This window comes from Ranitomeya imitator, chromosome 3 (assembly GCF_032444005.1).
Source record: "Ranitomeya imitator isolate aRanImi1 chromosome 3, aRanImi1.pri, whole genome shotgun sequence".
Lineage (NCBI taxonomy): Eukaryota > Metazoa > Chordata > Amphibia > Anura > Dendrobatidae > Ranitomeya > Ranitomeya imitator.
This window is the reverse complement of record NC_091284.1, coordinates 706469926-706614104: the sequence shown is the minus strand read 5'-3', so window position 1 is coordinate 706614104 and position 144179 is coordinate 706469926. Positions and strand designations below refer to the sequence as shown.

Sequence of the window (144179 nt, the reverse complement as noted above, 5' to 3'; positions counted from 1 at the left end):
CAATAGAGGGAAAAGAGAAGTTCTGAGACCATTTTTTTTTCTTTGCACTGTGTTCTGTCTTTCTTTTCCCCTTTACATCAGGGTGGTTCAGAACACAGGTGTGGACATGGACATTCAGGGTCTGTCCTCTTTGATGGATAATCTCACTATAAGTGTACAGAACATTCAAGATTTAGTGGTTCAGAATCCTATGTTAGAACCTAAAATTCCTATTCCTGAGTTATTTTCTGGAGATAGAGCTAAGTTTTTGAATTTTAAAAATAATTGTAAACTATTTCTGGCTTTGAAACCCCGCTCCTCTGGTGACCCAGTTCAACAAGTTAAGATCATTATTTCTTTATTACGTGGCTACCCTCAAGACTGGGCATTTTCCCTTGCGCCAGGAGATCCTGCATTATGTAATATTGATGCGTTTTTTCTGGCGCTCGGATTGCTGTACGACGAACCTAATTCAGTGGATCAGGCAGAGAAAAATTTGCTGGCTCTGTGTCAGGGTCAGGATGAGATAGAGATTTATTGTCAGAAGTTTAGAAAGTGGTCCGTGCTCACTCAATGGAATGAATGTGCGCTGGCAGCTATTTTCAGAAAGGGTCTCTCTGAAGCCCTTAAGGATGTCATGGTGGGATTTCCTATGCCTGCTGGTCTGAATGAGTCTATGTCTTTGGCCATTCAGATCGGTCGACGCTTGCGTGAGCGTAAATCTGTGCACCATTTGGCGGTATTATCTGAGCATAAACCTGAGCCTATGCAGTGCGATAGGACTTTGACCAGAGCTGAAAGGCAAGAACACAGACGTCAGAATGGGCTGTGTTTCTACTGTGGTGATTCCACTCATGCTATCTCCGATTGTCCTAAGCGCACTAAGCGGTTTGCTAGGTCTGCCACCATTGGTACGGTACAGTCGAAATTTCTTTTGTCCGTTACTTTGATCTGCTCTTTGTCTTCCTATTCTGTCATGGCATTTGTGGATTCAGGCGCTGCCCTGAATTTGATGGACTTGGAGTTTGCTAGGCGCTGTGGGTTTGTCTTTGAGCCCTTGCAGTGTCTTATTCCATTGAGAGGAATTGATGCTACGCCTTTGGCCAAGAATAAGCCTCAGTATTGGACCCAGCTGACCATGTGCATGGCTCCTACGCACCAGGAGGATATTCGCTTTCTGGTGTTGCATAATCTGCATGATGTGGTCGTGTTGGGGTTGCCATGGCTACAAGTCCATAACCCAGTATTAGATTGGAAATCTATGTCTGTGTCCAGCTGGGGTTGTCAGGGGGTACATGGTGATGTTCCATTTCTGTCTATCTCATCATCCACCCCTTCTGAGGTCCCAGAGTTCTTGTCTGATTACCGGGATGTATTCGATGAGCCCAAGTCCAATGCCCTACCTCCGCATAGGGATTGTGATTGTGCTATCGATTTGATTCCTGGAAGTAAGTTTCCTAAGGGTCGACTGTTTAATTTATCTGTACCTGAGCACGCCGCTATGCGGAGTTACGTGAAGGAGTCTTTGGAGAAGGGTCATATTCGCCCGTCATCGTCGCCATTGGGAGCGGGGTTCTTTTTTGTGGCCAAGAAGGATGGTTCGCTGAGACCTTGTATTGATTACCGCCTTCTAAATAAAATTACGGTCAAATTTCAGTACCCCTTGCCGCTGCTGTCTGATTTGTTTGCTCGGATTAAGGGGGCTAGTTGGTTCACCAAGATAGATCTTCGTGGTGCATATAATCTTGTGCGTATTAAACGGGGCGATGAATGGAAAACAGCATTTAATACGCCCAAAGGCCATTTTGAGTACCTGGTTATGCCATTCGGGCTTTCTAATGCTCCATCAGTGTTTCAGTCCTTTATGCATGACATTTTCCGAGAGTACCTGGATAAATTCCTGATTGTATACTTGGATGATATTTTGGTCTTCTCGGATGATTGGGAGTCTCATGTGAAGCAGGTCAGAATGGTGTTCCAGGTCCTGCGTGCTAATTCTTTGTTTGTGAAGGGGTCAAAGTGTCTCTTTGGTGTTCAGAAGGTTTCATTTTTGGGGTTCATTTTTTTCTCCTTCTACTATTGAGATGGACCCTGTTAAAGTTCAGGCCATTTATGATTGGACTCAGCCAACATCTCTGAAGAGTCTGTAGAAGTTCCTGGGCTTTGCTAATTTTTATCGTCGCTTCATCAATAATTTTTCTAGTATTGCTAAACCGTTGACTGATTTAACCAAGAAGGGTGCTGATGTGGTCAATTGGTCTTCTGCTGCTGTGGAAGCTTTTCAGGAGTTGAAGCGTCGTTTTTCTTCTGCCCCTGTGTTGTGCCATCCAGATGTTTCGCTTCCGTTCCAGGTCGAGGTTGATGCTTCTGAAATTGGAGCAGGGGCTGTTTTGTCGCAGAGAAGTTCTGATTGCTCGGTGATGAAACCATGCGCCTTCTTTTCCAGGAAATTTTCGCCTGCTGAGCGAAATTATGATGTTGGCAATCGAGAGTTGCTAGCCATGAAGTGGGCATTCGAGGAGTGGCGTCATTGGCTTGAAGGAGCTAAGCATCGCGTGGTGGTCTTGACTCATCACAAAAACTTGACTTATCTCGAGTCTGCCAAATGGTTGAATCCTAGACAGGCTCGTTGGTCGCTGTTTTTCTCCCGATTTGACTTTGTGGTTTCGTACCTTCCGGGCTCTAAAAATGTGAAGGCGGATGCCCTGTCTAGGAGTTTTGTGCCCGATTCTCCGGGTTTGCCTGAGCCGGCGGGTATTCTCAAGGAGGGGGTAATTTTGTCTGCCATCTCCCCTGATTTGCGGCGGGTGCTGCAAAAATTTCAGGCTAATAGACCTGATCGTTGCCCAGCGGAGAAACTGTTTGTCCCTGATAGGTGGACGAATAAAGTATCTCTGAGGTTCATTGTTCGGTGTTGGCTGGTCATCCTGGAATCTTTGGTACCAGAGATTTGGTGGCTAGATCCTTTTGGTGGCCGTCTCTGTCGCGGGATGTGCGTTCTTTTGTGCAGTCCTGTGGGATTTGTGCTCGGGCTAAGCCTTGCTGTTCTCGTGCCAGTGGGTTGCTTTTGCCCTTGCCGGTCCCGAAGAGGCCTTGGACACATCTCTATGGATTTTATTTCGGATCTCCCCGTCTTTCAAAGAATGTCGGTCATTTGGGTGGTTTGTGATCGCTTCTCTAAGATGGTCCATTTGGTGCCCTTGTCTAAATGGCCTTCCTCCTCTGATTTGGTGCCATTGTTTTTCCAGCATGTGGTTCGTTTACATGGTATTCCAGAGAACATCGTTTCTGACAGAGGTTCCCAGTTTGTTTCGAGGTTTTGGCGAGCCTTTTGTGCTAGGATGGGCATTGATTTGTCTTTTTCCTCGGCTTTCCATCCTCAGACAAATGGCCAGACTGAACGAACCAATCAGACCTTGGAAACATATCTGAGATGTTTTGTTTCTGCTGATCAGGATGATTGGGTGTCCTTTTTGCTTTTGGCTGAGTTCGCCCTTAATGATCGGGCCAGCTCGGCTACTTTGGTTTCGCTGTTTTTCTGCAATTCTGGGTTCCACCTTCGTTTCTCTTCAGGGCAGGTTGAGTCTTCGGACTGTCCTGGTGTGGATACTGTGGTGGATAGGTTGCAGCAGATTTGGACTCATGTAGTGGACAATTTGACTTTGTCCCAGGAGAAGGCTCAACATTTCGCTAACTGCAGGCGCTGTGTGGGTCCCCGACTTCGTGTTGGGGATTTGGTTTGGTTGTCATCTCGTTATATTCCTATGAAGGTTTCCTCTCCTAAGTTTAAGCCTCGTTTCATTGGTCCATATAGGATTTCTGAGGTTCTTAATCCTGTGTCTTTTCGTTTGACTCTTCCAGCTTCTTTTTCCATTCATAACGTGTTCCATAGGTCATTGTTGCGGAGATACGTGGCACCTGTAGTTCCATCTATTGATCCTCCTGCTCCGGTTTTGGTCGAAGGGGAGTTGGACTATATAGTGGAGAAGATTTTGGATTCTCGTGTTTCGAGACGGAAACTCCAGTATCTGGTTAAGTGGAAAGGTTATGGTCAGGAAGATAATTCCTGGGTCTTTGCCTCTGATGTCCATGCTGCGATCTGGTTCGTGCCTTTCATGTGGCTCATCCTGGTCGGCCTGGGGGCTCTGGTGAGGGTTCGGTGACCCCTCCTCAAGGGGGGGGTACTGTTGTGAATTCTGTGGCCAAGCTCCCTCCTGTGGTCGTGAGTGGTATTTCGGCTGGTTCTGTCTATGAGCTTCCTTTGGTGGATGAGAGTGGTACTGCGGCTTCTGAGTTTCCTTCCTCAGGTGATGAGGTTAAGTCGTTAGGTGCTGCTCTATTTAACTCCACCTAGTTCTTTGATCCTGGCCTCCAGTCAATGTTCTAGTATTGGTCTTGCTTCTTCCTGGATCGTTCCTGTGGCCTTTCTACCCTGCATAAGCTAAGTTCTGCTTGCGTTACTTTTGTTTGCTATTTTTTCTGTCCAGCTTGCTATATTGGTTTTTCTTGCTTGCTGGAAGCTCTGAGACGCAGAGGGAGCACCTCCGTACCGTTAGTCTTTTTGCCCCTCTGCGTGGTTGTTTGTAGGTTTTTGTGTTGACCGCAAAGCTATCTTTCCTATCCTCGGTCTATTCAGTAAGTCGGGCCTCACTTTGCTAAATCTATTTCATCTCTGTTTGTATTTTCATCTTAACTCACAGTCATTATTTGTGGGGGGCTGCCTTTTCCTTTGGGGAATTTCTCTGAGGCAAGGTAGGCTTATTTTTCTATCTTCAGGGCTAGTTAGTTTCTCACGCTGTGCCGAGTTACATAGGGAGCGTTAGGCGCAATCCACGGCTACCTCTAGTGTGGTATGATAGGATTAGGGATTGCGGTCAGCAGAGTTCCCACGTCAAAGAGCTCGTCCTATGTTTTTGATAATTGTCAGGTCACTTTGTGTGCTCTGAACTTCAAGGTCCATTGTGGTTCTGAATTACCTGTTCACAACACTTTTCTTCCTCATCCACCATAAACCACTATCACTTCTTCCCACCAAAAAACGCATCCCTCCAGAATAAAACTTCTGTGGCAGATCACTTCTAGGGCTCCTTCCTCACTTTTTCCCTCACTGCTACACTGCACTGAAGAAGAAAAGTGGCATAGTGCCATCCTGGTGCCCTGCACAGTAACATTTACAGTAGTGATGTTCCCCTTTGTGACTCTCACAAGAGAACGTTCATCATGGTGACACCCAAATAGTTCTTATGCTCATGTCTCCTTTTGTGGCCCCCATGCAATACAGTAACATTCTTTTGTGGCCCCATGCAGTGCATTATGTTTCTTTTGTGTGCCCTCACACATTATTAACCCCTTTCTGACCTTTGACATACTATCCCGTCGAGGTGACCTGGGCCTATCTGACCCTCGACGGGATAGTACGTCATAGCGATCGGCCAAAAACTGGGGGCTAAAAAATAATTTTTGTGGAAAAAAAATATTTTTTATTTGCACGGCTCTTCATTATAAACTGTAGTGAAACACTTGGGGGTTCAAAGCTCTCACAACACATCTAGATGAGTTCCTTAGGGGGTCTACTTTCCAAAATGGTGTCACTTGTGGGGGGTTTATACTGTTTAGGTACATTAGGGGCTCTGCAAACGCAATGTGACGCCTGCAGACCATTCCATCTAAGTCTGCATTCCAAATGGCGCTCCTTTCCTTCCGAGCCCTCCCATGCGCCCAAACGGTGGTTCCCCCCCACATATGGGGTATCAGCATACTCAGGACAAATTGGACAACAAATTTTGGGGTCCAATTTCTCCTGTTACCCTCGGAAAAATACAAAACTGGGGGCTAAAAAATAATTTTTGTGGGAAAAAAATTTTGTTTTATTTCTACGGCTCTGCATTATAAACTTCTGTGAAGCCCTTTTCAATTTTGCATTGAAAAGTCAAACGGCGCTCCTTCCCTTCCGAGCTCTCCCATGCGCCCAAACAGTGGTTTACCCCCACATATTGGGTATCAGCACACTCAGGACAAATTGTACAACAACTTTTGGGGTCCAATTTCTTCTCTTACCCTTGGAAAAATAAAAAAATTGGGGGCAAAAAATAATTTTTGTGAAAAAAATAAGATTTTTTATTTTTACGGTTCTGCATTATAAACCTCTGTGAAGCACTTGGTGGGTCAAAGTGCTCACCACACCCCTAGATAAGTTCCTTGGGGGACTACTTTCCAAAATGGTGTCACTTGTGGGGGGTTTCAATGTTTAGGCACATCAATGGCTCTCCAAACGCAACATGGCGTCCCATCTCAATTCCTGTCAATTTTGCATTGAAAAGTCAAATTGCCCTCCTTCGCTTCCGAGCTCTGTCATGCGCCCAAACTGCGGTTTACCCTCACATATGGGGTATCAGCGTACTCAGGACAAATTGTACAACAACTTTTGGGGCCCATTTTCTCCTGTTACCCTTGGTAAAATAAAACAAATTGGAGCTGAAGTAAATGTTCATTTTTATTTAAACATTCAAAAAATTCCCGTGAAACACCTGAAGGGTTAATAAACTTCTTGAATGTGGTTTTGAGCACCTTGAGGGGTGCAGTTTTTAGAATGGTGTCACACTTGGGTATTTTCTATCATATAGACCCCTCAAAATGACTTCAAATGAGATGTGGTCCCTAAAAAAAATGGTGTTGTAAAAATGAGAAATTGCTGGTCAACTTTTAACCCTTTTAACTCCCTAAGAAAATTTGGTTCCAAAATTGTGCTGCTGTAAAGTAGACATATGGGAAATGTTACTTATTAAGTATTTTGTGTGACATGTCTCTGTGATTTAATTGCATAAAAATTCAAAGTTGGAAAATTGCGAAATTTTCTAAATTTTCGCAAAATTTCCTTTTTTTTCACAAATAAACGCAGGTAATATCAAAGAAATTTTACCACTATCATGAAGTACAATATGTCATGAGAAAACATTGTCAGAATCACTGGGATCCGTTTAAGCGTTCCAGAGTTATAACCTCATAAGGGGACAGTGGTCAGAATTGTAAAAATTGGCCTGGTCATTGACGTGCAAACCACCCTTGGTGGTAAAGGGGTTAATCCAGTGTTTGTACTCAAATACAACAGTATGACTCCCTCTCACTAGTGGCACCCATACAGTAGTATAATACATATTTTGCACCCACACAGTAATAGTTTCCCCCTTTTATACCTCAATATTGTTGAAATGTCAAAACTGTGTTTGTATTCTTAAGTTAATAATATTGTATGAGGCCATAAGGTGGGCATTGTTAATGTATGGAACCACAATGGAGGACATTATTATTGTCTCTCATTATGACCTATGTGAGGCAGTAACCCCAGTTACAGCTAGGGGGCGCTGATGGTGCCCTCCAGAATGCGCATGGAGGCGTAGTGAGGTCATCAGGGTGTATTACAGTCACAGGTGTAGCTGTGATTAGAATGGTGAAGCAGTGACTGATTAAAAGCCCTGTAGTAGAGGGGGAGGGCTGTAAGTGTTGGTCTGGGAAGCAGACAGAGCAGTTGTCTGCAGAGAACTCCCTGTGTGAGGCAACACAGGGGCAAGAGGAACGAAAGGGACTGACACCCTGTGTCTCGGACTGTCTTTTGTTTACCCGGCTGCGATCCATTGGATACAGCGTGCTGTGCACTGCATGAGTAAAGAACCTTGGTCCCAGCATGCGGTCACCCAGGGAAACTGGACAAAGAGAAGTCTGACCTGTTTAGGGACTGCAAACTAAAGCCGTGTACTATGTATTCTAATGGACTGTGTGAAGTAACACATTAAAGGAACGTTTTGTTTTGAACTTGCTTGGGTCACTGCCATTTCACTGCGTACGGTGCTGCCGCTGCATCACATATGGTTGAAAGAATGCAGCCCGTGTGAATTGAGGCATAGCCAAAGCGTGCTGTATGTCAATAATTAAGCCAGCAACGCTACAGTTCAAGCCTGTGGACAAGATGGAGGAAATGCTAAGACAGTTGGCCATGTCTCAAACACAACAGCAGGGGGTGCTGCAGTTTCAGCGGCAACAGATGGAGCAACAGCAGCAGACAAATGCGAGAGGTAGTTCCCTCAGCAACCATATACCAGTGGGAAGCCCGGTACACAGTCCGGTCAGCGCTGAGGAAAATGGAACTTGAGGGTGACATGGAGGCTTTTCTCACCATCTTTGAACGCACCATGGAGCGGGAGAGCTTACCGGTGACTCAGTGGGTTGAGGTGGTGTCCAACTTCCTGACGGGAGATGCCCAGGAAGCCTTCATAGACCTCAGTCAGGATGATGCCCTGGACTATGGGAAGCTGAAAGGTGAGATCTTTGCCAGACTGGGGGTTAATACGTATGTGCGAGCCCAAAGGGTGTTCCAGTGGTCCTTTTCCGAGACTCGCCCTGCCCGATCTCAGGTGTATGACTTGCTGCAACTGGTAAAAAAATGGCTTCCGCCTGAGACATTAACTGTTATGATACGGTGGTCTAGGAGCAGCATGGAACGAGCTCGGAAGGAAGTGGTAACTGTACTGACCGCAGTCCCTAAGCTCAACCCAACACTAGAAATAGCCGTGGGATGCTCCTAACTCTCCCTAAGCACCTCGTCACAGCCTAAGAGCTAACTACCCCTAAAGATAGAAGCAGGAAAACTATCTTGCCTCAGAGAAAATCCCCAAAGGATAGATTAGCCCCCCACAAATAATGACTGTGAGTGGAGAGGGAAAAGACATACACAGAATGAAACCAGAATGAGCACAGGAGGCCAGTCTAGCTAAATAGATAGGACAGGATGGAATACTGTGCGGTCAGTATAAAACACTACAAAAATCCACGCAGAGTTTACAAAAAATCTCCACACCTGACTAAAGGTGTGGAGGATAAATCTGCTTCCCAGAGCGTCCAGCAAGACAGAATTAATTCATACTGATAAGCTGGACAAACATAGAAAGCACAGAACGGATAAGTCCACAAACTATGGACAGAAAAGAGCAAGCAAAAACTTAGCTTTGCTGAACTGGTCAGGATAACAGGGAAATCCAAAGAGATGTGAATCCAACCAGGAACCATTTACAAGTGGCACTGGCTGAAGGAAAGAGCCAGGCATAAATAGCCGAGCAGAAAAGACGATAAGTGGAAGCAGCTGAAGACAGCTAAATCCAAGGAGCAGCCATACCACTAGAAACCACAAGAGGGAGCCCAAGAGCAGAACTCACAAAAGTGCCACTTACAACCACCAGAGGGAGCCCAAGAGCGGAATTCACAACAATTAACCCCATTCCAGATGGTAGAGAGGGTGGTGGTAGACCGCCTTTTGAGGGCTCTGCCAGTAGCCATACAGCGTTGGGTGGGACAAGGGGACCCAGGTACTCTGGATGTGGTGGTGGGACTGGTGGAGCGGTATACAGACACTCAAGACTTTATACGGGACACTGCTCCATTTTGGCTGTCACATAATGCTTCCCCAGCCCAGGAGCCGGGGAAAACTAAAACGGCTCCTGGGTACAGTCGTGCTGCAGCGATCAGGTGTTGGCTGTGCCAAAGGCCAGGCCATGTGGCTGCCAACTGCCCGCTGATGTCTGAACCCATGGATTGCAGGTATGGTCGCTGTATTTCTGTGTATGCTCAGCCAGTCGGTACCACCACTACAAGCACTGCTGACAGTGAACCCCAGCTGTGCCAAGTACTTGTGAACGGGTACCAATCAGAGGCCCTCCTGGACTCGGGTAGCATAGTGACCTTAGTTCATGGGTCACATGTTGCCGCTGACAACCCTAAAGTACCAAAAGTGGAGGTGATGGGTATCCACGGGGAAATCCGGGAATACCCAATAGCAGAGGTTAACTTTTCCAGACCATGTGGGGACATTAAACATGTGGTGGGAGTGGTGAAGACCCTTCCATATAGGGCTGTGTTGGAAAGAGACTTGCCCTTATTCTGGTCCCTGTGGGAGACCAGGGTCAACCCTCTCACGGTAAATGTGGTGCCAGGTGCAGAACCCGAAGATGGTGAGATACCAGCCATTGAGGTCACCACCAATACACGGACCATAGGCTCAATATGTGGCGTCTCCCACCTCAATATATAAATCCAATCCAAACAAACGGGAGCAAATGCCAGTATAAAAGAATTCAAAAACTTTATTATACACATTTTAAAACAACAGAGTACAAAATTGTTAAAATGACGGAGATATGACTGCACAATACAGCCACCTCACTAAATAGCACACCCCATATAAATCCTCAATCAATCCGTAAGTTGGTACCCATATACCTAAACTTCACATATATATGCGTACTGGGAGCTGGCTGTGCATAACCTTAAAGTACTAGTGTACCAATCCCATACAAAGGTTAATCTAAAGTACAGATGCCCGACAAAAAGGGTTATTGAAAACTATTACTAAGTTTAAGTGCTAAGTGCAAAAGGTCGGATCAGTCACTTGTGATCCAAGAGTACAGCAAAATCCCAGCTCCCATGTATTGTTGTTAAAGCTGTTAGTACTGGTACCTAATACAAAGTGGATCAGTGCAATATTCTAACACCAGGGCAAAATGCCACAATATAGTCACAGTGCAGTCAATAGTGCCAAAACCGGCGTGTTGAAAACACTGTTTGTAAGTAATACCTGACTCATAAATAGACCAGTGCCAAGTTTTTTAACACAAGGGCAAATGCCACAATAAAATCACAACAAATTGTAAACAGCAAGTGCAGCCGATAGTGTCAGAGCCGGCATATCAAAACAGCATTTAACAACACCCACTCATGACATCAGTTAGAATGATAAGTAAAGGGGTATATACGACCTAGTGTAGGCGGCGAAGGTCCCCTACCTACCCTACCTTGAGGTCGCCAACCTAGGGACAGAGTGTGATCCCAATAGGCTCCCCTAGAGGTAATGGCAGGAGAAACTGAAGATGTTGTTTCAGGCATAGAATCCGAAGAGGCTAAGATGTCTGCCACAGGGGTCGCCAATTTAGGCTTAGATTGTAACCCCGATAGGCACCCTCTAGAGGTTGTGGCAGTAGAGGTCATGGGGACCCCATTAAACCCCGAGCTGGAGGTGTTGCCTGGTAAGTTCAGGACAGCTCATGTCCAGGGTGATGCAGGTATAAAAAACGCAGGTATTAGAAGAGCCGGGAGTGTATGGTCAAGGAGGAGACTGGGGACGTGCGCACGCGGAACCCTCTGGCACCGGCCAAGGATGAGGCCATGCGTCAGCATAAATTAGATAGAGTGCTCGCTAGACATCAGTGTTAGGATGCTCAGGTTTGAGTGCGACGTAATACAGACATATGCTCGGAGTTGTCGGCGCAGTCCGCAGAGTTTCAGAATAGCATAGTCACCGTGGCACCGGTAAGGGTATGAAGTAAATTGTACCAAGGGCCTGAAGGCAAGTACTTAGGTGACAGGATGACCCGTGGGGTTAGTGAACCAAAAATAAACAAGGTCGAGACCACCCAAAACTGGCCCAAATCTATGGTTAATCAGAAAAGAGGGCTTCCCTTCTGCAATGGAGAACGGGGTGGGTGGTCCTGTATGGAAGTATGGAGGAGAAACGCAAAGGGGAGGGATGCATGCGCCAATTGCTGGTTCCGGTCCCTACTTTGGTTACTTAGTGTAGTGTCGGGCAGGGATGTCACAGGGGCATGCAGATGCCCTGTCTCACGCCCATACAGGGTAACAAATGTTCTACCCCATACGTATGAACAGGAGAATATAATGCCCCTTTCTTTGGCCTCAATACAGTATAGTATCCCGATACAGTAAAATGTCTGCCATTTTTGCCCCCATACAGTATATTTCCTTTTGGGACCCGATGCAGTGTAATGTAATGTCTCTCATTGTGATGCCAAGATAGTATAATGTCTCCTTTCTGTGGTTGCTGTTCTGTAGAATATTGCCCACTGTGTAACCATACAGTATAACGTTGTAAATGTTGGTTCTTGTAAATTGAATATTTCAATATTGCACACAGCAGTACTTATGGATGCACATACACTTAAGCTTCAGTTCAATAAATAGTCTTTCCTTAAGCTGCATTTACTCAGGCAGAATTTTGCCCCAATAAGTAACAATAAACTATTGTATTTTGTTGCCATGCCACAGCACTGCCAGAGAAAGCTGATGACCTTTGAAATTTGTGTTTCTAGCACTCACATGGACTTATGTTCAGTGCTCTTGTCTGTTATTAACTTATTTTACTTATATGTTCAGTGCACTTGTCTATTAACTTAGATTACTTACTTATACAGTGCCTTACCACCATCATCATCACTGTCCCCGTTAGTAATCACCATCTAGATTCTCTATCAGTATGTCTTTGGAGTATGGGAAGAAGCCAGAACACCGTGAGGAAACCCACGCAAACACAGGGAGAACATACAAACTCCTTGCACATGTTGTCCTTGGTAGGATTTGAACCCAGGACCCCAGCACAAAGCAAGTATGCTAACCACTGAGCCAATGGGCTGCACTTTAGAATTTTTCACTTCTATCTGTTCACTTTCCAGTAATGTATTCTGTATGTGCTATATATTTGTGAGGAATGCTGAGTCATGCTAATGCCTTTTCTTCTAGGGACAGTTAAAGGGAATCTGTCACCATGTTTTTGATACCTCATTTGAGAGCAGAATAATGCAAGAAAGGAGACCCTGATTCTAGTGTTGCCCTTGGTTTACTGGGTGCAGTTTGTGACGCAATCAGACCACACCTTTACATTGTCTATTAACAGTGAGCTGCTTATTAGTGGAGGGGGCATGGTCTGACCATTTATTACATTTGGTTAGAGGAAAATGCCTTTTGTTGGAAAGACCCCTTTAACTCTGGATTTATACAGTTGTATTCAGAGCTCAGAATCAAAGATTGCTACACAGATATACAGTATAAGAAATTAATTAACATCGGATATTAGACCCAAGAACCATGTTATTAAAATTGAGACATTCATTTTAAAGCTGCTCATACATTTATGTTTGTTGGACCATCCTGTAATTTTTAACAATATCCACTGGTCACCTTATGTCCACAAATGAGGCCTATAGATGTTTATATGGGGTCCTTTGGGTTTATATCAAGGTGTTTGTAATTTTATCAGAAAACTATAGGAAACAGTATGTGCCTAACAAAGGTCCAATGCAAATGAGAACAAGGCTGAAATCATACAGTAAGGCAGAAAGTAATGTCTCTTATTACAAGGACATTGGAAAATAATTGTGACCCAATTCACAGCTGCAATGGAGAACAGTATTTTGTATTCAGATCTGAAATATTTTCACTAAAGTGGTAATATGTACATTTCTGTATAAGTATTAGAGTAACCTACACCTAAAAATGCAGAAAATAAGTCCACATTAGGACTCGCTCTCATCTGTATTATCAGAAGGTGATAAACTACAAAGAGTATAATCCAGCCGAACCTGTCAGTCTGCATTCACCTAGTAACATTCCATTCACAGAATATATGGCAGGTAAGCATCAACTATGGTATTTAGGAGCACGCCTACACCCATATTTAGATCATCCAAAATATCTTTGCATATTTCCACAGGGAAGTTATTCATACCATTTAGTCACTATCATATGTTATTGTCATAAAACTATTCGTAATTTTACTTTCCGCCTCAAATTATCATGTTGTTATTAGGTCTAACATTTTTTGCAGATTAATTTTTTGTGGGAAAATAGATCTCTGTATTTTTCTGCTGCAAGTTTCCAAATAACCTACTTAGAAACAAAGATAAATAATAAACTTCCCTGTAACAACCTGTCATTCTGCGACTGTACGTAAATAGGGAAAGGGGCCCTGCACTGCTCCCAAAGGTACTTCTAAAGGCAATGAGGTTTGGGCCACCAGCCTTAGGCTAGGTGCACACTGTGTTAGTGTGACCTGTTTAACGGACTACGTTACACATCGACATAACGCGGTGTAACCTAGTCCGTTAACGCCACCTTTACTTTCAATGGAGGATGCATCGCTAGCGCACGCCCACAATGGGCATGCGCTAGCGATGTGCCGTCATTGAGTGACGGACCCGAGATGCGGGCTGCAGCGTTTCTGGGTCCGTCACTGCTAGCGCAGATGGAGCCAGCGGATACTCGATCTGCGCTAGCGCTGTGCAAACGTCGGCACTTGCGCTAGTGCAGTCTGTTTAACGGATGTGTTGAACGGACTGCACAACGCAAGTGTGAATTTAGCCATACTGTTCTCCTGTTATCACTTATCAGATCAGATTAGGGTATGGCTGTGACCAGGTGAACTTCCCCCTCCAAAAAATGACGACACTCCTCAAATGACATTTTAATGACTAAAAGTTCCCTATTGCCTACATCATAGTTTCTTTTGGCCGATGACAACTTCTTGGAGTTGAAGGCACATGTATGCATGTATGCCACTTACCAAGGGACGATTGTTGAGACAGTACAGCCTCTACCCCCACCGCAGAAGCATCAACCTCAACAATAAATGGTTGAGAAGTATAGGGTTGGATGATTACCGGCGCCGTGGAAAAACATGTCTTCAAAGAAGAAAATGCCTGATGAGTGCAGTCGGACCACCTTGTGAAGTCTGTACCTTTCCTAGACATGTCAGTGAGGGGTTTGACAATAGACAAGAGATTTTGGATAAATATCCGATAATATTCGAAACCCAAAAAACATTGTAATGCTTTCAGATTTTCTGGGAGGTTCCATTCCAGAATCACTCGGACCTTATCATGATCCATGCGGAAACCTGCAGCTGACAATAGGAAACCTAAGAACTGAACGTATTGTACGGTGATTACACACTTCTTCAACTTTTCATACATTTTATTATCCTGCAGAACCTGTAACACCTTCCTGACATGTACCTGATGAGACTTGAGATCGGGCGAGTAGATCAAATTATCGTCAAGACAGATTACTAGAAATCTAGCCATTAACGAAATGGTGGAACGCGGCAGAAGCATTAGTCAAAACAAAAGGCATGACAAGATTTTCATAATGCCCTTCTGGGGTGTGTATGATGGCCGGCAGACAGGTCCTTGAGGGGACCCTGTATAAAATGACTGGGGTAGCTGTCAGGCATCCAAACTGATGTGCCACGCTACAACAAGGATAAAAGTCCTCCAAAGGAGATTCATTTTCCCCAATTTGCTGTGATATAGGTCAGACATCCAATGATCAGCACGTTATCACCTATCCTGTAGATAGAAGATAGCTTGTTTTCACTGGACAGCTCATGTAAGAAATCTGACTGCAGTTGTTGTTGTGAAAGCCATCATGAGTGGTAGAAGCCAATTATGTAATTACACCTTCTCAGTTGTTAAGGCCCCTTCACATTTAGCGACGCTGCAGCGATACCGACAACGATCCGAATCGCTGCAGCGTCGCTGTTTGGTCGCTGGAGAGCTGTCACACAGACCGCTCTCCAGCGACCAACGATGCCGGTAACCAGGGTAAACATCGGGTAACTAAGTGCAGGGCCGCGCTTAGTAACCCGATGTTTACCCTGGTTACCATGCTAAAAGTAAAAAAAAACAAAAACAAACAGTACATACTTACCTACAGCCGTCTGTCCTCCAGCGCTGCGCTCTGCTTCTCTGCTCTCCTCCTGTACTGTCTGGGAGCCGGAAAGCAGAGCGGTGACGTCACCGCTCTGCTTTCCGGCTCACAGCCAGTACAGGAGGAGTGCAGAGCACAGCGCTGGAGGACAGACGGCTGTAGGTAAGTATGTAGTGTTTGGTTTTTTTTACTTTTAGCATGGTAACCAGGGTAAACATCGGGTTACTAAGCGCGGCCCTGCGCTTAGTTACCCGATGTTTACCCTGGTTACCAGTGAAGACATCGCTGGATCGGTGTCACACACGCCGATCCAGCGATGTCTCCAGGGAGTCCAGCGACGAAATAAAGTTCTGGACTTTATTCAGCGACCAACGATCTCCCAGCAGGGGCCTGATCGTTGGTCGCTGTCACACATAACGATTTCATTAACGATATCGTTGCTACGTCACAAATAGCAACGATATCGTTAACAATATCGTTATGTGTGAAGGTACCTTTAGATTGAAAAGAGAAGTGTGGGGGTGACATGATCTATGTCTGCCTTCTCCATTGTGTAGTTTACCTATGACCTACTTAAGGTACCTTCACACTGAACAATTTAACAATGATAACGATAGCGATCCATGACGTTGAAGCGTCCTGGATAGCGATATCGTTGTGTTTGACACGTAGCAGCGATCTGGATCCCGCTGTGACATCGCTGGTCGGAGCTAGAAGGCCAGCACCTTATTTTGTCGCTGGATCACCCGCTGACATCGCTGAATCGGCGTGTGTGACGCCGATCCAGCGATGTCTTCACTGGTAACCAGGGTAAACATCGGGTTACTAAGCGCAGGGCCGCGCTTAGTAACCCGATATTTACCCTGGTTACCTAGAAAAAACAAACACTACATACTTACATTCCGGTGTCTGTCGCGTCCCTCGCCATCAGCTTCCCGCACTGACTGTGAGCGCCGGCCGTAAAGCACAGCGGTGACGTCACCGCTGTGCTCTGCTTTACGGCCGGCCTGGCCGGTGGGGGTTTATGGGTGGTGATGTATTATGTGTGGTAATATGGTGGGGGCGGGATAATTTGTGGTAATGTGGTGGGGGGCAGGATTATGTGTGGTAATGGGGTGGGGGTGGGATTATGGGTGGTAATGGGGTGGGGAGCGGGATTATGGGTGGTGACGGGGTCGGGGGGGCGGGATTATGGGTGGTGATGGGGTGGGGGCGGGATTATGGGTGGTGATGGGGTGGGGGGGCAAGATTATGGGTGGTGATGGGGTGGGGGGGCAGGATAATGGGTGAAGATGTGGTGGGGCGGGATTATGGGTGGTGATGGGGCCGGGGGGAGGGATTATAGGTGGTGATGGGGCCGAGGGGTGGGATTATGGGTGGTGATGGGGCGGGGGGTGGGATTATGGGTGGTGATGGGGCGGGGGGTGCGATTATGGGTGGTGATGGGGCGGGGGGGTGGGATTATGGGTTATGATGGGGATGGGGGCGGGATTATGGGTGGTGATGGGGCGGGGGGGTGGGATTATGGGTGGTGATGGGGCGGGATTATGGGTGATGATGGGGTGAGATTATAGGTGGTGATGGGGTGGGATTATGGGTGGTTATGGGGTGGAGGGGGTGGGATTATGGGTGGTGATGGGGTGGAAGGGGCCGGATTATGGGTTTTGATGGGGTGGGGGGTGGGATTATGGGTTTTGATGGGGTGGGGGGTGGGATTATGGGTGGTGATGGGGTGGGGGGTGGGATTATGGGTGGTGATGGGGTGGGGGGTGGGATTATGGGTGGTGATGGGGTGGGGGTCTGGGATTATGGGTGGTGATGGGGTGGGAGGGTGGGATTATGGGTGGTGATGGGGTGGGAGGGCGCTATTATGGGTGGTGATGGGGCAGGGGGGCGGGATTATGGGTGGTGATGGGGCCGGGAGGTGGGATTATGGGTTTTGATGGGGTGGGGGGTGGGATTATGGGTAGTGATCTAGTGGGAGGGCGGGATTCTGGGCTTTGATGTTGTGGGGGGGCGGGATTATGGGTTTTGATGGGGCGGGGGCCGAGATTGTGTGTGGTGATGGCATGGGGGGTGGGATTATGGCATGGCATGGGGGGTGGGGGTACCGCAGGGGTCAGTATTGGGACCTGTTCTCTTCAACATATTCATTAATGATCTGGTAGAAGGTTTACACAGTAAAATATCGATATTTGCAGATGATACAAAACTATGTAAAGCAGTTAATACAAGAGAAGATAGTATTCTGCTACAGATGGATCTGGATAAGTTGGAAACTTGGGCTGAAAGGTGGCAGATGAGGTTTAACAATGATAAATGTAAGGTTATACACATGGGAAGAAGGAATCAATGTCACCATTACACACTGAATGGGAAACCACTGGGTAAATCTGACAGGGAGAAGGACTTGGGGATCCTAGTTAATGATAAACTTACCTGGAGCAGCCAGTGCCAGGCAGCAGCTGCCAAGGCAAACAGGATCATGGGGTGCATTAAAAGAGGTCTGGATACACATGATGAGAGCATTATAATGCCTCTGTACAAATCCCTAGTTAGACCGCACATGGAGTACTGTGTCCAGTTTTGGGCACCGGTGCTCAGGAAGGATATAATGGAACTAGAGAGAGTACAAAGGAGGGCAACAAAATTAATAAAGGGGATGGGAGAACTACAATACCCAGATAGATTAGCGAAATTAGGATTATTTAGTCTAGAAAAAAGACGACTGAGGGGCGATCTAATAACCATGTATAAGTATATAAGGGGACAATACAAATATCTCGCTGAGGATCTGTTTATACCAAGGAAGGTGACGGGCACAAGGGGGCATTCTTTGCGTCTGGAGGAGAGAAGGTTTTTCCACCAACATAGAAGAGGATTCTTTACTGTTAGGGCAGTGAGAATCTGGAATTGCTTGCCTGAGGAGGTGGTGATGGCGAACTCAGTCGAGGGATTCAAGAGAGGCCTGGATGTCTTCCTGGAGCAGAACAATATTGTATCATACAATTAGGTTCTGTAGAAGGACGTAGATCTGGGGATTTATTATGATGGAATATAGGCTGAACTGGATGGACAAATGTCTTTTTTCGGCCTTACTAACTATGTTACTATGTTACTATTATGGGTGGTGATGGGGCGGGGGGTGGGATTATGGGTGGTGTTGGGGCCAGGGGCGGGATTTCTGTGGTGATGGGGCCGGGGGCGGGATTATGGGTGGTGATGGGGCGGGAGGGCGGGATTATGGGTGGTGATGGGGTGGGAGGGCAGGATTATGGGTGGTTGGGGGGTGGGTGAACTTTTTAGGGGGGTGATGGGGTGAAGGGGCGGGATTATGGGTGGTGATGGGGTGGGAGGGTGGTGATGGGGTGGGAGGGCGGGATTATGGGTGGTGATGGGGTGGGAGGGCAGGATTATGGGTGGTGATGGGGCTGGGGGGTGGGATCATGGGTGGTGATGGGGTGGGGGTGGTGATGGGGCGGGATTAAGGGTGGTGATGGGGTAAGGGGGCGGGATTATGGGTGGTGATGGGTGGGGGGCGGGATTATGGGTGGTGGGGGTGGGATTATGGGTGGTGATGGGGTGGGGGGGTGGAATTATGGGTGGTGATGGGGTGGGGGGTGGAATAATGGGTGGTGATGGGGTGGGGGTGCGGGATTATGGGTGGTGATGGGGTGGGGGGCGGGATTGTGTGTGGTAATGGGGTGGGGGGCAGGATTATGTGTGGTGATGTGGTGGGGGGCGGGATTGTGTGTGGTGATGGGGTGGGGGCAGAATTGTGTGTGGTGATGGGGTGGGGGGTGGGATTGTGTGTCGTAATGGGGTGAGGGGCAGGATTGTGTGTGGTGATGTGGTGGGGGGCGGGATTATGTGTGGTGATGGGGTGGGGGGCGGGATTGTGTGTGGTGATGTGGTGGAGGGTGGGATTATGTGTGGTGATGTGATGTGGTGGGGGGTGGGATTATGTGTGGTGATGTGGTGGGGGGCGGGATTGTGTATGGTGATGTGGTGGGGGCGGGATTGTGTGCGGTAATGGGGTGAGGGGTGGGATTATGTGTGGTGATGTGGTGGGGGCAGAGCTTCTGTGCAGGGGGCAAGATTAGCGAGTAATCACGATGCCTCTTATATATGAGTATATAGATACACAAATATTAAATCATGATCTGGCAAAGTGTCTATGTAAGCTAATACAAAGCCAACAAGTTGATTGCTATATTGTAGATGCTTTCCACCAATTTACTAATGCTGCAATATTAAGAGATATCTAAAGGGAATATGTTAGGTGGCTTATGCAGCCTGAACCACGAGCAACCTGCAGCGGGGACAGAAAGCTATATTCTATTGAGGCATTTAACAAAAAACTGATTAAACATGAGCTTGGAACAAGGAGACCACTCACCTGGACAGGACTCTGCCGGGTTCTTGCTCAGCTCATCTGGACTGATATGTGTGAATAGGGAGAGACCCTTGAATTCAGCAGAGATGAGCATTCAGAAGCCAGAAAGAACCTACAATCATTCAGGGTAAAGTCAAATTTTGTCCAAAAAAATAACATTAACCTTTTTTGAAATTTTGTCTGGATTGTACACATGTTGTGTGACACCCCAGGAGTCCGGTTGTCACAGTGCTATTACCTTCCTCTGGGGGAGGGTGATGCCATGCTTGGAAGTGAGGAAGATCCCTTTAACAGGTAGCACGTACACAGAGCACTGTTCTGACTCCAGGCCAGAAGGGGGCGCTCTGATCCAGTTTGTGGGTGGCTTCCCTACATATTCTGGCTGGAGGAGGAGTTAGAAGTAGTCTGTCAGAGACAGTGACAGAGTAAGTCTGTCAGAGATGAATGGAAAGTTAGGGTCGAGCAGACACATGGTTCTGGGCAGGAAAGAGAAAGACAGCAGTCTGTACAAAAATGTGTGAAGGAGGAAGGAGCACAGGAGAAGTGAAGAGCTGGAGGGGAGTTGCGACTGGTGGGCACCCTTCCCGCTGAAGCGCAAAATACCGTAAGGCGGACGTCCGAGGTTGTGGGGCTAACTGTATGCCCCACAACAGAAACCGGCGGGCAGGAGATTTCAAGTCGCCTCTCCACCATTAACACCTGAAGGCACAGCAGCATATAGAGCCCGGAGTCGCAACCAGAGACACCTGTAAAAAGGCTCAAATTGCCTGCCATGCGTGTAGTGTCCTACTTAAAGGGACAGAGAGAGAAAGTGAGGACCTTATATGAAGCCTTAGGCAGCAAGGGACTACAACACAGCTCAGTAAGGAAGTCTTCCAACCCCACCTGGCTAGGGGGATTCCAAATCGCTTCCAAGCTGGCCAGACCTCACCATCACATATGATCCGTACCCTGGATTGTGGCTGCATCATACCAGTTAAAGATAAAGAGACTGCAACCTTGTCTCCTCTCATTCTTTTCTGCACTTTGCCATGTGTCATCTTTATCCACTACACCGGGAGCCCTGGGGACTAAGCTTCACCTGTGGAATGCCACACCATCATTGCTGCAGTACCATCTTCCCCAGTGGACCCCTTTAAGCAGTGTCGGTCATCCCTGACCGAATACCACAGGTGGCGTCATGAACAAACTTTATTGTTTATTGACCTTCCCTTTAACTAGGACACCCAGGGCCACGGACCAGGTCACTGCCACCGTGACTACCCCTTTAATGACCACCGGACCCGGTCCGAGTACTAGCGGGCGCTCCAGTTGCTTATCAATTTGGGGGTTTTGTATGAGTCCTAGGAGTTATCTGCCCGTAGACCCCTACACAATTAAGTCAACAACCATAAGGATTAAATAGCTATCTATCCTTCTCTAAATATATGAAGGACAAAGGGAAAATACAGTTGTGTGAAAAAGTGTTTGCCCTTTCCTGATTTTGTATTTTTTTGCATGTTTGTCACACTTAAATATTTCAAATCACCAAACAAATTTTAGGCTATGTGCGCGCGTTGAGTAATTTCTTGGAGAAATTTCTGCTAGGTTTCTCCATCTCTTGGCAGTAAAAATGCTGCGGAAAATTCCACTGCATTTTTAGTGCGTTTTTGCTTGCATTTTTTGCATGCTTTTTTTTTCCTGTGCATTCAATGTGTCAAAATTCAGGCAAAAACGAACAATGAATTGACATACTGCAGATTTAAACATACAGCAAATCCTGAAAGGAAAAATACTGATCATGTGCACAGCTATCTTGGAGCTGCTACTGCGCAGGCGCATGCGGCGCTATCTTGGAGGAGGAATTTTTTTCTTCTTCTCTATTAAGATGGTGCTGCTGGCGCATGCACAGCAGCAGCTATCGGAACACAGCAGCAGACACCGATAGCAGCTACTGCGCAGGCGTGGCGGGCACCATTTTCAAATGTACTTTTTTCTCCTATCTGAATAACCTGAAAAAAAATGTATTATTGACACACAAAACATGAGATTTTGCTGCAGAAGGGTTTTTTCTTAAGTACATACAGATATTCATTATGCAAACTAGGGGGCAGGTCAGTGAGGGATCAGTGACCTGTCAGCAGGCTGCATTATGAATATACATCAGTATAATCAGAAATCAGAGCACCACATACACCAACCGCGCCTTAGGGCACAAGAATCTCTAAGGCTACGTTCACATTTGCGTTGCGTCGGGTGCAGCCGCAGCGACGCATGCGTCATGCGCCCCTATATTTAACATGGGGGTGCATGGACATGCGTTGTGTTGCGTTTTGTGACGCATGCGTTTTTTTGGCGCAAGCGTCAGGGCGCAGAGGACGCTGCTTGTTGCATTTTTTTGCGCTATAAAAATGAACGCATGCGTCACAAAACGCTGCGTTTTGCATGCGTTTTTCCATGCGTTGTGTCGCCGACGCAGCACACAACAACGCAAATGTGAACGTAGCCTAACAGAAAACTGAAAATAAAGATTAAGAAACAACCACAGGATGGATTTCATCAACCAAGGTATCATTTTAATCAGTATAGCAGCGCCGACCTGACACTGTGTAGGTTACTCTGCACAATCCTGCTGACAGGTTCCCTTTAATGCTCTATGTCTATGCAACTTTGCAGGCATACAGTTACATACTGTACACTTGGGGTATACATTCAGTGGCAAAGTTCAAAAGGTGATATAGGCAGAGCCTAATCAGAGAAAATCTTGCAATAATATGTTACGACTTTGTTAGATATGGTACTATATTAAAGCTATGTAATGCCTTTCAAGTTCGATTTACATAATATAAATTCTGTACCATACACACATTATTCCTCCAACATATACGTGTCAGTTAATTATAGCAGGTTCTGCACATATAACGCCCTGTTGAACATTTATTTATACTTGTTAATTAGCTGTAATTCCACTTACACTCATTACTTTAGTATGCTGTGGTATTTCCCTTCTACGAAACTAGAACTGCCTTGACATGTAAAGTCTGTGAACCAGTGACTCAAACCCTTGGCTGTGACTCACAAATTCCATTCAGAGACTTCATGAGGATTCTAGAAACAGATATATAAGGCTACTTTCACACATCAGTTTTTTGCCGTCAGGCACAATCCTTTTTTTTTTTCTGCCGGATCCGCTTTTTTCTCATGGAGTTGTATTAGCGCCAGATTGTGCCTGATGGCCACACGTTTCATCTGTTTTTTTTGTGGGATCCGTCAAAAAAGCTGTTTCCAGCCTACGGAGAAAACGTACAGAGGAACGTTTTTTCTGTCCTTCAAAAAACGCAGGCGGCTGATCTGACAAAAAAAATGTATGAAACGGAGATGTGAAATGATGAATCCGGCCTCCGAATCCAGTTTTTCATGCATTTCTCCATTCAAATCATCTCTCTCTCTCTCTCTCTCATCCGTTTTTCACAATTTTCAACGGATCCGTTTTTTCAAAAATTCGCCGGATCCAGCTTGACAGCAAAAATCTAATGTGTGAAAGTAGCCTAATATCCACACTTTTACCCATTATATCTCAAGCATAACGATTTTGGGGCCATGAAACTTTTATTTTATATGTCCATTTCCACCTTTCTAAATACTCTGTTAAATCATATTACATATAACCTAACATCATATGTAATGTGCGCGAGAGTGGTAGTCATGGCAGTGGTAGCTGCCCGGGTAGACTCTGGCACTTTACAGGAAAACATTGTCCCAGTCCTAGTGTGCTGTCAGCTTTGGGGTGCATCACACTCACTTGCAGTCCACAAGCTGCAACCATCCTCCAGAGCCACACAATTCAGTGGACATCAGGTTTTTTACATTAGGCAAACGTTTACTGGTTATTTCAAGTTCATCTGATGGTGACATGTGGGATAGGGCACAGCATTTCATATTTCTTCCTTCCTTAGTATAACACCTCTTCAGCCCTACCACTCGTTTGTCCTAGACTACCCCTAGGCCCACTGACTTCGTCAGCTTCAGGGATTTCCTGTCCAAGTCAGCAGTGCACCTGGATCTCACACCTTCCATCTACACTCGTCCCTGTCCATCTTACACTGTACGCCAGAGGACACGATGTGTCTGGTAGGCCCTTTGCCAGACCTTTCACTCCAGACGTGACAGGGGTATCTGCCCGGGAATGTTCACTGCTTGGACTGGTCCACGCTGACCCTAGCAGCCTGCTGCACCTGAACTTGACCATGTCACTACACTTCTCTATCGCCCTTACAATTAGGAAGTGCCCACCATTTATTAATACTAGTTCCCACCCACTTGCTAGTTTTATCATTGACTATGTGCTATCCTATAGACTAAACATCTTGTCTCTATCTTATGTACTATGCTATTGCTAAACCAATTAACTATATTAACCGTACTTATGTGATCACAGAGCTAATCCTATGCTTACCCTGTGCTATGCATTACTCACATTACACATTAACACTTTACATTACTTAAATGCTGTACATTAACATGACACATTATTTAAAACACTCATCACTATTCACATTACATAAAAAATGCACAACATTGTACACATAGATCAATTGTTGTCTTCAGGGGTAGGAACGCAGCAGAGCAGTCTATCTTTATTACTGTACATTCCTCCCTTCATTGAGCATGGTCGCACTCGACTAATTTGGAACCTGGAAGACAACATGCAGCATAGAAAATCCACATAAAACATATAGAACCAGTAGTCTCTTCTTCCCAGGGTATAAATTGCCCATTGCCAGAGAGTGCACTGACCTCATAATAAAAGTGCTCCAGTTCTTATTCTTTTGCACAGTGAAAGTCTTCAAAATGGTCTATCAGCAGGAAGAGATGAGGTTAGAATGTGAACCAATACAATGTACCATAATCAGCATTAACACTGTCTCCAGCATCAAAACTTCAATTACTGGAAGGCATTAAAGGTTGTTGCTGTTCATATGATGCAATTACCACCACACCATATTAATTTCATTGATATGTGCTATGATCATGTGTAGGTCAGGATTATATTATTATCAAAGCAGATAGCTACCAGAGAGAAGAGATCACATGTGATTCTCATCAAGAATCTTTTGGATGTAGGAAAGGAGATAGTACCACCTACACAACTTCAGTTTTTAGGATCAACAGGAATTTTAAAGAATAGATTAGCATCTAGTCAATTAATAAATAAAAACATTTAAAATGTTCAAAAGTTCTGAATGAACTGCTGTCATAAGCTATAATATTTTCCTTAAAGCACATGGACAAATGTTTTTGAATATTGCTGCTTTAGATGAAAGTTTTTTTTCCATGAGAATTGGCTGCTCATGCTCAACTCTATGAGTACGCAAAAAAACTGGATCCCATACGGATCATTTGTATTACATTCATTTTTTTTTTATAAAATGCAATTATCATATTGCTTTGAGACACTGGTTTGGTGGCATTGTCGGGGCATACATTGTAACTCCCCACAAAATAGAATCAGACATATGCACCGACGGGGCCATATACTATAAGGATACTGGTAGAGTGAACGTGCTCACTGTTGTGCATCATTTTGCTCAGATATATTAGACTGCTTCTGGGTGTCCGCCTCCAGCAGGTGTTACACACCTGAAAATAATGTATGTCAGAGCACATGTTCACTCTGCCAGAATTATCATAGTCTATGGCCCTGTTGTCGTATACGTCTGAATGCCGTTTTGTTGTATGGTTTGGATGTAAGACATAACAGGACCACCGAACGGGTGCCTAAACGCAATGTGAAAGCACCCTGACAAAGGAAGCTGTATTTGGTCTTGTAAATTCTTTTAACTGGTGATGTAAAAAATTGAATGCCATATGGATGTCTAGTGGATGTAAAAAAACAGACATACAAATGAAACATGTATGGCATACAGATGACAATAAAGATGAAAATAGTCTGTTTTTCCTGTATGAAAACTCATTTATATGACTATATAACCATCTAAGGTCCACATAAACGTTTCCATTTTATATTGTGAAAAAAAAATTAGGATTTTTTTAAAAATGCGATTATAACTCCTTTACGACTTTGGGCATATCGGTACATCCAGGTCAGTAGCTACTTACCGACCTTGGACGTATCAATGGATACGTCATATCTTTAATGCGGCTCTGCCATCACAGTCGTGGTGATTGTAGAAAGGTGTCTGCTGATTCTCACAATAGGGCAGAAACACTGATGTCCAGCCTACAATCGGTCCTGTAAGAGCACCGATCATAGGCAAGTGCCTAGCACCCTGGCGTCATCAGGGCCAGATGTGATTGGTAAGATCGGACGATGACGATGACGTCGATCGCCACCATCAGAGTGCAGAGCGGTGATCTGAACTCTCAGTAACTACTCTGCGCTTCCTCATTCCAGCTTCCAGACTTGAAGAGAGCAGTCAATGAGACTTCTGTCGTGCTCTGCTGGGCCTTGTGGTGCCACAGACTTTTTTTTAAGCATGTGCCATCACTGCTGGTGTTACTGCTGTTGCTGCTAAAGAAGAAAGAAAACATTCCTGATCCTTTCCTGATCTGTTCCTGATCTGTACTAATTAGTGATGTGCGAATATACTCATTGCTCTGGTTTTCCACCCGAGCGTGTGGTCGCCGAGTATTTTTTAGTGCTCGGAGATTTAGTTTTCCTTGCCGCAGCTAGATGATTTGCGACTACTAGACAGCTTGATTACATGTGGGGATTCCCTAGCAACCAGGCAACCCCCACATGTACTTAGGCTGCCTAGTAGCTGTAAATCAAGCAGCTGAATCAACAAAAACTAAGTCTCCGAACACTAACTAATACTCGGAGATCACCTGAGCGTGCTCAGGAAAACCTCAGGAAAACCCGAGCAACGAGTATGTTCGCTCATCACTAGTCCTAATGTACCCCGATGCCCCTCTGCCTCCTTTTCCCCACATATTACACCTCTCCCCACACCCCTTCTGTCACTGTGCACTGATCAGTACTTGATCACTTGTTTTTTGGCAGTTTTTTCTTTTTCGTTTTTTTGCAGCCGCTGAGCGCTGATCAGTGACACAAATCACGGATCCTCACTTATGCTTGCTGTTTTCCACAACTTTCTTTTTGTCGGTCTATTTTTTCTCCCTCCCTTTGCACCACCTCTGTTCGTGCATCCTGCAGCCTCCAAGCACTGATCAGTGACACAAATCACTAATCCACACTTGCTGTTTTCCAGGACTTTTTGTCCCCCATCTTTGCACCACTCCTGAGTGTGCCTCCTACAGCCGCTGAGCTGCACATTACTGATTATCGTCCATGCTTGCTTTTAGCAAGGACATTTCTTTCATATCTCCTTTTTTTATCTCCTTAATGCACCACATCCATGCCTGCGTCCTACAGCCATCGAGCATTGAGTATGTGCATCAGTGATCAGCCTTCGGTTATTGTTTTTTGTGAGTGAAAAAAGAATCAAAAGAAATAATTTAGATTAGTTGATAGGACTAGATTAGGGACAGTAAATATACCATAGCAATCTGTGTCTCCTATAGTATTTTTTACTGAATTTAGTGTCTGGGCAAAAAAAAAAGAATCACATCTGTGTGCGTCCCACAGCCGTTGAGTGCTGATCACTTATGCACATCAGTGATTGACCTCCGGTTGTTGCTTTTTAATTTTGTGTGTGTGAAAAAAAGAATTTAAACATTTTTTAGATTCATTCATAGGACTTGTTTAGGGACTGTAAAAATAATATAAATAAAATATACTATAGTTATCGGCGTTTACTGCAGTATTTTTTTTACTGAATTTAGTTGGGGTTAGTATCAGCATGGAAAAAAGGAATCACATCTGTGCGTGGTGCTTCCTACAGCCGTCAAGCGCTGATCGCTGATGCATATCAGTGATCGACCTCCGGTTGTTGCTTTTTTTGGGGGGTGTGAAAAAAATAATAAAAAAAAAAATTAGATTAATTGATAGGACTAGATTAGGGACAGTAAAAATATACTGTGGTAATCGGCATCTACTGCAGTATTTTTTACTGAATATAGTCAGGGTTAGTGTAAGATAGTTGCGGACACTCAGTTATTTTTTTTTACTGATGTCCATTTAGCAAGTTTGTTTTTTATTTTACCAAATTTTTATATTCATTTCTTTTTCTTTCTATATTCTTTTCTTCTTTTTTTCTCTTCTAAATAAAAATAGTTTACCTCAAACACTCACACACACACCGCATATGTGAAAAAATGTCTTGCTTGTCCCAGTCACTGTATTCAGTGGAAGAAGCGTACGCCTTCCTTGCCTCCGACACTGATAGTGAGAAAGAGGATCTCACTTTCCTTTATTTTTCCTCCTCTACCTGTTCCTCAAGTGATACTGAACTGCCACACAGATGCCCCAGGACAAAAAATGAACCAGCGACCCTGTATGGATCTCACCCCCAAAGATTATGAGCCACTGAATCCTGATGTTATGGTGCAATCAGGAATCAAATTTGACACCACAGGCTTCACAGAAATACTTTTTCAAAGTCTTATTCTCTGAGAATTTTGTAAATCTCATGCTGGCCCAAACAAATTTGCATGCTCCGCATTTTTTGGCACAAAATCGCCCTTCATCATTTTGTAAGTGGACCCCTGTAGATGCAGTAGAAATGCTGATGTTTTGGAGCCTTGTTCTTCACATGGGGTTAGTGAAGAAGGTCAAACTTCAGCAATATTGTAGTGTTGATGTTTTATACAGCATTCCAGTGTTCCAGAGGCTATGACCCGTAAACGATTTGAGGCCATCCAAAAATGTTTATATTACAATGATAATGTACAATGTCCTCCCCGAGATTACCCCAACTTTGACTCACTTTTCAAAGTTTGACTGGTCATTGATCACTTGAGCAACAAGTTTGATGAGATGTACGTGACCAAAAAGGACATCTACATAGATGAGTCTTTAATTCATTTCAAGGGAGGCTCAAATTCCAGAAATACCTGTCCAGCAAGAGGGTCAGCTTCAGAATTAAACTCTACAAGCTGTTCGAGAGTACTTCACGGATAGACCCAAAGGTTTAGAGTTTATGAAGAGAAGGACACCTGAATTGAACCCCTGAAAGTCCCAGTGTCTTGGGAGTGAGTGGGAAAATTATGTGAGATTTGGTGCACCCACTGCTGGATCAAGGTTATCATCTCTACGTAGATAACTTTTATACCAGCATCTCACTCTTCAAGTCCCTCTCTGAGCGAGCTACCAGAGCCTGCGGTATTGTCCGAGAGGCCTCCCTAAGATGTTAATTGGGCAGTTGCTCAGAAAGGATGAGCGCAGAGCCCAATGTAGCAACAACATGTTGATGGTCAAGTACAAAGACAAGAGGGATGTGCTTTTCTTCACTACCATACATGTTGGTGGCGGCACATCCACCGCTGTACGAGGTATCTCTATGCAGGTCAGCAAACCAGACTGTGTACTGGGGGATTATTTACTTTTATTTATTTATTGTGCAAAGCTTATATAGCGCAATCATACTATAACATACATTATCATCGCTGTCCCCAATGGGGCTCACAATGTATCAGCATGTGTTTGGAATGTGGGATGAAACTGTAGAACCCGGAGAAAACCCACGCAAACACGGGGAGGGCATCCAAACTTCTTGCAGATGTCGCCCTTGATACAACAAAAACATGGGGAGAGTTGATCTCTCTGATCAGGTCCTCCAGCTGTACAGTGCCATAAGAAAGGTGAAGATGTGGTACAAGAAGCTGGCCGTGCACATCGTACAGGTGGAAATGTACAATGCTTACCTGCTATCAGGATGTGCTGGCCAGTTCAATACATGGTACCTTCAGTTCCAGGAGGTAGTGATGAAGGTCATAATCTTTGGAAGTCAGAAAGAAGAGGGCTCCAGTACTTCCGAGACTAAAGGCACTTGTATCATACCGTACCACATGATATTTGAAGTGACTTTGAAAGTCATGACATGGCATCTGATAATTATGCCAGCAAATTTTACATTCAAAAAGTGAAATGGAGCTCCTTCCCTTCTGAGCCCTGCCGTGCACCCAAACAGTAGATTTCCCCCACATATTGGGTATTGACATGCTCAGGAGAAAATGCATTTTTCATTTTCTCCTGTTACCCTTGCGTAAGTAGAAAAAATAGGTCTAAAGGAAAATTTTTGTGAAAGAAAAGTAATGTTAATTTTTTCCTTCGACATTCCAAAAATTCCTCTGAAGCACCTGAAGGGTTAATAAACTTCTTTAATGTGGTTTTGAGTACCCTGAGGAGTGCAGTTTTTAGAATGGTGTCACTTAAGGGTATTTTCTGTCATATAGGTCCCTCAAAGTCACTTCAAATGTGAGGTGGTCTCTAAAAAAATGTTTTTTTCAAATTTTGTTGTAAAAATTAGAAATTGCTTGTCAACTTTTAACCCTTCTAACTCCATAACAAAAAAATTATGTTTCAAAAATGGTGCTGATGTAAAGTAGACACGTGAGAAATGTTATTTATTAACTATTTTGTGCAATATGACTCTCTGATTTAAGGGCATAAAAATTTAAAGTTCGAAAATTTCTAAATTTTCAAAATTTTAGCTAAATTTTCATTTTTTCACAAATAAACCCAAGTCATATCAAATAAATTTTACCACTAACATGAAGTACAATATGTCGTGAGAAAACATTCTCAGAATCAGTGGGATCCATTAAAGTGTTCCAGAGGTATAACCTCAAAGGGACCGTAGTCAGAATTGGCCTGGTCAATTTGTGATTATTGACAAAAAGTCTGTAAATTAACTTTTTGGGGTTCATTCACACAATGTCTTTTTCACATAAAATGAATAAACATATGCTCTGTACAGTGACTTGCTGTACATATATTCCATTTTTTGCAACTTATTTTGAATGGCTTCAGAAGTGACTGGTCCATTCTTCTGGTCTTCCCAATTTTATGTGTGGAATTGAAAAAAAAAATTGCCACACCTCAAAAACGACAGAATGGACATCAAAGCAGACACTTCAGGACAAACATTGCGTTTTCCTGAAGCATCATCTGCTTCACGTACTATGCGCATACTCCGTATGTGTGCACTTACCATGAGCATTCTCCAGCTTGGGTGCAGCTTGGAATTTGAGGACTTGGATGAATATAGAACAGATGAAATTGCCTGCTGTTGTAGTGATGTACAGTATATATAAAGAAGTGTTTTTTGCCATAAAAGTACACTGCTCAAGAATGTAAAGGGAACACTTAAACATAAATCAAACTTCTGTGAAATCAAACTGTCCACTTAGGAAGCAACACTGTTTGACAATCAATTTCACATGCTGTTGTGCAAATGGAATAGACAACAGATGTATATTATTGGCAATTATCAAGACACACTCAATAAAAGGAGTGGTTCTGCAGGTGGCGACCACAGACCACATCTCAGTACCAATGCTTTCTAGCTGATGTTTTGGTCACTTTTGAATGTTGGTTGTGCTTTCACACTCATGGTAGCATGAGACGGACTCTACAACCCACAAAAGTGGCTCGAGTAGTGCAGCTCATCCAGGATGGCACATCAGTGCGAGCTGTGGCAAGAAGGCTTGCTGTGTCTGTCAGCATAGTGTCCAGAGGCTGGAGGCGCTACCAGGAGACAGGCCAGTACACAGATGTGGGGGGGCAGTAGGAGGGCAACAGCAGCAGCACCACTACCTCAGCCTTTGTGCAAGGAGGAACAGGAGGAGCACTGCCAGAGCCCTGCAAAATGACCTCCAGCAGGCCACAAATGAGTATGTGTCTGCACAAACGGTTAGAAACCGACTCCATGAGGATGGTCTGAGTGCCTGATGTCCACAGATGGGGGATGTGCTCAAAGCCCAACACCGTATAGGATGCTTGGCATTTGCCACAGAACACCAGGATTGGCAAATTTGCCACTGGCACCCTGTGCTCTTCACAGATGAAAGCAGGTTCACACTGAGCACATGTGACAGACGTGACAGAGTCTGGAGAAGCTGTGGAGAGCGATCTGCTGCCTGCAACATCCTTCAGCATGACCGGTTTGGCAGTGGGTCAGTAATAGTGTGGGGTGGCATTTCTTTGGAGGGCCACACAGCCCTTCATGTGTTCGCCAGAGGTAGCCTGACTGCCATTAGGTACCGAGATGAGATCCTGAGATCCCTTGTGAGACCATATGCTGGTGTGGTCGGCCCTGGGTTCCTCTTAATGCAGGACAATGTCAGACCACATGTGGCTGGAGTGTGTCAGCAGTTCCTGCAAGATGAAGGCATTGAAGCTATGGACTGGCCCGCCCATTCCCCAGACCAGAATCCGATTGAACACATCTGGGACATCATGTCTCGCACCATCCACCAATGTCACGTTGCACTGCAGACTGTCCAGGAGTTAGCAGATGCTTTAGTCCAGGTCTGGGAGGAGATCCCTCAGGAGGTCATCCGTCGCCTCATCAGGAGCATGCCCAGGCATTACAACAGGAATATTTCATTCAGTGATATCTAGGATGTGGGATTTTAGTGTTCCTTTTATTTTTTTTGAGCAGTGTATATTGTTGTTTGCACGTTTTTATTGTGCATTTCCGAAATACGAGACAGGTTTCCAGGGAATAGCCGTAACTAGTTGTTCTTTCACCCAATGCATAGATTCTGACTGCTCCTACAGCTACCAGGGCACACGTCCACCAGCACCCCTCCATCTCCGATTCTGTGGACAATAGAAAAAGGATTTCCATATCATAACATTATCAGGAATTGCGAGATATGCAATTTTCCCATCATATTCTTCCCATGTACAGTTATACTTTACAACTGTGTTCTTGAGTAATAGGAATTTTACAAATCACAATGAGACATAGCATCAAAATCAGACCTGTGTCATACGGAGTCACAAGCCTAAGAAGCCAGACTTTCCACTGTGTGTGCAGAAGTCTGAACATTTTGTGTGTGGGAATATAATATAATTACTGATGTTCTTGCTATATTGACACTGGGGAATAATTCTTGATTTTCATCAATCAGCCCTAGCAACTGGAGTGACAACCAGGGAGAGCTTCATGTATTGAACTCAGCATTGAACAGACCAATTTTATATTTAGATATAACTATATAAAAGAGTAGTGTATGTCATTGATTTACAGCGCACCATTAGAGACTGTGGTGTGCTGCCATAGACCAAGACCCTAAGTTAGTAGGACTTCAAGAGAGAATGATTCTTATATTGGTATTTGCAGTAAATAATTTGCAATCACTTCATGGAAAATGTAATGAAACTTACCGTACTTATGTACCATTGAGTTCCAGCTCCTCACTACGAGCCTGATCTTTATTTGCTGTAAGTGGAAACATATACAGTAGAATATGGCTGGAGTGTCACATGACAGCAAGTCTTAGCACCCTGCCCGCCAAGACCAGCTTTCAACTTCTTAACCAGGAGAGATTTTACTAATCAGACATGTGTCACTTTATTGGTAACTTAGAATGCTCCAACTTGATTCGGTGATTCTGAGATTATTTTTTCATTACACATTTGACTATATGTTGTATACTTAGATTGATAGGATTTGCGTTTATTTATGAAAATATCCGATGATTGTACAAAATTTCAAAAAGTTTGCAATTTTTTAAATTTCAAATTTGTAGGCATTCAAAACATAGTCACAGTACACATTAACCATGTCAGCTTCATGTCAGCATCATTTCTCACACTTCCTTTTATTTTGTTACCACGGTAGAAGGGTTAAAAGTTTAACAGTCATTTTTTACTTTTTAACGAAATTTACAAATCCTATTTTTTTTTTTTTTTTTTTAGAGACCACTTCATTTTTTAAGTGAACTAAAAAAGCATATATATCAGAAAACCCACAAACATAACCCCATTTTAAAAACTGCACCTCTCAATGAATTAAAAATTTCAACCATGTGACCGGCACGCGGCCAATCAGAAGCCGCGACGTCATTCTCATTCACAAAACTCCTAATTCTAGGAATTGAGGACCTGCGAATGACGTCACGGCTTCTGATTGGTCGCGTGCCGGTCACATGGGCGGCACGCGACCAATCAGAACCCGGGACGTCATTCCCAGGTCCTAAAGGCGCGCATTTTAAACAAAGAAGCCTCCCGGTTAGCAGCGTGAAGTCCAGGGGCCGCCGGAGAGGTGAGCATATCAATATTTTTTATTTTAATTCTTTATTTTACACATCCCTATGGATCCCAGGGCCTGAAGGAGAGTTTCCTCTCCTTCAGACCCTGGGAACCATGAGAATACCTTCCGATACTTGATGTCCCATTGACTTGTATTGGTATCGGATATCGGTATCGGCGATACCCGATATTTTTTGGGTATCGGCCGATACTATCCGATACCGATACTTTCAAGTATCGGACGGTATCGCTCAACACTAGCAGGCACCATTTACTGAGCCCCAAGTGTGCCAGAAAAGCAAAAACAGCCTACCCCAACCTACCTCGCTCACACACACAGATGATTTTCAAAATGGGGGTTAATTTTTTATCTCGTACTGGGGATCTACCTGCCGGTGTAGTGACTATTTTGACTCCACTGGTGTTTTCCACAAATCAGCAGGCAGATGATGTTGTAGAGTGAAAATTGCAAATATGTCATTGCTGTGCCCAATATGTTGTGCCCAGTTTCTGGAAACACGCACCCTGAACATTGAAAGTATAATCTCCCAGCTACAGTAATGCAAAACGCATGAAAACTAACTGCATCTTCGCCAAACTGTGAGGCTGATAAAAAAAGGAGGAAGTGACATTTGAATTTGAGAGCACATATTTTGCCAGATTTTAATATTTGTATTACTTTTTGTCAGGGGAGAGCCATTTTTCAACCAAAAATGTGGAACCCCTTTATTTTTCACTGATAAACGAAGGACCTGAGTAAGGGCTTTTATTGGTAACTTTTTGGGGTAAAGACATTTTTGCATTGCCTTTATGTTCACATTTATCCTTTGCTCTTCATTGAGCAAATTGCAGTACCATTCACTGATCCCTTGCAGTACACTATAATGAGGCAGGCAGAGCTACACTGAACTCTGTCTTGCCTTTAGGTTCATGAAAAAGGCTCATTTGAGCCGAAACGTTGCCACAGCATGTGGGTTTGAAATAAAACCACATTTTTTCACCTTTAAGCTATGGAGTGCTGCCTGCATTTTTTCCTATGTCTGGATTGAGGCAAGTCTTGGATATTTTGTCTGGGAGGCGTGCACCCACCTATTGGTAAAGTGCTGTTCCAGTTTTCTATGTTTAAAACTTTTATTTAGACATTTATAAAATATACACACAAAATTAAATTTAAATAGTGCCTCTAAACCAAGAACAATTATGCACAAGAGGTCAGCTGAAGCATATACATATGAATATCCGAACAGAAACAGATGAGATTTGCAAACTCCCTGATGCTCCTGAAAAAATGTGAAATGCTGGCTATGGATATTAGAAAATCTTCCAAATTTATATCCCTATTGGGTAAAGCAGATTGTGATCTAAAATGCAAATGCACCAGTGCCGCAATATCCAAGTCACATTGCACCAAAATAGTTAATTACACGGGATAATACAAAGGAGCATGTACTGTATCTACAGTAAAGTGGAGGTGCATAGCATATTAGCCTAGGTAAATAGCAGCTGAGTCCCAAATTGCCGCATCATCGTCCATAATACCTGCATCATACAATTAGCGTGAAACAAAGAGTTGCAACCCCTGATCAATACATATTACCTGGATCTATGTGCCGCTTCCCGAATGTAGTGCCAAGTGACACGCTGCACCTCAGAGAACCCCGACACGCTTTTCGCGAGTGCTTCTTTCTGGGGGCGTGCAATTTGACTTGGATATTGCGGCACTGATGCATTTGCACTTTAGACCACAATCTGCTTTACCCAATAGGGATATTCCTGCATAAATCTGTAAGATTTGGGAGAGGATATGATGTGAATGCAATCTCTAATATCCATAGCCAGCATTTCACATTTTTTCAGGAGCATCAGGGAGTTTGCAAATCTCATCTGCTTCTGTTTGGATATTCATATGTATATGCTTCAGCTGACCTCTTGTGCATAATTGTTCTTGGTTTAGAGGCACTATTTTAAATTTCATTTTGTGTGTAAATTTTACATACGTCTAAATAAAGGTTTAACTTTTTATTAAAAATCAAAAAGACACTTTTTGATTCAATATAGTTTAATGACTATTTGATCAGTATGTTTATATAAAGTCTTAAAAATGTAAAAATTACCAAGACCCAGAAAGAAAAACAATAACAGTCACTGCAGCTCCTAGTCCTTATGCTGCCATCCAGGAATTTCCTTTGTCCACGTACCTGGGGTTTAGTTGGTGGGAACCGCCTTAGCCCACATTGTGTGTTGACCCTGGGCATGGCTACAGGGAACTCTGTAGATGGGCCTGGTTTTCGGCCACGCGGGCAGCTTATTTTCAAGGCCAAGTCGGTGTAACTATTTACAAGTAAGCTCCTGGCCACACAGTCCTGTGGCTCAATTGTCCTTCAACAGGTTATAACGAATATTTAAAAATTCATACAGCAAGTCTCTGTAGGCTCTCACAATTGCAATTATACAAATTATTAACTTATTTACATTTTAGTCCCTATACCGGGCTGGGACCTGACCTCTCGTACTATGGGTGGATCTACGCAGTACTGGTATCTCTAATAACCTTTCCTGGCCTAGTGATTTTGTTGTTGATGTTGTGGACCCACTAGTGTCTGTGTTACTGGTAGGCCTGCATCTTACTGGTAAACTGGGCAGCCGTCTGTGACTTCTTAGACTCGCCATGGGTCTGACAGATTCACCACTAGCAGGGGGTAGATTTTCACGTTCCACTGCAGATGTGGCATCTCTTACTGGAGCTGATGGATCTAAAATCTCTGCTGCTTCAGGTGCAGTAGGCTAGGGAAAGATCAGGACAGGTACTACGATGGCTTAAGTCACCTGCATCCAAGACCGGGGAAAGTCTCCAAGAATGGTATGGATCCTCTCTTTCACCTCTTCTATGGGTTGAGGGGCATCTTGGTCTTCCTCTTTGCTTCTCAATTGGTCAGGTCATACTTTCATACCCTCGACATTACTGATGAGGCATACCTTGCTATTATCAAAGTTTGAAAGCATGACGGTGTATGATTCAGCGTCCCACTGATCATCTAGTTTGTGCATTCTCCTCTTTCTTTTGAGGACCTGTTCTCCCGATACTAAAGGAGTAGCCGGAGCTTATTGGTTGTAGCTCTTTTCCTATCTCTGCCTGGCCTGGGATAGACTTCGTTTCACGTACTCTTGCACTTTGTGGTATTGCTGCTGCTGCTGCTGCTATGTATCCCAGTCGGCATCAGGTGGTGTCATCTCAGGTATTATGACTCCCATATCCAAGTCAATGGGTAACTTGCCAGGTCTCCCCCTCATCAGGTAGGCTGGGGTGCAGTTGGTGGAGTTTACCGGGATATGGTTGTATAGATCTACCAGATCCGGCAACTTCTCTGGCCACAGGTTTCACTCTTCCAGAGGCAAGGTCTTCAACAGGTCAGTTACCACCAGGTCCATTTTTTCACACATTCCGTTTGTCTGCAGATGGTACGGCATCGTCCTGATTTTCTTGCAGCCGTACAGGTTACAGAACTCCTGGAACACTTCTGCCTCAAAGGCGGGGCCTTGGTTAGTGAGCACTTGTTCAGGGTAACCGAGTGTGGGTGACAAAAGTGTTCTTGAAATGCTTTGGCTGCTGTCTTTGCAGTTTGGCCTTTCACAGGCACGACTACCAGGAACCTTGAGTAATGGTCATCGATGGTCAGAGCATAGGTGTAGCCAGTCCTACTCTGAGTCAACTTCACGTGATTCAAAGCTACCAGTTCAAGCGGCTGCTTCGTAATGATCGGATGTAATGGGGCTCACTGGCTGTTACGGTCTTTCCTTCACAGGTTACATTCTCGGCACCACCTCTCAATGGCTTTCCTCATGCCAACCCAGTAAAATCTCTCACGAAGTAGGACCTCCAGCTTCTTCCACCCGAAGTGTCCTGCTCCATCGTGGTACGCCTCTAAGACCAATGGCGAATCCCACATGCCAGACCAGTTTGTGAGTGCGCGAGTTAATGTCCGACATAGCTTACCCTCATAGATGAACAGCCTGCCCTTCTTGTTCAACAACTGTTGCGCTTCTTGTGGAGCATCTGGACCAAGGTGTGAGTCAGCTTGTGTCAGCAACTGCTTTACTAGGCGGACTGCTGGGTCGCTATCCTGCGTCTCTGCCAATCCATGGTGGGGCAATGGGTTAAACGTGGCCTCTTGCACGACATAGCTCTGGTCCCTCATGCAATGGGAGCACTGGGCTGCCTCGTGGTGGTGGAAGGCTGGTAACTTGATTTCTTCTAGCTCTTCTGGGTCCTCTCCTCTGTCTGGTAAATTGGGCATCCTGGACAGCAAAATGCATTAGCGTTCTTATGCCTTGCTCGGTACTTAATAGTAAACTCGAAGTTGGACAGCCGGGCCATCCATCGCTGTTCCAATGCACCTAGCTTTGCAGTTTCCAAAATGAGCCATTGGATTATTGTCCGTAAAGACGGTAAACTTCGCTGAAGCCTGGTATTTTTTGAATCGCTCTGTCATCGCCCAGAGTATGAAGAGAAACTCCAACTTGAAGGAACTAAAGTTGTTGGGGTTCCTTTCAGTGGGACGAAGCTTCCTGCTAGTGTAGGCAATCACTCACTCTCTCTGCCTTTCTGCACTTGTAACAGCACTGCTCCCAATCCCACATTGCTGGCATCAGTGTAAAGTATAAATGGTTGGTTATAGTCAGGGTAGGCCAGGACTTCATCACTCGCGAGAGACAATTTCATCTGAGTGAAGGATTCTTCTATCCTGTTGTTCCACTCAAACTGAGGACTCTTGTTCTTGGCCTTCTTGGGTTGGCTCACCAGAAGGTCTCGCAGGGGTGCGGCTATCTTTGTGAAGCGCTTGATGAATCTCCAATAGTAGCCCACCAACCCGAGGAACTGCCGTACTTCACGAATGGTGTTGGGTCTTTGTCAGTCCCTGATAACAGGTGACTGTCAGGGTCTGGTGCCATGCCATCTGCACTTACTACATGGCCTAAGTACTGCACCTTGGGCTTCAAAAGGTGACATTTGGACGGCTTCACTTTCAGGCTAAAGTTGGATAGGGCTTCGAACACCTCGGCCAGGTGCTTCAAGTGGTCTTCATAGGTCTTGGAGAAGACGATGACATCATCCAGGTACAATAGAACTGTCTTAAAGTTCTTGTGCCTGAGGCAACACTCCATCAACCTCTGGAACATCTCCGATGCGTTGCAAAGCCCGAAAGGCATGCAGTTGAACTCACATAATCCCATGGGTGTCATGAAGGCGGTATTCTCTCTATCCACCTCTGCCACGGGAACCTACCAGTACCCTCTGGCAAGATCCAAGGTGGAGAAATATTTAGCAGATTTCAGGGTAGCTAATGATGCCTCAATTCGTGGTAACAAGTAGGCATCTTTATGTGTTATGCGTTTTATCTGCCTGTAATCAACACACATCCTCATTGTACCGTCTTTCTTCTTAACGAGGACTAATGGAGCTGCCCAGGGGCTACAACTATCTCTAATGACCCCTGCTTTTTTCATCTCCTGTAACATGCTCTTGGCATACTGGTAGTGGGCCGGGGAAGTGGGCGGTACCTTTCCTTAATGGGTGGATGGTCTCCCATAGGGATATGGTGTTGAACCCCTTCAACTTGCTCAAAATTTAATGGGTGTTTGTAGAACCACCCGGTAAACCCTGTTCTTTTGGTGCAAAGAGATGGAGTCAATGCCTATATGCAGCTTCTGACACCAATACTCTAGCTGTTCTGCAGAGCCATTGTCCTCCGCTTGGTTGGACAGGACCAAGGGTTCTACTACCTGTATTGCATTGTTTTTACAGTGAACAGCTTAGGAACTGTGGCATACCGGGTAGTTTGACCTCTTTCTCCCCACAATTTAAGATGCGTACAGGTACCATTCCCTTGCAGACATCTACTACCCCTCTGGCTGTCAGGATAGTAGGCCTGCTGTCTGAGTACATGGGTTCTACCAGTGCCTGGTAATCTTGACCACTGATACCTATAGCAGCTTGACACCAAATTAACATTTCAGTTTTGGGAGATATTACAATGGGGAATGGGTCACTCACCCTCACACTGACGATTTCTCCACCAGACAGCTCTACCTGTTGCCTTTGCAACAGGGCTTTGACCTCCTTCTGCAGCACTCGCTGCTCACTGGAACTGGCAGTTTCAGCTACCTGTTGCAATAGAACAATAATCTCGCCAAGAAAATTTTCTATCACATTGGTACCTAGAGTCATCATTGGGTTACATTCTCGCCGATCAATATCTACAATTATCAGACCTTGGGCTTTCAGCTCTACTCGCCCCACCTTAATGGTCACCTCTCTACACCCCACTTGTGGCAAAGGCTGACCATTACTGGTGACTATTGTCAGATCATTATCTGGGCCGCGGATAATATCAGAGTTAACCCAGTACCATTTGGAAAGGATATATGGCATCACCATCACCTAGCAGCCGGTATCCAGTAAAGTGTTCATTGGGATGCCATCTATCACAAGTGGGAGGAACGGTCATTCTCTGTAGTACTTGTCTCGCCAACTCTGTGGGCCTGGTCACCTTATACCTGGGGGTTGGCCCTCTGCCTCAGGGGTTGCCCATTTAAAGGACATCCTCTTGCGAAGTGCCCCGCCTTGCTGCAGCGGCAGCAAATGGGTTGTCCAGTCAAATTGTAGTGATCACTCTCTTCCCTTGATCAGTGGGATTCTCTTCTGCCGTCGCCACGGAACATTATCTGGACTGGAGGTCAACTGGATCTTTTCCTTTGCGGATGATACTTGCTACACTTTAGATTAACTCCTGAACCTGGAGATGCAGTACTACAGAAGGGTCATTATCTATGGTCTGCGCGTCAGCCTCAATGGGGGTCTGGGGAAAGGCCGCCGCCTCCTGGTGGTGTGCAATTGCTGGGCGCATAGGGGGCGCTATGCTGCTGGGATTTGGTTCATGCAGCACCCTGATGGCCCTATCTTTAAAGTGTGCAAAGTCCAGGTCAGGGTTTTGTAGGGTCATGATGCGCAGCTGTGTCCTTTTGGTGTTGGACATGAGTCCATCAATAAACTGCTCAGTTAGCAATCCATCCTCGTCTTGCACGCTGTCGGTCTCAACCTGCTTAATGGCCCGCAGTGCCTCCTGAAAATTAAGGGCATAGTCCCATAAACTATCCTACACCCTTTGTTTGCACCCAAAGAATCCCATTTTTATCTCTGCTGCAGTGCGGGTGTCAAAAGGTGTCCTTCAGCCTGGCCAAGATTTGCTTGACAGTTCTGTTATCAGTGTTGACTCTCAGACGGGGTACACTTCAAACAAACTACATAGTCGCTCCTTGAAATCGCTCAGCGTGTGCGACTCCCCTGAGTATTGCGGTAACCAGGCTGCTCCCAGTATGTACGGCATTGGTAGTGGCATTATTGGAGCTGCAGCCGCCGCTGTATCTCCACCCGGGATGGACATTTTCTTCCCCCCAGTGAAACTTAACTAGATTCTGTGTTTCTGCTGGCTTATCAGTCTGCTGCTCTGTAGGCGGGACGAATCGAGCACACAGGGGGTTCCGGGTCGGGGCCTCCTGCTTCATGCACACCGAGCGGTGTGATAATGATGGATACCAAACAATTCAATAAAGTTTATACCACACAGGACCCGGTGGTACCAGGCTGCGAAATCCTGTTCGTGATGCCAAATTGACACACCCACCAGAGCCGGGGGGTACTCTGAACAGGGCCGGACAGTTCTTTGGGGGAGGTCACGGGGCCGTGAACCTGCTCCGTGGCCCTGGCTATGCCACAAAATGGGGGATAGTTATATGGGATTGAGTCATGATGCCACCCATGATGTTCGGCAATGGGTGGCCGACGCTGCGGTTCAGGTCCACTGGGGCTGATGGTGATGCAGCAAAGTTGGTACAGCTCCCCACAGGTCCCGGGGCAAATATTTTTGGCTGCTCAGGTGGTGGAGAACATTGGGGTGCAGAGAATAAGTAAGGGACACAGAGAAGTGTAGTTTTCTTTACCTTTTACTTCTTGGTAGATGAAAATGCAATCTGGGGTACCAGTTACAGATGACAGAAGGAGTCCAGATAGCCTGGAGGCATTCAGGGGGTCCACCCTGCCAGGTGGGGTTGGGAACCTTCTTACTGTGCTCTTTTTGGGTCACTGGTGCCTGTAGCTATGTTGCAGCCCTCTCCTGCGTGTTTGTTTTAACCTATATGGCAGACAGCGTGAGCCTATCATGGGCACTGCCTTTTCACTGGCAGCCCCGGGCTCTTGGTCTGCTGCGGTGCCTCCGGGCGTTCGGTGTGGCCAGGGAGCTTGCAGTCCCCTGCTCTCCAGATTCGGCTGTTGGGGCGTACAGGCCCCGCACAGCCAAGGACTCTGGCGTCCTTTTTGTCAGTGCTCTGCTCCAGTGCTTGGTGATTACCTCCCTAGACAAAACAATTGAGATTTGCTAATCGAATGTGTTTAGGATATTATTTATAATGACATTTCCATTAATTGTTTAGTTTTTCTATTCCCAGAGAACCTTTAATAAATTTGATGCATCGTACTCCAGCAAGCCCTTCATTGCGACTCTTGTGTGTGAACCTAGCCTTAAATTGTTTTAGTGATTTCAGCCAAATAATCATAGGTGTTTTATGGAGCGTCCCCTGGTTATTGCAGGCTTGTATGTGAGATGTGATAGTAGTAAGGTTCTAGGTATTCAGATCAATGACAGCATTGTTTAATCCTTGTGCTGTGAATATATAAATTATTATTGCAAAGTGTAGAAACTGTTTGGAATTTTGTGTTTTATCTGAGGTGTGCTCTTCTGACACTGAAAAAAACAACCCAGAAACCGAATATGCACAGAACTTCATCATTACACAGCAAGTCTTAGGCCGGGGTCACCCTTGCGAGTGCAATGCGAGAAACTCGCGCATCAGTACCCAACACTGCCGCCGACACTCGGGATCGGAGCTTGCAGCGACATAGAAATACATGCAGCCTTAGGCCGGTTTCACACGTCAGTGGCTCCGGTACGTGAGGTGACAGTTTCCTCACGTACCGGAGACACTTACTCATGTAGACACATTAAAATAAATGTGTCTCTGCACATGTCAGCGTGTTTTCACGGACCGTGTGTCCGTTTGCAAAACACGGAGACATGTCAGTGTTCGTGGGAGCGCACGGATCACACGGACCCATTAAAGTCAATGGGTCCATGTAAACACGTACCGCACACGGATGCTGTCCGTGTGCCATCCGTGTGCGTTTTTCCTGTCATAGGGTTAAAATTGTTGCAATACACGGACAGCAGACAGCACACGGACCCTAAAAACTTACTCACAGACATCACACGGATCCCTCACGGATGGCCTACGTGAGCACACCGTTTTCTCCGGTACCGGAATTATTTGGCCGTGTTAGACTGGCCTTAGGCTAAGTTCACACTAGACATTTCTGCAGCTTTTTTACTGCAAATTTAAGCTGCACACATTGAACTTTTTGTCATCAGTATTTTGTGCTTTGCATGGTATTTTGGACAATAGAGCAGGTCACTTCTTTCAGCGGTTTTCACCCATTGACATGAATGGGTGTTAAAAAAAAGTGCTGAAAATCTGCAACAAAAGCACAGGTTTCATGCTTTGCTGCGTTTTTTAGTGCCAAAACCTGATTTTATGGGACTTTTTTTTCAACATTAAACTTTATCAGCATGTACAAGAGACAAATCTAGCGTGCCAAAACCGCAGCAAGAAAACCGCTGAAAAACTGCCTAGTGTGAACTTACCCTTAGTATTTATGTACACAGTACATGAGCTGAGGAGGTGACCCTCCAGCCCGACACAGGCAGAGGAGCAGTGACACAGGTCTGTGGCATGTTCCAGGCACTAGGGATGCCGGCTCTAGGACCGGGAGGAGCTGTCCTGCCTCCCACTAGGATACACCTGTTTGGCAGCCTCTCCCTCCTGTGCAGGTAATGCTTTGTCTCCTGCCTCCTTGTAGCCTGTCCTTCTCTCTGGTGCCTCCTCCTGAGCTGCTGCTGCTGCTGCTGGCTGCACCTCCTTCTCACTAGCAGCAGATCATTTCCTGAGTGATTTAAGTGTGGTTAAAGATCTGCAGCAGCAGCAGCAGCAGCAGCATTACAAGTAACTGTCAGCTCACAAGTCTCCTGCTCCAGACATCCTGGGGGCTGCCAGTGCTGCCCCCCCAGTGCCAAGCACCTCAGGACAAAAGGTAAGATGACCCCCAGCCAGTGCCCTGTGCCAGACACATTGTGCTGTTGCTTCCTTGGTGACTTTGAACTTAATAGCTTGTAACAGAAGGGTACAATGTGCATGTCTCCTTCTATACCGACCTTCCTATGGAAACTATAGAGATTACAGTCTGGAAAGTAGCATCTATAAGTTCCTCCACCATGGCGCTTACATCTGCTCTTAAGAAATAAGCCATCATGAATTAGAAATCTACAGAAACTTCTATAAAGTTTTGTGACACCCTTTTATTTTTTTATATTTAGTTTCTTAGATTGAGTGTATACTTGTGTACTTCGTCTTTGGCAGATAAATGCAAAAAAAAATCTGCTTTTGTATGTGTGTATACTTTTGCCGGTCAGTATAGAAAATTTCCAATATCGTTTCATACCATAATGAAAACCGTCTATTGCGGAGGATAGTGCGTATATTCACTAAGATGTCGTGCGTTCTTAAGGCAGCTTTACAGCGACGAACTTTACATTTTTCAATAATTATGATTTCCTCTGCACACTACACTGCACTGTTACCTGCAACTGGTGGTAATCACTAATGATTTTTTTTCCCCCACTATTTCATAACTGTGAACTAGTGAAATGTAGGGATATATTATCATTGTTGTCAATATTATGGTAAATTTGTATAATGTTAATCTTTTTATTAATGGCTAAATGTTCATTCTAAGCTATGTAGAAGTCTGACTCCCATCTTGGGGTTTCCATACAATGCTTGGTAACTGTAGAAACGGTGCTATGCTCTTATCCGGTTCACACCCAAATGGGTTTTTTGTCTTTTTCTGACGTGGAACTTTTTTTTTTTTTCGGTTAGTGGCTACCGTACCAGTTTTTCTAGATTATCAATCTACTCTCCTTCCTATTATGACGCATATCAATCCATCTGATGGGCTGAACTGATAGTTACATTCCCTTTAAAAAAAAAAAAAAAAAAGTGATATGGGCGTATGTATGTGTGTGTGTGTGTGTGTATATATATATATATATATATATATATATATATATATATATATATATATATATATATATATATAATCTCACCAGGAAAACTCGCTCTGGGTTTGACAACAAAGTCTTCTAGGGCCCTTATACCAAATACCGTATATAGAGAATATCTCAATCTGTGACCACTGAATTGTCATTCTCAAATTTCATACAGGAGCTGTTATCAGAGCAGTATTAGGCTATGTGCACACGTTGCGGATCTGCAGCAGCTTTCCATGTGTTTACAGCACCATATAAACCTATGGAAAACACAATCCGCAGTGCCCATGCTGCGGAAAGAAACACACGGAAACGCTGTGGTTTACATTCCGCAGCATGTCAATTCTTTGTGCGGATTCCGCAGCGGTTTACACCTGCTCCTCTATAGGAATCCGCAGGTAGAATCCGCGTAAAAACCGCGGTAAATCCGCAGGTAAAATGCAGTGCCTTTTACCTGCGGATTTCTGAAATCCGCTGCGGAAAAATCCGCAGCCCTAAGGCTATGTGCACACGTTGCGGATTAGCCTTAGGAATTTCTGGTGTGGATTCTGCATCTCCTGGCAGAAAACGCACCTGCGGATTTGTCGCGATTTTTGTGTGGATCCGCAGCGTTTTTTTTTTTTTTTTTTTTTTTTTTAGCGGGTTTGCTGCGTTTTTTTTACCCCTGCGGTTTTCTATAATGGAATGGGTACAAAAACGCTGCAGATCCGCAAAAAAGAAGTGACGTGCTACTTCTTTTAAACCGCAGCGTTTCCGCAGCGGATTTTCCTCAACGTGTGCACAGCATTTTTTTTTTTTTTCTCATTGATTTACATTGTACTGTAAATCAATTGCGGATCTGCAGCGTTTCTGCACCTCAAAAAACGCTGCGAATCCGCAGAGAATCCGCAACGTGTGCACATACCCTTAGTTGTTCCCAGAGACTGATAAAACTAGTACAATGGTCCCTCAATTAACTCTGGTCTTAAAGGGAACCTGTCAGCTGATACATGCTGCGTAATCCGCAGGCAGCATGTATCAGGCACTGGCTGAATAGACTATGAATATCTGCAGTATTTATTTATATTACTCACTTATATAGCACCATTTACTCCACAGCGCTTTACAGACATTATCATCACCGTCTCCATTGGGGCTCACAATCTAGTTTCTCTATCAGTATGTCTTTGGAATGTGGGAGGAAACCAGAGAACCTGGAGGAAACCCACACAAACACAGGGAGAACATACAAACTCCTTGCAGATGTCGTCCTTGGTGGGATTTGAACCCAGGACCCCAGAGCTGCAGTGCTAACCACTGAGCCAATGTTCTGCCCATATCTTAGAGAAAGATATACCTTAATAACCGCTGGGGGTCGAGCCGCGCTGTATACTAGTCATCCAGACTGGTCTCCGGCGACTTCTCCCTGCCCGCTACCTTGGATTGACAGGTCTCTATCTATACACACCTGTCAATCCAGGGCAGCAGGTGGGGACAAGCCACCAGGGACCCACCTATCCAACTAGTCTCTTACGCGACTTTGACTCGGGCAGCTTTTATAGTATGTCTTTCTCTGAAACCCTGCAATATTTAGGTTACAATAGTTTTCCCAAGGCCTTTCTTGCAGTTTATGTCCAAGGAAAATATCGGACACTCGTACGGCCCCTTAGAATAACATCGGTCCGAGTGTCAGCCGATATTTTCTCGGGTCACGCTTGGACCGAAAATACAATCAATTAGAATGGATTGTCAGTGCGTTGGCTTTTACCGCTGCTCCATTCATTCTCCATGAGCCTGCTGAAGCGCTATACCCAGCTTTCTCTGGTGGTCTCATAGAGAATGAATGTCACATCAATGGAGCATGTGCACAGTTATTCCAGATAAGCGTGCCGTGAACTGGTGATCAGTGAGGGTCCCAACAATCTATACACTGAAATATGCCTTTAAAGCGTTCAGCAGTTCCTTCCGTCTAAAATATGTAAGGATTTGCTTTATCTCTATTTATCTATAATTTATTTATTTTGTTCCCATATTTTGAAGTCTTGGAACCAATTACTACTTTTTCGTGCTATTATAGCCTCAAGTTACGATATTTTTACATGATCATCCCAAAATGAATAACATTAAAACTTTATTTGCAATGATTGATCCGTCACATGACCCTTCTTCTGATGGACCACATGAACTATAATGGGGTCTCTCAAGTCTTTGTTATGGGTTCCAACATTCAACTGGGGGGGGGGAGCGCAATATGCTGTACTTTATTTTCCAAGGTTTTTTTTAAATAAATCCTCTAATGAAGGTTCCTAATTGATCCTCCAAAGCAGATGTGAACATACCTGAGCTTTACGGACCACTGCCAAATATAGTAAGATGACACATAAATTGTTGCTGTGTCACTTGTATGTTTTCAATCGTTGACTTAAATTTTTGATTCATTGATGTTGAACTTTATCCTGTATTGTGCATTTTTAGTATAAGTGAAGAGTCAGACGGCCGTATACGAGGATCGCAACGCAGATGTCACGCTCGGGTCAGGAGCACCAACGGCCAGTCCGAGCATTGCACTGCGATCCTCGTCTGAGTTATACGGCTGTCTGACTCTTCACTAAGATAACATACACTGGTAAAACTCACACTTTTGAGAAGAAGGCAAAATTTGCAAGAATTTATTTAGTGTAACCTAAAACATAAAAAAAATGAACTGAGCGTATAGTCACTAGCTCCAAATCTTGCAGAAAAAAAAAAAGTTTTGATAATCTCTTGCTGATAAAACAGTGAATTTTATATTGAGGACTAGTATACTAGTGAATACCCCTGCCCACACCACTGATGGGCAGCTTTCTGCCTATGCATAGTGTACACAGCAGCCAATCAGTGGTGTGGACGGAGTTATAGAGAGCACAGCATTCAGAGAACTGCTAGATCTGCAGCAGCTATATCCGTGATCGTATTAAAATGACAGCAAGCAGCCCAGTAAGTGACACATCGCTGGAATCAGTCTCTGCCACTATCAGGTAAGGGAGCAAAATTCTGTTGACAGATTCCCTTTAAAGATACGCTTTATTCTTAGTGCAGGGCCCCGGGGATGAGACCTGTGCTGGAAGTTTGTTTCAGAAACACACCTGACAAAACTGGTGTCCTGCGTTATGTAAGAGTTGAAGGGATTCCCTGTGTCATGCATGAACCCCTCAGGCCTGACATTAGACAAGACATAAGGTACACCCTTTGCCGTCAGTGTTGCTTTAAATGGCTTTAGATACTCCAGAATCTGGATCAGCGAGCAGCAGGTGTAAATGTGCTGTATACTGTACAAGCAAAGAACCAGCGGAGCTACATCCCATTATAAAGCCATAACAGCCAAGCAGATCAGCAAGCCCGGTCACGTGTAACATCAGCTGTATGTAAGTTTTCTCTATTAATGGCTTTAAACACACACAGTGGGTATGGAAAGTATTCAGACCCCTTTAAATTTTTCACTCTTTGCTTCATTGCAGCCGTTTGGTAAATTCAAAAAGTTCATTTTGTTCTTATTATTGTGCACTCTGCACCCCATCTTGACTGAAAAAACAGAAATGTAGTAATTTTTTCAAATTTATTAAAAAAGAACAACTGAAATATCACATAGCCATAAGTATTCAGACTCTTTGCTCAGTATTGAGTAGAATCATCCTTTTGAGCTAGTACAGCCATGAGTCTTCTTGGGAATGATCCAACAAGTTTTCCACACCTGGATTTGGGGATCCTCTGCCATTCTTCCTTGCAGATTCTCTCCAGTTCCGTCAGGTTGGATGGTGAACGTTGGTGGACAGCCATTTTCAAGTCTCTCCAGAGATGCTCAATTGGGTTTAGGTCAGGGTTCTGGCTGGGCCAGTCAAGAATGGTCACAGAGTTGTTCTGACGCCACTCCTTTGTTATTTTAGCTGTGTGCTTAGGGCCATTGTCTTGTTGGAAGGTGAACCTTCGGCCAAGTCTGAGGTCCAGAGCACTCTGGAAGAGGTTTTGATCCAGGATATCTCTGTACTTGGCCACATTCATGTTTCCTTCAATTACAACCTGTCATCCTGTTCCTGCAGCTGAAAAACGCCTCCATAGCCTGATGCTGCCACCACCATGTTTCACTGTTGGTATTGTATTGGGCAGGTGATGAGCAGTGCCTGATTTTTCTTGTAGTTTCCGAGAGGATAAAAGACGGATCTCTGTCTGTTGATCTCTGCTTTTAGAATGATGACATTTTCGAAGATCCACTCCCTGTGATTTTTATGTATCAGTAATTATCAGCCCATTACATGGCAGGATTCTACTATCTGATCCCTGGGGTGTATGGGTAGTCTAAACAAAAGATCTAGTCTATGGTGGAAGATATCTAAAAGGATTCTGTAAGGTTAAAAATGAATGTATCATCAGAAAATTATCTAAATCCTAATTTGTATTAAAAATGAAAATCTTACTATCTCTTTTCACACCGGCCTTTAGGTTTGTTTTTTTAAAGACTCTAACTTCCCATTATTTCAGGAAACAATATATGTACAAAGCCATAATGAACAGACTCTACTGAACATGTGCAAATGTCAGTGTGAAGAGGAGCAGGACCTGCTACGACATGGGCTATGGTGTTTGGAGGATCCTGTGTTATCGGTTTTGTATAGAGTCACTGTAATCATTTCCCTGTGGCAGTTTCGCAATCGATTTTGCTGTTGTCCTTGTGGTGGCGCCGCTGCTGGCACTTTTTATGCCATACTGTGAAGAGAGGGCATGTCTCTTCTTTTAACCACATTAGGGATTCTGATCCGTGAAGCAGTTAAAAGAAGAAACCTCAGGCAGAATATGTGCACAGCCATGTTGCTTTGAGACTGCTGTGCACTATACTTCTATTATGGGGTGCCCTTGTGGCGCTTTTTCTGGAGGATTCCAGGCGGAATACGTCGGGGGGGGGAGACCCCATTGTGTGCACACATTCTTAGTCTACAAAGAGTCTCTTTGACATTGGCCGGTGTCAACACTGCACGATTACAAATTGTGTTTGTTAATAATGATAGTGATATGAAAAAATAAGAAAAACCATGGCAGAAAAAAACAATCCAAAAGCCTGATTTAAAACAATAGTTTCACTCTTAATAATGGCTGCTTCCTTCCTGAAAGAGTGCCACTCTTGTCACCTGGCTGTGTGTGGTATTGCAGCTCAATCTCATTTGCTTGAATATTAAGATAGAAAATATCCCATGTCCATTGATAAAGCAAAAAAAGAAAAAAATCCAGCATTGCTACTTTCTCCTTATTTAAAGGGGACCTGTGATGGGCCTAAACTCTATTAACCTGCAGATAAAATGAACTTTATTTCTTCTGGCAGCCACCAGCTTTCAGTCATAGAGGTGAGTCGGCTACATTCACCACTCAGAAGACAGAACCAAGTGCTGGTATACTGCTGCCGCTCACTGTATACAGATCGGTGACTGTGGCCGCTCTGGGCATATGGTTCTCGGAAGGTATCAAGTGAATTTTCTCCTGGTATCCATGCTTTCAGTATTGTAGTGCTTTTTACCCGCAGATTAACCCCCTAAACCTGCAAGTAAATGGCATTTGGGGACATGGCAGGTTCCCTTTTTAAAAACGTACCTTTTTATACTCGCTACGTGACCAGAACAAGGTACAACCTCTACCAGCTTGCAAACAAACAATACACAGGAGAGAATTCGGAGTGTGAGCTATTGCCGGACTCTCTGTCCTCGCTGTACGATAGATGTGAACTACTTGATTGTTCGATTAGCATTCCTCTAAATGGTTTTGTGACATCAATTACAGCGCTACTAATTGTCAATGTTTGCTCGAGAAGGTGCCAGTCTCCAGAGTTCAGTATGACCTCTGTGATAGAAAGCTGAAGACAGTCTGTGATTTAGGGGAATGTTACCGCAGTCAATGCTTTTCAGAGGATGGCGCTCCGAACCCTGGAAATGGTCTATTATAATTTCGCTAGTGTAAAAATATAGTAACAGCACAAATATCGCCCTTATGGTAATAACATTAGGTTGTTTTTTTTGTGTGTTATACCCGTAATTTTGGTACCAGAGAAAACAACTACAAGAAAAATAAAAGCGCAAATAGGGTCTTATCCGAGGGAGAGTTTCGGGGTACAATAAGATTGCACTCGCCTGTTTGAGAAAAAAATTGCATAGCAAACTCATCAGAGTTTTGGCAGCTGCTGCAGATCCACAAGGTCAGCTCAGGAGCAAGTCAGGATATTCAATCTGGAAATTTCTTGGTGAAAATCCACGCTGCTGTAATGATGGATGTCCAAATGTATTGAAGATTTAAAAAAAAAATAAATAAAAATGATGGTTTATTTTTTCTCAACGCGTTTCGAAGTCACTAGGACTTCTTCCTCATGTATATATAATTTTTTTGTGATGGTTATGCTTAGCTGAGGAGTCAGTGATGGTTTCCATTGCCTTCCGCTCACCCATGTCATAGATATACAGAAGAACCCTTCTATTAGATGAGCTTTGGGTTCTTCCCAAGGCTCAGTGGAAAAGAAGAGGTGTAAACACTATATAATGTCCATTTGTAAACTTAATGTTTGCTCTGCTTCTCAGATCCAACACTTGCAGGATCAAATGACCTTTTTGTAATCTCCTTCCTTGTTGTGTAATGCTCTAGAGAAGTGTAGTATTGACTTTGGCTGCAAATCATTGTTACCTTTTATGTCTTGTCACTGCTTTTTTGTGCCACTTTTGTGCACTTTGTGCATGCCAAAGAAAAAGCTGTAGGCTTCATACACACTGGACATCAGCTTTTTTTTTTTTTTTTAAATATGACCATGCACCAAATTTTGGTGCCTCTTTCATCATGGTCTAAATGCAAACACATTAGTAAATCTGACCCAATTTGTTTTCCATTTAGCCATTTAGCATTCACAATGACATTGTGAGTTTTTCAACTTGATTGCATTTGTTTTTAAAAGTATATTTGCCATAACGGAGACCAAAAATGATTTGTCTCATTCATATTGTCGATATAATTAAATATCAAATGCTTGCTGCATCTAGTTTTTACTTTATGCACTGAGGCCTCAGGAGTCTATTATAGGTTCCATTCAGTAATGTCCAGTGGTAGAGTTTCGATGGACATTAAAATATGGTTCACTACAATGGTAGAAAACTTGTCTACGGGGGCAGTGAGACAGCCATATAAATTGGACTGGGATCGCAACGCAGTTCACGGACTGGCCAGAGGCGTGACGGCTTCATGGGTTTCTATACAGCTGGTATGCTCAGGCCGGGAGAGATCTCCTGGCCAGTCCATGCACTGCATTCTGAACTCGTTCCAATTTATACAGCCATCTGACTTCACCCTAATGCAGATTTATTGGTTACCGATGAAAGCACCACGAGAGAGGGGATCTGCCCTTCAAGGACAGGAAACATAAAAGGGCAGCACCTCTCCCATGCATCAGTTGGTTTCCTGTGGTGAACCTCTTACAGGCATACCTTAAGATCAAAGATGGATAACCATTTTTCCAGGCCTGGTCGTTCAGTTCAGGTAGCGGTATTTTCCTTGCCTTGGCCGGTACGGGGTCAGTGGAAGTGCCACAGTGGCAGGGAGATTCACATTTGTGAGCAGTATCCCAGGTAGGGATAGCTGGCTCTGGCATGGCTCTTCGGGCGCTCGCACATACCAGGAAAGAAGACAGCGGCATGTGCAGGGCTCCAGATTGCCACCGGCGTGTTGAGAAAGTACCAAGGCCCGGCTGGCGCCTGTCCTTAAAGGGAACCTTTCACCCCCAAAATCGAAGATAAGCTAAGCGCACCAGCATCAGGGACTTATCTACAGCATTCTGGAATGCTGTAGATAAGTCCCCAATGTTACCTGAAAGATGAGAAAAAGAGATTAGATTATACTCACCCAGGGGCGATCCCGCTGCGGTCCAGTCCGATGGGTGTCGCGGTCCGGGGCCTCCCATTTTCTTTTGATGACGTCCTCTTCTTGTAATCACACTGCGGCTCCGGCGCAGGCGTACTTTGTATGCCCTGTTGAGAGAAGAGCAAAGTACTGCAGTGCGCAGGCACCGGGAAAGGTCAGAGAGGCCCATCGCCTGCGCACTGCAGTACTTTGCTCTGCCCTCAACAGGGCAGACAAAGTATGCCGGAGCCGCAGCGCGAAGACAAGAAGAGGATGTAATCCTATGAAGATAAGAGGCCCCGTACCACAACGCCCATCGGATCGGACCGCCCACCCAGGTGAGTATAATCTAACCTCTCTCTTTCTCATCTTTCAGTTATACATCGGGGGGCTTAGCTACAGCATTACAGAATGCTGTAGATAAGCCCCTGATGCTGGTGGGCTTAGCTCATCTTTGATTTTGGGGGTGACAGGTTCCCTTTAAAGGGAAGAATAATAAAAGAGCTAGGTACCTGGGATTGGATGTGTCTAGTGTTTCAATTCATGATGATGACTAATTCCATTCCTCCTCCTCTTCAGATAACACAGGTCATCTCTGTTTTCCTATAGAACAGATGGACAGACTTGTAAAGGCAGTTAGGACCATGATGAGGATAGTCAAGTCCAAGCCCGAAAAGTTCAGGACATTGTTTGCAGGCTTGGATCAAACGAGGCATAGGTATATTCCTTTAAACAAAAAGATCTTCCCCTTGATACAGAGGGTATGGGGAAAAAAACCTGAAAAAAGAGGCTCCCTCCCACCATCATTTCACAAGAGATATCCCTTTTGATGAGCCTTCTTCGTCAACCTGGGACAAAGTCCCAAAACTGCATGAGGCCGTAGCCAAGGCTTCTAGAAAAGCCTCTCTCCCATTTGAATACATGGGGAGTTTAAAAGACCCCTTGACAAGAAAGGGATCTTGTTATAGCAAGGGTCTTTTAACAAATTGGATACCACTGTAATGATTGACAGCGACATTTAATGGGTTAATGAGCCCCTGATCAGCTCCAATACTGCAGGATGTCAGCTGTCATGTACAGCTGTCGAATGCAGGAATTTCAACCGCGAGGCAGCGCTATACCCTTATTCCGATAAGTTAATAAGGCCCCATAACAGCCGTCTTTTTAATGCATAGTGGCAGTTGTTAAGGGGTTAATAAGTAATCCATAAATACTGACTTCTCTATTATCCATTTGACAGCCACTGTGAATGTTGGAACAGGGCCATATCTCGATCCCACCTTTTGGACACACCTCTGTTTGTGACTTTACCTACATCCTTTAGTGTTTCCAGTACATGTGGTGTGATTTTTCACTCGCACGCTCATTATAATCTGTGTGCCTGCACACATCTGTGTTTTCACATGACCGTTTTTTTTTTTTTTTTTCAGCAGCAAGAATGACTATATGTACCGCACATGTGACATCCGTGTGATGTCCATGTGACACGTACTGGAATAGAATTGACAGAAGTTTAGGCGTTAAAGATGTGCAAAGATATAGATGGATATCGGGTAGATAGATAATGGATAGATATCTGAGAGATGCATAACAAAGGTCTAAAAATCCATGAAAATAATGCATTCCCCAAATGCAACTTGTGTGTGATAACAAATGCAATAGCCTTTGGTCTTTTGACTCTTTAACGGTGTCTTGGTAATGAAATATCCCATGAGATTATTTTGTCTTTCAATCAGTAGGCTTACATTACTATAAAAGCAACGTTTTAAAGCCAGAATTTCTACTGTAATTAATTAAATATCTCAAAAATTAGAGTCGATCTGGCAAAAAACGACGTCATACTCTTCATCAGCATCTTGAATTTAATATAAAACCTTTCAGACATCGTTGGCACCAAAATCACTGTAAAACAGTGTAATTAGTGCCTTGTGTGTAGCTTACTGTAATTGTATTAACCTAATAAATAATTGAAAAAAATGACTTTAGGTCCTGCCCATTTTGGATAACCAGAAAAGGTAAAGCAGACAGCCATGAGCTGATATTATCAGGCTGGGAAGGTCTGTGATAATTGGGCAGCCGCAGCCTCCCCACAAGGACAGCATCACATTAGATGCCCCAATTCTGGCGCTTCTCCTTTGCTGTTTCTGATTGCCCTGGTGCATTGACAGTCCAGAAAATGGTAGTTTGGGTTGATGTGAATTGTCAAAAAACACAGCTGTCATCAATCCCATTGGTTAATAATGGAGAGATGTCAATCAGACACCCCCATTATTAACCCAGTAATACAAAAAAAATAACTCGCACCAAAAAAAATACTTTATATGAATAAGCATTCCCCCGCAATTTCTCTGGTTCACAAGTTTTAGAACAAGAAAAATAAAATCCCATGCAGGTCCAACATAGTCTAGTGAACTCAACATAGTCCACAAATGGAAACCTGAAAAACATAGAGCAAAATAAAAATCCTAATATCATATTAACAATTAAATACTTAGTCAGTACAAAATGCCATCACACCCTGTTTATAAATAAATTAGCAGGAAGTCCAAAGTGAAGGTGTGATTATTACTAGGGTGCTGCCATATATAGTTCACTTGTAGAGTAATGTTTTAAAGGAACACTACAAAACTGATACATTGTCATTTCTAAATTTATGACCCGAAGGGGGGAAACTTGTACCATCAGGAGCAGATTTAAGGTAGCCCGGGCCCAAGGTACTTTAGAGTGAGTGGACCCATCCAGAACCCATTTGATCATGTAATGTTATATTTTAGGGAGGTCATGTGATGAACACACAGGTGCTGTGGTTCACATCTGCAGCTGAAAGGAGAAAGAGTGAGCGGCACCCATGGTGCCAAATCATTTCCCTTATGTACAATGGATAGTGATTGATGGATATATATAAGAGGAGATAAGGGACAGCGCTATACATAACAAGAGAATACTTTTTAATAAGTGATGGCTCTATACATAAGAAGAGGGGCTGCTATGTAGTAAGGGACTGTGCTATATGTAAGGGGAGGACATTATATACTAGGGGATGGCACTGTACATAATACAGAAGTATATTTTACAGCCAAGAGTGTTGTTCCCATCTCTCTGCAATTAAATTTGCATTTGCACTAAAGGATAATCATGAACTAGAGTTCTTAACACTCATTTCACAATAATATTTTAGTATAAACGGGCTGCAATCACCTGATGAAAGCAAAATGCTATTTCATCAGGTGAAATTATCTCTTCTGCGGCGCAAAAGATCATCATTCTCAGCAGTTAATTATCCTGTGGAAACAGGGCTCGCACTGCCAAGAACTATGGCAACCTATGATCTTTAAGAGAACCATTTTCTGCGCCATTTTGTCACTTTCATGTTGAAGTCTTAAAGCCGCAGAGTTTGCCGCACTGATCACTATGCTCCTGAAAATTAAAAAGTTCACATTTGTTTCTTGAATTAAAAAAAAAAACAAAAACCCCACACTGTGCCGCTGAATATATGGACCACACAACTAATATATTAGCCATTGTGCCACCCACTATTCAAAAATAAGCCAGAACCTTGCACCCTATTAACTTAGCTACTTTTCCCGCATAAAATAAAAATATAATTGGCCACTATACGAATTCCCCATATTCATTACCAGTCACTCTCCTGTGCCTTCCACCCCGATCACTGTGCACCTCCCAAATCATTATGATTACATGTCCTCTCCCCAAGTCATTATACTTTTAATGTCCTCTCTCCCATCCCACTCCCAATTATTTGTCATGTCTCCAACCCCCCACCTCTAATTCATTATAAAGACTAAACCAAAGGTAGAAAACTAAACATCCACCGAGGCGGATGTTGATTGCTGTGAATGTACTCGTGTCTATATTCTGGGAGGGACTATATTTGCACTATGGTCACTAATTCTTCAACACACATAAAGGACAAGTGAAATTTAATTCTAATACATTGTTTTTTTTTCATTATTGTATTGTGCCTAGACTCAATATTTGATTATTTATATGCTCAACGCTTAGCTTCACATCGGACAATGCTATTAATCTGCAGGTAAAGGTTAATCTGCAGGCTATAAAGGTGCCCAGCCGCTGTACCTAAAGCACGGCATCCGGGAGAAAAGGAACTGTATATACCTCTCATGAGCCCGCTGTCAAAGTGTTTGGTCGTGCTTACACCCACGACTCACAACAAATGGCACATAAATAATCAAGTTTTTCTCCTGGGAGCCAAAATTTCAGTACTGAGGTCGCCATTATATTTCTAGGTTTCTAACCTTTATATAGGGTCGATATTGACTTCTAGGATTGCTACTTCCCATATGTGGCACTAAAGTTCTAGTTTTCTTCCTCTCTGAAGAGACAATTTGCTAGACATAATTTTAAAACACATTTATGTACTCTCCTACTTCTCCCTTAAGCCCCCTACCCAGGCCCCCAGGTGGTCCCCTCTATTGCTCTTTGATTTCGTGACCAATGTGTTATTACTTCAGCCACTGATTAGCTTCTGTGGTCATGTGTCGAACACCGAGGGGGGATAAAGAGGATACTGATGGTGGACCATGGGAATCTCTAAATGAGTTTGCCTGTGTGTGGTTTTAATGGCATGTTCTGGATAATCTGTTCCTTGTAAAAGGAGATCCCTGACAAACAGTAGATCTATCACAGAGTTTTTTGCAACTTTGCCATCCATTTTATTGGGACTTGCAGAATATCACATTGCTGTAGGAAAAGCAAAGCCTTCTAAGTTGTACATGTATATTTAGTGATTAGCGCAGATCCATTCTGGGTGCCTCCTTACTATTCCTGCCAACACCACTTGTACGATATAAGTACGTGTCACATCTGATAACTTGTAACCAGAAGGTGATGTGATAACAAGGGGAAAAACAAAGCTGAATATGTGTAAAACCGAATCTCTGCTATGACTGTTATCTGGATCACAACCTTCCTTACCCCCTCAAAATAAATAAATAAAGATCACGGAAATTGCGCTTTGGTTGGCTGTATTCTGCGGTCCTCTTGGATTGTGGTGCACAGTGATTTTTTTTTTTTTTTTTCCCCTTATGTCTTCAGTTTTTGCTGCCAGGACACTGATAAAATTAGTTGTTTATAATGATGTACATCAGTAAAATTCTGTACCTTCTCCATCTTTGGAATGGAAGATGTAAAGTAGGGGTATTCCTCGCTGGGACTTAAGTCTGTGGTGAGGGTCCAAAATCCAGAACTACCACCTGTTGAATGTACAGATTTCTCCTGACTTCCGTTCTGCCACGTAAGATGGGTAAACAGAAAGGTGACCTATGCTTTACTTACAGAAAGAGCTGAGCAGCAAGATAGATGTGGGACATGGCCGATGTAGAATTTTATTGACGTTTTATGGTGGAGATCTTGATGGTGAGTACAGGGTGACTAAACAACGATGATGCAAAGTCATGGCCTCGGTATTCATGACTGAGAGAACATAACACAAATGTATGCGCATAAGTGATATTCTATCTATCCAAGTATCTATCCAAGTATCTATCCAAGTCTAGGCGGTGGTCAACTTCTTTCCAAATACTTGTCAACACATCCTCCGATACGAACTCACTATATGGCTAAGGTCACACTACTGTTTTCTCTCCATTTGAAGAAAAACACTGCGATTGTTAATTGGGGACTCAGTTCAGAGAAGGATCATATATTTGTCAGAGGTGGAGCGAAAACATTTTTTTTCACACTTTCTCCATTTAGTCAGTCTGTGAAAATCAGACCACACTTAGACGCCATCCATTTCTTTCTTTTTTTTTTTTTCATGAACCTATAGACTTGAATGGCGAGTGCGATCCAATTGTCAGAGGCAAATTGTGCATGCTGTGAACTATTTAATGACCTGAGATAGTGCACCATTGAAAGAGTGAAGTCCATATAAGAGGCTGTACTGGCACACATCTGGATAGCGTTGGACTACCTAGACATCTGATGTGCAACAATGGAAATCACTTTGAACACTAGTAGTATATAAAACTCAGATGGTGTCTCTTCATGTTCATACATTTGTGTTATGGATATCCATACTATAATTTTGGATCGCCTTATCTGATATGTTGCATAGGGATGGATTTAATTAGTTGTTGATGTGTAACATCCTTGACCTTTCACTGTGATTGTAAGAACATCTAAAAGTCAGGCCATTTTTGGACTTGGGGATGCATTAGCCCAAAAGTGGATGCTCCTGTAGGCTTAGATTCTTGCATATAGTTTGAGAATAATGTCACAGGAAAGGGCATAAAATTTAACGGAAGAGAATATAATAAAAGATGAGTGCATTACCATTTTTTTGTTTTGTTTGTTTAGTGTTTACATCTTCTAGTGCTATGCGAAGCCAGGTAGGCCTTGGCAATAATTTTGTGATAACATGTTATCTGAGCACATTCGTGTCCTAATTGAATATTTTCGGCCTGCTTGGAAAAAATAAAAATGCTCGAGTCACCACCACCGCTATCTGTCGCTCGGCTGTTCGACAGCCGCAAAACATGCAGGGATTGCCTAGCAAACAGACAATCCTGCATGTGTTGCAGTTGTTGAGCAGCTGCGAGACATGCAACGGCCGTAACTCGAGCATTTTTTTTTCGATCATGCTCTTGTCCGAATTTAGTATTTTCAGCTACTGTCGTTGATAACTACTTATCCGAGCATGCTCACTCATCAGTATGTTGGATAACTGTCATAGTTCCAGACCACCAAGTCTAGTCTATATAAAATGTGTATATTAATATAGACCTTTCTGTATCGTTTATAAATATACACTGCTCAAAAAAATAAAGGGAACACTTAAACACAATGTAACTTCAAGTCAATCACACTTCTGTGAAATCAACCTGTCCCATTATGAAACAACACTGATTGTGAATTAATTTCTCCTGGTTTTGTGCAAATGGAACAGACAACAGGTAGAAATTATACGCAATTAGCAAGACAACTCCTATAGATGAGTGGTTCTGCAGGGGATGTAACCAGGCCATTTCTCTGCTCTCATCCTTTTTTCTCGGTCTCCCATGACAGCACTACGGAGAGAGGGGATCCGCCCTTCAGGGACAGGAAACCTACAGATAAAAGGGCGGTACCTCTCCCTCGCATCAGTTGGTTTCCTGTCCCTGAACAGGGAACCTCTTTCCGGTGGTACCTGTTATGAAGACCGATGGAGCGGGACCGGGCGGTCGAGTTCCGGCAGCGAGGAGGCTCCTGCCGCGGCTTGTCCGGCTCCCGAAGCCGCCACCGCTGGAACCGAGGGGTTCTTCAGGGTGAGCGGAGGGAGAACGCCGCCGATTCTGAAGAGAGGAAGGGGCGCTTGATCACCCGGAGCTCCTGTGCCGATAAGCGCACGCTCCGGTTGTACTAAGATGGCCGCCGCTCCGGAAATGCGGCAGGATTTCCGGGTCATCACCGCGCGCATGCGCGGTAGCTTCTCTTCTCCCTGGACGTGACGCAGGACCGGAAGTGCGGGGGAACGCCGAGCGAGGCAGCAGAGGTGGCGCCAAATACAAATAGGGAGATGGTGCACACACAGTTGTCGCACCATCTCCCTGTAAATCATGGAGGACAGCGATCCACAGGAGCTTCAGCCGAGGCAGCAGCACCATAAGAAGACGGACCTTAAGAGCGCCAGGAGTAGGTCCAGCAGCCGCTCTACACAGCGCAGCAGGTCTGCTGCGAAGACTAAATCACCTCCTCGGGAACCTTCTATTCCGGACCCAGGGCCCCCTCCAGAACCGGTACCTGCCTGCACGTCCGAATGGTGAGTGATCTTCGTGAATGTATATATTATAATAGGGCTCCCTCTTCTCCCTTAATAGGGAAAGAAGAAGTTGGAGAAAAGGAAAAACAAATCCTGCCCCATCTGTGACAAAGCTTTACCAGTAGCCTGGGACAAAAAGCTTTGTAAATCATGCATCCAGCGCGTGCTATGTGAGGAGACTCCCGACTTTGCATCCGAATTAAAAAAAATTATTAGATCTGAGGTTCAGAATGCTGTATCTTCCTCCAAAAAAGGGAAAGATAAAGTAAAGGAATCAGTACAATCTCACTCTGTCCGATCCTCGTCTGAAGACGCAGATTCGGACGATTCTGACTCCTCCCTATCCTCCTCCGAGGAAGATTCAGGCCGACATTGTTTTCCACTCTAGGAAGTGGATGCCTTAGTGAGAGCCGTTAGGGCTACCATGGGGGTGGAGGAGCCTAAATCTGACAAAACGGCCCAAGACGTAATGTTTGGTGGCTTGGGACAAAAAAAACGGAAAACCTTTCCTCTAAATCCCAATGTCCAATCCCTAATTAAAAAAGAATGGGAGAAACCAGATAGGAGAAACTCTTCAGTGCCCTCGCTTAAAAGGAAGTATCCCTTCGAAGATGACGCATCCACTTCCTGGGATAAGGCGCCAAAGTTGGATGTAGCTGTGGCAAAAGCCTCAAAAAAATTTGCGCTCCCGTTCGAAGACATGGGTACCCTCAGGGACCCCTTAGATAAGAAAGCAGACACATTCCTTAAAGGGGCATGGGAATCGGCTGGCGGTAGCTTGAGGCCTTCTGTTGCGGCTACCTGCACCTCCAGATCTCTGATGGTGTGGGTTGATCAATTAGAAAGTCAAATTAGAGACGGGCTACCCAGGAATAAATTACTGGATTCTATCCCTGCAATTAGAGCAGCAGCAGCATTCCTGGCGGACTCCTCAGCAGACTCCGTACGGTTAACATCTAAGGCCGCTGCTCTCTCCAACGCAGCCAGAAGAACATTATGGCTCAAAAGCTGGCCTGGAGATCTCCAGACAAAGCTAAAACTATGTTCTATTCCATGCGAAGGAAATTTTCTGTTTGGAGAAACCCTGGATGACATCCTCCAAAAAGCAGGAGACAAAAAGAAGGGGTTTCCAAATTTGGGCCCAGCCCCATTCAGGCAGTCCTTTCGGAATCGGAGATTTTTCCGCCGCAGACCCCCCAGGGAGCAGAATAAATGGGAAGAAGGCAGGAGAAGGGATAGAGGTTACCTCTTTGGCAATACCTCTCGCGACAAAAAACCCTCCAAATGACATTGTGCCTACGGTGGGGGGAAGACTCACATCATTCCTTCCCGCCTGGAAGAAAATATCCAACAACACCTGGATTCTAAACATAATACAGTACGGTCTAAAAATAGATTTTATTTCTTTTCCTCCCCGAAAGTATATAGAAACGAAAATAAGATCCTCGGTGGCAGAACAAGCAGCTTTAGAGAGAGAAATTATTTCCCTACTGCAAAAATCCGTAATTCAAGAAATCCCCCCTCAGGAAGTAGGAGAAGGGTTTTTCTCCCCTCTTTTTTTAGTTCCAAAACCCGATGGGTCCTTTCGGACCATTATAAATCTAAAAAACCTGAACAAATACGTAAAAAATTACAAATTCAAAATGGAAACAATAAAGTCCACCATAAAAATCCTGTTTCCAAATTGCTATATGGTCGTGATAGACCTAACCGATGCATATTATCATGTGCCCATCCACAATCAATCTCAAAAATTCCTAAGGTTGGCAGTTTCCATAAAAGGACAATTAAGATTTTTCCAGTACAGTTCTCTTCCGTTCGGGATCTCTATAGCTCCCCGAATATTCACAAAAGTAATAGCAGAAATGATGGCCCACATAAGGGAACAAAATATATTAATAGTCCCTTACCTAGACGACGTTCTCATTGTAAGCAACTCGGCCCAAAGTTGCAAAGAACAGAGGGACCGGGTAATGACTATTTTGACGGACTTGGGGTGGCTCATAAACTTAAAAAAATCAAAGTTGGAACCCTGTCAAGTACAGGAGTTCCTAGGTCTGACATTAGACTCCCGAGTCCAAGAATGTCGGCTTCCAAACCCCAAAAAAGACAGCATATTAGCTATGATAACGCGAACTTTTCACCATCCTTCCATGACTCTAAGGAGAGCAATGTCGCTACTAGGCTCTCTGTCCTCATGCCTACCAGCGATACCCTTCGCACAGTTCCACACAAGAGAACTTCAGTGGCACGTACTCGAATGGCAGTCAATACTAAAGGACAACTTGGAAGGTCAAATCACCCTGAATTCTTCAGTTATTCATTCCCTTCGTTGGTGGGGGGAAACCCAAAACTTATCAAAGGGAGTTCCTTGGGTGACACAAATATCCCGGGTGATAACAACCGATGCGAGTCCCACAGGGTGGGGGGCTCACATGGGGGACAGAGTTGCTCAGGGAACCTGGTCAGTCCAGGAACTATCAGCATCCTCAAACCAAAAAGAACTTTGGGCAGTACTTCAAGCTCTTCTTTCTTTTCTGACCTATATTCGGGGACATCATGTCCGAATCTTTTCGGACAACAAAGTGACTGTAGCGTATATAAACCACCAGGGAGGAACAAGGTCTCGGGCACTCATGAGTTCTTCAGCCAAAATTTTCAACCTAGCGGAAGAAAATCTACTATCCCTCTCTGCGCTACACATTCAGGGTTCAAACAACGAGAGAGCAGATTACCTGAGTCGGTCTCAGTTAAAACAAGGCGAATGGTCTCTAAACCAATCCATCTACGATCAGGTCACAAAAATGTGGAGAGCACCGACAATAGATCTATTCGCCAATCACAAAAACAAAAAAGTGAACAAATTCTGCTCACTGAACCCGGTAGGGAATCCACAGGCTCTAGATGCCTTTATGATTCCGTGGACCCAAAAATTAACGTATGCCTTTCCTCCAACTATTTTGATCCCGGCAGTCATTCGGAAAGTCAGAGAGGACAAAACGAAAATGATCCTCATAGCCCCGTTCTGGCCAAAAAGGACGTGGTTCTCCTGGCTGAGGATGCTTTCGGTCTCGGACCCATGGGTCCTGCCGAATATACCAGACCTTCTACATCAAGGGCCGATCTTCCACCCACAGGAATCGAACTTACATTTGACAGCCTGGTTTTTGAACGGGGACTGTTAAAAGAAAGGGGTTTCTCAGATAACTTAGTCACCACGTTGTTAAAAAGTAGAAAACCCATCACTACTAGAATATATGGGAAAACATGGAAAAAATTTCTGTCCGTCTCCAAAGTAAAAGTCCAAGATGGGCCCTCAATTCCTAAAATATTGGAGTTCCTACAAAAAGGTCTGGAACAGGGGTTGTCGGTTAGTACTCTTAAAGTACAAATAGCAGCTCTAGGAGCACTCTACAACCATAATATTGCGGCCAACCCATGGATAATTAGATTTGTTAAGGCGGTGACAAGATCAAAGCCATTAGTCGCTCAGAAAGTGCCCTCATGGGACTTAAATTTAGTCCTTTCGGCGTTAACGGGTCCTCCATTCGAACCCATAGAGACGATTCCCATAAAAACTCTATCACTTAAGACCATTCTCTTGGTAGTGTTAACATCCGCACGCAGAATAAGTGATATTCAAGCTTTATCTTCTAATCCACCCTTCACTAAAATATTAGATGATAGAGTCACTCTTAGACCTGACCCGGCCTATTTGCCAAAAGTGGCATCAAAATTCCATAGGTCACAAGAAGTCTCCCTGCCATCCTTTTGTCCAAACCCAAAAAATGAGAAAGAGCAGAACTTCCATAATCTAGACGTCAGAAGATGCCTAATCCAATATTTAGATTCCACCAGAGAGTATAGGAAGGAAGGCTCTCTGTTTGTCTGTTTCCAGGGTCCCAGAAAAGGATTTCGGGCATCCAAGGGTACTTTGGCGAGGTGGATAAAGGAGGCGATAGTCTTGGCATATTCATCCTCGGGGAATGAGATCCCAGATGGTATAAGAGCGCATTCCACAAGAGCAGTAGCTACCTCATGGGCTGAGAGGTCAGAGGTATCAATAGAGCAAATCTGTAAAGCGGCCACCTGGTCATCACCATCGACCTTTTTTAGACACTATAGATTAAATCTAGCCTCTGTGTCTGACTTAACCTTCGGACGAAGGGTTCTCGAGGCGGTGGTCCCTCCCTAAGCTTAGTCTCTGCAATTCTCTCCGTAGTGCTGTCATGGGAGACCGAGAAAGTCGTAGTTACTCACCGATAACGGTGTTTCTCGGAGCCCATGACAGCACTCGCTTATTCCCTCCCATCACGTGTGCGGTGAGCACCTTTAATTACATATAATTTATATAGTGTATATAGTATGAGTATAGGCACGGGGTTCCTCTTTTAAGAAATGTTGTAATATGATTTTTTCTCTGTTGTAAACTAACCTGGAGGTCCTCCGATGCTCTGTAAACCAACTGATGCGAGGGAGAGGTACCGCCCTTTTATCTGTAGGTTTCCTGTCCCTGAAGGGCGGATCCCCTCTCTCCGTAGTGTTGTCATGGGCTCCGAGAAACACCGTTATCGGTGAGTAACTACGACTTTGGCTGCTGTTTTTAGTCACTTCTGCATTTTGTCATTGCTCTCACCCCTGAAGGTACAGTAGCCAACCCACATAAGTTGCTCAGGTAGTGCAGCTCATCCAAGTTGGCACATCAATGTGAGCTTTGGCAAGATTAGTAGCTGTGTGTCAGCACAGTTTCCAGAGCATGGAGCCAATACCAGGAGGCAGGCCAGTTCTCCAGGAGACGTGGAAGGGGTCATAGGAGGTTAACAACCCAGCAGCAGGACCGCTACGTCCCCTTCTGTGCAAGGAGGAACAGGAGGAGCTGTGCCAGCGCCCTGCAAAATGACTTACAGCAAGTCATTAACATCCATGTGTCTGGTCAAACTATCAAAAACACTCCGTGAGAGTGGTATGAGGGCCTATCGTCCACAAGTGGTTATTGTGCTTACAGCCTAACTCCGTGCAGTGCTATTGGCATCTGCCAGAGAGCACCAAGATTGGCAGATTCAACACTGGTGCCATGTGCTCTTCATGGATGAGAGCAGGTTCACACTGAGCACATGTGACAGTATTTGGAGATGCCATGTAGAACGTTCTGCTGCCTGCAACGTTTTTCAGCATGACTGGTTTGGCAGTGGGTCAGTAATGGTGTGGGGAGGCATTTCTTTGGAGGGCCGCACAGCCCTCCATGTGCTAGCCAGAGGTACCCTGACTGCCATGAGGTACCGGGATAAGATCCTCAGGCCATTTGCAGGTGCAGTGGGCCCGGTGTTCCTTCTCATGCATGACAATGCTAGGCCTCATGTGGCTGAAGTGTCAGCAGTTCCTACATTCGTGAATGCATTAATGCTATAAACTGGCCTGCCCATTCCCCAGAACTGAACCCAATCGAGCACGTCTGGAACATCATATTTTGTTCCATTCTCCAACATGCACCACAAACTGACCAGGAGTTGACTGATGCTTTAATTTAGGTCTGAGAGGAGATCCCTCAGAAGAACATACCGAGCCTCATCAGGAATATACCCAGGCATTGTAGGGAGGTCAGACAGGCATGTGGAGGCCACACACGCTACTGAGCATAATTTCCTTATCTTGAGGCATTTTCACTGAAGTTGGATTAGCCTGTAATTTAATTTTCCACTTTGATATTTAGTATTATTCCAAATACAGACCTCCATGGGATATTAATTTTGATTAATATTGATCATTTTTGTTTTATTGTTCTCAACGCATTCCACTATGTAATGAATAAATATTTTCAACTGGAATATTTCATTGTTACATCTAGGATGTGCTATTTTAGTGTTCTGTTTTTTTTTCTGATCAGTGTATTTTCGTTATCCTGAGTTCTATATTTTACATGGAAATCAAGTGTTTCTGGCGGTATGGAATACCCATCAGATTTTGGCCTTTGTACATTTTTCTGATTACAAATAGGGTGTGGTAGAATTCTTACAACTTGTTGGCATTTTTATAAGTAGACCTTTGAGCTGTGCGTCATTACACCGTTCACAAAGTTTACGTATACGGTAATTGTCTGTTGTATATTAAATGGGTTGGTTCCATATATTAGTTTTGTAATGTATTAGTGGGCAAGATTTTTCTTTTTTACACACCGTTATAAGTCTCAGAGAAAAGAATGATCTGGTAGTGTATAACTTGCAGTTATAGAAATGTTAAAGTGTAATTTTTTTTTATTAGTAGTAATTAGGGAAAAAAGGATGTGAATTTTTAGAAAAGGATAATCATGTGAAGAAGAAGAGATCAAACTCCAGTGGCCAAACTGCCCTGATATTGTGAGTCGTACCATGAACCAAAAACTAGTACTGCAAAACATAGCTAACTGGCTACCTTGAGAAGGACACACTGTCACGTGGATGGCTCTGCAAGTTATGGCTACCATTTATTTGGTTTGGACATGGAAATACAGATAAGACTTGCAATCAGAATTCTGCAGACCTCTATTTGGAGAATAAAGGGTTATTTTAAAGGAAATATCAAACTATAACATATGATAAAAATATCAAGCATAATAGTTCTTTAATATATAGACATCTACACACATTTTAATGGATAAAGTAGAAACAAGGCAGAATAAATCAATTTCCTGCACCCTTTATCTTTTGATTTGGAAAACAAGCATGTCTGTTTCTATGAAAGTTAATTTAGAGAGCGGGGTACATGCATGGCCATCTCTCCTACCCTAAACCTTATCAGGCAGGGTAGGGAGTGTTGGGGTGGACCCGCCATTTGTAAATGGATATGGGGCGCAGAAATGGAATGTGTATCTTGTAGAAATTTCTGGCCCATCATATGGATCTAATCAATAAACCAATAGGAACTGGAAAATCCAGAAATCCATATTTGTACACAATCATGGAGAAGTTCATGTACTGAAAAAGTTAAAAATGTGTCCTTAAGTTGTCTACTGCTTCAGCCTAAAGGCCACCATACACACTAGACTTTATCCTGAAAAAAAAGTCAGCTATCAACATCTACTGATGTCTTCATGGTACCATGTGAAAGGTCCTGCTAAATTGTATTTCTAAAGATCCCAAATCCATTTTTCATACATGGTAGGCATATAATTGGGTTTCCAAGTCTGAATTCTTCAGTACTACGTTCAGTCCAGTATATTAAAGACTGTTTAGATAAGAACAGGATGTTAAGGCGGTTGTGTCCTGGTGACACGTTGTTGGTGGCCAGTGAGTTGGAAAACAAACCTGCTATGTATAAATATTTCCTTTTGTCAGAGAATGGAGCAAGGTAAGCCCGTTAGTTAAGTCACTTTCACGCTCCGCTGTTGCCAAGAGATCTATGAAAGTGTCCGTAACTTGGATAGTGTCCACCTAATTGACTCGAAGAAAAATCAAAGATTCTAGAACTGTCTGATGTACAGCATCCATTGAAGCGCGCTGCTTTTTTTTTTTTTCTTCCTTAATGCAGACGTCATGCAAAAAAAACTCAAACCTTATATTTTGTGATATATACATTTTACCAGGATATGCATTAGTTTATAAGTTTTAGTACAGGAATTGCTGTGTTTTACTGACTTTATTCAGCAATGAGAGGCTTCACTTCACGGAAGTTACCAAAAACATAGAATTAACCACAACTACCTTTTATTAAATGTTCGAGTGCTCCAATCATAGTGTATATTAAGAATTTACTATAAAGACATTAGGGTTTTTTGTTTTTTTTTGCAAATGCAACCGCTCTAGGAAAAACCTTGTCTTGAAGAGTCCCAACAATTATTACTGCCTTCTAAGGAACTCCCTACACGCAAGTGCGTGTCCTTGCACACACAGCTTTTCAAGGAGTTTTGGAAGCGGAAAATCTCCAAATCTCAAGACTCCTCAAAAACAGAGTTTCTGCGCCGAAAACTTAGCATGTTGTATGCAAAACTAAGGCTCCATGTAGTCCTGGGATGAGGCAAAACTAAAACTGACTTAGTGTATCATCTAAGGTAAACTCTTTGCCAAAGTAAAAATCCCTAAAAAATTGAAGATCAGCGAACCTGTTAAAATTCACCTTCGCCATTTGTGCCAGATGTTTCCAGGAAATTTGCTCCACTGTGAATCAATTTGCTGTGAATTGGAAGAACTGATTGTCATGAAAAAACATGTATAAGAGACTGAGGTCTCCTAAAACTTTCTTACCCCATTTTAAATGCAAAACAGCTTTCGTACTGTCAAACTGATTTCAAAACTGATGACAAATGGGTAAATGGATGGTAAAACCATTCTTCACTATTGTGCTGTCATACACTGTAGAATTAGTCATGCTTTGGCCTTCTCTCCTTATCTTTAATGCTGGGCTGTGACATTTTCTCACTAGCCAAATTCACCCCAAAGTAGCTGCTTCATTCCTTGCCTCAGTTTTTATACAGGCTACGATAGATCCTCTTGATTGTATGTCCTATACGATGCAATGTGATACCTGCAAGGCATTATATTGAAGCCCACTCCCAAGGTCATGTTAGCCATCTCTGACTGATGCAATCTTCTGCATGAGTAAAAGGACTATGGTAATGTTTAGCAATATGCACAGAGTGAATTGCAAATTGTTTGAATTCATGAGGTTCAGCAAATCAATGTAATGGCTATAAATTATGCATTATATTGTAGCTTGGAATGCACACAGTCGTTTGCATGAGATGTAAGCCTATCGTGGTAGCAACCAGGGTTATGTAAGCACAATGAAGTATGTACATAGCTTTTAGGTAAGAACTGCAGTAATAGGAACTGGTCTCATCATTGGCCTCTTTATATTGAATTCATTTTTAGACTTGCAATAATGATCAAGATGGAATTTATTCCTTCTATTTGCTCATATTATTAACCCCATATTATGAATGAAGTCCAGAATGAGATGAGAAATTGATATGACTTTCGGAAGGACTTGGAGTAGATAGACAATGTCGTCTCTGCATTTGAAAATGGTTCTGACAAAGCTCTCCAGTGGAATCTGACACCATTGCTTAATTCTAACTTTCCTGGCATGCTCCCTATGAAAAGGGAAACGCTTGGCCCCATCTACTGGAGTCAGAGAATCTCGTCTTTGTTTTCCTAAACCTGTAGGTCACTCCTTTTTTAAAAGTACAAGATGCTGCACTGGATGGAGATCAGCCGAACAAACCTCTTGCTGTAGGCGAGTTAACCTTTTTATCTTTCAAGGACAACATTGTTCTCGATAAGATTGTCTTGGGACTAGTAGCTTGCAGTCAGTTAGTGCAGCCGTAACATTAGGATGAATAGCAGGGCCTCCAGTCAGGTTGAACATCATATTGTGACCTGCCAAAACGAAAATTCCGTTTTGTTTTTTTCCCACATTGTAAACCTTATCAACTTCTAATCGGAATTTCATTTGCATGGCTAAAATTGGGTCTGGACAATTGTATATTCTCAAAAAAAAAAAAAAAACCCAAACTGGGAAACGGAAAATGTTTTTTCTATAATTTTGTTCTGTATGCAGGAGGCTCGTGATGCTAATGAGGGCTCTGAATGTGGATATCATTGGAGTTGTTTGTGTACTGATGCTCTGGTTCTCCCGTTGGTCCAGTAAAACTAATTTCCCAAATAGCAGCTAATTTTGACCAATTAGATCTTTAGAAAAGCTACAAAAACCTAAGCGTAAATATGATTACTAATAACCACACATTTTAGGATATGTTTCATTGTCATTTGACCTGTTACCTGCACTTGTTTTGCACCGTACAATAATAGCTTGGGCCACATGTCATCCATATAACATCAACTATTATTGAGTGAAGTTCACTGATAAGAATCGAGAGTCCAAAGGAGTACTTTTAGTTTGGACATTTCCCTGTGTTAAGTGTTGCACACGTGAATTATATGCAGTGTTAAAGCATAACCCTTTATTGATGTGTCCATGAAGGTGGTGTTGAGGAAAGATGCTCTTCTTTCAAAACAATGCTGCTCCTCTGTACTCAAATGTGTCCCTCACTAGTCTCATGGGACTAACGTCCAGAAAAGCATCTTGCGAACGCTGCAGAAAATTGGTGGCCATCGATCAACTACAGCATTCATATTTCACCTCAGCGGAAGAAACAGCTGATCAGTATCTGCTGATTGCCTACAGTGTAGTGATGTGTCATTCACGAATGATCCGAGTTAAAGAGCCGGCTTCCTTCTGTGAATGATGGGAGCCGGCACCCCAGTGAGAGCCACTAAAATCCCTGAATGGCTCTCACTGGGGGTAAAATCCCTGGGTTCGGCAGACTTAACTCGGCCCACCCAAACAAAATTCTACCCACTCATCAATTTAATTTGCTGCTAGCAAGTGAGCGGAGTTTCTGCCGTAGGTGGGTGGGGTTTCGGAAGCATTACATTGGCATAAATGTTTTCACATATTGTTAACATATATTTACTAGGGATTCATTTAGGATCCAAAAAGAGCCTGCTCTTTTTGGTGAGCAGAGCCAGATCACCAAAAAGAGCCAGACTGCCCATCACTACAGTGGTCACGTGACACCCCTGTTTGGAGGTTGATCTCAGGAAACAAGCAGGTGACTCAGTGCGAAGTACTGAGAAACAGTGCCAGTCTGGGTGGTGGTGATTGTATTTTTGTATGGTTTTTATTCGCGTCTGTTCCCATTAAATATGGGCTGTCATCACTGTATGTGTAAAGGAAGACATACTTTTCACGTTTTTTTTTTTTTTTTTAATATAAATACACAGAGTGGGAAAATTAAGTATTAGATACACTGCCAATTTTGCAAGTTTTCCCACCTACAAAAAATGGAGAGGTTTGTTATTTTTATCATAGGTACACTTCAACTGTGAGAGACAGAATCTAAAATAATTCCAGAAAATCACATTTTATGATTTTTACATAATTAATTTGCATTTCATTGTATGAAAAAATTATTTGATACAATAGAAAACAATTTAATATTTGGTACAGAAACTTTTTGTTTGCAATTACAGAGATCAGACGTTTTTCTCTAATTATTGACCAATTTTGCACAGACACTGCAGCAGGGATTTTGGCCCACTCCGCCAAACAGATCTTCAGGTTTCGGGGCTGTCGCTGGGTAATATTTTTAGTTTCAGCTCCTTCCCAAAGATTTTCTATTGAGTTCAGGTCTGGAGTCTAGCTGTGCCACCCCAGGACCTGGAAATGCTTCTAACGGAGCCACTCCTTAGTTGCCCTGGCTGTGTGTTTCAGGTCATTGTCATGCTGGAAGACGTAGCCATGACCCATCTTCAATGCCCTTATTGAGGGAAGGAGGTTGTTCACCCAAATCTTGTGATACATGACCCCATCCATTCCCCCTTCAATACGGTGCAGTTGTCCTATCCCCTTTGCAGAAAAGCACTCCCAAAGTATGAGGTTTCCCTCACCATGCTTCACATTTGGAACTCTGGTGTCTCTGGTGTCCTTAGACAGCTCTTTGGTTTTGGCCATGGTGGAGAAGTTGGAGTGTGATTCATTGAGTGTGTACAGGTGTCTTTTATGCAAGTAACAAGTTCAAACAGATGCAATTAATACAGGTAATGAGTGCAGAGTAGGAGGGCTTCTTAAAGAAAAACTAACAGGTCTGTAAGAGCCAGAATTCTTGTGGTTGGTAGGTGATCAAATATTTATTTAATGCAATAAAATGCAATTTAATTATGTAAAAATTGTACAATGTGGCCTTCTGTTTTATTTATTTTTTACTATTTTGCCCTGTGTGTGTGTGTGTATATATGTATGTGTGTGTGTATATATGTATGTGTGTGTATGTATATGTGTGTGTGTGTATATATATATATATACACACACATATATGATATATATGTATATATATATATATATATATATATATATATATATATATATTATAGTGTGTGTATGTATCTACTATATAATTGTCTAAGGGGTACTTCCATCTGTCTGTCTGTCCTTCTGTAACGGTTATTCGTTCGCTGATTGGTCTCGGCAGCTGCCTGTCATGGCTGCCAGGACCAACCAGCGACGCGCCCAGTCCGGAAGAAAATGGCCGCTCCTTACTCCCTGCACTCACTGCCTGACGCCCGCATACACCCCTCCAGTCTGCCCTCACACAGGGTTAATGGCAGCGGTAACGGACCGCGTTATGCCGCGGTGTAATGCAGTCCGTTACCGCTGCTATTAACCCTGTGTGACCAAGTTTTTTACTATTGACGCAGCCTATGCAGTGCCAATAGTAAAAACATCGAATGTTAAAAATAATAAAAAAAAATAAAAAGTGATTTATATGCTCACCCACGCTGCCTTTCCAGCTCCTCGCGATGCAACCAACACGTTCCGGTCGCGCAAAAAGACCTGCCGTGACGTCACGGTCATGTGATGCTACAAGGTCATGTGACCGCAACGTCATGACAGGTCCTGCATGACAACGACCTGCCGTGACGTCACGGTCCTGTGACCGCGACACGGTCACGTGACCTTGACGTCAGCACACCCTGGGACCGGCAGATGCCGCCTGCACCCCACACAGGCGACAGTGCTAAAACGCGACTGCGGAAGGTGAGTATATGTTTGTTTTTTATTTTTTTAATCTGTGTCATACGTGGCTGGGCAATATACTACATAGCTGGGCAATATGCTACGTGGCTCTGTGCTGTATACTACGTGGCTGGGCAATATACTACGTGGCTGGGCAATATACTACGTGGCTGGGCAATATACTACGTGGACGGGCAATATACTACGTGGACATACATATTCTAGAATACCCGATGCGTTATAATTGGGCAACCATCTAGTGTGTGTGTGTGTGTGTATAATAATATATATACTTTTTTTTCTTGCCATAATATAAATTCTAAGTAAAGGAAACGAGTGGCCATCATTACTTTAAGAAATGAAGGTCAGTCAGTCCGAAAAATTGGGAAAGCTTTGAAAGTGTCCCCAAGTGCAGTGGCAAAAACCATCAAGCGCTACAAAGAAACTGGCTCACATGAGGACCGCCCCAGTAAAGGAAGACCAGAGTCACCTCTGCTTCTGAGGATAAGTTTATCCGAGTCACCAGCCTCAGAAATCACAGGTTAACAGCAGCTCAGATTAGAGACCAGGTCAATGCCACACAGAGTTCTAGTAGCAGACACATCTCTGCAACAACTGTTAAGAGGAGACTTTGTGCAGCAGGCCTTCATGGTACAATAACTGCTAGGAAACCGCTGCTAAGGACAGGCAATAAGCAGAAGAGACTTTTTTGGGCTAAATAACACAAGGAATGGACATTAGACCAGTGGAAATCTGTGCTTTGGTCTAATGAGTCCAAATTTGAGATCTTTGGTTCCAACCACCGTGTCTTTGTGCGACGCAGAAAAGTTGAACGGATGGACTCTACATGCCTGGTTCCCACCGTGAAGCATGGAGGAGGAGGTGTGATGGTGTAGGGGTGCTTTGCTGGTGACACTGTTGGGGATTTATTCAAAATTGAAGGCATACTGAACCAGCATGGCTACCACAGCATCTTGCAGCAACATGCTATTCCATCCGGTTTGCGTTTAGTGGGACCATCATTTATTTTTCAACAGGACAATGACCCAAACACACCTTCAGGCTGTGTAAGGGCTTTTTGACCAAGAAGGCGAGTGATGGGGTGCTACGCCAGATGACCTGGCCTCCACAGTCACCAGACCTGAACCCAATCGAGATGGTTTGGGGTGAGCTGAACCGCAGAGTGAAGGCAAAAGGACCAACAAGTGCTAAGCATTTCTGGGAACTCCTTCAAGATTGTTGGAAGACCAATTCCGGTGACTATCTCTTGAAGCTCATCAAGAGAATGCCAAGAGTGCAAAGCAGTCATCAAAGCAAAAGGTGGCTACTTTGAAGAGCCTAGAATATAAGACATATTTTCAGTTGTTCACACTTTTTTAAGTATATAATTCCACATGTGTTAATTCATAGTTTTATGCCCTCAGTGTGAATTTACAATTTTCATAGTCACGAAAAAACAGAAAAATCTTAAAATGAGGTGTCCAAATTTTTGGTCTGTACTGTGTGTGTATATATATATATATATATATATATATATATATATATATATATATATATACACACACACACACACACACACACACACACACACACACACACACACACACACACACACACACACACACATATACACACATACATACATACACACACACACACACACACACACACACACACACACACACACATACATACACACATACACACTAACTAGGTGGTGGCCCGATTATAACGCTTCGGTTATTCTAGAATATGCATGTCCACGCAGCCACGTAGTATATTGCCCAGTTACGTAGTATATTGCCCAGCCACGTAGTATATTGCCCAGCCACGTATGTCACCGGTTAAAAAATAAACATACTCACCTTCCGATCCGAGGGCCCCTTGTAGCTCTGTCGCCTGTGCAGAGTACAGGCGGCAGCTTCCGGTCCCAGCCTGCTCGCGCAGGCGCGCAGGGCCTATGATGACGTCGCGCTCACATGACACTGACGTCACGGCAGGTCCTTCTGCCAGACGATCTGTGGCAACGGAACGTGGCGGTTGAATCGCGAGGAGCGGGAAAGGCGGCGTAGGTGAATATATAATCGTTTTTTTTTTTAAATTATTTTTAGCATTAGATGTTTTTGCTATTGGCGCTGCATAGGCCGCGTCAATAGTAAAAAACGTGGTCACACCGGGTTAATAGCAGCGGTATCGGAGTGCGTTACGCACGGCATAACACGGTCCGTTACCGCGGGCATTAACCCTGTGTGAGCGGAGGGGTGTATGAGGGCGCCGGGCAGTCAGTGCGGGGAGTAAGGAGCGGCCATTTTCTTCCGGACTGTGCGCATCGCTGATTGGTCACGGCAGCCATGACAGGCAGCTGCCGAGACCAATCATCAAAGGAATAACCGTGACAGAAGGACAGACAGACTGAAGTACCCCTTAGACAATTATGTATATAGATATATATAGACCAAAATATATATAACAGACCAAAAGTTTGGACACACCTTCTCATTTAAAGATTTTTCTGTATTTTCATGACTAAAGGTACCGTCACACTCAGCGACGCTGCAGCGATATAGACAACGATCCGATCGCTGCAGCGTCGCTGTTTAGGTCGCTGTAGAGACGTCAAACACGGCAACACCAGAACGATGCAGGAGCGATTTAGTGACGTACTTATCGTTCTCGCTGGTTGTTAGCTCCATGTAAAACATTGCTGGCATCGTTGCTTTTGCTATCAAACATGACGAATCACGCCGACCTGACGACCAAATAAAGTTCTGGACTTCTAGATCTGACCAGCGATGTCACAGCGGGATCCTGATCACTGCTGTGTGTCAAACACAACGAGATCGCTATCCAGGATGCTGCAATGTCACAGATCGTTGTCATTCTAGTTGTAAAGTTGCTCAGTGTGAAGGTACCTTAAAGGGAAGGTGCCACCAGTTTTCTTGTATTTTGCTTTTTTTGTGAAATTAAGCTTAAAATAGTAATTAAAATGTATTAATGCAATGTTTGCACTGTTTGCAAAAATTTCTATATGAAAAATATAATATATTTTTCTACAAATATACATATTTACCACTAGGGGGAGCATTTTCCGTTTTAGACCTCAAGCAGCTATAGTAACATTTAGCAGCTTTACTGTTAGCAGCAAAATTGGGGCAGTAACTGCTGACATCACCATTTCCCTCCCCTTTTGGGTGGTCTAATATCCCTGGGGCAGAATGAAGAGCAGCATCACAGGGCAGCACCATTTTGTGTGTGACTGCCCTGTGACCTGCTATCACCAGCAGTTACTGCATCAGAGGCACAGCTTGTTTACAGAGGAGCAGAACACCTTGGACTCAGCAGCATTTTTTGTGAATAACATTCTTGCCACCCCCCTTCCTCCACCTTAATCCCTGTCCTGTCAGCTGCCCTGCTCTCTCCCTCCAGGTGTCACCTCCCTCTCTGCAGGCTGTGAGTGCAGCTTACTGGAGATCACAGGGACTGTGTGTGAGGGGGGAGGGGGAGACACAGCAGGAGAAGTGTGTGAGGAGCAGAGGATGTCTGCCCAGGATGTGCCTGCCTGGAGTACAGAGGAGCAGGGAGGTAAATCACCCGCACTCCCCACTCTCCATCCTCCGGCTCCAGTGAGCGCTTCTGCTGTCCTGCGATAGAGAGTAAAGGTACCTTCACACATAACGATATCGTTGCTTTTTGTGACGTAGCAACGACATCGTTAAGGAAATCGTTATGTGTGACAGCGACCAACGATCAGGCCCCTGCTGGGAGATCGTTGGTCGCTGAGGAAAGTCCAGAACTTTATTTCGTCGCTGGATCTCCCGCTGACATCGCTGGATCGGCGTGTGTGACGCCGATCCAGCGATGTCTTCACTGGTAACCAGGGTAAACATCGGGTAACTAAGCGCAGGGCCGCGCTTAGTAACCCGATGTTTACCAGCGTAAACGTTAAAAAAACAAACACTACATACTTACCTTCAGCTGTCTGTCCCTGGCGCTCTGCTTCTCTGCACTCCTCCTGCATCCTGTGTCAGCGCCAGCCAGCCGGAAAGCACAGCGGTGACCTCACCGCTCTGCTTTCCGGCTGACCGGCGCTGACAGTGCAGAGGAAAGCAGAGCGCCGGAGGACAGACAGCTGAAGGTAAGTATGTAGTGTTTGTTTTTTTAACGTTTACACTCTGGTAACCAGGGTAAACATCGGGTTACTAAGCGCGGCCCCGCGCCTAGTAACCCGATGTTTACCCTGGTTACTGGGGACCTCGGGATCGTTGGTCGCTGGAGAGCGGTCTGTGTGACAGCTCTCCAGAGACCAAACAGCGACACTGCAGCGATCAACATAGTTGTCGGTATCGCTGCAGCGTCGCTTAGTGTGACGGTACCCTAAGTGGAGCTCGGCAGATAGCACAGGGCTATAATAAAATGGCAGCTAGTCACACCTACAGCAGTGAGTTGTGCTGCCCACAGAGGCATGCCCAGCTCACTGCTAATGCTGCTACAATGTTAGAGATAGGGTCAGCGCCGGTCTATTATCTCCTATGTCCATGGGGTGCCGTAATCTGACACTGATAGTGCCCTGCTACTGCTGCAAAACCAAGATGTCAGCCCCCAGTGCATTCTTTAAACTCATATAACACATGAAATCTGTTTCACATCCATTTCAAACTTGCTTATAGCAGCATGTTATGCTACATTACAGTGATTTATTAATGACCTACAAACGCGGTACCTTACCTTTTTAAGAAAATTGCACATTCTCACTGAAGGCATCAAAACTATGAATTAACACATGTGGAATTATGTACTTAACAAAAAAGTGTGAAACAACTGAAATTATGTCTTATATTCTAGGTTCTTCAAAGTAGCCACCTTTTGCTTTGATGACTGCTTTGCACCCTCTTGGCATTCTCTTGATGAGCTTCAAGAGGTAGTCACCGGGAATGGTTTTCAATTCACAGATGTGCCCTGTCAGGTTTAATAAGTGGGATTTCTTGCCTTATGAATGGGGTTGGGACCATCAGTTGTGTTGTGCAGAAGTCTGGTGGATACACAGCTGATAGTCCTACTGAATAGACTGTTAGAATTTGTATTATGGCAGGAAAAAAGCAGCTAAGTAAAGAGAAACGAGTGGCCATCATGACTTTCAGAAATGAAGGTCAGTCAGTCCGAAAGATTGGGCAAACTTTGAAAGTGTCCCCAAGTGCAGTGGCAAAAACCATCAAGCACTACAAAGAAACTGGCTCACATGAGGACCGGCCCAGGAAAGGAAGACCAAGAGTCACCTCTGCTTCTGAGGATAAGTTTATCCGAGTCACCAGCCTCAGAATTAGAGACCAGGTCAATGCCACACAGAGTTCTAGCAGCAGACACATCTCTACAACAACTGTTAAGAGGAGACTTTGTGCACCATGCCTTCATGGTACAATAGCTGCTAGAAAACCACTGCTAAGGAAGATACTTTTTTGGGCTAAATAACACAAGGAATGGACATTAGACCAGTGGAAATCTGTGCTTTGGTCTAATGAGTCCAAATTTGAGATCTTTGGTTCCAACCACCGTGTCTTTGTGCGACGCAGAAAAGGTGAACGGATGGACTCTACGTGCCTGGTTCCCACTGTGAAGCATGGAGGAGGAGGTGTGATGGTGTGGGGTTGCTTTGCTGGTGACACTGTTGGGGATTTATTCAAAATTGAAGGCATGCTGAACCAGCATGGCTCCTGCAGCATCTTGTAGCGGCCTGCTATTCCATCCGGTTTGCGTTTAGTGGGACCATCATTTATTTTTCAACAGGACAATGACCCAAACACACCTCCAGGCTGTGTAAGGGCTTTTTGACCAAGAAGGAGAGTGATGGGGTGCTACGCCAGATTACCTGGCATCCACAGTCACCAGACCTGAACCCAATTGAGATGGTTTGGGGTGAGCTGGACTGCAGAGTGAAGGCAAAAGGGCCAACAAGTGCTAAGCATCTCTGGGAAGTCCTTCAAGATTGTTGGAAGACCATTCCCGGTGACTACCTCTTGAAGCTCATCAAGAGAATGCCAAGAGTGTGCAAAGCAGTTATCAAAGCAAAAGGTGGCTACTTTGAAGAACCTAGCATATAAGACATAATTTCCGTTTTTTCACACTTTTTTGTTAAGTATACAATTCCACATGTGTTAATTCATAGTGTTGATGCCTTCAGTGTGAATGTACAATCTTCATAGTCATGAAAATGTATGTATGTATATATGTATGTATATGTGTATGTATGTATATATATATATATATATATATATATATATATATATATATATTTTATTTATGGACACGTTTCACCTACAACCTGCTCCTGCACAATGATCTCTGCAAAACTATCTATTATTGGATTTCTGCCTGTGATGATACGGTGATCTCTAGATCAGGATGTACCAGTATGTCATATGGCTCAGTGACCTGAGTAAAAATAGCATTTCAACGTTAATTCTCAATCAGTTGACTGATTTTTCAGCCATACGCCTTAGCGTATTGGTCGGACCTGTTGATATTGCTGTAGTCTGATGTGTATGGGAGGCCTAAGTTGCAGTTGTGTGACTGTCACATCCCATTCATTTGAATGGAAGATGAATATCTGTCTTGCAACTTAACTTTAATTTAGGTGGGGAACATGAACAAGTAACAAGTTCCACAAAAGTGAAATATCGTTCGATCCTCTTCTGCATCTTGATGTCCACTGAGGATCCTGCAACAAGAGTTGTTGTGTAGTCCTAGCCTAAAAGTTACAAGCTCTTTTCTGGCTGTTTCATAGCCGTGACCTGGCTGGGAAACACTGGTTATAACAATCGTCCCCATGTTGTTCTATGGTGTTGTGCACATGTCCGTTTTTTATTTTTACCTCAGACCAAGTGGTCAGAGGATAAAAAAAAAAAAAAAATCACAACATGCTCGATTTTTGCCTCTGAAAATCAGATGTTACTCACCCATTCAAGTTTATGGGATCGTCAAAATAAATTTGAGTGCACTTTGATGACATCTAAGTGCGGTCCGATTTTCACGGACTGACATAATGGAGAATGTGGATAAACTTTTTTTTTTTTTTTTTTTTGTCCTCCTCTAAAATCTGACCACATTTTGTTCAAAGTGTCAGAATCGGACAGACTGGTTTTTCTTAGGAGATAAAATGGATGCCTGATCTTAGCCTTGGAACCATACTGCTCAGTAAATGGATGCTTTTTGCTAAAGGCAAATATTTCCAATTAGTAAAGTTGATTAGGTGGTAACATGACCTTTTTTTTTTTGTTTCCTAGGCTCCTGAATAAATGCTCTGTTTACTGATGGAATAATTGAAGTATCCTGTTATTTGACCACATAATTCCCACCTGGACTGAAAGGATATTAAAAATTTTCCAAAATGAGGTTGTTGCGGAGACACAATGGGCCTCTGAAACTTGCCATGGTGGGTGTTGTTTTTGTGATATTTGTATTCATTATGCACAAAGACGTTGGCGATGGCAGTAAGGATGATCCCTGGTTAAAGAACATTGTTGAAAGAAAGGATCAGATGCTTGATATGATGATGGGAGCAGTGAACAATATAAGGGACTCCATGCCCAAACTGCAGATCAATGCCCCAGTGCAGCAAGAAGAACCAGAACAGAAGGTCAAGTCATGTCTACCAGGCTATTACACTCCGGCGGAGCTCAAGTTGCTTATGGAGAGACCACCAGAGGATCCGAACAGTCCTGGCTCCGACGGAAAAGCCTTTAAAAAGGACAAGTGGTCACCTGAAGAAACCAAACAAAAGGAAGATGGCTTCACTAAACATTGCTTTAATGCTTACGCAAGTGAAAAAATCTCTCTCCACAGATCTCTGGGACCCGATACTCGACCTCCAGAGTGAGTATTACATACCTAATGGCTAAAAATTTCTAAAGCCATGTACCATGAATACGGTTTGTTTGGGGGTGTTGTTAACTGTCCAAGCAGAGGGTAAGTGCTAAATGTCTAAATCTTTCTATATTGAGAAATACTGCTTCAAAAGTGCACCAAAAACGCATCAAATAAGAGGAAAAAATGCATTAAAAAAATCAAGTTTAGTATTCGATATTATGGTGTGAACATCTGCAGAAAAATAATCAGTATTTATGCTATGTGTGCACACTGCGTGAAAGAAAAAGGCTATTTAGTTATCTTTTTAGGTAAACTTAAGTAAAAATACACTAATTGTCATGACAGCTACATAGTTTCAAGGTTTGCAAGCGTTAATGACATTATTGCAGTTTTTGCAGCAATTAAAGTTGTTGTGTGGTCCAAGGGAAGGTTAACCAGGGGCCTAGAGATGTAAAGCAAGGGCTCGTGCAGAAGTCCATGTCTGCGTTCCAAGTGCTATTTGTGAAAAAATAAACAGCACTAGGACCAATGTTACTCAATGAGACAGTCCAAATCATTGTCCAAATCAGGGAAATGGCAAAAAATGGGTAAAATATAACGTTTAATCAAATTAAGCAATATAAAGGTTCTCATTAGTCTAATAGAAAGTGCGTTAGTTAAATATAGTGAAAAAAAAACGGGTGCAACGAATATTCCATTTCCATGTGTAGGTTATAGCAGGATTACAGACAAAGCAAATGTTATCTTTTAGCTGTGTACTCTATCAGCATTATGCTGAATATATGCAAACCAAGCGATTTGTGTATATAGTTGAGACCTGTGCTATTCCCCCATATATGGGTTTTATGGTGCTCACAGTAATTCTCCTACTACTGTGCAACAGTGTGTATGTGTATATATGTGTGTATGTGTGTGTATATATATATATATATATATATATATATATATATATATATATATATATATATATATATATATATATATATATATATATATATACACACACATATGTACACACAGCTCTGGCAAAATTAAGAGGCCAACACATCAAAACCCTGTCATGGGCAGCCCAATCTCCAGACCAGAGCCCCATTGACAACCTCTGATATGTAATCAGGAGGATGATGGATCGTCACAGGCCATCAAACATAGAAGAACTGCTTACATTTTTGTGCCAGAAGAAGTGTGAAAGACTGGTGGAAAGCATGCCAAGACGCATGAAAGCTGTGATTATAAATCATGGCTATTCCACAATATATTGATTTCTGAACTCTTCCTGAGTTAAAACATTAGTATTGTTGTTTCTAAATGATTATGAACTCGTTTTCTTTGCATTATTTGAGGTCTGAAAGCACTGTTTTGTTTTTTAAATTTTGACCTTTTTTTTTGTCCGAAAAAAAAAGTTTATTGCTTGGAAATTCAGAGACATGTTGTCAGAAGTTTATAGAATAAAAGAACATTTTACATTTTACTCAATATCCCTATGAAGAAAAAAAATCAGACAAACTGAACATTTTGCAGTGGTCTCTTAATTTTTGCCAGAATTGTACATACGTATGATTTCAGAACATGCCACTCCAGACCTCGACTGAGGATACAGTGAAAACCGGCAATACTATGTCACTGCAATCTTATATCGGAGACTGCAAATACACCAACAGAAAGTGGCATCCAGAGCATTACTCAACTGGTATCCCCCTAATAATTGCAGCTGAGTGAAATGATTGAGAATTACATTTAATGACTTAAATTCTTGTCAAAATGACAAGCGAGGGGACATTCTCATTGGGTTTGGTAAGATTATTAACTAGTTACCATTTAACACACAGTAGAGGTCCCAGCCATCAATTCACAACCATAAATCCTACAGATAGTGACTCATACTCTTTATAGTCAAAATTGTAGAACACAGAACATTCTCACCGGGTATAATAGGGTTAATGTCACCGCATTGTTCCTTAGTTGGCATCCAGTGGAAGTACCCGCAGACCTCCCGCATTGTTCCTTAGTTGGCATCAGGGTCGGACTGGCCCACCGGAGAATCGGAGGATTCTCCAGTGGGCACAGGCACTGACACCTGCTGGCATATTGGCAAGCAGGTGCCTAGGGCCCCCACTGCTCCAGGGGCCCCCCAGCCAGTGGAGTGTCGCTAATAGCGGCACACCGAGCTGCTATGGGGCCCCTGAGTCAAGGGGGGCCCTTCTGGTGCCAGAGAGCAGCAGATGGACAGGAGCCTGTCCCCGATGCTAAAGAGAAATTAATATTCACGCTTCCCCATGCCCCCATGGGCGTGGAGAGGAGTCAATACCATTTCACTTTAATGGCGCGCAGCGTTAGCCGCAGGCTGAGGCTAACACTGCTCGCCGCTGCTGCTGAATGGGGGGCCCCGGAGGTGGGCACCTAAAGGGTGGCGATCCTTGATTGCGATCCCTGCAGCTTGGGACCAGAGCGGAGCTGCAGGGATCCATGCCGTCCTCCTTCCTGCCCGGCACTTCCTGTCTGAATCAGCGCGGCTGGATGACATCATCATTCAGCGCGGCTGTTTCAGACAGAAAGTTGACGGGATGTGCTGCGGCTGCTGGGAACGTGTGGAGAGGTGAGTGGGTGCTGTGTGTGTGTGTGTGTGTGTGTGTGTTTGTGTGTGTGTGTGTGTGTGTGCGCGCACACACGCGAGTGTGCCTGCATGTGTGCGTCTCTGCCTCCATGTGTGCAGCTGTGTGTGTATGTGGGGGGGACGCAATGATGATGGTGCTGGAGGCAATGATGACGGTGGTGGGGGCAATGATGATGACGTGGTGGGGCAATGATGATGGTGCTGGAAGAAATGATGATGGTGCTGGAGGCAATGATGATGATGGTGCTGGAGGCAATAATGATGGTGCTGGAGGCAATGATGAAGATGATGGTGCTGGAGGCAATGATGAAGATGATGGTGCTGGAGGCAATGATGAAGATGATGGTGCTGGAGGCAATGATGATGGTGCTGGAGGCGATGATGATGGTGCTGGAGGCGATGATGATGGTGCTGGAGGCAATGATGATGGTGCTGGAGGCAATGATGATGGTGCTGGAGGCAATGATGATGATGGTGCTGGAGGCAATAATGATGATGGTGCTGGAGGCAATGATGATGGTGCTGGAGGCAATGATGATGGTGCTGGAGGCAATAATGATGATGGTGCTGGAGGCGATGATGATGGTGCTGGAGGCGATGATGATGGTGCTGGAGGCAATAATGATGATGGTGCTGGAGGCAATGATGATGGTGCTGGAGGCAATGATGATGGTGCTGGAGGCAATGATGATGGTGCTGGAGGCAATAATGATGATGGTGCTGGAGGCGATGATGATGGTGCTGGAGGCAATAATGATGATGGTGCTGGAGGCAATGATGATGATGGTGCTGGAGGCAATGATGATGATGGTGCTGGAGGCAATGATGATGATGGTGCTGGAGGCAATGATGATGATGGTGCTGGAGGCAATGATTGATGATGGTGCTGGAGGCAATGATGATGATGGTGCTGGGGGCAATGATGATGATGGTGGTGGGGGCAATGATGATGATGGTGGTGGGGGCAATGAAGATGGTGGTGGGGGCAATGAAGATGGTGTTGGAGGCGATGATGATGATGGTGGGGGGGCAATGAAGATGGTGCTGGAGGCAATGATGGTGGTGGAGGCAATTATGATGGTGGGGAAGAAAGCAATGATGGTTGTGGTGTAAAGGACAAAGATGGTAGTGGTGGAAAGGACAATGGTGGTGGGGAAGGAGGCAATGATGGAGGTGGTAATGAGTACAATGGTGGAGGGGGAGAAAAATGATGATGGTGGAGGGGGTTGCATTATACCCTATGAGGGGGCTACATTATAATTCTGTGGGGGCTGCATTATTCTCTGAGGGGGCTACATGATACTATATGAGGGGAGCTGCATTATGCCCTATGAGGGGCTACAGTATATTCTATGGGGGGCTGCCTTATGAGGGGTTCGCATTATACGCTGAGGGGGCTACATTATTTTCTTTGGAAGGGCTGCATTATATTATATGTGGGGCTGCATTATTCTCTCAGGTAGCTACATCATACTATATCAGGGGAGCTGCATTATGCCCTATGAGGGGGCTACAGTATGTTCTATGGGGGGTTGCATTACACTCTGAGGGAGCTACATTATATTCTATGGGGGGCTGCATTATACCTTATGAGGGGGTTGCATTATATTTTGTGGGGTGCTTTATTATACCCTATGAGGTGGGCTGCATTATTCCATGAGGGAGGCTACATTATATTCTATGAGGAGGGCTACTTTATATTCTATGAGGGGGCTACCCCAACCCCTGCTACATAATTAAGACATGTACTACCTTATATTATGCCCTGATATTAGCGTGTTTTACCGCACAATTGATGGTCTTGAATGTATTTCTATGTAGCTACATAGTGGGCCCCAAGAATGATTTTCTCTGGTGGGCCCAAGGTGCTCCAATCCGACGCTGGTTGGCATCCAGTGGAAATCCCAGCCGACCCCCCCCCCCCCCCCCACCCGACGCGCTCATCACCTTAAACTCATCAGGGGAGCTGCATATAAGGCATCTTTGTGCGGGGCTGCTAGAGGTGCTGCATGTAGCTGTTATCATTTTTAAATGCGCACCTTCAGGGGAAGCTTGTAGCTAGGTTCCGGTGAATGGAACGCATGTCCAGGATTGAGCTCTTCTTTCCGTTTACTGGAACACATGTCATCTGTGCTGACACGCACGCGTCACTTCCGGTAAAAGTGCCCATAGTTATGAAGATTGCTCTTCTCCTGGCGGTTACCAAGGAGACGATGGACGCAAAACCACACCAATCATCATGGTAGGTGGATTAAATTTACCTCTTAGGCGAACCACCAAAAGGAGGGCAAATATTCAACAGACATAGATAAATCATAGATACTGTTCATTTCCTATAAGGCTTAGTGCCATGCAGAAAAACAGGTGATATCGTCTAAGTGAGCAGCATTGCATTACAGCGGATTCCCAGGAACAGAGAGAATTCTATTCCTGATGAGGAAATCAAGAGAAAGGGGGGGGGGGGGGGGTGAAAGGGGAGGATAACATAGAAGGCAAAAAAATCCCTAATATTACGCTTGATCTAACTTCATCCCTACCTATAGCGGAGGTTGGCACCCTAAAGATCCTCCACCCTGGCGCCACCACTCAACGGCGGCTGTCCCTTAATGGATTCCTTAATGTGCCATATTGAATAAAAGAAGAAAAAGACAGCTGATCATTAAGCCCTGTGGGATGCATAGTTTTGAGCCCAAAGATCCATTGGGTTTCTTTTTGCAATATAAATCTGGATGCAAAAAATATTGCAGCATGCACTTGTTTCTTCCGCAGATTGGGTGAGTCTCATCCATTCAAATATACTAACAGGCAGGAAAGTGCAACGTACCTGCCAGTTGTGTCCGGCGGCATTCTTCCCCGGCACTGATCAGTAACAGACCGCTCCTGCCGGGGATGCAGAGCATGGGCTTCTTTTCTGCTCAGCTATGGTGATGGGGTGGGACTTCCTGCTTGACCGCCAGATCCCTGCTGCCTAACTGGTGGAGCCAACTGTCAGTCAGAATGACGATGGAAGTCCCGCCCCGCCGTATCAGCCAAGGCAGCTGAATTCCTGGCAGGAGTGGTGTGTGACCGCTCTATGCCGGGTGAGACCCGCACTGTGCACAGCAGGCAGGTAAGCTGCAATTACTTGCTTGTTAGTGCTTACATACATTTTTTGCTTTTTATACACTCCTGGATACCCCTTTAATTGTTTCTTGCCTACCCTCTTGGATTCACTGCAAGCTGCTCAATGGTCTGCGCTGACACAGGAAGAGGAGACGTCCCTTTTTTACCACGAGCAGGCCTACTGTAGAGGTCAGGCGACTAACAGTGTGTGATTGGCTGTTTTTCTGATGATGCATTCATTGCTCAAGTCACTTGACTGCTGCAGCCAATCGTTGGGCGCAGCAGTCCGGTTCGTGGTGGAAAAGTAACATCTTTTCATGTGTCAACGCAAACCTAGAAGCGGCCTGTGCTGGATCCAAGTGTGTGCCAGTGGGTGAGTGTCACTTTGTCAATTTTTGAAACTCCAAGTTCCTGGGGAAATATTTCTTTTGACCTGAACAACCCTTTTAAAGATGACCTACAATTTAGGCTGTGTTCTCATCTACATCTGAGGCTTTGTACATTTTTTTCAGCTTCTGCTGTTTTGAATATCAAAAAATGGTGAAGCAATTACTGAACCTGATGGAATATTTTATGTTAATTTAAACCACAAGATGTGAACAGATGATCATATAAGTTGTTTGTGACAGTTAGAAACACCTGGTTCCCCTACCTCCTCCCTCACCACTCTTACCCCATTATTGGGACACTTCATTATGCTACTGTAATAAGAAGGCACTAGAATGCAGTAACACAAATGCTGCATCCCATATAACTAGATATTTAATTATTTAACAGTGGGAAAACTCCTCATAGGGAGATAGTTGGGTAAACAAAGAGTACAAAGGTAAAACTGAATAGACGTTGGTTAGCTAAACAGTCTCTTGTTAACGGTTCCAATTATGGTGACTCCGTGGCCTGTCGCTCTCTGAAGACCCCGTGGATAGCAGAATGCCAGCGGTGTTCGGTATAATGTCTGCTGGCGTCCTCGCCTAGCACACGGTCCTTTTTCTGGCGGCAGCGGGTGGTCTCCGGTTCTACCCACTGAGCCCCTTGTGGAGTAAGAGAGTAGAGCTCCCCCACAAGATTCCTCTTGGCGCAGGTCTCCTTAAGCCTCCTCTGTGACCTGCAGGGCTGCGCTGCAATGTTTTACCCGGTGTGCGCCTCTCTGGATATCGGCCGACACCTGGACGTCTGTACTGCGATGCTCCGTCGATCGCACGCTCCCCTGCGCACCCACCGGTTTCAGCGACTTCCTCACTATGCCGCCCTTTCTCTTCACGACGCGGCCTGTCGCTTCCCTCTCAGCGTTTGCGGTCTATACCTCATCAGCTTTCTGGTGGGAAGACCACTTCCGTTGCCACGCAACCCATTTTACCTCACACTGACTGGCCATGCCCCTTTCACCCTGATTACTGGCTCGCTCTGGCTGCAATCTCATTCCCCCCCAGGAGCAGGAGGTTCGGCCTCAGCAGTTCCGGACTCAGCGCCTCAGCAGCTCTGGCAGCCCAGTCTTCCCTTTTACACTACCTGTCAGTTCTATGTAATCTACAAATAGTGATGAGGCTCAGGTACACAGTATACAATTCTATTAATGGCCATAATTTCACCCTTTGTGATAGTCTCAATAGACAATGTCTAGTATGGGGAGTGTACAATGATGTTTTAAGTGTTGTCGTGGCGCAGCAGTTCAGAGCAGATTCCAACCTACTTGTTTCCACTTACCGTATGTCATCCCTTCTCTGGCACCTGTAAAGCCAGAGCTGGCAATCAAGGAAGAAGAGGACAGAGATGGATGAAAAAGAAGTAGGTGGGAAGGTGCACTAAATCGTTGGCCATGCTAAGGGTCCAGCGAGCATCTGTGATGCGTTTGAACAGTCACTTTGTATTGCAGACATTCTTTAAATTTGTGTTAACATCACATAAATGAATTTCCAATTATTTTAGGATTCAGTTTCCGTAAATTGCTATAAAACGGTTTGCCCACATCAGAACCTGACGACTGCTGATGAACAATGATGGTTATTTATGACCACAGGTTTTGTTCCTGCCTTTTGTGTGTCTGTATGTTTTTATGGTTTCTGTTGAGAAAGACTGTAATATTATACCACATAAAACAGATGCGCAAGAATTGTGCGGTTATGTATCAATAGTGCTGCTGCATTCTCAAATATGTTCTTCTATGATTAAAGTTACACCAGTGCTTGTTTCTCGCCACTTTTTTTTTTCTTTTCAAAAGAAAAAAAACAAAACCTAAAATTGTATTCCGCTAATATGTGCTACTGTTATTCAGCTTCAGTTCAGTAGTTTAATGTTGTTGTCCTTTTTGATGCCTTAATGAGAAAACAGAATATGCTTTATGTTTATTTGGTAACTTTAAAGTGCTATCCTAGCTGCTGGCCTTAATTGACTATCTGCTGGAGAAGTGAATGCTAGATCGGTGATTTGTGGCTCGGTAGAACTTAAAAATCTTATTAGAGAAAAAAATCTTCTATTTCCACCAATGGACCACTGCTCCTCACCTAAATTCCCCATAAATCCATCTCTAGAGGCTAAACATATGATCTGGTTACAGATCCCCTTTGAAGTCTATGGAGAGGGGAAAGGTGAGGACGAAGCTGCCGAGATGCAGCTTGTGAATTTTCCCACGCAGCGGAGCCGCAAGTTAGCGTATTGAGCTGATGAACTCCAGTGAGCTCTCACAGCAGTGCAGTGATACACTGCGGGAGTGATTACCACTTGTCCGTGTATCGCCGGCGGCCGGGTAGAGCGGTCACACCTCCCGATGTGACTGTTCTACACGTGAGATCGTCGTGGGACACGTTATTAAATGGACTACGGCGGACAGGGAGTACATGTTGGTTTATTATTAGTGATGTGTTGTGAATTCTGTTGTTAAGCTCCCTCCTGTGGTCATGAATGGTACTTCGGCTGGTTCTGTCCATGGGCTTCCTCTGGTGCTTGTGAGTAGGGCTGCGGCTTCTGAGGTTCCTTCCACAGGTGACGAGGTTAATTCGTTAGCTGGCTGCTCTATTTAACTCCACTTAGATCTTTGCTCCATGCCACCTGTCAATGTTCCAGTATTGGTCTAGTTCGCTCCTGGATCGTTCTTGTGACCTGTCTTCCCAGCAGAAGCTAAGTTCCTGCTTGTTTTTCTCGGTTTGCTATTTTTTCTGTCCAGCTTGCTATTTTGATTTTTGTCTTGCTTGCTGGAAGCTCTGGGACGCAGAGGGAGCGCCTCCGCACCGTGAGTCGGTGCGGAGGGTCTTTTTGCGCCCTCTGCGTGGTCTTTTTGTAGTTTTTTGTGCTGACCGCAAAGTTACATTTCCTATCCTCTCTGTTCAGTAAGTCGGGCCTCACTTTGCTAAATCTATTTCATCTCTGTGTTTGTAATTTTCATCTTAACTCAGTCATTATATGTGGGGGGCTGCCTGTTCCTTTGGGGAATTTCTCTGAGGCAAGGTAGGCTTTATTTTTCTATCTTTAGGGCTAGCTAGTTCCTTAGGCTGTGTCGAGTTGCATAGGGAGCGTTAGGAGCAATCCACGGCTATTTCTAGTGTGTGTGACAGGATTAGGGATTGCGGTCAGCAGAGTTCCCACGTCTCAGAGCTTGTACTGTATTATTAGTAACTATCAGGTCATTCCGTGTGCTCTTAACCACCAGGTCCATTATTGTCCTCACCACCAGGTCATAACAGTGATGAGCCAATATAGTCATTACTCGAGATTTCCCGAGTACGCTCCTGTGTCCTCCGAGTATTTTTTTAGTGCTCGGAGATTTCGTTTTCTTCGCTGCAGCTGAATGATTTACATCTGTTAGCCAGCATAAGTACAGTGGGGCAAAAAAGTATTTAGTCAGTCAGCAATAGTGCAAGTTCCACCACTTAAAAAGATGAGAGGCGTCTGTAATTTACATCATAGGTAGACCTCAACTATGGGAGACAAACTGAGAAAAAAAAATCCAGAAAATCACATTGTCTGTTTTTTTATCATTTTATTTGCATATTATGGTGGAAAATAAGTATTTGGTCAGAAACAAAATTTCATCTCAATACTTTGTAATATATCCTTTGTTGGCAATGACAGAGGTCAAACGTTTTCTGTAAGTCTTCACAAGGTTGCCACACACTGTTGTTGGTATGTTGGCCCATTCCTCCATGCAGATCTCCTCTAGAGCAGTGATGTTTTTGGCTTTTCACTTGGCAACACAGACTTTCAACTCCCTCCAAAGGTTTTCTATAGGGTTGAGATCTGGAGACTGGCTAGGCCACTCCAGGACCTTGAAATGCTTCTTACAAAGCCACTCCTTCGTTGCCCTGGCGGTGTGCTTTGGATCATTGTCATATTGAAAGACCCAGCCACGTTTCATCTTCAATGCCCTTGCTGATGGAAGGAGGTTTGCACTCAAAATCTCACGATACATGGCCCCATTCATTCTTTCATGTACCCGGATCAGTCGTCCTGGCCCCTTTGCAGAGAAACAGCCCCAAAGCATGATGTTTCCACCACCATGCTTTACAGTAGGTATGGTGTTTGATGGATGCAACTCAGTATTCTTTTTCCTCCAAACACGACAAGTTGTGTTTCTACCAAACAGTTCCAGTTTGGTTTCATCAGACCATAGGACATTCTCCCAAAACTCCTCTGGATCATCCAAATGCTCTCTAGCAAACTTCAGACGGGCCCGGACATGTACTGGCTTAAGCAGTGGGACACGTCTGGCACTGAAGGATCTGAGTCCATGGTGGCGTAGTGTGTTACTTATGGTAGGCCTTGTTACATTGGTCCCAGCTCTCTGCAGTTCATTCACTAGGTCCACCCGCGTGGTTCTGGGATTTTTGCTCACCGTTCTTGTGATCATTCTGACCCCACGGGGTGGGATTTTGCGTGGAGCCCCAGATCGAGGGAGATTATCAGTGGTCTTGTATGTCTTCCATTTTCTAATTATTGCTCCCACTGTTGATTTCTTCACTCCAAGCTGGTTGGCTATTGCAGATTCAGTCTTCCCAGCCTGGTGCAGGGCTACAATTTTGTTTCTGGTGTCCTTTGACAGCTCTTTGGTCTTCACCATAGTGGAGTTTGGAGTCAGACTGTTTGAGGGTGTGCACAGGTGTCTTTTTATACTGATAACAAGTTTAAACAGGTGCCATTACTACAGGTAATGAGTGGAGGAAAGAGTAGACTCTTAAAGAAGAAGTTACAGGTCTGTGAGAGCCAGAAATCTTGATTTTGTTTCTGACCAAATACTTATTTTCCACCATAATATGCAAAAAAAAAATGTTAAAAATACAGACAATATGATTTTCTGGATCTTTTTTTCTCAGTTTGTCTCCCATAGTTGAGGTCTACCTATGATGTAAATTACAGACGCCTCTCATCTTTTTAACTGGTGGAACTTGCACTATTGCTGACTGACTAAATACTTTTTTGCCCCACTGTACATGTGGGGGTTCCCTAGCAACCAGGCAACCCACCACATGTTCTTAGTAAATCATTCAGCTGCGGCAGAGAAAACTAAATCTCCGAGCACTAAAAAAATACTCAGAGGACACCCGAGTGTGCACGGAAACTCTCGAGTAACGAGTATATTCGCTCATCACTATTATTTTTGATTGCTTGCAGGAGACATGGGCGTCAGGGATTAGGTGTTTGGCGAGTATGTACTTTGTATGTGAATATGTCTGTATGGGAGACTACTCTCCCATCATCCGCTCATGCGGTCTCTTGTTATATGTGACAGCAGACATAGTCAGATGGGAGTAGTAGTCCTATCAGACCACACTAAGTGCAATCACTATGGGCTGTTCGTCGCATGGGTACACGCACGCACGCACGCACACACCCACCCACAGACAGACACTCGCGTACCCTTCTCCCGCACACTTATCCTCCACCATTTTTGAGAGGTGTAGAAGTCTCATGATGAATTGGGACTGGCTTTATTACAGTGTATAACTGCAGTTTGGAGTGAGTACAGTACCACTTTCAGCATCTTGTGAATGGCACTGAACCCCTCGCTGTTTGCACTGTGACTGCTGTGTTTGGAGTATAAAAAAGAATGCATTGACTACAGCCTGACATCACAATTTTCTGTAAATGCACTCTGTGAACTAGCCACCGGGTATTCTTTTGGATCTTATAACTGCACTTTTACATGCTACAGTGGGTCATCAGGCTTCATTTAACAATTGCTGTATCTGTGGGAGCTTTTTCTCCAGTAACTGAAAGATTTGAGAAAGCTCATATTCCACAGCGGGTGTCTGTCCTTGCCTTGGCAGGTGTGTCTGCGACAATGGAGGCAAAAAGTAAGATCCCTGCCGGCGCAAGAATGCTTTTCAATAAAGTAAATGAGAGAATAAAGGGTCTAAACCAATTTAAATTGACGTGGGGAAGTCACCCCTTCTTTAACAATTTCCCTTTTGGAAAACTGGAAAAAAAAATCTCAAAACTGTAACAGCTGTCTCCATGGCTGGTCAGCAGGCGGAATAAAAGGAGCATCATTGTTTCTGTCGAAGGCAGCAGGAAAACCTGAGCTCTCATGTGGAACATTTCCCTTGTTTGAAGTTGGGATTGAGGTATGTGGCCTGTAAAAGAATCATTCACCCTGGTGTTGAAAAGCGAAGAACCAGTCTGTGCAGTGTGGCCGCCCCACCGAGGACAGTACAACCCCTTCGTTTTGGGAGCTGTGAGCAATGTCCTATGTTAACGATGCAGTTATGAGATGGATCAGCTTATTTAAGTAATTTCTCTCTAGTAAATTCATATTTTTCACCTTTTCTATTTCAGGTGTATTGAACAAAAATTCAAGCGCTGTCCTCCACTTCCAACCACCAGTGTCATTATAGTATTTCATAATGAGGCCTGGTCGACCCTCCTCCGCACAGTGTACAGTGTGTTACACTCATCGCCTGCCATTCTCCTGAAAGAGGTCATTCTAGTAGATGATGCTAGTACAGATGGTAAGTAAAGTCACTAATGTCACTCTGATTAGTCACCACTGCTATGGGTAACCCCAGAACTCTCTTGTGTGAATCCAATGAAATTGATATATTAAACACTGTCTGCCATTTTGTTAGAATCCTCCATGGCCATTACTATAAATGGTTATTGGAGATGATCGAGTCTTTTGAAGTTCGAAATTGCCAGGTTCAGCATTATTTATTTATTTTTTTACGGTAATTTGTTTTGCTGCATAAATGACAAAATAATAAATGCTAGGTAAGCACATGCACAAAAAGCCAGCTCCTGCAACAGGGAGCTGTTTTAGTGTGATGTGTACAGATGTAAAACACACATGCGAGTAAAATTTTGTAAGGTACACCGTTGTAGTTACATTTCTGGATTGTAGGGAATTTTGTTTTCTAGCTTTTAAAAAATGATTATTTACCCATTCACAAAAACGATTGCACAAATTCCTTAGTCACCTTTTGACCGGCAAGCACACCATCTGACATGGGTTTGATTTTTTTTCTTTTGTAAAAACTATTGTGCTGTCTTGCTTTTAGTGCATTAATAATTTTTAAAAATAGGACCATTCAAATTCAGCAGGGCAGATGCCAGCTATACCACATCGCTAATTAATCACACTGTCAGTGCTGCTGGATGCCGATCGCTGCAGTGTCACTCTTTCGTCATGTGGTCGCTGGAGAGCTGTCACACAGACAGCTCTCCAGCGACCAACGATGCCGAAGTCCCCTGGTAACCAGGGTAAACATCGGGTTACTAAGAGCAGGGCCGCGCTTAGTAACCCGATGTTTACCCTGGTTACCATTGTAAATGTAAAAAAAACCAAACACTACATACTTACATTCCGGTGTCTGTCGCGTCCCTCGCCGTCACCTTCCCTGCACTGTGTAAGCGCCGGCCGTAAAGCAGAGCGGTGACGTCACCTGTTGTGAATTCTGTGGCTGAATTCACTCCTGTGGTCACAAGTGGTACTGCAGCTTCTGAGCTTTCTCCCTCAGGTGTTCTGGTGAGCTCGTTAACTGCTTCATTACTTAACTCCGCCTGATGCTGCTATCCTTGCTCCTTGTCAATGTTTCAGTGTTGGATCTGAGCTTCTCCTGATTGTTCCTGTGACCTGCTGCTCTGTATAGCTAAGTGCTTTTTGCTTTTTTGTTGCTTTTTTTCTGTCCAGCTTGTCTTTTGTTTTGCTGGAAGCTCTGAGACGCAAAGGGTGTACCGCCGTGCCATTAGTTCGGCACGGTGGGTTTTTTTTGCCCCCTTTGCGTGGTTTTGCTTTAGGGTTTTTTGTAGACTGCAAAGTTCGCTTTACTGTCCTCGCTCTGTCCTAGAATATCGGGCCCCACTTTGCTGAATCTATTTCATCCCTACGTTTTGTCTTTTCATCTTACTCACAGTCATTATATGTGGGGGGCTGCCTTTTCCTTTGGGGAATTTCTCTGGGGCAAGTCAGGCCTATTTTTCTATCTTCAGGCTAGCTAGTTTCTTAGGCTGTGCCGAGTTGCCTAGGTAGTTGTTAGGCGCAATCCACAGCCGCTTTTAGTTGTGTTTAGGATAGGATCAGGTGTGCAGTCTACAGAGTTTCCACGTCTCAGAGCTCGTTCTTGTATTTTTGGGTATTTGTCAGATCACTGTGTGCGCTCTGATCGCTAAGCACACTGTGTTTCTGGATTGCCTTCATAACACCTGTCATTAGCAAACATAACAGTCACCGCTGTGCTCTGCTTTACGGCCGGCCGGCGCTGACACCGTGCGGGAAGCTGACAGCGAGGGGACGCGTGTTGTGAATTCTGCTCTTGGGCTCCCTCCGGTGGTTATGAGTGGTAGTGCTGCGGTAGTTGGATCACAGCATTTATCAGGTGTATCTATTTTTTGCAATTTGGGCTGGGCTATATAGCCTTGCTTGATCCTTTAGTCAGTGCCAGTTGTCCATTGTTTATGGAGGATTCACATCCCTTCTGGTCTCTCCTGTTCGCTGTGCTTTTCTTCAAAGATAAGTCCTGGCTTTGTTTTTGCTGTCCACCTGCTGTGGACCTTCTAATTCTGTGCATTTTTCATGTTTGGTCTTGTCCAGCTTGTTGTGAAGGATTTTTTGCAGCCTAGCTGTGTCTCTGGAGATGCAGATATACCCTCCATGTCTTTAGTCAGATGTGGTGTTTTGTATTTTCTGTGGTGGATATTTTCTAGTGTTTTAATACTGACCGCATAGTACTCTGTTCTATCCTTTCTTTTTAGCTAGTATGGCCTCCTATGCTAAATCCTGATTTCATGTCTGCGTATGTTATTTCCCTCTCCTCTCACAGTCAATATTTGTGGGGGGCTGTCTGTCCTTTGGGGATTTTCTCTGAGGCAAGATAGGTTTCCTGTTTCTGTCTTTAGGGGTAGTTATTTCTTAGGCTGTGTCGAGGGGTCTAGGGAGCGTTAGGTACCCCCCACGGCTGCTTCTAGTTGCGCTGCTAGTTCAGGGTTTGCGGTCAGTACAGGGACCACCTTCTCCAGAGCACGTCTCATGCTGCTCCAAGGCCACCAGATCATAACAGACGCGACAGACACCAGAATGTATGTATGTAGTGTTTGTTTTTTTTTTACATTTACAATGGTAACCAGGGTAAACATCGGGTTACTAAGCGCGGCCCTGCGCTTAGTAACCCGATGTTTACCCTGGTTACAAGTGAAGACATCGCTGAATCGGCGTCACACACGCCGATTCAGCGATGTCAGCGGATGATCCCTCGACGAAATAAAGTTCTGGCCTTCTAGCTCCGACCAGTGATCTCACAGCAGGATCCTGATCGCTGCTGCGTGTCAAACACAACGATATCGCTATCCAGGACGCTGCAACGTCACGGATCGCTATCGTTATCATTCTAAAGTCGCTCAGTGTGAAGGTACCTTTATTCACACACTACTACTACTACTCAACTTCATTGTTGCAGTTATTTGTATTGTATTGAAGAGCTGTGATGTACTCTTCACAATTGCCCTAAACAAGCTGCTGCTTTCACTGCTTAGGCTTTTATACAGATGACAATAGTAACTCCTGATTGGTTGCTCTATACCGTGTGATGTGATGGCTACAAGGCATTATGGGGAAGATCACCCCCTGAGGTCATATCAGACTTTTGTGGCTGATGCAATCTTCCGCAATGTGTAAAATGGTGGTTTGCATTTTTTGGAAGAAAATTTGCGCGAGTCACAAATTGTTCATTTTTCCAGGACTTCCCAATGTCAAATAATTTAACTAAAGCTCAATTCACATCAAATAGATTTGTTCATCTATAATAGCTTTAAATTCGGGTCTGTTGAATAAAAATATTTCACTGTACCAAAAAAAAGATTTGTGTATTAGGCAATTAGACTCCTGCTCTCCTCTTACCAGTACTGATATCTATGTGAGATGAGTGATTTTGATTGTTGGCCATCACCAACTACTATACATTTAGTCAGCTTGTTGACTAGTTGCAGAGGTGTACATAGAAATTATGGGGCCCCATAGCAGAAGTTCTAAATCCCACCTCCACTCTCTACCCCCCACTTCCCAGAAAAAAAAAATTGGTGGCTTAGGCTACTTTCACACTAGCGTCGTGTGACGTACGTCGCAATGCGTCGTTTTGGAGAAAAAACGCATCCTGCGGGCAACTTTGTAGGATGCGTTTTTTCTCCAAAACAACGCATTGCGACGTACGTTACACGACGCATCTGTCGTTTTGGCGGACCGTCGGCACAAAAAAAGTTGCATGTTACTTTTTTTTGTGCGTCATGTCCGCCATTTCCGACTGCGCATGCGCAGCCAGAACTCCTCCCCCTCCTCCCCGGACCTTACAATGGGGCAGCGGATGCGTTGTAGAACTGCATTCGCTGCCCCCGTTGTTCATTTTTTTTCGCAGTTTGTGTCGGTACGTCGGGTTGACGCATGGCGACGGCCCCGTACCGACGCTAGTGTGAAAGTAGCCTTAGGTAATGTCACAGCCAGTGTCAAAGAAAAAGAGAAGGACATTTTATGATACTTTTAGTTTTGCCGCTAATGAAGCCACTCTGTGTTTTCAACCACTACAATAACCCTTTAGCTGCTCCCCCATTAAATATGCTCCCCTAAACACACTATGATAACCCCAAAATGAATTATTTTACAGGCACAGTATGATTCCCACTAAGCTTCTCCACACACGGAGGCCCCTACAGTCTTATGACACCGTATGGAGGTCATCCACACAGTATAATGGCCTCTCACCATTTGCTCCCAACACTTCATGATGGCCCCACATTCCCTATACACACAGCATGATGGCTCAACAGTATATCGAACACAGGTAAAAAGACCGCCTCATACTCCAGTTGACTTAAGCTAGGTGAAAAATTATTATTCTCAGCAATACATCATCCTGAAAACATAAAATACTCTGCACGTAGTTTTCACATTAAAGGGTCTTTAAAGGAGCTACTGCTGTGCGAGTATGTATGTATGTATATGTGTATATATATATATATATATATATATATATATATATATATATATATATATTTCTACTGACTGTAATCCAGAGGATAAACAGTCGCACTCAGAGTCTCATATAATTTGCAAAATAAGGATTTATTTCAATCACCAGATAAAGGAAATTGCTTCACCACAGTAGAGAAATTCAAAGGTGGGTGGTAGTGGATCTGCAAGGGAGAGTGCGGGATATGGATGGAGAGCGGGGCTGAGGAGGGATAGAGCCAGACGGCGTGTGGAGAGCGGGGCTGTGGAGGGGAGAGTAGGACTGATGGAGAGCGGGGCTGCGGAGGGATAGAACGGGACGGCGGAGGGAGACAACGGGGCTGTGGAGGGAGAGAGCAGGACAGCACTTAGTTACTATGCCCGGGCAACGCCGGGCTCTTCAGCTAGTGTTAAACTTTTTTTTAAAATTGTAGAAATGCACTTTTTTTTTTTTTTTTGCAGTTTTGCCATTCTTGGAATTGTTTTCCAGTACACTGTGGTACAATCAATGGTGGCATTCAAAAGTCCAACTCTTCTCACAAAAAACAAGCCCTCATATGGCTATATTGACGGAAAAATAAAGTTATGGCTCTTGGAAGGGGCGGAAAAAACGAAAACCGGGAAAGTGTCCCAGGGGTGAAAAGGTTAACATGGATGGTATTGTGGTTGGCCTGTTTAAACAGGCCATAAAAAATAATGCTGATTGGCTACATGCAGGCCAATCAGCAGTCAATTAACAGCCTTGTCCATCAGTCTATGTGCAGATAAAATTAAACAACTTCCGACCAGTACCATGTTCGACCTGTATTTAATAGGCAAACTTCACTGCATATGCGTACTGAATGATGAGTATTGGACTGTTCTGTGCGCATAGGCTGCCATTGTTCTCACCAGTGCAGGTCCTTTTTACATGTGCTGCTGAAAATTATGTTTTTGGCAAACCAAAAGATCTTTTCACCCAACGAAAGAGTGCTTTGTTTATTCGTTGGATGATCGGCAACCTGTTTACACTGCAAGAATATTGTGGAAAAAAAAGAAAAAGGAAAAAAAAGAGCATTACTAGGAACGATCGTTCACATTAATTGTGCAGTGAGGCAGCATATATGCAGCATAACTTGCAAAATGTAATTTATCCTAGAAATTGATTATTGCTACTACTTTAGTATAATTTTATCACCAGGAACTCCATGAACGATCTGGTTATCTCACATTTGTAATGAAGTGAATGACTCCTCTAGGTCTGCCAGGGCCTCTCTGACAAGTGCGGTTTATCTAGCAGCCAGTGTACCTGAGATGATTAAAGCTATCCTATTTCCAGAATTAGTTGGTGACAAAAGATTTCATTTTCTAATTTTGCTTCCCCGTAGAACATAATGAACGGAAAGTCATTTCTGTTTCCAGATGGATTTAATTTTATATAATACTTTAAATTTGTAAACTTCGTTGACGGCAAGATAATGCTGAAGGCAATTTTCATACCTTTTTTTTTTTATGCTGTGAGATTTGGAAATGATACAATATTGGAAATTTACCATACTTAGAATATTATTCATATTGTTCTAAAATATATGCATCTTCTTTATAGAGTTCACTTGGACTTTGCTCATAGTCCGTGAGAAGCTTAGATGTTTGATTTGAAGACCTGTATATAACCTATTTAACGTCTTTCCATCTACAGATTATCTGAAGGAGGAGTTGGACATCTATGTAAGGTCTCTACAGATTGTAAAAGTTGTGCGACAGCAGGAGAGGAAAGGCTTAATCACCGCACGATTGCTGGGCGCCAGTGTTGCTACTGGGGAGGTGCTGACCTTCTTGGATGCCCATTGTAAGTCAAATTATATCTGCTACATTACTTATAATGGTCAGGCTGAACCCACTCCACACAGGGCAAGTGCCGGCTGTGTTATACCGCCTGCTTCTGCGCCTAACAGCAGTGATTGGAGCTAACTCTGATCTCTGCTGTTTACCAATTTAACTGCCACTGTCAATTACTAAACACAACCCCTTACGTAACATTTGGGAATTGATGTAATCATGCTGACCCAAAGAATCATGTCTGATATTTATCATACAATAAAAACCACAAAAATGAAACAAAACAATAGTGGAATTGGGGAGGGAGGTGGGGAGTTTCTACCACTTTACTCTATTTTTAGTCATTTCTTTTCCCATTTTTCAGTACATCAGTACAGCATATAGTAAAATGCAACGGATCATTCCAAATTACAATTACTTTTGCTCAAAAACAAGCCTTCATATCAAATTGCTATGTCGATGAACAAATATGATTCCTGAAAGAGGGAAAAAATTAAAATTGTTTGCGTCCTAAGGATGAACTGCAGTATTATTCCTCTTTTTCTCTTCTATTATCTATATCACCTTCAGCTAGAAAAACATAAAAGCCGTCCATACGAAATTGCAACATCACCAAAAAATTGGGCAAAAAACTAAATTTAAATTGATTTTAATCCATTTATTGTAATTAGAGATGGGTGAACCCATATAAACCCATATATAATTTATAAAAACAGCATGGGGACCCCTCTATTCTTGATAACCAGCCTTGTTGAAGCTGACAGCTGAGGGTTGCAGCCCCCAGCTGTGAATTTTGCCTGGCTGGTTATCAAAAATACAGGGGAACCCATGCATTTTTTTTTTTTTTTATTATTTACAGTGCAGGAGTTAGCTGATGAATACTCCTATCAGCCGCTCCTGCTCTCGCTGTTATTGGCGGCAGCAGGCGTCGGATGATGGGAGCAGTAGTCCCATCAGCTGACACCAGTGACCGGAGGTAAACTTTATAGCTCTTATCACAGCTGAGCGCTCACGCTGTCTTTTGACAGCACAGGAACTGCAGCTGTCTGACCGGTGGGGATGATTTCACCACTGATCAGAAGCGGTGCTTGCCGACCTGCCATGCACATGATAGCACGGCAAGCACTGAATGTTCGGGACCCAAATTCAAGTTAATGTACTGTTCTGGTACACGAACCCAAACTTTTTGTAACTGTTCAGCCGAACCCACCGCACCCGAATATCCAGGTGTCCGCCCATCTCTAATTGTAATCTGTCTCTTGTGACTTCCTAATCTGACAAATACTTTGTACACTAAAGGGGTTGTAATGATAAAACAATTTTCACCTGACCACTGAATAGGTGACACCTTATATATCGGTAGGTGTCCAACCACTGGAACTTGCATTGATTGGCAGAAGTGAAGCTTACCGCTGCTTCTTTTATTTTCTATAGCACTAATGTTAAATGTCAAGTCCAGCATTTGATAGCCCGATAAGAAGTGAATGGAGTGGCGGTCGAGCATCTGCATTACTGCCCTATTCTAGCCAGGATAAAAGTTCCCTTTTCTGCCAATCTGTGCTGATTGCAGCAGTTGGAGCCCCACCGATCTAGACATTATTGTCTATCCTGAAGACCGGTGATAACTTGTATAAATCGGATCCCCCCATGCTTTAAGTGAGCAAGGTATAATAAATGGTAAAGTTATACATGGTTACGTTGTATTTTTTTTGCCATGGTAAGCTGTTTGGTTCTTAGGGCTCACATTAATTAAATGTCAACATAAAATGTAGACGTACGACAGATTTTATATGTATGATTAATTATGTTCCATGTGTTGGTAATTTGTGAAGTAATGATTAAAAGTCAATATTTGTCTGAATGTAAATTGTGGTATATTACAAGATTACCTGTGTAAGAACGGGGGAGGGAGTCGTTTTATGTATTGCCCAGGGACAAATGGTTTTGTAAGTACTCAGTAAAGTGAAACCTGTTTTTCTTTGCATTTTGTTTCCTCATTCTTTGTGTTGCCTAACAACATAGGATAAGTTTAGTCATTGAGATTTGTCTTCGTTGCCGTAATATTGTGAGTTGCTGCTTGGTTGGACAATAGAACAATGAGGATAGAGACTGAAAATGCCACGTAACCGAACAGCTTCCCTACTACTGAACCACTCCTTTATCCCCTGTGACGTAATCCTGTGATAGCTGTTATCCGAGAGATTGCCTATCATTGCTTTCATAACGATATTAGCTTATTCTGTTCACCAAAAAGATCAGGCTCTTTTTAATAATTGACTAAGCATCTTTTTGCACTGCTTTTATACTAAAGACCCCCATACACAGCCAACTAATGTTAGCTGAACCCAATGATATCAATAATAATAATAATAATCTTTATATAGCGCCAACATATTCCTCAGCGCTTTACAGTTAAACAGTTTCAAACACAACAGTCAAAAATAACAGCGTTAACAATAATATAATAATTAAAGCAAAATAAAACAACCCTGCTCGTGAGAGCTTACAATCTACAAAGAGGTGGGGTAGATACAAAGTACAGGTATGTAGTTACAATGATGTATTTACAGTGAAGGTCCAGCCATCTTCAGGGGGTGGGAGATAGGTGGATATAGTGAATGGGCTGCATACGCACTTACACATAAAATAACTGATTAGAGAACATGATAGGCTGCTTTGAACAAATGTGTTTTGAGGGAGCACCTAAAACTCTGCAAGTTGTGGCTGGTCCTAATTTCTTGGTAGAGCATTCCAGAGGATTGGTGCAACGCGGGAGAAGTCTTGGAGTTGGGAGTGGGATGTACGGACTAGTGCAGAGGTTAGTCGAAAGTGGTTTGCAGAATGCAGTGGTCGGTTGGGCCGATAGACAGAAATGAGGGAGGAGATGTAAGGGGTTGCCGCACTGTGGAGAGCTTTGTGGGTGAGAACAAGTACTTTGAATTGGATCCTATAATGAATGGGCAGCCAGTGTAACAACTGTCGAAGAGCGGACACGTCTGAGTACCGATTAGCCAAGTGGATGACCCTGGCTGCTGCATTAAGGAGGGACTGGAGAGGGGAAAGTTGAGTAAGGGGGAGGCCAATTAATAGAGCATCACAGTAGTACAGGCCGAAGTGGATCAGGGCGACAGTGAGGGTTTTTGTTGTTTCCATGGTGAGAAAATGGCGGATTCTAGAGATGGTCTTTAAATTTAAGCGGCGAAAGTGGGCAAGAGATTGTATATGGGATGTGAAGAAGAGATTGTTGTCAAACATAACACCCAAACAGCGTGCCTGCTGCCGGGGAATTATTATGGTGCCAACCACGGAGAGGGAAATGTCAGATTTAGGGAGGTTAGTAGACGGCGGGAGTAGAAGTTCGGTTTTGGAAAGGTTGAGTTTCAGTGTCATCAGCCTAAAGATGGTACTGAAAGCCAATTCTGCTGATGGTCTGTGTAATTGGGGCCGCGTAGAGGGAGAAGAGAAGTGGGGCTAAGGACTGAGCCCTGAGGTACCGCAACAGTGAGTGGAAGAGGAGATGAAGTGGAGCCAGCGAACAGAACACTGAAGGAGTGGTCAGAAAGGTAGGACGAAAACTAGGAGAGAGCAGTATCCTTAATGCCTAGTGACTGGAGCCTAGAGAGTAGGAGAGGGTGGTCAACAGTGTCGAAAACTGTAGAAAGGTCTAGAAGAATGAGCAGAGTGTGGTCACCGTTACATTTTGCTGTCCGACGGGCGTTGGTCACTTTGAGTGCAGATTCTGTCGAATGTAGGGAGCAGAAACCGGACTGTGAAGGGTCTAGGAGGGAGTGAGTGGAGTGGTAACGGGTAAGGCGGGAGTAGACTAGGCGCTCCAAGAGTTTAGAGATGAAAGGAAGATTGGAGACTGGTCTGTAGTTGTTTGTGCAGGATGGGTTGAGGGCAGGTTTCTTTAGTATTGGAGTAATGATAGTGTTTGAAAGAGGATGGGAAAATGTCAGTGGAGAGGGAGAGCTTAAAGATTGTAGTTAGGTGAGTTGTGATGACTGGAAAGAGAGACTGGAGGAGATGTGAGGGAATGGGGTCAGTAGTGCATGTAGTCGGATGAGAAGAAGTGAGGAGCTGGAGACTTCTTCTTCTGTCATGGGATCGAATGTGGAGAGTAAGCCAGGGAAAATACAGGGAGGGATGGGAGTCACTGCACTTGGTGGCTGGGAGCAGATTTCCTGACGGATATTATCTATTTTCTCAATAAAGTGGGAGGCCAGGTCATCAGCACAAATGTCTTGTTCATTTTTCCCTGAGGAGGGAATGAAAGGTGTCAAAAAGTTTCTTGGCGTAGTTGGCTAGTGAGGAGATCAGGGTGCACAAGTAGGTCTGTTTGGCGAGGTGAAGGGCAGAATTATAGGTTCTTAACATAAATTTGAAGTGTATGAAGTCTTCTGGTATGCGAGTTTTCCTCCATAAGCGTTCAGCACACCTAGAGCATCGCTGGAGAAATTGCGTTTGTGATGTGAGCCAGGGCTGTTTTACTCTGTGTTTGGAGGTTCTGAAGGTGAAGGGAGCTACTTGGTCAAGGTTACTTCTAAGAGTGTCGTTGTAGTGATGTAAAACCAGATCAGAACAGGAAAAAGTGGAGATTGTGGACAATGATGAGTGTAGGGAGTCTGAAAGTGTATGAGGGTTAATGGGATGTAGATTTCTGACTGAATGGTAGGTAGGAGGGTGCTGGGGTGAGCGAGGATTTGTGAGTGTGAAGGAGAGAATGTTGTGGTCAGAGAGGGGAAGTGGTGAGTTATCTAGGTAGGAGATTGAACAGAGAGCCAGGCAGATAAATGGTCCAGGAAGTGGGTGGGGGAGCCTGGGGGCTGGTACATGACCGCTACTCTGAGGGAGAGAGGACGGAAGAGCCTGATGGTGTGGACCTGGAAAGTGTATTGTGGGGACAGGAGCATGATGACTCCACCATCATGTCTGTTTGTGGGTCTCGGGGAATGTGAGAATTGTAAGCCACCATGGGAAATGGCAGCAGGAGAGACAGTGTCTGAATCATGAATCCAGGTTTCTGTGAGGGCCAACAGATTAAGAGAGTTGTTCCGAAAGTAATTGTGTAGAAAAGGAAGCTCGTTACATACAGACCGTGGACCGGTGTGGATTAAGGGTAGCCAGGGCCCCGGGCTGTTCAGACACTGTGGGCTCCCCCCCCCCCCCCCCCCGGTCATGTGACGGGGGTCATGTGACGGGGGTCATGATATACCCGAACCAGATTATTCCAGAAAAATGGCCGGGCCCTACTCTACTGTAACCTATTAAATATTTGTTAGAGTCTGCAATACAATTTAGGTATATTTTGACCAATAATATCACATACAAGGAACAAATACCACCGCACCATGACCGGACCACAAATTACAACCACAGTGATCGAATAATATCACATACAAGGAACAAATACCACCGCGCCATGACCAGACCACAAATTACAACCATAGTGATCGAATAATATCACATACAAGGAACAAATACCACCGCACCACGTCAAGACCACATATTACCACCACTTGGTGACCAAATATCACATACAAGGGACAAATACCACAACACCATTTCCAGACCACATATCACCACCACATAGTGATTGAATACTACAATACTGATCAGTAAAAAACAACAACACAATACTATCACCATAAGTGCCAGTATTCACAGGAGATCTGTACTTAGTATGCAGTGTCTGTGTAGAGGTAATACAGAGATCACTGGTGGTATTATACACAGGACCTCTATATATATTATACAGTGTATAGTGTCAGTGTATAGGTAACACTGACTCACCAGTGACGTCTCTAGGTGAGGTCCTTCATCTTTCATCCAGCACAGACCGCCATCATTTCTTCCAGCCAGGACTCGTTTCTGCAGGAAATAACAGTTATCTCGAGCTCCGCTTGCAGAACACATTACTTAATTTTTCACAACTTCTACATTACACCACATGAAGAAAAAAAGGCGATAGTGTCACTCTGCACAGTAACAGGACCGACCCCAATTTAAAACAGTATACTCAAAAAATAAAATAAATACATCACTGCAGTAATAATATCCCTTAATTAGCCCCTATGGTAATAATATTCCACATCCTGGCCCCGTGTGTCTCATTCCTGGCTCCAGCCATATGTTCTCGCATCCTGCCCTCATGAGTATCAATTCTACCCCATATGACCTCCACATCCTGCCCCATATGTCTCCATCGTATCCATCCTGCCCCATGATCAAATCCTGCCCCATGTCTTTCATTCTGCCCCGTGTCTCCAATCATGCCCCGTGTCTACATTCTGCCCATGCCTCCAGTCCTGCCCCCAGTATGTCCAGCATATTGCCCCAGTGTCCAGCAATCTGCCCCAGTGTCTCCAGCATATTGCCCCCAGTGTGTCCAGCATTGCCCCCAGACAGTGTGTCCAGCAATCTGCCCCAGTGTGTCCAGCATATTACCCCCAGTGTGTCCAGCAATCTGCCCCAGTATGTCCAGCATATTGCCCCAGTGCGTCCAGCATTGCCCCCAGACAGTGTGTCCAGAATGTTACCACCAGTGTGTCCAGTAATAATAATAATAATAATAATAAATAATAATCTTTATTTATATAGCGCCAACATATTCCGCAGCACTGTACAGTTTAACAGTTTCACACACAAAAGTCATAAGTAACAACGTTAACAATACAATAATTAAAGCAAAATAAGACGACCCTGCTCGTGAGAGCTTACAATCTACAATGAGGAGGGGGAGATGCAAAGTACAGGTGTGTATTTACAATGATGTATTTACAATCATGGTCCAGCCATCTTCAGGGGTTGGGGAATAGATGGGGATAGTGAATGGGCTACACACACACAAACATAACATAACTTTGATTAGTTAATTAATTAGTTAATTAATTAGTTAATTAATCTGCCCCAGTATGTCCAGCATTTCCCCCAGTATGTCCAGCATTTCCCCCAGTGTCTCCAGCATTGCCCCAGTGTCTCCAGCAATCTGCCCCAGTGTCCTCCAGCATTGCCCCAGTGTCCTCCAGCATTGCCCCAGTGTCCTCCAGCATTGCCCCAGTGTCCTCCAGCAATCTGCCCCAGTGTCCTCCAGCAATCTGCCCCAGTGTCCTCCAGCATTGCCCCAGTGTCCTCCAGCATTGCCCCAGTGTCCTCCAGCATTGCCCCAGTGTCCTCCAGCAATCTGCCCCAGTGTCCTCCAGCAATCTGCCCCAGTGTCCTCCAGCAATCTGCCCCAGTGTCCTCCAGCAATCTGCCCCAGTGTCCTCCAGCAATCTGCCCCAGTGTCCTCCAGCAATCTGCCCCAGTGTCCTCCAGCAATCTGCCCCAGTGTCCTCCAGCAATCTGCCCCAGTGTCCTCCAGCAATCTGCCCCAGTGTCCTCCAGCAATCTGCTCCAGTGTCCTCCAGCAATCTGCTCCAGTGTCCTCCAGCAATCTGCTCCAGTGTCCTCCAGCAATCTGCTCCAGTGTCCTCTAGCAATCTGCCCCAGTGTCCTCCAGCAATCTGCCCCAGTGTCCTCCAGCAATCTGCCCCAGTGTCCTCCAGCAATCTGCCCCAGTGTCCTCCAGCAATCTGCCCCAGTGTCCTCCAGCAATCTGCCCCAGTGTCCTCCAGCAATCTGCCCCAGTGTCCTCCAGCAATCTGCTCCAGTGTCCTCCAGCAATCTGCTCCAGTGTCCTCTAGCAATCTGCCCCAGTGTCCTCCAGCAATCTGCCCCAGTGTCCTCCAGCAATCTGCCCCAGTGTCCTCCAGCAATCTGCCCCAGTGTCCTCCAGCAATCTGCCCCAGTGTCCTCCAGCAATCTGCCCCAGTGTCCTCCAGCAATCTGCCCCAGTGTCCTCCAGCAATCTGCCCCAGTGTCCTCCAGCAATCTGCCCCAGTGTCCTCCAGCAATCTGCCCCAGTGTCCTCCAGCAATCTGCCCCAGTGTCCTCCAGCAATCTGCCCCAGTGTCCTCCAGTATTGCTCCAGTGTCCTCCAGCAATCTGCCCCAGTGTCCTCCAGCAATCTGCTCCAGTGTCCTCCAGCAATCTGCTCCAGTGTCCTCCAGCAATCTGCTCCAGTGTCCTCCAGCATTGCCCCAGTGTCCTCCAGCAATCTTCCCCAGTGTCCTCCAGCAATCTTCCCCAGTGTCCTCCAGCAATCTTCCCCAGTGTCCTCCAGCAATCTTCCCCAGTGTCCTCCAGCAATCTTCCCCAGTGTCCTCCAGCATTGCCCTCAGTGTGTCCACCGTTATAAAAAAAAACAAACAAAGTCTCCTCACCTGTCCGCGCTCCAGCGATGAGCTCCCTCCAACAGAGCACACTCACCGGCGACTGACAATGACGTCAGACGCCGGCGATCTGTGCGCCTGCGGCCGACATCAGCCGCCAGCCTCCAATTGGCTGGCGGCTGTTGTTAACTATTGACGTGCGGGCGCGCGCCCGCACATCAATAGGAAACCGCCGCAGCACCGGAAGGGGCCCGGTGAGCAGATGAGAAGGGGCCCGATGCGGGCCCCCTCTCTCTGCCCTCCGGGTACGGCGGGGGCACAGATGATTATCAGAGGGTCAATCTGTGCGGTAGCCCAGGGCCCCCCCAGACCACTGGGCCCTGGGCTACCGCCCATATTGACCCTCTGATAATCCGCCCCTGACCATGGATTCCAAAAGGCATAATTAAAGGAAGGAGATGGAGTGCAACTAATAATAATAAGGTTAGTAAGATTTCGATGTGAGGTAGGGTAGGGGTTGAGGTTGAAGGATGGTGGACCAGGGTTGGGGGAGATGTCCCCTGAAATCAGTAGGAGTAGGAAGATAAAGAGCAAGTAGTTTTTGGAATTGTCAGAAATTTTTTTGTGCGATGTGTTTGGGCAAGATGGGCTGAGGTTTTTCAGGAATGTGAGAAGTGCATGGGAGCTGTACATGGGAGAGGGAAGGAGAGAGGGGCTGATGTGTATGAATCGTCATAGAGGGGGGCTTGTGCAGTGAATTTGGATGGCAAGGGAACACAGGAGGATAGGAATAAAGCACTTGGATAGAAGGGAGAGCAAAATGTGGATTACCCGACACCTTCCCTAACTAACTGCCATGGAATAACTTCTTTATCTTGATGTTTATCTTCTGGGATGCTTTGCTTATGGAATGCATGCGTGCACCCCTTAAGATGTTTCTAAATTTATAGCCACAATACAGGCTCAGGATTATGGATTGTGGGAGCTGGTTTGGGATAATTTGGCAGCTGGGGCCAGCACACCAGTGGGTGGTCAGATGATCAAAGACATTGGGCCTGGCTACACCTATTTGCTATAGTGCCTTCCACCAGATAACATCTAGACTGATCCCAGTCATGGATATGCAACAGTGAGTATTAAGTACAATGCAGCAAATGAATTATACAAATGATTTAGCAGGGACATTAAAATATGTTGCTAGATGGTAAAGCGGCAGATGACAGCAGACAGCAGGCAGAGGGAATTTGTACAATTATAATATATTGCAGCAGATGAGACCGCAAGCAGAGGGAATTTGTACCATTAGAATATATTGCATATCAATGGATCAGCTGGCAATCTAATTTTTATGGGTTGATGTCCAGGAGAGCTGTTGATCTTGATTGTACAATTTCGGACTGCGAATCACATTTTGCTCCCGGTGATGAGCTGCTGACCAGTGTGTTAGCCTGCAATTTTCTCATTAAGAACAGAGGAGTGTTCGGCCAAATAAGCGCATGAGTATGGGTGAGTTGCCCAAGATGGCTGTTGGCCGGAACATCATTCAGCTGACAGTCTTCTAATATGTATGGCCAGTTTAAAGAGGTTGTCCACTAATTTTTACATTAATGACCCATTCTTAGGATAGGTCATCAATGTCTGATCGGCTGGCGTCCGACACCTGGCACCCCCGCCGATCAGATGTTATCAGGGGACAGCGGCCACTGGACGAAAATACTTACTTGCCGAGCTGTTCTGTCTAATTGTAGTAGTTGCTGCAGGGTACTGCACATCCTCCTCTTATTGATTTGAATATGAGGAAGATGTGCAGTACCAAGCCCCGGCCACTACAAGTAGATGGAGCAGCTCAGCAATTGAGTACTCTCGGGCGTCGACACCAATAACAGCTGATCTGTGGGGGTGTCGGACTCCGACCAATCAGACATGGATGACCTATCCTAAGGATAGGCCATCAATGTAAACGTAGTGGATAACTTCTCTAAACGAACCATGCAACTTGGGTAATGGTCTGCCAAAAACTTCCCTCTCATACTTCTTCACAGTGTCGCACTAGGGTGCTAAGAGCCCACCAGTAACCATCTCCAGGGCAGCACTTTTCAGCTACATGCAAATGTGACATTATACTCTATCACAAATTTATATAGCAATGAACTGGGTAAATCGTTAAATGAATAAGTTGCCTTTGTCCAGGGCCGGACTGGGACTAAAATTCAGCCCTGGCATTTGAAGTTACACAGGCCCACTTGTCACATGGTGACTGTATAATATCTTTGTACACTTGTAGGCAGAGCCGGTTTTAGGCAAAGTGGGGCCCTAGGCAAAGTTTGAAATGGGGCCCAAAATGCTAACATATTGCACATCACACAAAAGCATTTCGGATGTATTTACAAGCGCTGAGTTCAGGCCGCTAAATGAGTTTGATCGAGAATACTGAAGTTGTTCAACACTTGTTTCCCGGCCTCTTTCCACCGTCTGAGAAAGAATGATGGGACAGAACGATCACTAACAGATCACTAACCGATCCCCATACAGTATCATGTTATCAGCAGCACATCTACAGTTTACAGCGGCAATGTGCTGCTGAGAACAATGATTTTTGCTCCGGCAAAAACAATCTGAATATGCAGCATTTTACTTGTTTAGTAAAATACACCCCACAGTCCTCCATATAGTATAATACACTCCCTATAGTCCTCCATATATTAAAATACACTGCTCAGTCCTCCACATAGTATAATACACTCCTCATAGTCCTCCTTATAGCATAATACACTCCTCATAGTGCTCCATATAGTATAATGCACCGCCATAGTCATCCATGTAGTACAATTCACTTCCCATAGTATAATGCACCCCATAGTTCTTCATATAGTATAACGTATTCCCCATAGTCCTCGATACAGTATAATGTAGCCACCACCCTACAGAATATAATGCGGCAACCACAGAGTGTAGTACAGCCACCCCACAGAGTATAGTACAGCCACCCCACAGAGTATAGTACAGCCACCCCACAGAGTATAATGCAGCCACCCCACAGAGTATAATGCAGCCACCCCACAGAGTATAATGCAGCCACCCCACAGAGTATAATGCAGCCACCCCACAGAGTATAATGCAGCCACCCCACAGAGTATAATGCAGCCACCCCACAGAGTATAATGCAGCCACCCCACAGAGTATAATGCAGCCACCCCACAGAGTATAATGCAGCCCACCTCCCCATAATATAGTATATAACCCAACCTCCCCCATAGAATATAATATACCCCCACAACAGTATATACCACAGCCACATAGTACATAACATGGCCTCCCCATAGAAGATAATATACTCCCCATAGTATATAGCACAGCCCGCATAGTAGATAACACAGCCCACACAGTGGTATATCCAGCACAGCCCGCACAGTGGTATATCCAGCACAGCCCGCACAGTGGTATATCCAGCACAGCCCACATCTCTCCTCCTCCCCCTGTGAATGTCCCCACAGTCCAGCAAAAAACAAAACAAAAACACTCTCCTCACCTTTCCTCGTGCCCCGCGTTGCTTCCTGCTCCTGTCTCAGCGGCTGCAGTCTGCCCGGGACACAGCAGGTGCGCGATGATATGACGTCATCGCGCACCCGCAGTGTCAGAGGCAGAGCAGGGAATGATGGGAGAGGGAGTGTCTGTAGACGCTCTCTCCTCCATCATTGCATTCAACTGTACCGGCGTCATAGACGCCAGTATAGTTGAATGCGACGGCAGGGGGGTGAGTCGGCGGTGGCGGGAGGAGGCGGATCGAGCAGCCCACGACTGACACCGGCCCTTCTGGCATTTGCCAGAAGTGCCCGATGGCCAGTCCGGCCCTGCCTTTGTCTGTGCATAGGGATTCAAGTATATTGTGCCATGTACTGCTCACATAAGAGGGTGGTGGCCCAATCTTGCACAGGGGCCCAACAGAGGATTCTCCCTTTCTCCTTCTGTGGGCTAGTCCAAGCCTGTTTACGCACACTCTACCTATTCACAATAAAAGAAAAAAGGAGCATTCCAGAAATAAGCACACCTGTATAAAATTCATAGATTTATTTAGACCGAAATGAGCACACAGAAATGTGACCTAGTCACATGTTCAGTATTGTACATCAGTAATTTGTAAAATACTGACCAAATACTGAATGCGTGAACCTAAAAGGCAGATAAAGCAAACCGTATAAAGAAATGAGTAAAAAATATTCAACTTTGTTATTTTTTGGACAACTCATTGTCATACCCTACGCTTGGCCCCTATAAAAATAAAAAAAGCTTATACTTTTGCCACCAGATGCCAGCACTGTTCCCATGGTGTTGACACTCTTCCTGGGGCTCCCTTGCAATTGTGACGCGTGGCCCCAGCGCCCATTCAGAACACTGTCCCCACCTTAGAACAAATCAATCGTGAAGAGGAAGTCCAGGCTGCATCTAATCGATGACTTCCTCTTCATGTTCAATTTGTCCGAAGACTGAGACAGTGACACCATTGGGCGCGGGCACCACGTGTCATACAACCGCACAAGTTCCCCGAGAATGTGAGTGATGACACCGTGTGAACGGCATTGGCACTGGAGATGATTATAGGCTTTTATTTTTTCGGGTCTAAGCGTGGGGTATGAGAAGGGTTTGTCCTAGTACTGCACAACCCCTTTAAGAGGGGTTAAACACACATTTTTAGATGCCTGTGTTTATTTACAATTGTACAATTCATTGCATTTCAACAATATTCTCCCATGAGGCAATTCCATTTCTGCAATTCTTCTATAAGGTATTTAATGTATGTGATATCTAATACTCAAATGTACCCTTCAACTTACTGTTGGACAGGTGAATGTTTCCATGGCTGGTTGGAACCCTTGTTATCAAGAATTGCTGAAGACCACACTGCTGTGGTGAGCCCCGATATTACAACCATTGACCTCAATACTTTTGAGTTTTCTAAACCAGTGCAGTATGGAAAGCATCACAGTCGAGGGAACTTTGACTGGAGCTTGACGTTTGGTTGGGAAGCTATTCCAGCCCATGAGAAAGAAAGAAGAAAAGATGAAACATACCCTATTAAGTAAGTGTTATGAAAGATCTGACCAACATATATTGTTACAAATGGCATTCTGGAAGTTGTATTTTCTGAACAATTGAAGATGCATATGTTATAGACCACAGAAATCATGCACTGCTCCCATCATCTGACACCTGCTGCCGTTAATAATAGCGAGAATAGAATCTGATGGAGAGTATTCATTACCTGGCTCCTGAGATGTAAATAAATACATTTCAAAAATTGGCGTGATTTCCCCTGTATTTTTGATAACCAGACAGGCAAAACTCACAGCTGAGGGTTGCAACCCTCAACCTTCAGCTTCAACAAGGCTGGTTATCAAGAATAGAGAGGACCCCATGCCATATTTTTTAAGTATTTAAATATATAATAAAAAAAAATGGTGTGGGGTCCCCCACATTTTTCACAACCAGACTTGCTAAAGCAGACAGCTGGCGCCTGGTATTCTCAGGCTGGTAAGGGGCCATAGATCTTGCCCTACCTTCCAGTCTAAAAATAGCAGCCCGCAGTTGCCCAGAAAAGGCACATCTATTAGGTGCACCAATTCTGGGCCTTTTGACCAGCTCTTCCCACTTGCCCTGTAGCGGTGGCAAGTGGGATTCATATTTGTAGGGTTGATGTCACCTTTGTAGTGTCTGGTGACATCAAGCCAACAGATTAATAATGCAAAATCGCCTATAAAACACCTGTCCATTACTAATCCTATAGTTACATGGTAAATAAAGACACAGCCAGAATAAGGTCCTTTATTAGAAATAAAACAAAATACTTATACTTTTTTTTATTTAAAAATAAAAAAACACAATTATACTCACCAAACGCCTATTCCATCGAAGCCCTCGTTCTCCTGTAACAAAACAAAAATTAAAAACAATAATATCCCTCACCTCTCCGTCGTTCTGTCCAACACCGTAATCCATGTCTGGGGGAAAAAATCATTTTCAACATGGACAGTACCAAAATGTGACCATGCAGGCTGAGAACCATTGTTGACTGAACTGCTGCGAGCGCAGCCTCCATGATCGGCTGTGACATCATCGAGGTTGCCTCCGGTCACTGAGGCTACGTTCCGAGCCAAGCTGAACTGCCATGACCACGGTGAGATCCCGGTTAGCACCATGATACATTGTGGATCACAGGATTTTTTTTCTTAAAGAGAACCTGTCAGCAGGATTGTGCACAGTAACTTACAGACAGTGTCAGGTTGGTGCTGTTATACTGATTAAAATATCTGGGTTGATGAAATCCATCTTGTGGTTGTTGTCTAATCTTAATTTTTAGTTTTGAGTAAATTATCAGGGTGGCCTGTGGAGAAGGGGGTCTTCTTGTGGTGCTCTGCTTAAGTTTCACCAGCACGGCTTCTGACAGGTCACGGACACCACCCCCCCCCCCCCCCACACACACACACACAGGCCGCCCCAGAGAACTTGCATTTCTTTAACTCAAAACTGAAAATAAAGATTAAACAACCAGAAGTCGGATTTCATCAACCAAGGTATCATTTTAATCAGCATAACGGCGCCGACTTGACACTCTGTAGGTTACTGAGAACAATCCTGCTGACAGGTTCCCTTTAAACCCAAACATCTTGTTTACTTTTGCAGCTGCTGCCTGACATTGAGTACTGCTGCTTAACTTACTTGTAACCAACATACCCAAGTGCTTTTCCTACTCTGTGTTCCTTGGATTAAACTGTTTTTAATAATTCACATGTTGTATCCTTGTCACTATTATGATTTTATTATTATGATAAGCTGAATTTTCCCACCATGTATGTATGTTGCAGTACAATTTACAGTATATTTAAGAACTGCACAGCTATGCAGTGTCATATAAGTAATTGCACGCTTCATTAAATCCTTATCTAGCTAACCCAGCTGCCAAGGTGGCGACACTCCCTTAACGTTACTTTACTTTGACAAATAATGAATAAGCTTATTAGAGCTTAGAGCTCCTCTGAAACTTACTACTATTTGTTCCTCTAAGGATTTCTTACACACATGACTGGTAGCTGAAGCATTAATAAATCTCTCCAGACCTCTTAAGGTACCTTCACACTCAGCGACGCTGCAGCGATACCGACAACTATGTCGATCGCTGCAGCGTCGCTGTTTGGTCGCTGGAGAGCTGTCACACAGGCAGCTCTCCAGCGACCAACGATCCCGAGGTCCCCGGTAACCAGGGTAAACATCGGGTTACTAAGCGCGGCCCTGCGCTTAGTAACCCGATGTTTACCCTGGTTACCAGTGAAGACGCCGTGTGTGACGCCGATCCAGCGATGTCAGCGGGAAGTCCAGCGACGAAATAAAGTGCTGGACTTTCCTCAGCGACCAACGATCTCCCAGCAGGGGCCTGATCGTTGGTCGCTGTCACACATAACGATTTCCTTAACGATATCGCTGCTACGTCACAAAAAGCAACGATATCGTTAACGATATCGTTAAATGTGACGGTACCTTTATACTCAATACTAGCTGAAGAGCCCGGCGTTGCCTGGGCATAGTAAATATCTGTGGTTAGTTATAGCACCTCACTTCTCTTATTTTCCCATCATGCCTCTCATTTTCCGCCTCACATCTCTCATTTTCTCCCTCACTCCTCTCATTTTCTCCCTCACTCCTCTCATTCCCCCCTAACACTTGTCATTTCGACCTCACATCTGTCATTTTCTGATCACTCCACTATTTTCCCTCACTCCTCTCATTTTGCACTCACACCTTTTCATTTTCACCTCACACCTCTCATTTTCACCTCAGTATATACCTGTGTGTCATCTCCCTTATATATAGTATACACTTGTATGTCATCTCCTGTATATAGTATATACCTGTATGTCATCTCCCCTGTATATAGTATATACCTGCTGTGTGTCATCTCCCCTGTATATATATATATACCTGTATGTCATCTCCTCCTGTATATAGTATATACCTGTGTCATCTCCTCCTGTATATAGTATATACCTGTGTCATCTCCCCTGTATATAGTATATATCTGTGTGTCATCTCCTCCTGTATATAGTATATACCTGTATGTCATCTTCTATATATAGCATATACCTGTCATCTCCTCCTGTATATAGTATATACCTGTATGTCATCTCCTCCTGTATATAGTATGCACCTGTATGTCATCTCCTCCTCTATATAGTATATACCTGTGTGTCATCTCTCCTGTATATAGTAAATATCTGTGTGTCATCTCCCCTGTATATAGTATATACCTGTGTGTCATCTCCTCCTGTATTAGACCTCGTTCACACGTTATTTGCTCAGTATTTTTACCTCCGTATTTGTAAGATAAATTGGCAGCCTGATAAATCCCCAGCCAACAGGAAGCCCTCCCCCTGGCAGTATATATTAGCTCACACATACACATAATAGACAGGTCATGTGACTGACAGCTGCCGTATTTCCTATATGGTACATTTGTTGTAGTTTGTCTGCTTATTAATCAGATTTTTATTTTTGAAGGATAATACCAGACTTGTGTGTGTTTTAGGGCGAGTTTCGTGTGTCAAGTTGTGTGTGTTGAGTTGCGTGTGGCAACATGCATGTAGCGACTTTTGTGAGATGAGTTTTGTGTGGCAACATGCGTGTAGTAACTTTTTGTGTGTCAAATTGCATGTGACAGGTTAGTGTAGCAAGTTGTGTGCAGCAAGTTTTGTGCATGGCGAGTTTTGCGCGTGGCGAGTTTTATGTGTGGTGCCTTTTCAGTATGTGCAAGTTTTGTGTGAGGCAACTTTTGCATGTGTTGCAACTTTTGTGCATGTGGCAATTTTTCCGCGTGTGCAAGTTTTGCGTGTGGCGAGTTTTCCATGAGGTGAGTTTTGCACTTGTGGTGAGATTTGCAAGAGCCTAGTTTTTGCATGTGGCGAGTTCTGCGCATGGCGAGTTTTGAGTGGCGACTTTTGTGTTTCGACTTTTATGTGGCGAGGTTGGTGTATTTGTGGTGAAATGTGTGCTGAGGGTAATATGTGTTCAAGCATGTGGTAGTGTGTGGCGCATTTTGTGTGTGTGTTTATATCCCCGTGTGTGGTGAGTATCTCATGTCGGGGCCCCACCTTAGCAACTGTACGGTATATACTCTTTGGCGCCATCGCTCTCATTCTTTAAGTCCCCCTTGTTCACATCTGGCAGCTGTCAATTTGCCTCCTACACTTTTCCTTTCATTTTTTCGCATTATGTAGATAGGGGCAAAATTGTTTGGTGAATTGGAAAGCGTGGGGTTAAAATTTCACCTCACAACGTAGCCTATGACGCTCTCGGGGTCCAGACGTGTGACTGTGCAAAATTTTGTGGCTGTAGCTGCGACGCCTCCAACACTTTTCCTTTCACTTTTCCCCATTATGTAGATAGGGGCAAAATTGTTTGGTGAATTGGAACGCGCGGGGTTAAAATTTTGCCTCACAACATAGCCTATGACGCTCTCGGGGTCCAGACGTGTGACTGTGCAAAATTTTGTGGCTGTAGCTGCGACGGTGCAGATGCCAATCCCGGACATACACACATACACACACACACACACACACACACACACACACACACACACACATTCAGCTTTATATATTAGATATACAGGCTGGCTGATAAGAAGGACAGATAATCTTCGGGGCTTTGTTAGTTAGTCGGCACTTGCAATGAAAGGGTATGTTCAGATGAATGTATTGTGTGCTGTCCGGTCATATACTAGTCTTGTCCATGGTACTAAGCACCATCTGTGATGTGGGAGAGTGTTCGGAGCTGTACAAAGACCCAGCCACATGTCTATTAGTCGAACAGGTCAGGAGACCCAGTGGCATGAAGATGCTGGCAAAGTCCATGTTTTTTTTTTTTTTTGTTTTTTTCTCATCGTAAAGTAGATGGACTGTCTAAACCATTTTTTTTTTTTTTTTTTTTTTAACATTCTCTAACTCTTGGGGCTTCTGCAGCTGACTGTTTAAATCGGACGAGTGCTGTCTGTCTTTTCAATGGATGGCACTAACCCACTCTCGCCCATGTTATACTGTGCGGGTTGGGAGAGCTGACTGCCTGTCCGAGCATTGCGTTGCGATCCTTGTCCTAGTTATATGGCAGTCTGACTCTTAAAAGGATTGTACAAGATTGAAATAACACAATGGCTGCAATCTTCCCCCAGAAATTGTACCACACATGTACACATGGCTTGCATATGATATTGCATCTAACCCAAGTGATGCCATACACAACCCATGAACAGGTGAAGCCGGGCCTATTTTTTTTTTTTTTAACTTTGTATGTCCCATTTAATTACTGGGCTATATGGTCAGAATATACATTTTCTTTATCACATGATCTTTAGGTTAAGATGCAAAACTGGGCTTTAAGTATAATTATATACTATACTGGGTGATACAAAAATAAAGTTAAATTATTAAATTTACCCTCCCCAAAGCAATGTTTCCCCAACTACACATTTAACTATTGCACATTCATATTTCTGGTACTTCACATTAATTAAATGTAATGAGATTTCTCAGGGTTTGGACCCACTAGTCAAATCCTCTCTAATGGCTGTAACTGTATTTATGGACTTAGCAAGTGAGAATATCGCAGTGGTGTAATGGTCGGGGAAGGCAAGGGTGTGGCGCAATGATTCAACTCCTGTTCTAATTAGCTAAGATAACACCGCTTGTTGGCAGTGCAAGTGCGTACGTCATCCCAGCCACATAGCTGGACCCGGCTTCTGTCACTATTCACAAAAGTAATAGATCATCTCTGGCTTCATTAAGTAAGTGACCTATGTACATGTTTAGCACCCAGATATAGATCATCACCATGATTATACAGATACACGGTGTTCAATTCTTTTTATAGGTAATTGAGTCAGGAAAGTACATCTTGCAAATGCAAAAGGACCTAAAAAGGGGTATTCCCATCTCCAAGATCCTATCCCAATAGTATATAATTCTAATACTTAGAGCCCGGTTTTGCATTTCAGCCTAAAGATCATGTGATAAAGAAAATGTATATTCTGACCATACAGCCTATTAATTAAATGGGACATGCAAGGTTGTACAAGTTTTAAATAAAAAAAAAAAATAAAAATAAAAAAATAGGTCCGTCTTCACCTGTTCATGGATTGTGAATGGTATCACTTGGGTGAGCTTGCAATATCATATACAAGCCATGTGTACAAGGGTTAACTTTTTTTTGGAAGAAAGCAGCCATTGAAATAATGCAATCTTGTACAATTCCTTTAAGGGAAGAGTGAGACTGCCATATAACTAGGACAAGGATCGCAACGCAATGCTTGGACAGGCCATCGGCTCTCCCAACCCGCATGTATTTCTATGCAGCTGTCATGCTCTGGTCCGGAGAGACAACTGGCTGTCCAAGCATTGCCTGTCCTAGTTATACGGCATCTGACTCATCCCTAAAATGAAGCAATTAAGGTACCTTCACACTGAGCAACATTACAACGATAACGATAGCGATCTGTGACGTTGCAGCATCCTGGATAGCGATATCGTTGTGTTTGACACGCAGCAGCGATCAGGATGCTGCTGTGACATCGCTGGTCGGAGCTAGAAGGCCAGAACTTTATTTCATCGCTGGATCACCCACTGACATTGCTGAATCGGCGTGTGTGACGCCGATCCAGCGATGTCTTCACTTGTAACCAGGGTAAACATTGGGTTACTAAGCGCAGGGCCGCGTTTAGTAACCCAATGTTTACCCTGGTTACCATTGTAAATTTTAAAAAAACCACTACATACGTACATTCCGGTGTCTGTCGCGTCCCCCGGCGTCAGCTTCCCTGCACTGTGTAAGCGCTGGCTGGCCGGCCGTAAAGCAGAGCACAGTGGTGATGTCACCGCTCTGCTTTACGGCCGGCGCTTACACAGTGCAGGGAAGCTGACGCCGGGGGACGCGACAGACACCGGAATGTAAGTATGTAGTTTTTTTTTTTTTTTACATTTAACCAGGGTAAACATCGGGTTACTAAGCGCGGCCCCGCGCTTAGTAACCCGATGTTTACCCTGGTTACCCGGGGACTTCGGCATCGTTGGTCGCTGGAGAGCTGTCTGTGTGACAGCTCTCCAGCGACCACACAGCGACGCTGCAGCGATCGGCATCGTTGTCTATATCGCTGCAGAGTTGCTTAATGTGACGGTACCTTTAGATACCTTCTTGTAGGAACATCTCTGATTAAATTGATTGACTATAATACACTGCCATATAAATTATTTGAAAGGCAGCTCTACCCATTAGAAAATATTTTGGTCCGTTGGGTAGCATTTTTTATTATCGAATATCTGAATTTTTGAGTTGTCCGGTATTAGATGTAGATAACAGAGCTGTCCAGAAAGTTCCTACCCAACAGTATTTCACATAGCTAGGTGACAAGGTACCATGGGAATTGCATTTAGAGCTCTTTGGCCACTTGTCTCTGAAAAAGACTAAAGTCTTTCTACCTTCATGCTAACACCAAAACATATTTCATACCAAGCCAGATATCTGCCTTCTGTTGGGGCTCGTGCACTGTAAAAATTGGACGAGTGCCATCATTTTGACAGGTAGCACTCATCCCCGTGTTATTCGATGAGGCTGTGTACATGTTCAATTATTATTTACATTTTTTTTTTAGGTACGAGGAAACAAAAATGCACCATGCGTGATATGCCTCCAATAATCCAAATGTACTCGGATTTGATCCGAGTGTGGTCCAATTGTCACAGAGCGATTGGAGAAGATGAAGAAACTTTTATTTTCCTCATCCAAGAAAATCGAATCATACCGATTTTCTTGACTGAGAAAAAAATGTTTGTATGACCCTAACCATTGTGACACAAGAGTGAAACTGACAAAGATTATAATATTTTATATTCCTGGCCTCGCCCTGTTTTCATGTGATATTATTTTGTGCTGCTCACCCTTGTCTTCTGCTATGTCCTGAAACTGCATCAGTGGAGTTCGCTAGCTGAGTTTGTTACTCCTTGAGGCCAGTTGCTCTCTACAGGGGATCAACTTTGTAATATTTTTTTGGTACGCTACTAATAATAAAAGCATAAGTAATAACTGTTGAAAAAATACCTTCTTTTTTTTCAAAATTTTTCTTCTACTTTTTCTCTTCCAGGTCACCAACTTTTGCTGGAGGTCTTTTCTCTATCTCCAAGTCTTACTTTGAACACATTGGATCTTACGATGATCAGATGGAAATTTGGGGAGGAGAAAACGTAGAAATGTCTTTTAGGGTAAGTCCTTTTTTATGGTAAGAACCACCCCTTCTCCCTTCCCCCCCCCCTAAAAAAAAATAAAAATAAATAAACCTAGTCTGAATGAGACATATATAAACTTATGGAAACATATTTTGACAGCAATGCTTCATGGGAATAATATGTACAATAGCCCACATCAGACAAATCTGCGATCCAGCTGTAGATGACACTGTCATTGGGGGATGCAGGGTTCCCCCTCATTAATATATAGCAGGGTACTGGCCTGCTGGCTGAGATGCCACACCTCAGAAGGAGCACTGGCTATACAAGTTGTATGTCGCATGGCTTCACAATAAATCTAGAGGTTTTTTTTTGCAAAGTACACATTAAATGGGTTGACCATTTAATCCTGATTTCAACAAATGTTGGACATGTTTCTGCGGCACTAATACGGAAGTATTACCAGTTCTCCTCCTATATGTCTTACTGCATCCTTCCTCACAGGCTGCACATCCCTACTGATAAATAGGTCTGGTCACATGCCTCTCTACCGGCCTCCTCCAATAGAAAAACTGTTTTCTTATGTGAAATGTTTTCTATTGGAGGAAATGCGGTCACATGTCTCTCCGTCAGCATCGATGTAGTTGACAGCTGCACTGTCCTTGAGGAAGGTGGCAGTAACTGCTACAGGAAGACAATCTGTGATACTAATATATACATTAGTAAGTGCTACAAAATAATGTCCCCAACTCATTTGTTAAAGCAAACATAAAGTGGCCCCCCTCTTTTAACTTACCAGGGTCTTTGATCTATATGCTTAGTACTCTAGTCTGATATATTAAAGATGAACTTCCTATGTCCAGGACATACTTATAATTTTATATTTTTTATGTATACATCTATTGGCACACACATAATATTAGAGTTCAATATTTGCAGAGTAAGTTTTTGTTGACCCCTATTAATATATTCTCATTTTAGGTCTGGCAATGTGGTGGACAGCTGGAGATCATACCTTGCTCGGTTGTTGGCCATGTCTTCCGCACAAAAAGCCCTCATTCATTCCCTAAAGGTACGCAGGTGATTACTAGAAACCAGGTACGCTTGGCTGAAGTTTGGATGGATGACTATAAGGAGATTTATTACCGAAGAAACCAACAAGCTGCCAAAATGGTCAGAGAGGTAAGCTGAGCAGGTCTCTGTATTAGATAAAGTCCTTCAATGAAATGTGTACACTTTGACCATCCATTATGCCTTACAGTGAAATAACCATAAAAAAAATTACAACAATTTCTCAAATATCCTTTTCTAATTTTTCTGATTACCGCCTTCCCAAAATAATGTGAATTTCTGTATTTTCCAAAATAAAAAAAAAAGGAATTGGTGTTTCTTCTTTTCACTTTGACAAGCCTTAAAGACTTGACAATCTCTATTCATATTCGCTCCTACAGTATAAACTGAGTAATAATAAATGTGCAAATGGATACATGGAGCTGGACTGAGATCGTCTTGGGCCACCATGTTTCTGTATCTGTATTTATCCTGCTTCATCTGTGTTGTGTCCATTTGCGGTGATGAAACCTGAAGCTTGGGGACCCCAATGCAAAACCTTTTAATGGGGCTCCCAAACAATGATCCCAGATCTGTAACAGTATTGGTCTATTGGTAAAGGAGAACTTGTGGGTCCCCAGAGCCCAGGTGCGGCTGCAACCCTAACACTATACCGTATTTAATTTTTAGCTATGCCCTCATCCATTCCTCTCATTACTGCAGCAGAGTCTGGTCCCACCAAGTAATCCTCTAGTCTATTGTTGAGTTTGATCCTATCAGTACATTTGTTTTCAAAGCCACCAAGTTTCCAGACTGTTCTTTGCAATATTATACATAGGCTGAGGAAAGAGACTCTCATTATATTCACCTGCCTTTGAAACTGTCCTGCGAAACTAGATAGAAGCATAGACCTAAAAAAAAAGAGGAAACTTTATGGGATAGGTTTATAAGAACCAGCATTTATTAAGTCTACCCTTATACACTATTAGGCACAATCATTTTTCCCAAATATCCTACTGTAAGGGAAGCAACACAAAACAGGAAAAAAAAATGCAAATCATTATTAATACATTTTACCCAATAACTCGGAATCTTATTGGATTTAAGAATTTGTCATTTATTTTGATAACACCTTCTTTACAATTTTCCTGCTGTTTTCTACTATATTTCGCCATTCATTCACCAAAGGAGCTAATTCCGGTTCCACTTTTTAGCTATCAACAATTTGGCTTTTAAGGATTCTTCACAATAAAAATAATGCATTGTCCCTGTGCTTCAACCCAACAAGTATATATTTTTGAATTTTAATAATTTTTTATTGCTAAAGCTTTATTTTTTTACCATACTTCTAATACCTAACCAATATCTATATAGCTTAGGGCACTTCTTGAACCTGCTGATACATGATTTTTTTTTTTTAATTGCAGAGAAACTATGGAGATCTTTCTCCGAGACTGAAGCTGAAGGAAGACTTGAAGTGTAAGAACTTTTCATGGTACCTGCAGAATATCTATCCTGAGATGTTCATACCAGACCTCTCGCCCACGTATTACGGAGCGGTAAGTGATGGCTGAATGGTTTTACAATCCTGTGTCCTCCATTTCACATACTTTTCACTGACTCAAAGATGCACGGTCACATTTCTTTATTTGGATTCTGTCTTTATATTTGTTCTAGATTAAAAATGAAGGATCTCAGAGCTGCTTAGATGTTGGGGAAAATAACCATGGAGGAAAACCCTTAATCATGTACCCTTGTCATGGAATGGGAGGAAACCAGGTACAGACAGAAAACCAAGTTATCCTAGCCGAGACTTTTCTTTGTGCATATGGCTCTTTATTACAGCTTTTATATAACTTTTTAATGTATTCTTCAATTTGTATAGCAACATCGCCATCTACAGGCTAATTGAATGTAATTATAAATGCACGATACCAGCCAGGATGCCCAAGCTAGCATAGTCGAATTATAGGACAAATTTAGCATTAAGAGAGCCTGTCACGTTGAACATGAAGTTCCATCTGTGGACAACATGGTATAGACATTTGTAGATTGTGAGCCCTCGCGGGCAGGGTCCTCTCTCCTCCTGTACCAGTTGTGACTTGTATTTTTCAAGATTATTGTACTTGTTTTATTATGTATACCCCTCCTCACATGTAAAGCGCCATGGAATAAATGGCGCTATAATAATAAATAATAATAATAATAGAGAAGGAGAAGCTGCACAAAATTATATATAGGTTTTTTTTAGAGACAATTCAGTATAATTTGGATCTTCTTCATTGAAATCCCTGCTGTCTGTTTGCATGAGTCCAATGGGTGGTCCTACTAGGGATTCAAAGCTATCTCTGCATGTGCAGGACAGGGTATCCTGTCTTTCACTATATGCATATGAGTCCAGTGGGCGGTCCTACCATTGATCGACAGCTATCTCTGCTGCAAAGGAAAGAGACTCCTGACATTCACTGTATACATGAGTCCAGTGGGTGGTCCTACCATTGATCGACAGCTATCTCTGCCGCAAAGGAAAGGGACTCCTGGCATTCACTGTATACATGAGTCCAGTGGGTGGTCCTACCATTGATCGACAGCTATCTCTGCCGCAAAGGAAAGGGACTCCTGACATTCACTGTATACATGAGTCCAGTGGGTGGTCCTACCATTGATCGACAGCTATCTCTGCTGCAAAGGAAAGAGACTCCTGACATTCACTGTATACATGAGTCCAGTGGGTGGTCCTACCATTGATCGACAGCTATCTCTGCCGCAAAGGAAAGGGACTACTGACATTCACTGTATACATGAGTCCAGTGGGTGGTCCTACCATTGATCGACAGCTATCTCTGCTGCAAAGGAAAGGGACTCCTGACATTCACTGTATACATGAGTCCAGTGGGTGGTCCTACCATTGATCGACAGCTATCTCTGCTGCAAAGGAAAGGGACTCCTGACATTCACTGTATACATGAGTCCAGTGGGTGGTCCTACCATTGATCGACAGCTATCTCTGCTGCAAAGGAAAGGGACTCCTGACATTCACTGTATACATGAGTCCAGTGGGTGGTCCTACCAGTGATTGGCAGCTATCTCTTTAGCAACAGACAGGGAATCCTGACATTCACTGTATGCATAGGAGTCCAGTGGGTGGTTCTATTCAAACACCAGGAATGTCGGTGAATAAGTTACAAGGTTTGCTAAAACTTTTCTCAAATATATATTAATCTAATCCGCATCTCCTGCTCCATAACATCCGACTGTCAGATCAGACCGTCTTCAATATGACAGGTTCCTATTCTTCACTCCTATGTTAAGCCTGTAGCATTATGGGGGGGATGATCAAGCAAAATTTAGATGGAGTCTTCCTAAGCACAGAGACGCCTGTTGCTCCACAATCCAAAAGTAATTATTGGCGCTGTCTCGGGGGTTAGTGCTGAAGTGAAAGGAAATCGGGGGACTCTGGGTGCTGGCTCTACACCATTTGTAGAGGTTATTTTAACAAATTGCTGTTTTTTATTTTATGAAATGTAAGCGACTTGTTCTTGTGTTTTATAATTATTTTCTTTGTAATGTAGTTGTTTTTGTTCATGTTTTTCAGTATTTTGAATATTCATCACAAAAGGAGCTGCGCCACAACATAGCAAAGCAGCTATGCTTATTTTCCAAGTATGGCGTGGGCCAGGTAGAGCTCCGAGAATGCCAGTACAAGGGAAAAGGGACAACCGTACCCGGAAATGAAGAGTGGGAGTTCACAAAGGTACACGAGGTTCACCTAAGATTAACCATAATTATTGAACTATTGTTTAATAGGATACATCTATATGGAAAAAAAAGGCTTGCCAACCAAAATTAGGGTTTGTATTGGACACGTGAACCTGGAGTGCATCATCGAGTGAGCAAGGTTTCCATGTATCCGTATTAGTGTGAATTAGAAGGAGAAAATTAATCAGTCGGAGCCATTTAGAATTATGCATTGTTATGATTAGTGCTTGGCTAGCCGGGCAAGTATTTTAAAAGCTGCCAACCTTGTGGGGTTTTGCCCTGTATCAATATTGAGCATAAGCAGAGAAATGTACCCCCCAGAGAACAGGAATCCTACTGACCCTTTCCTCGTCTGTTAATGACTTGTTTGAGGAGGAGAATAGAGGCAGAGTCAAGAATATTGCAGTGAACTGCAATCCTGGTGTCCGAACGCACAGTTTGCTGTCCCACTGCTCATTTGCACTGACGGGCTAAACCAGCAGACATCCCATTTGTGTCCCATTGCAGTTTGAGATGAACAGTAAGGCCACGTGCACACGTTGCAGAGAGTGGTGCTGATTTTTCCGGACTGATTTTGGTAAATCCGCAGGTAAACCGCACTGTGGAATTACCACGGATTTACAAAATTTTTTTTGCTGATTCCACCTGCGGTTTTACACCTGCGGATTCCTATTATGAAGCAGGTGTAAACCGCTGCGGAATCCGCACAAAGAATTGACATGCTGCGGAATAAGCAACGCTACGTTTCCGCCCTTTTTTTTTCCGCAGCATGTGCACTGCGGATTTGGTTTTCCATAGGTTTACATGGTACTATAAACTCAGGGAAAACTGATGCAGATCCACATCAGCCAATCCGCTGAGGATCTGCAGCAAAATCCGCAACGTGTGCACATACCCTAAGACATGCCTAAGCATTGTCGTTGACTCTTTATTGTAGCTGTTTATATCCCTTGAGGCATAATGTATTGTTCTGAAAGTGTCCTCCTGCATTTGGAGATCTTAAAAGGAACCTGTCACCAGGGATATACAGGCCAATCCACAGACACCATGTTCTATAGTAGGAGGAACTAAGTGAAGTGATATATAGTTTTGTGAAAAAAAATTCAGTGGAGATGCTCGCTTAGGGTGGTTTCACACTTGCGTTTTTGTCTGCAGCGTTTTTTTTCCCTATATTTAAGATTGAAAACGCATGCGTTTTTTTGTGTACGCGTTTGGTCGCGTTTTGTGACGCATGCGTTTTTTTACTGCATGCGTTCATTTTCTGAAATGCTACTTGTAGTATTTTTAGAAGCGTTTTTTGGACCAAAAAAAACCGCATGCGTTTTCATGCATTTTTTTTGGGTCAAAAAATACATTGGAGTCAATGGGGACGCATGCGTTTTTTGGTGCATGCGTTTTTTGCGGTAAAAAACGCATGCTTTTTTTATTAAAAAACCAGAAAACACACTGATATGGCACCCCCCAACATAAAGGTGATAAAGGGAACCTAACCCTACCCCTAACCCTACCCCTAACCATACCCCTAACCCTAAGGGATCCTAACCCTACCCCTAACCCTAAGGGATCCTAACCCTACCCCTAACCCTACCCCTAACCCTAACCCTAACCATACCCCTAACCATACCCCTAACCCTAAGGGATCCTAACCCTAACCCTAATCCCTTTATGGTTAGGGTTAGGGGTAGGGTTAGGGTTAGGGGTAGGGTTAGGATCCCTTAGGGTTAGGGGTAGGGTTAGGGTTAGGATCCCGTAGGGTTAGGGTTAGGGTTAGGGTTAGTATCCCTTAGGGTTAGGGTTGGGGTAGGGTTAGGGGTAGGATCCCTTTAGGGTTAGGGTTATGATCCCTACCCCTAACCCTACCCCTACCCCTACCCCTAACTATTTCTGTTTATAGTGGGTTTTTTACTTTATTTTGATGATTGGCAGCTGTCACACATTTCTCAGCATGCGTTTAAAAAACGCAAACGCATGTAAAACCGCATGTAAACGCGTCAAAACGCCGCGTTTTTTTCACCACATGCAAAAACGCATGCGTCAAAAAAAACGCAGCGTTTACATGCGTTTTTTCACCATGCGTTTTTTACCGCAAAAACGCACCCCAAAAAACGCCAATGTGAAACCAGCCTTACACGAGCGTTGATTTTTTTTTTTTTTTTTTTCATGTGAAAGAAAATGAGAGAATCATATGACAGGTGAGGAGGAGACAGATAACAAGATTTCTCCATCTTCTCCATTGTCTGAGACCGCGGATGTCGGACTTTGGCTATGTAGCCTAATGGAGAGTTGTGGATGGTAAAATACCCCAAGACAAGATTACCACTTACTAGTAGAAGTATCACTGGCTAGATGCGTCATGCATTTCTCTACCTCAACGCACGTTTCGCCCTCACTTCTTAAGGGAACGTATTTTACCACCCATAACTCTCCATAGCTGATACATTTGCTTGTTTACTTTGGCACCACAAGCAGTTATCACCCACTGGTCTAATATCCTATCCATTCTTATCTGTACTCCTCCCCCATCTATGTCAAATACACCTGTTTTTTCCTTACCATAGGATTCCACTATTTCAGTTGATCTTACAGAAGTTTACATCAATATGCACTAGGCACTTTAACTATCTTATTGTTGTATTAGATAGCATTATTCTGGGTCCATTTTTTGTTTTGGATCTATACCACCTCTTGCACTAATACATTGCATCATTGTTCTAAGGCATGACAGTCCAGTTTAGGGCAGAGACAGACTGCTGTATTTCTCCTGAGAGAATCGCATCCTAAACCTTAGTACTAGCTGTCGGCTCTCCTGACCTGAGCTTGACTGCTGCATAGTAATCCCTCACAATGTCTTGCTCAGGTCAGGAGAGGTGCCAGGCCAGTCCGTGCAGTGCCATGCGATTCTTGTACGAGAAATACGGCAGTCTGTCTCTGCCCTTACTCTCAGAAAGGAGACTTCTTTTTTTTTTTGTAGGATAGTGTGCCTGTACTCACATGTGTTGTAAAGTGCGTCTGTGTCTCTCACACTAGAAGCACCTTGTTTTAGCGTGTTTGTTTTTCATATGTCAAAAAAGATTCTATTTGTGCATATTTTGTCCTAAGCTGTCACTGTGTTCACCTTGTCCGTGTGGGATAATACCCATCCAGATGTTACACTTTTGATTTATTGAAATTCTGGACATGCCACCATTGGATTGCACACATCTTTCCATTCTGAAGCCTCTAAACAATAATATTTGACTGTTTAAAAAAAAAAATCTACCTTATTCTAAGGCTAGGTTCACATTGCGTTATGTGAACCCGTTAAACGGACTACGTTACACCGCGGCATAATGCGGTGTAACGTAGTCCGTTAACGTCGCCATGCTTGTAATGGCGAACGCATCGCTAGAGCACGCCCACATTGGGCGTGCACTGGCGATGTGCCGTCATTTGAGTGACTGACCTCGAACGCTGCTTGCATCGTTCGCAGTCCGTTCCTCGCTAGCGCAGATTGGGCATCTGCGCTAGCGGGAACGGCAAACGCGATCCCTTTTGGGACATTGCGTTAGCGCAGTCCGTAGCGCTATGCGCTAAATGGACTGCCCTAACGCAATGTGAACCTAGCCTAACAATTAATGGAGCGTGTGGCATAGCAAATTGCTGTGCTTCTGAGGGCCAAAGGAGGCCCAATGTACAAGTAGATGTGTCTCTAGTAAAGTGGTCATTTGGTGTATGTGTCTATAAGGGCTTATGCACAGGACTAAGGCCTCTTTCACACTTTTGTTTCTTACAATCGCTCACAATCCGTTTTTTTTTACGGATCCGTAGCGTTTTCCAAGCAAATCTGTAGCATCGCTTGAAAACTGATTGAAAGGTTGGTCACACTTGTCAAACAGTGTTTGACAAGTGTGACCAACTTTTTACTATTGATGCTGCCTATGCAGCATTAATAGTAAAAAGATATAGTGTTAAAAATAATTAAAAAAATAAAAAATCTTGACATTCTCACCTTCCGGCATCCCTCGCAGCCTTCCCGATGCTCGTAACGCTAGGCAGCATCAATAGTAAAAAGAGAGAGAGAGCATTTCCCTGACTGGAAATTCTTCCACGCATGCTCAGTTTCAAAAGACGGAACCCGTCGCTAGATTCCTGCTTTTGACACACAGCGACGGATCCTGCGTCCATAGACTTCCGTTGTAGCCAATGACGGACGGTGCAGGATCCATCGCTGCACGATTTTCCGACGTGCACGAAAAAACGTTCCTCTGTGCGTTGTCTCCGCCCGACGGACAGCGATTTTACGACGGATCCAGTGCACAACGGATGGCCATCCGTCACAATCCATCGGTAATACAAGTCTATGAGGAAAAAAATGGATCCAGCAGAAACATTTGCTGGATCCATTTTTTTTTTTTTCACAAAACGACGCATTGTGACGGAAAAAGAAAGACGGAAGTGTGAAAGAGGCCTTGACATGCGCACAAAGTCTGTATGGCAATATACCGAGACCTTACAGCTTCCTAGCATGGAGGTGCATGGCCACCACCAGCCCCATGCATGGTCCTAATGGTTCCTTTGGGCATTGTGTGTACAAGAATACTCTTCCCTAGAAGTAATACATGAGGAGTGCCTGTGTACATACAGATTTCAGAGAAGCATGCCACCATTGGATTGCACACATCTTTTTATCCTGACACATCTAAATGAACAATAATATTTGACTGCTTAAAAAATCCTATATTATATAGTAAATGTGTTTTGTTTTGTTTTTTCTAAACAGGAGCGATTACTGAAAAACGGTGGCTCAAATTTGTGTTTAACATCTCGAGGAGAACATCCAGCCACCGCAGAATGCAATCCTGGAGATGTACATCAGAGATGGGGCTTCAGCTAATCCCCATTAGATATTGACTGTGAGGGCTCCATCTCTTCAGTGCCTTTGATTTTATTGGATCCTGCTGAGAAATCTGAAGATAAAAGTCACCAAAGGAGCCAGAAAACCTTTTTAACTTTTTGTCTTCCACTGATTCGTTTACATTTTAGAACGGTGCCTTGAAGGAAGAGTAAAAAAAAACAAACAAAAAAAAACACAAACCAAAAGAACATCATTGAACTTCATTCATAAAGCTAAATTCTGAAATAAGAGGGGCATTTCAGAACAATTTGGGTACTGGGGTTCCCCTTAACTTGATATTTGGATGGTATGAACATGGTTGAATTGCACTAGCTGCTCTTTTATACACTACAGGCGTGCGACATACAATTCCTGATAATGTGGTTGGAGTCTTGATGAGGTTCCTCTGTGAAGTGACATGCTGCTTTTTTGGTTCTTTGTAGCAATATCCTACTCCTACATCTCCTAGTCAATTTCTAATGCGGGTTTAAGGAAATTCTGGGTTTCCACCTGCCGTGAATCCACAAACCTCTACAGCCGCAGAAAAGCCATGATATAACGAGAGCCTAAGAAGGTGTCCTTTCTGAATGCATGATCACTCTGAGGGTTTTCTACACTGGATTACACAATATCTCTCCTATGGACATTTAAAAGACAGTCCTGCTTGGGTTTAGTGATACTTTACCAGTGAATTTTTCCTTCTGCATAAGATAAAGAAAAACCTCAGGTTCACCTGCTCCACCCAGGAGGAGCAGAGCATCTCTGCTGCATTTACCACCTGACTTGGCCGCACTGTCCTTTCTTTCTTCTTTTGTAGGCATCCTTTAGGGCAGCTACAACCCTTTAGGCCTTGTGATCCCCAACATACTTAACCAAAAAAAAAATCTTCATTGTCATGTTTTTTTTTTCCTTTAGAATTATTTATATGAAATATGAGAACTACATAATTTCATTTTTTTTCAATTTTTAGAAAGAAATGAAGGCTCTTCCAGGTGAAAGCAGTTTTCAATACTACTGTGCAATTTTAATAATGATGGTACGTGATAATTTAAAGACCATCTATCACATGTATACACTGGAGGCAAAAATTTAGGAAATGCCATACATCTGCTGAACCATGATGCCGGTTTGTTGCTACTGTATATCATAACCGATAATGACAGGTGCTCCGTACAACTGGCGCTTTATCATTTTCTCCCCATCAGCTAAGATACGTGATATGTCAGAATTGCAGCTCCTTGCTCACAGTTTTAATGTTGTCTTGTTTTTAATTTTTTTTTTTTATTGTTAACGATCTAATAGGATGAAGGGTTTATTATTTTTTGTTTCCTCTTTAGGGGGGGTGATACTAAATATGAGGCTGAATCACTGTGACTCTATGATTAGTTAAGTTGGCAGTAAGGACTATGCCTAAATTAGGCTTCCTTCAAACAGAGCAGAATGTCCGACGTGATTCTGTGTATTTATAATGTTGAAATCATTGTGTACAAAATGTAAATGCAAAGCATTACGGCAATTGGTTACAGCTCCGGTCTGTTAGTTAAAATAAAAAACTATTTTCATTGTGTTATGTTATCTTGTGTTTTGTCTTTTGGTGGAGACCGGTATAATAAAATTTAGTGAGGAAAGAAGAGTAGACTATACCCAAAATGCACGGAAACACATTAAAGAAGTGTGCAATGCTAAACTGCAGATCAGTTTACACAAAAATTAAAAAAAATCCTACATCAGGATTAAAAACTATTTAAGACCACAAGTAACTGTGGATCCACTAGTGATGTAAGTGGCCTCCAGCATTATTAACCCTCTTAAGATCTCAAAGAATGAAAGAACCAACATCGAGGTAAAAAAAAAGACACCCAAAAGGTAAAGTAGGCTTAGGAACTACTAGGTGACTTTGGATGCGACACCTGACAAGGGGCCAAAGTTTGCTAGATGTTACTGCTATGTCGCAACACAAAACAAGTTAATGGGGTGACGTTGCGTCCCTGAAGATACTGCAAATGTGAAAAACAAATCTCATGACCTCCAATAGAGTTGGATTCTTTTGCAACTTGCTTATCAATCACCATACTCTCGGGTCACAATGCCACCCCATTCCCTTATATTGTACTGCAAGGTAGCGGCAACACGTAGCAAACTGTGGCCGCCTGACCGATATCTCTGTCAAAGTTGTTGTGTAGCCAGAGTATAAATAGTTATATTTTTTTCATTATTATGTGACATTGGGGCAACTGTAAAAAAAATAAATAAAAAAAAAACGCACACAAAATACTTACCATGCATACTTTTGTGCACCACTTTTGTTCATTCTTGATAGATAAACCGGAGATTCTATCCTATTCTATACTTGATCCTTCCTGGAGAAATAGGCGTTATTTGCATAATGGAGTATTGACCGATCTATTGGTGGAAATGTTGGGTCAATTCCATAGTATGATTTAATCATATTCTACATGAGGGCAGATCGTGCATAGAGAAATCTGACAAAGTATGGGCTTTGTGGTGCCGGTCACCCTTACCATGTACACTAGAGATGAGCAAATTTAATTGTGTGGAATTGAATTCTACTCCAATATACAAAACAGGATTTCTAGCCAAAAGAGGGTTTGGAAACAAGTCCGTTGGTGGCACAGCTGTGCCTGCAGATCAGGCAGTTTCCCTGGAGTTACTGCGGAAGCCAGCGTTTGTGGCAAAGTGGGAGACGCTCACACAGACGTGTTTGAGCAGAACGAGCAGACACGTCTGTGTCAGTGTCTCCCACTTTGCCAACAATGCTCGCTCCTGCAGCAACTCCAGGGAAACTGCCTGATCTGCAGGCACAGCTGTGCCACCAACGGACTTGCTTCCAAACCCTCTTTTGGCTAGAAATCTTCCTTGCCTGGATATATAGATCTCAGCATTTCCACTGTATCACCAACGCCGACCAGCACAGTAACTCCATTTAAACATGGATGTGTCCTTTTTTCAGAACCAAATACCCATCTTACTACCTGTTGGTGCACACTGTATGCATTCCTACCTTGGTGTCTTTTGGACCCCAGTGCAAAAAAATGTTTTTGTCCCTCAGTGTTGATTTTATGTATGCGCCCTCATATTTATCTACCTCAACGATACGAAATGTTCAAATTCTAGAAAACAAACTACAAAAAGCGACATTGTGATCAAGGCCACTGATTGGCCAAAACATACATTTTTTCCTGTCGCCTCGCTTCTCACCAATAAATTATTCACTAGAAGCAAACCTTCTCCTGTACGAGTGAAGTGATTATATATTTTATTATTGCACAGTGTATTGATTGGAGCAGACAACAGGCGAATGGCAGAAGGTAAGTAGTTTGTAATTTTATTTTTTTTTCTTCAATGTCTGTGCTCTTGGTTATTGCAGGTAAAACTAAGAACACTACACGTGTTCGAAACGCGTCCAGTTATTCAAGACATTCCTTCCCCCTATGTGTACTGGTTTGTCAAGCAGCTTACTTTTTAAATTTGTCCAAATAAAGACTTTTGATTTTATTTCCTGAGCTGGATACCTTCATTTTCATGCACTTGGTTATTGTTGCCTGGTGGAGGCTTCATTGTGTGAGTATGCGTGGGCTGCAGCACTACCAAACTGTGTGTAGGGGTCTGTTATGGCTGGCAATCAGGCAACACAGCGTGCAGTAATCAGCGCACATACAGAGATCTGGCAATAACCCAAAACAATAGGACGAGCTCTGAGACGTGGAATCTCTGTAGACTGCAGTACCTGATCTATCCTCACACAACTGGAAGCAGCAGTGGATTGCGCCTATCAACTACCTATGCAACTCGGCACTGCCTGAGGAGCTGACTAGCCTGAAGATAGAAATACAAGCCTGACTTACCTCAGAGAAATACCCCAAAGGAATAGGCAGCCCCCACATATAATGACTGTTAGCAAGATGAAAAGACAAACGTAGGAATGAAATAGATTCAGCAAAGTGAGGCCCGATATTCTAGACAGAGCGAGGATAGCAAAGAGAACTATGCAGTCTACAAAAAACCCTAAAACGAAAACCACGCAAAGGGGCAAAAAGACCCACCGTGCCGAACTAACAGCACGGCGGTGCACCCCTTTGCTTCTCAGAGCTTCCAGCAAAAGATAATAACAAGCTGGACAGAAAAAACAGAAAACAAACTAGAAGCACTTATCTAGCAGAGCAGCAGGCCCAAGGAAAGATGCAGTAGCTCAGATCCAACACTGGAACATTGACAAGGAGCAAGGAAGACAGACTCAGGTGGAGCTAAATAGCAAGGCAGCCAACGAGCTCACCAAAACACCTGAGGGAGGAAGCCCAGAGACTGCAATACCACTTGTGACCACAGAAGTGAACTCAGCCACAGAATTCACAACAGGGGTCCTCATACTGTGTGGGGGCATTTAAGCTGTACATCATATTGTATGTGTGGGTGTCTGATGGGGCCCTCATATTTTGGGGGGGGGTCCTCACGCAGTCTGGGGGGTCATTAAACTGTGTGTGTGGGCTGTGGGGAACCCTACGTTGTCAGTGAGGACCATCTTATAGTGTGTAGGGGGTTGTGAGGTGGTCATACGGTGTAGGGGCACTTCAGGAGCATTGTGTTGGGTTTAATGTAGCAACATCATAATTTGTGATTGGCGTACTGTGGTGTCATATTTTTTGTGTGGGGGGAATTGACTATGTGGGTATAATGCAGCATGGGGGCCTTTTTTGCAGACTTTATATTCTATAAGGGCTACAGTAATGGGTGAGAACTCTAAAGGGTTTCCGTGTTGGCGTAAGTATTAGGCTACGTTCACATTAGCGTTACGCTAATGTGCGTCGCTGTTGCGTCGGCGACGCAGCGGCGACGCGCCCCTATGTTTAACATAGGGGACGCGTGCGTCTTTTTGCACGCGTTTTCCGACACGTGCGTCGTTTTAGACGCTAGCGTCGGATGCAAGAAAACGCTACAAGTTGCATTTTTCTTGCGTCCGATTTCGGCAAAAAACGACGCACGCGTCGCAAAACGCGCGCGTTTTTGCACGCGTTTGCGCGCGTTTTTCCGTGCGTCGCCGCTGCGTCGCCAACGCAACGGCGACGCGACGCTAATGTGAACGTAGCCTTTTGTACTTGCAACAAAACGTGACTCTCCTCCTGACTTTAAAAGTTGGAAGGTTTGACCCCACTTACTAAGTCAAGCATCTTCTTTTTTTTTTTGGACCGGTGTAGGGTACTTTTTCTGTGGGCCATTTTGATTTCTATGTATGTCACTGCTTCCAAGGCCAAGTCTCACAGATCACTGTACGTCACGGACATGTGATAAATGACCTGAGGTCTGAAGGAATAATTATTCCTGGCAATACAATCAGAAATATTCATTTACACATGAGCACCCCCTCTGAGAGAACTTCCAGCACAGGGAGTGGTGTAGCTTTCTTGAGTTTTGGATGGGAAGGCAAGTTACTTACAAAGGTGAGATGTCCAAGAATGTCAGATGGAGGTGGGCTGGGAAAGAGGATGTAGAGCTGTAAGTGCAGGGCCAAGCCCCCTGCACTTGTGCCTCTTTTGCATAAAAATTGGATAAGGAATTTCTTTGAAATGAAAGCAAAGATTACAAAAAAATATACCAGTAAACAGTAGATATAATCTGTATTACAGTGCTCTAACGTGTTTGCTCCTTGATACTGACCGTTTCTCTTTAAGCATTTATGACAAAAGCCGTTAAAGTATTAGAGTACCGTAATTGATAGTCATTTACTCATAAACATAAAACACCGAAAGAACTTGGGGCCTGATTTAATCAAGACTGTTAGTGATCACAGAGGTCTTGATGAGGGCACGTGCTGAAGTCAGATGCTCCTAGTCCTAATTCATGAAGAGGTGCATACCTATTCAAGAATTTGGAGCGTCTGACAAGGGGTGTGTGCAGCGCCCCAGAGTCCTAGTCGTTGCAGTAATGTCGTTCTTCCACCAGGGGGAGCGATGTTACGTCTGATGGCACCAAAGGAGTTCACCCTGCCAGGTATCACAGCCACACACACACTACACACACTGGCCACCACGGGGAGCAAAAGGTTCTATCTATTAGGCCACTCCTCACACTTGGGTAAAACTCTGGGTTTGGTTAGGAAGTGGGACAGTTGGAGACAGAAGAGAAGCTGACTGGAGGGAGAAGGAGATAGTCAGGAGGAGAGGAGCACACTGGGCTCGGCCCAGGAAGGGAAAGAAGGACACCGAGTTGCGCCTGCAACCCATGCGGCAGCCTCCTAAGAAAGGAAGTGTGCCGTAGTGAGTGAGCAAAGAAGTCGTAGCAACAGGAGTAAAACACCGGTGGGAGACCAGCTAGGAGCAGGCTGCCTCCCACTGAGCGCAGATCCGGTAGCCGGAACACCGAAGGAGTAATAGACTCTATGCTTTACTTCAGAGACCGGCAGGACAGTCGATTCCAAGTTAGCTGCCCGATCTAAGAACCTAAGCAGACAAGGTGGCAACGCGGAGGAGGGGCGATGCTAGGGTCCCTATAAAATAGCCTCCGGCCACCACCGTCATACGGGTTTGTCCTATCCATCTGGGGGACAGAGAGAAGAGTAACAAGAGTGAGGACCCTATGGGAGCTAATGCACGTAGGGACCTACTACATTACTGTGCGCAAGGGGAAGACTACTGATTTCCACCTGGATAAGGGGACTCTGGAATTGCCATCAGACCGGCCGGACTCTGCCTACCCTGTCATCCGGCACCCTGGACTGTGGATGCTGAAGCCTTCAGTAAAGGTAAAGAGACTGCACCCACTGTGTCCTCGTTATTTACCGCGCCTTGCACCATCCACCATCACCATCTACACCTCTGGGAAGCCCTGGGGATATACTTCACCTGTGGGAAGGTATTCCATCTAGCTGCCATTCCATCACCCCAGCGGACCCCCTAAGCAGCGTCGGTCACCCTGACCGAATACCACAGGTGGTGTCACAAACACTACCATTATCTACAAACTCTACCCCCTTTTATTGGGCGCCCCTCATAGGGCCACGGTCCGGGTCAGGCCACCGTGACATCCCAGCTGAGGGAACTGAAGGACCCAGTACCGAGTACCCCATTGCCCTTACGTGGGGGCGATCCATTTGCACTAGAGCTGAGCGAATTTGATTTGATTTCTGGCTTATGAAACGCCATAGTTCGTCATGAATAAGACGAGCTGTGGCCTCACGCCCGCATCCTGCCTCAGCGTGCTGATTTTCTCAGTTGAGAGAAACTAGGGTAAAAATGCCAGAAGTTGCAAAATTGTGGCACAACTCCGAGTTTTGATTACATTTTGTGACTTTTCAATGATTTTACATGGGAAATGTGGCATGAAATCTTTCATGAATTTTCCCTCAGTCCCAAAAAGTTACAATATACATTTAAAGGTTGCTGAATCAGTTGGGAACCAAGTATAGTTGAATGACATTGATGGAGTGTCATAGACTGGGTAAGAGATCCAGATGTATTTTTATAACATAAGTAGGTTAACCCAACATTGTCTTGTGCTGTATAACAGAGGCGTGTCTAGGTTTTCTGGCACCCGGGGCAAGAATTCATTTTGGCGCCCCCCCAGCTCACATGCGAGTTGCACACTTATCCTGGCATCACACTGGCGTATTGCATCTGATGCGAGATCATCGGATGCGATATGCTAATGACACTCGGCTCCTGCTCGCAGCAGAGCAGGAGCCGAGTGTCATGCGTCTGTGCTCCGATTCTCTCGCACAGGGAGGATTGGAGCACAGCTGCGGAGGAGGCAGAGAAACTAATTTCTCCATCTCCTCCATTGCTGGGGTCCGCTTATAACGCACATCACTCGGATGATATCCGAGTGGAGTGCGCTGTCTCACTCACACCCATAGGTTTATATAGGTGCGAGTGAGCCGGGAGTTTTCCTAGGTCCGAGACAATCGCAGCATGCTGCGATTGTCTCGGACCGAGAAAAACGGGCGACAAAAAGTCGGCTGCTGGGAGCGGCCCCATAGCTTAACATTGGTCCGAGTGCAATGCGATTATTTTATCGCATTGCACTCGGCCGTTTAAAATGCCAGTGTGACGCCGGCCTTAGGCATGTACCCATGAGCTCCTCTCCCTAATACTCTCAATATTCAGTGAAAAACTGAGAGAAGCAGAATAGAAGCTCGTTGTCACAGGACTATAAGTATGAAAGTCACATATGAGTGAAATGTCCATGTGATGACTACTGGAACCTACAGAGCTGAATCCTGACATCGCAGCTTCTGAATTCTCACAACTAATGCACTGCACACTTTTAGGATTCTCCCTTGCCGGTGGACAGTCATGTCAGCACAAGCATGTGATTTGTAAACCTCTGGCCACATTCCGACTAGACTCTCTCAGTTCATTTCCATTGAGTGAGGCCACACATATCTAGCCCCTTTACCCCCAAGGGTGGTTTACACGTTAATGACCAGGCCAATTTTTACAATTCTGACCACTGTCCCTTTATGAGGTTATAACTCTGGAACGCTTCAATGGATACCAGTGATTCTGACATTGTTTTCACGTGACATATTGTACTTTATGATAGTAGTAAAACTTCTTTGATATTACCTGCGTTTATTTGTGAAAAAAAACGGAAATTTGGCGAAAATTTTGAAAATTTTGCAATTTTCCAACTTTGAATTTTTATGCAATTAAATCACAGAGATATGTCACACAAAATACTTAATAAGTAACATTTCCCACATGTCTACTTTACATCAGCACAATTTTGGAACCAAAATTTTTTTTTGTTAGGAAGTTATAAGGGTTAAAGTTGACCAGCAATTTCCCATTTTTACACCATTTTTTTTTTTTAGGGACCACATCTCATTTGAAGTCATTTTGAGTGGTCTATATGATAGAAAATACCCAAGTGTGACACCATTCTAAAAACTGCACCCCTCAAGGTGCTCAAAACCACATTCAAGAAGTTTATTAACCCTTCAGGTGTTTCACAGGAATTTTTGGAATGTTTAAATAAAAATGAACATTTAACTTTTTTTCACAAAAAATTTACTTCAGCTCCAATTTGTTTTATTTTACCAAGGGTAACAGGAGAAAATGGACCCCAAAAGTTGTACAATTTGTCCTGAGTACGCCGATACCCCATATGTGGGGGTAAACCACTGTTTGGGCGCATGACAGAGCTTGGAAGCGAAGGAGCACCATTTGACTTTTCAATGCAAAATTGACTGGAATTGAGATGGGACGCCATGTTGCGTTTGGAGAGCCACTGATGTGCCTAAACATTGAAACCCCCCCACAAGTGACACCATTTTGGAAAGTAGACCCCTAAGGAACTTATCTAGAGGTGTGGTGAGCACTTTGACCCACCAAGTGCTTTACAGAAGTTTATAATGCAGAGCTGTAAAAATAAAACAAAAACTTTTTCCCGCAAAAATTATTTTTTAGCCCCCAGTTTTGTATTTTCCCAAGGGTAACAGGAGAAATTGGACCCCAATAGTTGTTGTCCAATTTGTCCTGAGTATGCTGATACCCAATATGTGGTGGAAAACCACCGTTTGGGCGTATGGGAAGGCTCAGAAGGGAAGGAGCGCCATTTGGAATGCAGACTTAGATGGAATGGTCTGCAGGCGTCACATTGCGTTTGCAGAGTTCCTAATGTACCTAAACAGTAGAAACCCCCCACAAGTGACCACATATTGGAAACTAGACCCCCCAAGGAAATTATCTAGATGTGTTGTGAGAACTTTGAGCCCCCAAGTGTTTCACTACAGTTTATAACGCAGAGCCGTGAAAATAAAAAATCTTTTTTCCCACAAAAATTATTTTTTAGCCCCCAGTTTTGTATTTTCCCAAGGATAACAGGAGAAATTGGACCCCAACTTATCTACATGTGTTGTGAGGACTTTGAACCCCCAAGTGTTTCACTACAGTTTATAACGCAGAGCCGTGAAAATAAAAAATAAAAAATTTTTCACAAAAATTATTTTTTAGCCCCCAGTTTTGTATTTTCCCAAGGGTAACAGGAGAAATAGGACCCCAAAAGTTCTTGTCCAATGTGTCCTGAGTACACTGATACCCCATATGTTGGGGTAAACCCCCGTTTGGGCACACGGGAGAGCTCGGAAGGGAAGGAGCACTGTTTTACTTTTTCAATGCAGAATTGGCTGGAATTGAGATCGGACGCCATGTCACGTTTGGAGAGCCCCTGATATGCCTAAACAGTGGAAACCCCCCAATCATAACTGAAACCCTAATCCAAACACACCCCTAACCCTACTCCCAACGGTAACACTAACCACACCTCTAACCCAGACACAACCGTAACCCTAATCCTATTCCCAACCGTAAATGTAATCCAAACCCTAACTTTAGCGCCAACCCTAACTGTAGCCTTAACTCTAGCCCCAACCCTCGCCCTAGCCCTAGCCCTAACCCTAGCCCTAACCCTAATGGGAAAATGGAAATAAATACATTTTTTTAATTATTTAATTTTTCCCTAACTATGGGGGTGATAAAAGGGGTTTTGATTTACCTTTTATAGCGTTTTTTTTAGCGGATATTTATGATTGGCAGCAGTCACACTCTGAAAGAAAAAAATATTTTTTGCGTTACCACATTTTGAGAGCTATAATTTTTCCATATTTGAGTCCACAGAGTCATGTGAGGTCTTGTTTTTTGCAGGACGAGTTGACGTTTTTATTGGTAACATTTTCGGGCACGTGACATTTTTTGATCGCTTTTTATTCCGATTTTTGTGAAGCAGAATGACCAAAAACCTACTATTCATGAATTTCTTTTAAGGTAGGCATTTATACCGCTAAATAACCTGCTATAACAGTAAATCAAGCTAAGGCTAAGGTTAGGGTTAGGGCTAGGGTTAGGGCTAGGGTTAGGGTTGGGGCTAGGGTTAAGGCTACAGTTAAGGTTGGGGCTAAAGTTAGGGTTAGGGTTGGGGCTAAAGTTAGGGTTAGGGTTTGGATTACATTGATGGTTGGGACTAGGGTTGGGATTAGGGTTAGGGGTGTGTCAGGGTTAGGGGTGTGTTTAGGGTTGCCGTTGAGATTAGGGTTAGGGGTGTGTTTGGATTAGGGTTTCAGTTATAATTGGGGGGTTTCCACTGTTTAGGCACATCAGGGGCTCTCCAAACGCGACATGGCGTCCGATCTCAACTCCAGCTAATTCTGCGTTGAAAAAGTAAAACAGTGATCCTTCCCTTCCGAGCTTTTCCGTGTGCCCAACCAGGGGTTTACCCCAACATATGGGGTATCAGTGTACTCAGGACACATTGGACAACAACTTTTGGGGTCCTATTTCTCCTGTTACTCTTGGGAAAATACAAAACTGGGGGCTCTGCGTTATAAACTGTAGTGAAATACTTGGGGGTTCAAAGTCCTCATAACACATGTAGATAAGTTCCTTGGGGGTCTAGTTTCCAATATGGGGTCACTTGTGGGGGGTTTCTACTGTTTAGGTACATTAAGGGCTCTGCAAACGCAATGTGACGCCTGCAGACCATTGCATCTAAGTCTGCATTCCAAATGGCGCTCCTTCCCTTCCGAGCTCTCCCATGCGCCCAAACGGTTGTTCCACCCCACATGTGGGGTATCAGTGTACTCAGGACAAATTGGACAACAACTTTTGGGGTCCTATTTCTCCTGTTACCCTTGGGAAAATACAAAACTGGGGGCTTAAATATAATTTTTGTGGGAAAAAAAAGGATTTTTTTATTTTCACGGCTCTGCGTTATAAACTGTAGTGAAACACTTGGGGGTTCAAAGCTCTCACAACACACCTAGATGAGTTCCTTATGGCAGGGGTCCCCAACTCCAGTCCTCAAGGCCCACCAACAGGTCATGTTTTCAGGATTTCCTTTGCATTGCACAGGTGATGCAATTATTACCTGGGCAAGACTAAGGAAATCCTGAAAACATGACATGTTGGTGGGCCTTGAGGACTGGAGTTGGGGACCCCTGCCTTATGGGGTCTACTTTCCAAAATGGTGTCACTTGTGGGGGGTTTCAATGTTTAGGCACATCAGTGGCTCTCTAAACGGAACATGGCGTCCCATCTCAATTCCAGTCAATTTTGCATTGAAAAGTCAAATGGCGCTCCTTCCCTTCCGAGCTCTGCCATGCGCCCAAACAGTGGTTTACCCCCACATATAGGGTATCAGCGTACTCAGGACAAATTGTACAACAACTTTAGGGGTCCAATTTCTTCTCTTACCCTTGGGAAAATAAGATTGGGGCGAAAAAATCATTTTTGTTAAAAAAAAAATGAATTTTTATTTTTACGGCTCTGCATTATAAACTTTTGTGAAGCACTTGGTGGGTCAAAGTGCTCACCACACATCTAGATAAGTTCCTTAGGGGGTCTACTTTCCAAAATGGTGTCACTTGTGGGGGGTTTCAATGTTTAGGCACATCAGGGGCTCTCCAAACGCAACATGGCGTCTTATCTCAATTCCAGTCAATTTTGCATTGAAAAGTCAAATGGCACTCCTTTGCTTCCGAGCTCTGCCGTGCGCTCAAACAGTGGTTTGCCCCCACATGTTGGGTATCAGTGTACTAATGACAAATTGTACAACAATCTTTGGGGTCCATTTTCTCCTGTTACCCTTGGTAAAATAAAACAAATTGGAGCTGAAGTAAATTTTTTGTGAAAAAAAAAAAAAGTTAAATGTTCATTTTTATTTAAACATTCTAAAAATTCCTGTGAAACACCTGAAGGGTTAATAAACTTCTTGAATGTGGTTGTGAGCACCTTGAGGGGTGCAGTTTTTAGAATGGTGTCACACTTGAGTAT

General features: G+C 44.0%; 1 protein-coding gene across 1 annotated transcript; it reads left to right on the top strand.

Annotated features, from left to right (window-relative positions):
- The first annotated feature begins 44009 nt into the window (after nucleotides 1-44009).
- Nucleotides 44010-132964, top strand: GALNT6 (polypeptide N-acetylgalactosaminyltransferase 6). The gene is made up of 11 exons (XM_069758636.1): nucleotides 44010-44217; nucleotides 80714-81302; nucleotides 93778-93950; nucleotides 100110-100259; nucleotides 113305-113539; nucleotides 121634-121751; nucleotides 122697-122897; nucleotides 124193-124324; nucleotides 124443-124544; nucleotides 126361-126519; nucleotides 131284-132964. The coding sequence occupies exons 2-11, from the start codon at nucleotides 80818-80820 to the stop codon at nucleotides 131395-131397; spliced, it is 1869 nt and encodes a 622-aa protein (XP_069614737.1). The 5' UTR covers nucleotides 44010-44217; nucleotides 80714-80817; the 3' UTR covers nucleotides 131398-132964.
- Nucleotides 132965-144179: the final 11215 nt, after the last annotated feature.

Coding starts and splice junctions, on each gene's coding strand:
- GALNT6 (XM_069758636.1), top strand. CDS start 80,818: ATGAGGTTGTTGCGGAGACACAATGGGCCTCTGAAACTTGCCATGGTG. Junction 100,260..113,304: donor GACCTTCTTGGATGCCCATT/GTAAGTCAAATT, acceptor ACTGTTGGACAG/GTGAATGTTTCCATGGCTGG. Junction 113,540..121,633: donor GATGAAACATACCCTATTAA/GTAAGTGTTATG, acceptor TTTCTCTTCCAG/GTCACCAACTTTTGCTGGAG.